The sequence below is a fragment of the Sphaeramia orbicularis genome, chromosome 9 (assembly GCF_902148855.1).
Source record: "Sphaeramia orbicularis chromosome 9, fSphaOr1.1, whole genome shotgun sequence".
Taxonomy (NCBI): Eukaryota; Metazoa; Chordata; class Actinopteri; order Kurtiformes; family Apogonidae; genus Sphaeramia; species Sphaeramia orbicularis.
In genome coordinates this window covers 2,121,627-2,247,673 of record NC_043965.1, presented here as the reverse complement: position 1 = coordinate 2,247,673, position 126,047 = coordinate 2,121,627, and the positions used below count along the sequence as shown (strand labels likewise).

At 35.9% G+C, this 126,047-nt stretch overlaps 2 protein-coding genes and 1 pseudogene across 7 annotated transcripts in view; 2 read left to right on the top strand and 1 right to left on the bottom strand.

Moving 5' to 3' along the window:
- Positions 1–5,610: 5,610 nt before the first annotated feature.
- LOC115426466 (prostaglandin E synthase 2-like) lies at positions 5,611–12,208 on the bottom strand (annotated as a pseudogene).
- A 4,495-nt stretch (positions 12,209–16,703) lies between these two features.
- On the top strand, positions 16,704–118,604 carry LOC115425887 (ral guanine nucleotide dissociation stimulator-like). Of its 6 annotated transcripts, XR_003936284.1 has the most exons (19): positions 64,859–65,029; positions 94,890–95,194; positions 96,463–96,537; positions 97,951–98,144; positions 98,505–98,629; positions 100,141–100,356; positions 101,119–101,222; positions 101,971–102,055; positions 106,772–106,849; positions 108,464–108,550; positions 108,641–108,673; positions 108,868–108,989; positions 109,263–109,358; positions 109,613–109,814; positions 109,937–110,011; positions 110,104–110,370; positions 111,522–111,636; positions 113,171–113,414; positions 113,449–118,604. XR_003936284.1 is itself a non-coding variant. In XM_030143740.1 (18 exons), exons 1-18 carry the CDS (start codon positions 17,283–17,285, stop codon positions 113,344–113,346), a joined length of 2,376 nt encoding a protein of 791 aa, XP_029999600.1. In that variant the 5' UTR covers positions 16,704–17,282. The 6 variants fall into 6 exon arrangements, 5 of the variants coding, with proteins under 5 accessions (XP_029999600.1, XP_029999598.1, XP_029999599.1 ...); XM_030143740.1 differs by lacking the exons at positions 64,859–65,029; positions 113,449–118,604 and adding an exon at positions 16,704–17,303 and having other exon boundaries at positions 113,171–113,346; XM_030143738.1 differs by lacking the exons at positions 64,859–65,029; positions 113,449–118,604 and adding an exon at positions 39,354–39,500 and having other exon boundaries at positions 113,171–113,346.
- Positions 118,605–120,553: 1,949 nt separating this feature from the next.
- Positions 120,554–126,047, top strand: part of smarcb1a (SWI/SNF related BAF chromatin remodeling complex subunit B1a) — a 13,717-nt gene continuing 8,223 nt past the window's right edge. Inside the window, exons 1-5 of the mRNA XM_030143742.1 lie at positions 120,554–120,691; positions 122,797–122,908; positions 122,993–123,122; positions 124,933–125,070; positions 125,161–125,288. Coding sequence (XP_029999602.1) covers positions 120,608–120,691; positions 122,797–122,908; positions 122,993–123,122; positions 124,933–125,070; positions 125,161–125,288 — 592 coding nt within the window. The 5' untranslated portion in view covers positions 120,554–120,607. The remainder of the gene's footprint in view (positions 120,692–122,796; positions 122,909–122,992; positions 123,123–124,932; positions 125,071–125,160; positions 125,289–126,047) is intronic.

Genomic DNA, 126,047 nt, shown 5'->3' with positions numbered 1-126,047 from the left:
AACTCCTGTGGGGGTCGTCATTGGGACTGCGTTTGCTTTCCTGCGCCAATCATGCTCTGCACTGAGACACAAACGTCTTTTTTTAAAGTGCCTGGACGCTGTTCATGTCATGAGTTTCAGTGTGGTTTTTTTTTTTTGATGAGACACGGTGTGTTTTCCTCCAGATGACGTTAAATTCCTCACCGGATCGCTGCTGTATTGTTTTTATTCATTCGCCGTTCGAATGCAAACCACACAGACGCTGAACCTGTTGGATATTTTTTTTTTTAATGAATTCTCCACGTGAAACAGGATTGATCCCGTAATGAACTTACCTCGGACTCAAAAATAAAAGGTTTGGATTCTGGAAATGACTTAAACGAACATCAAAAATAAAATCAACCCAGTTGGAAATGGTTCAGGTGTGATGCTTTTTCTTTCAGCAGAAAAATCAAAGAATTCAACATTTAATCTCAGGATTTTTAACCCTTAAAGACCCAGTAAATACAACCTGTAAAAGTGATTTTTTTATTTTTTTAATATGCAGACAGTATTTTCAGTAGTATCTTCAACATTGTCAGTACCGAGGTGGGATGCAAAAAGGGGGGGGTGTTTTAAAATCCACATCCTGACCCTGAGGGGCAGCATCCTGATCCCCAGCACAGATATTTGTGTATTTGTGCATGGCTGTACCACATTTGTCCAGCAGTCACCGCCCAAAGTGTTCTGGCCATAGCAACATGATTGTAAGGCTACTGTATTCAAAATGACTAATATCTGCCAAAATATAGTCCTATTAACCTGCTTTTTTCACTGTTCTTTGACCAAAAATACATAATATGTCAAACTGCAGCAGTCAACTGTGTACGGATTTAGTGTGAATCCCTGAGACCACACACACACACACAGTCCACTTCCCTTTTATCACACTTGGTTACAAAAAAATGTTTTTTGCAAGTTGTCTCAGTTTTTTCAGCTGAATTCGGACCATTTTGCACCGCTAAATCCAAAAATGACATCTGTTTTTCTCAATCAGGTCAGGGTTTTTTTTGCTAATTTGATTTGGAAAATTTGATCTTCTCGAAAATATTAATATAATTAATACCAAAATCAGATTGGTAAGCACACTTATGAAACTTGTGACTTGATTCCTGTTAGGTACAATGGTGTATTCACCGCAGATGGAGCAGAATACGATCAGGCTATTTTTGCAAGATCTTTCTAGTCGAAGCCATTTCATTCACCTGTAATATTAAAAAAAACATTACATCATAAATTGGCAAAAGCAAAATCTTCAGAACTGTTTATTGCAAGAAATATGAAAGAATTTTGTATCATATGATGTGAAAATGCCCATAAATGTAAGCGAAAATGTTCAAAAGCCAATATGTAGGCATAGTTCAGAAAGTTGACCTGATTGAGCAAAATGAATGTGATTTTTGGATTCAGCACCAAAATGATCCTAAATCAGCTCAAAAAACTTAATAAATTAGTTGTTGACCAGTGTTATACAGACTGTGTAAAACTCATTTTCGTTCAGGTTCCACTTACAGACCAGTATGATCTCATGGGGATCAGAACCAGTCAAGTCCTATCATAATAACTTAGAAATAATGACACCTACAAATTTGTCTTTGTTTCAGTGTAAAAAAAAATGTTTACATTTACAAACCATTCAAGACGTGTGAATAACCTGAACAAATAGAACTTGAAATGTATTTAAGTGAAGTAAGGTTAATTGTACCAATATTCTGTCTGTTATGAAAGGTTTTGTGTGTGTTGTAGATCCACTGTGATCGGTGCGTTATCATGTACCATGTGGAAAGGATAACTGAGGCAGAATATTGGTAAAATTACACTTAGTTTTTTTCTTAAGAAACTTCAGGTTGTTTATGTTACTCACATTTTTTAAGGATAGTTTGGTAAATGTCAATATTTTCATGTAATTGTATTCTTAATTTCACTTTAAAACGTTGAGAAAGTTTTGATTTATCATTATTTGTAGTTATTCTGTTATTATTTTACTGAATGGGTTCAGATTGGGCTTGAATGTGGAACTTGAACTAAAATGACTTTGACGTTCCCTGCATTAGACTCAAAATAGGCCCAAGTTTCACTGCTTTATCGTGGAGACATTTTATTTTTTCCACCGTGTTATTCTTTTTTTTTTTTTTTTTTCCAAGAAACGCTGAAACATTTATTTTCAAACATTTCTAAAACTGCAGCAGAAAAGGGCTGAAACATTTCTGCTAGGGATGTAACGATACGAAAATTTCACATCACGGTTATCATTATTATTGAAATTGTGCTCAGAATGTTCAAAAAGTACTTATACACACACTGAAATATTTAACCAATGTTGTATTTAGAAAAATAAAATGAAAAAATAAAAAAACTGCACAATGTACCTTCTCTTGGCAGAAACATGCAAGTATGAACCCTTATTTGTCCGTTTTTCAATACTTTGATTTGCCTTTATATACTATATAAACAATGTTTACTATTCCCATGTTTGGGTCTGTTTTTCTTCTATCTCTTCTGTCTATTATTTTTGACTTTAACCTACTATATCAACATAAAAGGACAAAAAACACAAAAAATATATAAAATCAAATTGGAAAAAATGTCTATAATTTATTGCCTAAATAACACACAGATACTTTATGAACCTTTTCAAAGACTTTAAAAGTGAATATTGGTTCCAAACAGTAGTTATATAAAATTAAAATTGTCATAAATTAAAACTATAACTCAAACATTTGACATAAAACAGGTGTGTTTTTTTTTCCCCTAAAAGTGCGGTAATCAAACATTGGTTATCATGATAATTAGAATTTCAACGGTAATACTAACCGTCCTGCAATTTTACAGCAGTTTATCGTTATATCGGTAATCGTTACATCCCGAATTTCTGCAAAACAAACAAACACACGCACACAAACTGGTTAAGGATGTTTATTTTCGTACACCTATGAACAGTACGGGTTTTCTGAACTGAGCGTCTGTTTGCATATGAGGTCCTTTTAATCTGGTGACTCTCCCAGATTCTTCTATTACACATAAAACCACGCTGAGGTCAGAGGTCATCGGGTCAGGTACGCGTCCTCCGCTATAAGAAGTCACACCGACGTGACGTTTTTATTCTGAGAAACTAAATCAGACTCATGACATGAAATAGAAGCATGAAGACAATTACAAATCAGCACTAATTCTGTTTTAATTAATCCGTACTTTAGTTTCATGTGAGGATGTTTTGCTTTTTTTTTTTTTTTTTCCATCAGTGTGTTTTTTTATTAAATTACTTTTTACAGTTAACCCTTAAAGACTTTCCAACTATTTTTAAAGCGACTTCCAACTGAATTTTTCTCCACATTTAACCTTTTCTAAGTGATTTATTACCATTTATTAGAATATTGTCATCTGCATTTACATTTTTCATTGTAAATCCTTCATTTTTTCTGTATTTATTTTATTGAATCATGCAGATGTTCATTAAAACTCAGATTAACTTCAAAGGTTATTGTATGAAAACAGAGAAACTGAAGAAAAAAACAACTCTATTTTATCCATTTTAATTGTAATTTTTTTTTTTTTTTTTTTTGTTAATTTGTTGCTGTCTATTACTTTTTCTTCAATTTTTCTTCAGTTTGTGGCTTTTTTTGGTTTATTATTTTTGTTTTATTTTTCATTTTTCTTTATTTTGTAGATTACTTTGGTGTTTTGTTGCTTATTGATGTTTTTTTTCTTCATTTTAGTCAGTTTTTTTGTTTATATTTTCAGAGTTATTTATTATTTGTACCTATTTCTATTAGTTTAGTTCCTTTTATTTCTCTAATACACAAAACCCCAGTGGTGTCCCTCCACTGTCATTTATCCAACTCCATGGGTTTACTGGGGAATCAGTGTTGGAGAAACCACAAAGATATTTGTTTAATGTTTTTAGTGCTTTGTTAAACTATTTGTTGATTTGTCAGTGTAACCGCGTGCATTATTTTGTACACGTCTTAATTTTATTTATTTCTTCATTTTATGTTCATTCTTTTCATTATTTGGTTCATTTCATTGATAATTTTACTGATTGTGGCAACTTCCCAAATAATTTTTGTCAACATTTAAACTTTTCTAAGTGATATTATCCTCTGCTTTTTTTTTTTTTCATTTTTTAGTGTAAATCACGTACTTTTCTGTATTTAATTCACGGATCATGTAGATGTTCATTAAAACTCAGATTAAATTCAAAGGTTATTATATCAAAACAGAAGAAACTTACTTTTACAGAAAAAATATCATTAACTGAGCATAAAAACAAGCATCTCCAACCCTATTTTATTCATTTTAATTGTAATTTTATTTGTTTTTGTTAATTTCGTTGCCTGTTATTACTTATATTCATTTTTTATTCAGTTTGTGGCTTCTTTTGTTGTTTATTTTTCATTTTTCTTTATTTTATAGATTACTTTAGTTGTTTTGTTGCTTATTTTATTTTTTTCTTCATTTAATCATTTTTTTGCTTATATTTTCAGAATTATTTATTAATTTGTTACATTTCTATTAGTTTTGTTCCTTTTATTTCTTTAATACACATAAACCCAGTGTGTCCATCCACTGTCACTGATCCAACTCCATGGGTTTTACTGGGGAATCAATGTTGGAGGAAAATGATGGTGTTTCCATGGTAACTACAGAGCCTTCTGAACGTCCAAATGGGTCATATCTGATGGACCATGAAAAGATGAAGAACTGTATTTACACCAGTTATTTCCAAGTATGATAGGATTAGTGGATCAACAGGAAATTAACAGTTTAGATCAGTCGATGGTTTTGGTCGCTGGTGGACGTTTGGGTCTTTAAGGGTTAACAGATAATGAAAATAATTGTTCTGTTCACAACATGAAACTTTCACCATTTTTTTCTGAGGACACTAAGTCATGAATCTGAAGGCTGTTCCTGTGAATATGACAAGCTTTGGAAACAGCTCTTCAACATGAGTTTTCCACCTTCAAATTGTTATTGAACTGTTTATTTTTTTTTCGTTTTATTCTGAACTGCATATGTTTTCGTCTCACGTTTGCGGCGAAAGCCTTAACGAATCACATTCATCTAATAATAATTGCACTTGCAGAAACAGGTTTCCATAATTCACAGAAAGCAATAAAATAAAACCTGAAATAAATACAAATATTATCTGATGGAATGAGAAATGGGGGGAAAAACAGGATGAAAATATTGTAAATAAAATGGATTAAATTAAAAGAACGTTGTAAATTCTTGGCGAAAGTTTTTTTTTTTTTTTTTTTTACAGACCTCTTCATGTGAAATATCAGTAAAAAGACCACATTATTCTCAGATATTTCTAACCTTTTCTCTGTGTTTTTTATACAGAAAACAAAACTGCAGACGGGCTTTATGTCTTTATTAATGAAGTGCATTTGAATGAAGTTACTGGTGCAGTTCCATGTTCCGCCAGTAGGAGTCAGTAATAACCGCAGAGGAGTTTTCCCCCAAAAACCAGTTTGGAGATCAATAAATACCTGGTGACAGCTTGTCCGTTCTGTGCTCCAGCCGTTTGTGTTTCTACAGACAGAGCGGGCCTTGGTGTTTTCCAGGTGGTTACCATGGAGATCAGTCTTTTCCAGGTTGGAAGTGCTGCGTGCGTTGCGTTCACTGGCGTCCTTCGTGGTTGAGCGTGGCCCTCTCCATGCGTCTGTACCAGTGTTTGACTTTGGTGTTTTCCATCATGTCGTCGAAGGCCTGCAGACCCTCCATGACCCGGAGAACCCCGAACACCGCCTGGACAGACCCATGGACACCAGGACGTTAACCCCCGCTACCACAGAGGTCCTTCTAAACACCCACAGCGCCCTAGTAACAGCACACTGTTTTTCATACAGTTCTTTTTTTTTTTTTTTTTTACTGTTTTTATGTTTTATTTTGTATTTCATCAACTTGAGCCATAAACAAAAATACCAAATACTCAATAACTGTCATATTTTTAACCCTTTAAATGACATGTTTGGAATGGAAACAAACCCTATTTTTTGATCCAAAAAATATTAGTTTTTTTTCTATTACTACATAAAAATGGATTAGTTTTTATGTCAATGATACACACAACACTGGTAAATGTAAATTATTATTATTTTTGTGCTAGGTCAATGTTCTAAAATACCTGTCAGCGGCTATTAAATATTATACATTTGTTTTTTTCTACTTTAATTATTTTTTGTAAATCAAGGTCAGCCCTAATCATAAATATCAAATTCTCATTCATTTTACATTTTTTTAAGCCTTTAAATGTTCTATTTTGATCATGATATCACTACGGTTTTTTTTGATGCAAAAAACACAAAAAAACTTTTTTTCTCCAATACTTTACATAAAAATTTTATAACTTTTTTTTTTTCATCCTGGCATGTGTCAGTGATTAACACTAACATTAGTTAATATACATTATTATTATTTTTTTTGTGTTAGGTCAAATGTTCTAAAATCCTTTCACTGGCTGCACCTAAAATGCACACCATCAAAAACGTAGTGATATCATGATCAAAATAGAACATTTAAAGGGTAAAAAAAAATGTAAATTGGAGAATTTGATATTTATGATAAGGGCTCACCTTGATTTACAAAAATAAATTAGAGTAACGAAAAAGATCAGTGTAATATTTAATAGCTTAATTTATAGGAAAAAAACAAACTTTTTTTTCCTCCAATATCTACATAAAAATTTAATAACTTTTTTTTTTCATCCTGGCATGTGTCAGTGATTAACACCAATATTGGCTAATATCATAATTATTATATTTTGTGTTTGGTCAAAGGTTCTAAAATACTCACACATGCCACTGGCTGTGCCTAATATGTACACCTATAAAACAAGGTATTAAATATGATATATTGATTTAGTTTTCTACCCTAATTATTTTTTTGTAAATCAAGGTCAGCCCTAATCATAAATATCAAATACTCATTCATTTGACTTTTTAAAATCCTTTAAATGTTCAATTTTGATGATTTTTTTGATGCAAAAAACTCAAAACATGATTTTTTTTTCTCATTTACTACATGAAATTTGGGTTAGTTATTATTGGTTTTTTTCCTCCTGGCATGTGGCAGTGATTAACACAAACACTGGTTCATATGCATCAGCATTATTTTTTGTGTGAGGTCAAATGTTCTAAAATACTCACACCTGTTTACCAAGCTGGGCCTAATATGCACACCTATAATCAAGCTGTAACTAAGTGGGACCTGACCCAGATCTGACCTGACCCAACCTGGACCTGACCCAGATCTGGACCTCGACCCAGTTCTGGTACAGGGTCAACAGGTGTGTTTCCTCTCACCAGTCGGCCAGGTGTTGGCTGGTTTCCGCCCATGAACTTCCTCTTCCTTCCGATGGCGGCCACCCAGTCGTTGACGCCTTGTACAGGTGCCTGCCTGACGTCGTCCTGCAGGTTGTGTCCTGTTGGGATGAAAAGCGTCAAACGTGACCAGAGTACAGACGCTTGGTTTCCAGACTCTACTTGCCGTCACTCACCGATTCTTCAGCCTTTTGGAGATGATAAACATGGGCCGCGGCGCCACGTATTTGGCGAAGAAGCCTTCGAAAGTACTGAATTGCCTTCACGAGGACGTGTGTAGCGAAGGAGGGCCAGGGCCTCGCCGGTGGTCCCGGTAACACGTTGGGGGATATGAGGTGCACGAGCCAGTCGTCGGCCCATCGGCGCCCACCTTCATCTTCCTCTCTGAAAACAGACGAAAGAAGAAACACAGTAATACAACAAAACCACATCCAGCAGAAGATTGAACTTTGGATCATTTATCAAGTGTGGAAATGTTAACCCTATTAAAAACCCAAACATCCACCACCGACCAAAACCATCTACTGATGGAACTGTTTAATACCTTTCAGTCCACTAATCCTATCAATACATGTCAATAATTGGTGAAAAATGTAGTTTTACCTCAATTATTCATAGAATAGAATGTACAAAAATTTGTAAAATGAGAATAAAATGAGCAAAATACCTTGAAAAAATAAGAAAAAAGAACCATACAGTCTAATATGATCTCACATGGGCCAGACCGATAACATAACAATAAAAAAGTTACATTACATAATGAAATGTGTGCATCTACAAACTATCTTTAAAAAATGTAAACAATAACAACCCAAAAATTCTTAAGAAAACAGATGTAGATGTTATCAGTATTATGTCTTTACACAAGAGGAAAAATTTGCAGTTATTATTAGGAGGTCGTTATGGTAATACTTTACTAACCCAACCCATCTGAGACCAAAGTAGGGCTTTATTTGGCCCCTAAACTAAAATGAGTGGTTGTTAATATCTTGGGCGGGCTGTGGCTCAGGTGGTAGAGCGGGTCGTCCAATAACCGAAGGGTTGCGGTTCGAATCCCGGCTCTGTCCTAGTCCAGTCCGTTGTGCCACCCACACCGGTGTATGAATGCGTATGAATGTTTGGTGGTGGTCAGAGGGGTCGTAGGTGCAAATGGCAACCACGCTTCTGCCGCCTGTCCCAGGGCAAACTGTGGATACAGATGTGAATGTGAGAGCGGATGAATAATGGGCCAATAATGTAAAGCGCTTGGGTGTCTAGAAAAGCGCTATATAAATCCAATCCATTATTATTATTCAGTGTAATTTGTGCATTTCACAAATTCATCCCACGGGCCGGACCTGGACTGGACCCTTTGGTGGGACGGTTTTGACACCCCTGCACTAATCAATACATATCAATACATGTAAATAATTGGTGTAAAATACAGTTCTTCATCTTTTCATGGTCATCAGATCTGATCCATCTGGACGTTCAGAGGCTCCATAGTTACCGTGGAAACACTGTCATCTTGGACTTGGATCAGTGACAGTGGATGGACACACTGGGTTTATGTTCAGTTAATGAGAGAAATGACTGAAAAAGACACCTTCTTCAGTTTTCTCTGTTTTTGATAAAATAACCATCGACTTTAATCTGAGTTTTAATGAACATCTACATGATTAGTGAATTAAATATAGAAAATCACCTGATTTTCACTGAAAAATGCAAAATAAAGAAGATAATGTTACAATAAATGGTGATAAAACACTTACAAAAGGTTGAAGAGATCAGTTCATTTGGGACCCTGCGCTAAAAGTCCCTCTGGGTCTGTAAGGGTTAATCCAGCCTCGTCTGCTGTGTTGAACTTACTTCTGCATGCCTTTTTCGGGGTAAACCTGCGTCGTCCTCGTCCTCGCTCAGCATCAGCCAGTACTTATTGTTGTACTCCGTCACCTCCTTCCCGTTTTCATTCACAGACTTCATCTCCGGATAACAGTTAATGATCTCAGACATGGTTTTATCCCTGGAAGTAGATGTTTCCACGGTGATTAAAACACAGCGAAGGTGAAAAGAGTACGCTATACCATCATCATCATCATGAAACTCACTTGCTAATGAGTTGGGTTCTTGATGGAGCTGATGATGACTGACGAGTCATTCAATTGCTGCAGGGACGAGAAAATGGTAAAAAAAAAAAAAAAAAGAGACATCACAAAGAGAAGAAGATGGTTTTTGTCCAAATCAAGCAGGACGTTTTGTTTTGAACAAACGGTGAAGAGGAACACTTCATGGACCTCCAGGCAGTAATGAAAAATAGTAAAAGAGATGCTCTGTGGGTCAGTGTATCTGTTGGTAATTGGATTTTCTTTTCGGACACAAAAGAAAACTAGTGGTTAATTGATTTTCGCTTTAAAATAGAAGAATTAAAATTGAATTAACCAAATAAAACCAAATTTATAATAAACCAAATTTTAAAAACGCATTGATTTTCATTTTCTCTAATATCAAAAAATAAAGTTAGTACCTGACAGAAAATGAAAAAAATGGACCAAAAACACCTGTTTTTTACCGGATGTTGTCATTTTCAAGGAAAGAGCACTAATGCCATTGAGGTCCAAAGATTCTGACGAATGATGGGTTTGTAAGAAATCTGGACATCGTAGAAATGCTCCCTCCACTAATGTCTACGAACTCCAGATTTCATACGAACTAGAAGATTCGTACAAACCCCCTCCTGCAGCTTTCATTTTAATCATGTTTACTTTGATATTGGCAGATTAATCACTTGTACTAAACTATGATTTTTATATCAGCCTTTAAAAAACCTAATGTTAATTCAATAATTTGAATTTATGGAGCTCATAATGACTGAATATTATCATATAAATTAATAAAAAAATGACAAAAGTAAAAAAAACAAAAACAAAACATGATTAAATGTAAATAAATTCAGCCTACATTAACCTCCTAAGACCCAGGAAAGTAAAAGGTTGGGCTTTTTTTTTTTTTTTTTTTTTTTACATAATAATTGTCTTGATTTGAAACAGCAAAATCTGACGCTTATTTCAGTTTTTTTATGTTGTGTCCTTCCTTCTTCTTCTTTTTTTTTTTTTTAAAGTTAAGTTGTGAAAGTCTTGCCCCCTATAGAGGAAAACAATGCATTGCTGGGTTTCAGGAAATTAAAACCTAGTAAAAAAAAAAAAGTCTAAAAATATCAGTATAAATAAAAAATAAACCCAGTAAGACAGAAAAATACCATAACAGGTTTCACTTCTAAAGAGCTAAGTTTAAGTGACTGAATTTAAGTTTAACTTATTTAATTTATACTAAAAAGCTTGTTTAAAATACAAAGACCTCATCACTTATTTCCATCTGACTAAATTGTGTTGAAGTCGGAGCCAAAATTAGAAAAAAAAAACCCAAAAGGCAGAGTTTAAAAGGCAGATGACCTGAAGTTTCATGTCATTGAGGAAAAGAGAAGGTTCTTTTCCATCAGTCACATATGAACCCCTACCTGTCTGGAAACACCTGTGGTTAGACACATATTTGCATCACAGCGTTCGTTTACGCTCAAAGGAACTGACGAGGTCTGAAAAGCACTGGTGTGTTTCCGTTTCTCACCACTTGGCCGTTGACCATCAGGATGGGAACTTTTCTGTACGTCGACCACTTCAGCTCCTGCCTCATCACCGGGTTCACCTCCACGATGTCGTACGGCAGACCGTGATAATCCAGGAAGGCTCGCACTTTACTGCAGAACGGACACGTCTTATACTGGTACAGGACCAGCTTCAGCCCACCGCCCACCGCCTGAGGCTGACAGGACAAAAGAAACACAGGCTGTAAGGTAAGGTCAAATAAGATAAGGTAAGAGAAGTTAAAATGAGATAAAAACAAAGATAAGGAAGATAAACGAATGATAAGATAAAATAAGATTTAAAAACAGATAAGAGGGTAAAAAAAGGCAAAGCAAGATAAATTAAAATAAGAAGATGACAAAATAAGCAAAAAAAAAAAAAAAAAAAGTTAAGATAAAGAATGATAAGATAAAAAGATTAAAAAAATAATAATAATAATGTAAGAGAAGATCAGTTTAAAAAGGTAAGATCAGATGAGGTAAAAAAAAAAAAAAAAAGTAAAATCAAGGAAATTATCATTTTTTAAAAAGAAAAACAAAAAATTGCCTTTTTAACAGTATCATGATATATTGTGATATATCGTATCGTGATCCTAGTATTGTGACTTGTATCGTATCGCCAGATTCTTGCTGATACACAGCCCTAATTATGAATATTGTATTATTTTAATACCTTGTTTTTTTGTAAATACTGATGTATGTAGTGCCATTTCCTGTTGTCTCTATGAGAAATGTATTTTTTGCGATAATAATAATAATAATAAAAACGTACGATAATTTCGCCCTCTAAAAATACATGGATTAATTAATTAATTAATTGATTAAAAGTGACTGGTTCCGGACCACAGGTCACAGATGCTGATACACCCGTCGTGCGTCTGACGTAAGCACGTACAGGTAAGTAGAGGCCGTCCGTCCGTCGCTCACCTGAACCTCCTCCTGGGCCAGGTGCTGGTGCTGCTGGACCCAGAACTTGACGGTCTGGTACAGACCCAGACCTCCACCCAGCAGGACGGCGCAGCCCAGCAGCCCGCTTCCCCCAGCGGCTCCGCTCACCAGTCTGGACCGGAACCCCGGCCCACCGGTACCGTAGGCCCTCCGGACACCTGTGCGCTGCCGGTACCCACCAGGTAGGACACGGTCCCGGTCCGACGGGTCACCGGAACCTCCGCCAAAGACCGGCCGACCTTACCGAACACCCTGCCACAGGCGGCCGCCATGTTGGATTTACGTAAAACCACACGATGTATCGCGAGAAGAGGGGATTCCACTCTGAGCCTTATTAGTGGTTGGAGAACGGTGAAGTGGTGCTGTAGCGCCTCCACAGGCTGACTGCGGTACTACATAGAAGTACTATATGAAGTCCTCCAGTATTTTCTTTATACTACAAAGTAAAAAGTTTAATATATATAAATATAAAGCTTATAGTCTTTACATTTCAGAGGTGTAATATCCTCCTGAGACCCAGAAATGCATTTTTGTCCTCTGTAGGGAGAAGAGTTTCACAGCTTTACTTAGAAAAAACAATCCTGTCCACCAAGGTTATTATCGTTAACGAAAACTAATGAAATGATGAAAACTAGAATTGTAAAAACATTTTCGTTAACTGAAATAAAAACTATAATTAAAAGAAAAAAATGATAACTAACTGAAACTGTATTGTGTGTTTACAAAACTAACTAAAACAGATAAAAATTATGGATAAAATTCCATTCGTTTTCGTCTTTGTCAATATCGGATTGATATAAAATCTATTTATTTCCCTCAAGCAATTTTAGCTGCTGGCACCATATGATATTTAATGGTTCGTCACTTCTCATCATTTGTCGTTTAGTCATCTTCTCATCCCCACTCTACCTGGAAACATGGAGACTAAAATTGGGAGAAAACAGCAGAGTCCTGTCTGGGATTTATTTGAATTTGACGGAGAAGAAGAGAAAAGATATAAAGAAACTAAAACTAAACTAAAACTAAGCATTTAGAAAATAATGAAAACAAAGAAAAACTAGCAAACCTGCTCTAAAAACTAATTAAAACTAACTGAATTAGAGAAAAAAAAAGTCAAAACTGAATAAAACTAAACTATGATGAAAAATCCAAAACTGTTAGAACCTTGCTGTCCACTGCACAGGACATTCCATAAAAAATAAAAATTGTGTCTGAAAAACTGTTGCATTATGCTTTTTTTTTTTTTCCAATCGAGACAGTTATTTAATGTAAAAAACCCAAAACATTTACTTTCCTGGGTCTCAGGAGGATATTATTCCCAAGTAGGATTTAGCAAAAGTGATTTATTTTTGTTTTGGTTTTAGTTCAGGTTCCACATACAAACTAATATGATCTAAAGTAAAATAAGAGCATAATAACTTAGAAATAATTACTCCAAATTTTCTGTTTCAGTGCAAAAAAAATCCCATTAAATTATGAAAATATTTACATTAACACACCCTTCTTTAACAATAAAATGTGAATAACCTGAACAAATATGTACAACCTGAAATGTCTAAAGTGCAATTTTAACAATATTCAGCCTGATATTAAATGTTTTGTGCCTTTGTAGATCTGATCCATAATGTACATTTATAAATGATAAACTGAGGCATAATATTGTTAAAATTGCAATTATTTTTCTTAAGAAATTTCAGGGTTTTTGTGGTTATTCATATCTTTTTTGTTAGGATAGTGTGTAAATGTAAATATTTTCACAATTTAACATAATTTTTTTTGCACTAAAACAAATATTTTAAAAAATTGGAGTTGTCATTATTTAGAGGTTATCATGTTTTTATTTTACTGGTCTGACCCACTTTAGATCCAACTGGGCTGAATGTGGAACCTGAACTAAAATGAGTTTAATATCCCTGCTCTGAGAACCTGATGAAAACTCACTGATGGTCTTTTACTTCAGATTTTTGTGTGAGCTGATCCTGGAGTTAACCCTTCTTTGTAGAGTGTTCAGCGTTGACAGGAATCATTGAAAGTCAAATTTAACGTGTCAGAGTCTTAGAATGTAAAGTCTATTATGGTGTTTCTGTTGGCTCAGTGGTTTCCTTTGTCCTGGGGAACTACACCAGAAAACAGTTGAATATTGTTGAAGGAATTCCTGTACGAATGTGTCTGAGACGGTTCGGTGAAGATATGATCTGATCTCCAACAAACACACAATGTTTGTTTGAAAGTCCTTGTTAAACGAATCTTTTCAGTGAGTAAAATGTGAAGACTTCAGCTTTTCTGTGATGGTTATTGTTTGATAATAAATCACTAAAAAATATCAACATGTTCAATATGTAAAGAAAGAATCAAGAACTTAAAATATACTTCTTTTCAATGTTTGAGTTTGAATTTACATCAAAAATCAAACTAACCGTAAGTCAAAAACAATGACTCAGATTCTGAAATTATTGATTATTGCTAAAATATTGTCTTACTTGTCTTTCAAAACAATATATAGTTAAAGCAATGTCCAAGCATGAAAGAATTTAAAAGGAGGTACAAAAACACAATTTTTCAGAGGTACAGGGATGAGGGAGGGCTTGGGGATCACTGGGTGTGATAAAGATGTACAAGTATGTGGTGTGTGTGTGTGTGTGTGTGTGTGTGTGTGTGTGTGTGTGTGTGTGTAGATGTAGGTGTATATGTGTGTGCATAGATCTGTGTATGAATATGTATTTACATATATGTGTTATTGTATTATGTGTTTATGTAAATCATATTATATTTGTTCATAATAATATAAAGCCAGAAACCTAATTATTTACTAGTAAGTATCAGTCATATTATGGCATAGTGTATAGATAAGATTTGATAAGGAAGGTTATTATTGTTATTAATTATATAAAGAGAAGGGGTGGGAGTTTATAAGTTGTACTTCTTCTCACTCCTTTTTGAATATGTATTATATGTCTTATGTTTAAGTGTTTTGTTCATTTATTTTCTTCTCTTTGACATTCATGTTCGAAATAAATACATCAATAATCAGTCAATCACAGTTTTGATTGTTGAAATGATGTCTGCATTTCCCAAGTTATGGACTTATTTTCTCAAAACAACTTTGTTCAAGTAATGACTTAGTACATAAGATGTTTTGTAAAAAGTATCTCATAATAATGACATAATTTGTCAAAAATATTTTCTTAGTTTATCAAAACTATTTCTCATAATGACGACTAAGATTCTAAAATTACTGATTTAAAATATTGACTTATTTGGTCAAACACAAACTAGTTTGTCAAAATTACTTTCTCTAAACCAGCAGAGCTAAAGTCATTTTAGTTTAGATTCCACATTCAGCCCAATTTCATCTGAAGTGGACCGGACCAGTAAAATAATAACATAATAGCTTGGAAATAATGACAGCTCCAAATTTTTCTATTTGTTTTAGTGTGAATAACATCAAATTATGAAAATATTTACATTTACAAACTATCCAAACAAAAAAGAGGTGAATAACCTGAAAAATCTGAAATTTTTTAAAGAAAAATCAGTGCAATTTTAACAATATCAACTTAGCATTTATTAATTTGTATTACCAATTGGATCTACAAAAGCACAAAACATTTAGTAACAGGCATAATTTTGCTAAAATTTCCCTTAATTTTCTGTAGACATTTCAGGTTCATATTTGTTCAGGTTATTTATGTTTTAATGTTAAAGGATAGGTTGTTAATGTAAATATTTTTCATAATTTAATGTTTGTTTTTTCACTAAAACAAAGAGGGAAAATTGAGTTGGAGTTGTCTTTATTTATAGGCAGAATGTAATATTTTCACATTAAAACCAAGAAGAAAATGAATCATTATTTATAGATTATTATGATATTATTTTACTATATTATTATTTTATTTCTATTATTTTAATTGGTCTGTATGTGGCCCCCGAACTGACATGAGACTCTTAATACTCCAGTTTAATTTTTGCACTTTGCATATTCATCCCACAGGCCAGATTGGACCCTTTGGTGGGCCGGTTCTGGCCTGCAGGCCACATGTTTGACAGCCCTGCTTTAAACAATTTGGTTTTTCACACTTAAATTCTCAAACTATTGACTTTGTCAAAAATAGTAATCTAATATAAAAACAACACAAGCATTATTATTATTATTAATTAATTAATTAATTAATTAATTTAGCACAAATAAAACAGCAAAAGAAAACAACAACAACATTCAAACAAGTAACAAAATTGTGCAGGAGAGGTTAGAAGCCAATAGAGGCTTATATGAACACCTCCCCAAAATGAAAAATATGCAAGAAAAAAGAAAAAAAAGAATTAAAAATACAACTGAATTAATAAACTAAAATAAAAACAATAAAAATGTAAATGACATTACAAATCATCAAATACAAATTAAATGATATATAGCCCTACATTTTTCATGAAATATTATTTTATTCTCATTATTTTGACAGACAGTTTCTTATTATGATGAGACACAAACACATTCTTTCTTGCAGGATCTTTATTTTTAATCTCTAATGTTCTAATTCTCTTCAGCTCAGGTTTATTCCTTTAAAATATGCTGTACTGGGCCGGGACTTTTATTTTTACTCAATAATAAAAGAATAACCAAAGCCTTAAATGGTTTGAATGCGTCGTATTTTCGTTTCCATCTGGATGTAATTGATGAGTTTGTTGAAATGGTGCGTTCAGGTGCTTTCTTCACCGTGTGCGTCGTGCTGCGTGTGGTGCGTTCACGGGCGTCGTTTTTCTGAGCCGCTCCTCCCGTCCGCAGCAGCAGCAGCAGCAACAACAGCAGCGTCTTAGTGAAAGCGGAGATTCCCCTCAGCATCCATTTAAGCATCAGCGGTACAAATCACCACATCTACCCCCGGACTGACCATCTTTGTCTGGGATGTCGTCGTCGAGCATCGGCGGGGATTCGTCTCGGAGATCCGGCGCCGGGGGTGAGCTTCCTGCGGCGTTTTTCCGAGCGTGACAAGAAGGGGATCTGAGGATGGATGAAGGCACGAGGAGACAAATAAAATTGTGATTTAGCTGGCTAGCGCTAGCGAGCTAACGTTAGCTAGCCCCTCAGGTCGCCGCTGGTTGTTGTTTTTTCCCCTCCGTCTCCGTTCACTGACCCTCCGTGTTTTTATTCCCCACTCATTCCACGACTAAAAACCCCCATTAATGCCTTTTTGTGCGGATGCCACGGCGAACCGGAGGACATTTCTCCCGAGGATAAAGCACCTTAGCCGTGTACTGGCCTCCGGACCTGTTAGCTAAAACAAGCGCTTTTTTTGGCTGAATTCAGTGAAGATGCGGCGCGTGTGACGGAGGAGCGACCTGGACACGCGCCCCATGAAGGTCATGAGAGAGAGAGAATGATCATGCTGGAAAAACAGGTAAGGACGGGCACGCGCACGCACACACACATGCGCGCGCACACACACACCTGGTCGGCTCATTTGCATTATGCTAATCAGGCCCTGGAGGTGGTCAAGTCACGTGTTTCAAGGTTAAACCGCGTCTGTGCAGGTGATCAATACCTTTATATATTGATGCACAGATTCACCCTCCAGCTCTCTCTCTCTCTCTCTCTCTCTCTCTCTACCACTGGGTCCAGGTGTGTGGACATTTACCTGGGTGTCAAACTCATTTTAGTTCAGCCTCCACATTGATCTGCAGCGGGCCAAAGCATTCAAATAATAACATAAAAACCTAGAAATAATGACAACTCCAAATTTTTATGTGTGTTTTTGTGCAAAAAAACCCAAAACATTAAATTAGGAAAATATTGACATTTACAAACTATCCTTTCACAAAAGAGACAGACTTCCTTTTTTGTCATTTCATAATGCACCATCAGTACCTTATCAAATGAAATTTAAGGTGCTTGGCTCAACACGGTGTCAGTTATAAAAAGAAATAAAAACACACCTCACGAAATATATAAATAATCTAAAAATACTGAAAACGTGTGTATATATATAAAAATTAGATTAAAAAAATTTAAGACTAAAAGACTAAAAACTAAAGTGCATAGTGCAATAAAGTGCTTCAGATTTATTGCACTAACGGGGCAGCAGCAGATCTGGAACAAGTCCGAAAAAAAGATGCAAATAACCAGAAAAAAATTTAATTTCTTTTTAAAAAAAAAAGCACAATTTTAACAATAATATGCCTTAACTTATCACTTGTATATGTCGACTACACACAGTGTTACACAAAGTTTTGGTAAGAGGCATAATAATAAAATTTGGAAGTTTGGAATGTGGAACTAAACTAAGAATAACGTCTACAATATTATGTGTCAGCTTATTAACACAGCTTACAAAATCGGATCTACAAATCAACAAAACATTTAGTAACAGCCAGGATGTGGTTAAAATTGTACTTCATTTTCATGTTGTTCACATTTTATTGTATGGGTTATTAGATTATTATTTTACTTTAGATCACATTGGGCTAAAACCAGTTCAACACCCTTAACTGTTCTTATCTTCAGTGTAATTTTTGCGCTCCATAAAATCACACCGCGGGCCAGATTGGAACCTTTGGAGGGCCGGTTTTGGCCCACGGGCCACATGTTTAACACCTGTGTTCTACACTGTAAAAAACAAACAAACAAAAAAAAAACAGGTAAAAAACAGTAATATTCCGGCAGCTGGGGTGCCAAAAAATACTGTTAAATAACGGAAAATAACCATTTCATAAAAATACAGTAATTTTCCATAATTAAAATGCAGTTTATTGCCCTAACTTTACATGAGATTTTGCATATTTTTTTGACATTGTGATGTTTAATAAAGAATATTTACATGTATTAAAACAATCAAATTACCTATAAATATAAATATAAATATATATATATATATATATATATATATATATATATATATATATATATATATATATATATAAATCATTTTCAATGAGACTAAGTTGTACAGTTCACTGATAATAACTGTATTTTGACAGTTTATCAGTAGGGGTGTAAGAAAATATCAATTCTGCAATATATCACGATATTTCATTTCACAATACTGTATCGATATCATGAAGTATTGTATCGATATTTTAAGGTGTTTATTCAGATGCAGATATTGTGAAGATTCATTTTTATTTTTTTGTTTTTCTTTTTTATTCATATTTTCTTTATTATTATTTAACACTCTTTCATTAAATAATGTTAGTTCCTTTGTTGGGATTGCACAAAAATACTGTTCTGATGTTAGTTCTGAACTAAAAGAATATGAACATTTGAACAGGATCTGAAACTGTAATGTCTGTAAAATATAATTAAAGTTTTAACACTGGAGAACTTTTTGATATATCATTAGATCCTGTTCTGATCAAATAAAAATGTGTTTAGTATTTGTGTATTTTTCTGGTGTAATTCAATTTTTCAAGGAAATAATCATTTTTAAAAAGAAACAGACTAAAGTTGCTTTTTTAACAGTATCATGATTTAATAATAATAATAATAATTGATTCATTGTTGCTGCTTTAATTGAGGATTTCAGTGTTAGGTAATCTGTCCTGATTTAGTAACACTCCCAGTTTAAATAATAACAGACTTCAGATTATTTGACCTTATTTTCTTGAACGTTTTGATTATTTTATTATTGATTAGTCTGTTGGATGATCTTCTCTGTGGTTCTGTATTTTAACTCAGTGGTGGTTGTTTCCTTCTCATTTCTAGTGACATTATTTCTGCTGTCGAGTTTTGAAAACGGTGAAATTTAGGGAAAGTTTGCCCTAAATTGAGGCTGTCAGGATATTCATTCACTCATTTTAAAGGGCTCATATTTGTCTAAACCCACTTTTCTTAGTCTGTGGTTCATTTATTTGTGTATTTGGACCCTAATAGTTCATACAGTTTGAATTTGAACCCTCCAGCTGCTGCAAAACTATCTTTAGATTCATTTGGACAAAAATTGAATGGATTTCTACAACCTGTTTTAGTTCCTTCTTAATGTGTTACGTTTTATAACTAGTTATGTCACAACATTTGCACGTATAAGGTCCAGACTTCCGACAAACTTTTCTCCGACATTTGTTAAAATCTTCTGTTATTAATCTGCCAGTTATTTTATAAAATAATAATTTCTCGATAAAAAGAAATTGTGTAAAAGTCTGAACTGACACTAAACATCTATCCAAAAAACTATGAAAATGTGAGGTCATTTGTTTGGATCTATGAAGCAGCTGTTGATTTAATTTCCTTTAAGTGACTAAATAATTATCTTTAATGTTATGTTAAACTATTTATGTTGTAAAACCTCAGATATTGTCAGATTTAAGCCTCTTAAAGTAATTACATAAGACGGTAAAGTAATTATATTTGACTGGTGTCGGACCTGTTTGAGTCTATAACTGAATATTCATATTAAATGTTCAGCCTAAGACATTTATTTTCCATTTAAACATATTTATACGACAGTAAGTTAAGTCATAGACATATAATAGTTTATTTGCTTTCGACTCCAGATGCATATTTGGCTGAGTGTTTGAAGAAATAAAAGCCATAGTTTATGAGCTGTTTAGTACAAACATGAAGCTGCTGCTGCTGTGGGTTCTGTAGAACCTCCTGTTGTGGGTTCTGTAGAACCTCCTGCTGTGGGTTCTGTAGAACCTCCTGCTGTGGGTTCTGTAGAACCTCCTCTGTCCAGGCGGCGGGGGGTGGGGGAGGTGGAGGAGTCACTTCCTGTTTACTGTCAGAGCTGCATCGATGACCATAAACAAAGGCCAATGCATCAATAATCCATGACAGAGTGGATATTAGACGAACACTCACCTGGTTCATTGAGTGGGTTTACATCCAGAGCAGTGGTTCAGCTTCTGTAAAACGGAAATATTTAACCCCCAGGTTTTTATAGAGCATCGACATGTTTCTGTTTTTATTTCCATGAGTTTAGAATAAATGGAACAAATAGAATAGAATAGAATAGGATAGGATAGAATGGATCAAATAGAATCAAAGAGAATAGATAGAATCGAATTGAATAGAACTTCATTCTCACTGTTACAGGACCAATGAATATCAGTTTAGGAGCTCTGTTTCTGTTTAGCAGCAAACATTTGAAATGCAAAAAGACTAAATAAAAATATTACACAAAATTATACTGAGACTATAGACAGACAGACAGACTTTATTGATCCCAAACTGGGAAACTGTAGAAAAATATTGTTCAAAAAATAAAAAAAAAATTTAGGTTATATTGTACATAAATAATATAATACTGAAAAATATTGACAATTAGAGACTTTACTGATCCCACAGCAGGAACATTCACTGGTCCAGGCAGCAACAGGATAAAGTGATGACTTGATTATTACTTAATTAGGATTGGCTGTTATTATGTCTGTCAAAACGATGGACGAATGAATTCTATGGAAACTGTATCGAGCATGTCTCATATTTCTATTAAAGAAAAGTTATATCGCGATATATATTATCGTTTTATCGCCCAGCCCTAGTCTGTATAGTAGTATATATGTGTAAATCTTCTCTAAATGTGTGTATATTAGTATATATGTGTACATATATTTGTGTGTATGTGTAAATCTCTATGCAGATCTCTCCAGGTCATAGACAGATCCAGTGTGTGTATTTGAATCAGATGATGGATGTTTTTGTCAATGAAATGAGCGGCTCTGTCTACAACTAGACACAAAGTGAACACAGACTATTAACAGGATCCAAATGACACCAAAGAACCAAAAAGAACAAGAAGAACATGGACACACAATGATCTAGAACAACTACAGTGGATCAACACATGGAAAATAGAGGAAAGATTATTTATATCAACTCATAAAGTTTCATTATGAACATTTACAGTGGTTTTTAATAATAAATATGACAAAAAGGCTAGTCTGTTTTTTTTTTTTTTTTTTCTATAACACACTTTTTTTTTTTTTTTTTTGTTAAGCATTTATTACATATAATATTGATGATAAATGGACAGATGTTGAAACTGAAGTTCTTCCTGAAAAAAGGTGCAAAAGAATTGGCAAAAAAAGACATTTTCAACAACTTTTATTGCAAAAAAATGCCCCCCAAATAAATCTAGATCTGTTATAATGGTAGTCCTTAAAGGGTTAACCTGAAATCTAATGATGTAAAAATATGTGATGATTAAAGTGGACATGAATTCCATCCCATAATGTCAGTAACATCCACCAAACCCACAGTCTGGACTCCAGTTTTCTCCTTCTTTTTCTCCTTTTCCTGTTTCCTCACTGGTGTTTTTTGCCGATTGTCATCTTCTGAAAGGCGTATTTTCCGTTCCTCTTCTATGAGGATTGTTTTCTTCTCGCGCAGATAAAACTGGGAGCTTTTCTCTTTGTGTTCCCGTTTTCTCCGCTCGGCTCTCCAGGCTTGACTTCACTCCGACTACATCTGACTTCTTTGTCTGATGGAATGTGACAAGAATCAGATTTTCCCCTGTTTTCAGTCCCGGGGGGGTGTGTGTGGGGGGGTGTTCTGTCTGTATTTTTTTGGGAGCTGTGCTTTAGTTTTGCGTTGGCTTCGAGGGCCTGTCCTTGAAATGTCTCGTCAGAAGTGTTTTTGCAGAGCGCAGAAGTGAATGAACAGTGTTGGAAAGCACGGCGGCTCAGTTCGAGCTGTTCCAGACCTTTCCAGACTGTTCCAGACTGTTCCAGACTGTCCTGCTGGGCTTTAGCGCTCCTCTGCATTGGTTTGGTCAGTCAGCAGACGTTCTGTAGGCCGACAGCGACTGTGAAGGAGCTGGGTCCGCTGTCGTCCTCAACGCCGTCTTCATATGCAGTTTAGTCAAACATCATCTTTGATGAAACTACTGGTTAGATTATTTTCAATTTTTATATGTAGCTTCATTTGGACGATGTTTTCAAAGTTTGGTCACAGTTTTCAGAAGTTTTGATTTGTGAATTTTTGACAAGTTTTTGAAATATTACAAATGTGCCTTTATGTACAATGATCCATGATTTGATGGTTCATAACATGTAAATTAGGGCTGCATGATACTGGAAAAAACTGACATTGCGATTTTTTTTAAACCCTGTGATATATATGGCAATAGGAAATAGCAGCATGATGTCGACGTAAATGGTCAATAGGGTTGTAAGAAAATATTGGTTCTGCAATATATCACGATATTTCATTTCACAATGCTGTATCGATATTAACCTCCTAAGACCCTGGAAGTATCAGCAAAGTACAAGGTTTTTTATTAAATAAGTGCCTATATTGGAACCCTTTCCTTTCAGTGGTCCATATTCTGATGGTTTATAACATGTAAATGGTTCCAGATATAAATATAGTTCCTATTGATCACTGATAGAAGTCATATATGGACTTTCATTGGGGTCCATGACCGTTGACCAAGAGTGACCTTGAAGGGTCAAACTGAAGGTCATTAATGTCTAGATTTCAACATTCTTCATTTCCAAAACTACAGCTTGGATTCATTAGAATTTTATATGTATCTTCTGTGGGACATTAGTCACTTTTTCATTGACCCTCAAATTGTACAAATGTAACTTGCGCATAAAATTTTACCTAATGGCAAAATGACAATTTTGCTATAACTAATTTTTGATCAAAAGTTTTTGTGCCAGCAAGAGGTGGTTTTTCAGGCATAGCGCAATTGGTATATCACGCAAAACGGCGATGGAAAGACCTTTTTCCACAACTAGAGTCACATGAATTAAAAAAACAGATGTTGACGAATGTTACAAGCGAAGAAGAGTTTTAAAAGAAACATGGCGTGGTATATGTGGACACAGCCCAATATTTTTTAAAATTCAGCATGAGATAGAGGGGTAATATATAATAATAATAAATATATCTGTAAATCAACACCATATTCGTGTTCGTTGCCATGTTTATGGAATGACTTCTCATGTCGTCTCGTGATAATAAATAAATAAATCATCGCATTTGTGATTTAATGAAAAAAACGACTTTACGCACTTTTGGTTTTTTTGACATTTAGTAAATATCGGTAAAATTTTGCGCATTTGTCCAATGGAAAAGAGACCAATGTCGACAAAGCTTGTCCACAGTTTTGAGAAATTTTGCTTTTTGAATTTTTGACAGATTTTTGAATTTTTTATCCATATTTTGAATGGTTTATCACATGTAAATGGTTCCAGATATCAGTCTAGTTCCTATTGATCACTGACAGAGGTCATATATGGACTGTGATTGAATGAGTTCAGTTCTTCTCCAGTGAAAGTCCTGCCCTCTTCAGGACTGGAACATAGAACAGAACCTGATAACCTCACACATTCACCTGGTATTGACTCAGACAGAACATGACGCTGACGTACAGGGACACTGGAACTATTTTTTTTTTTTACATCTGGTCCTCGAGGCCGACTCTCCTGGTTCAGAACGACCGGATCAGATGGTTTGTTTGGACTGTGTGATCTTTGGCTGGTTGAGTTTTCCATGCAGACGCTGTAGAAACCACGACAGCAAAGACAGAAGAGGAGGTGTGAAAACGCTTCATTTCGTCCACACATGAGGAGGTGCGATCGAAAACACGTCTCATCTGACTCACCTGCAGATGAAGCACATTTTATCAGTTGAAAAGTTCAGCGTGAAAGAAAACAAATGAGTCGACACAGATTCATTACATCAGTGAAATGACCATATTTGACCTCACTGTCTACTGAAACGAAGGACTGCCATCAGTATGGATCTATTTGATTAGCGTTTTTATGGTTGTTTGTTCTATAAAATGTGAAAATGATGAAGAAGAAAGCTAAAAATCCAACAGAACAAACTTTAAAATGTTTATGGAAGGCAACAAAAACACAAAATTGGGCAAATTTTACATATTTTAGAAGCAAATGCTCATCATTTTTGTTTAAAACTAAATGAAACTATTAAACAATCATGGAAATAACTGCTGATAGTATTTTATCAATCAATAATCGATTCATTGTTGCTGCTTTAATTGATGATTTCAGTGCTGATTAATCTGTCCTGGGTTTGTAACACTCCCAGTTTGAATAATAATAGACTTTACATTATTTGACCTTATTTTCTTGAAAGGTTTGATCATTTTATTATTGATTAGTCTGTTGGATGATCTTCTCTGTGGTTCTGTATTTTAACTCAGTGGTGGTTGTTTCCTTCTCATTTTTAGTGACGTTATTTCTGCTGTCGAGTTTTGAAAAAGGTGATATTTTGGGGAATTTTGCCCTAAATTGAGGCTGTCAGGATATTAATTCACTCATTTTAAAGGGCTCATATTTGTCTAAACCCACTTTTCTTAGTCTGTGGTTCATTTCTTTGTGTATTTGGACCCTAATAGTTCAGACAATTTGAATTAGAGCCCTCCAGCTGCTGCAAAACTATCTTTAGATTCATTCGGGCAAAAATCCAGTGGATTTCTACGACCTGTTTGAATTCCTGCTTAATTTGCTACATTTACAACTAGTTACGTCACGACATTTGCACAAAAAGGTCCAGACTTCCAATGAACATTCCTCTGACATTTGCACATATAAGGTCCAGACTTCCGGCGAATCTTTCTCCGACATTTGCACATATAAGGTCCCGACTTCCGACAGATCTTTCTCCGACATTTGCACATATAAGGTCCAGACTTCCGACGAATCTTTCTCCAGTATTTCTCCATAATTGTTTGTCGCCATCAGCGGTTGTAGTAAAAACTGAAAATCTGTCCAAACTTGGAGCCCATTACCTAAAATGTTCAGTTGTTGGTTGAACGGGACAGAGCAGCACAGTCAATAACCTGGAGGGGGCGGGGCCTGAAGTGGCTCATGTGCATTTAAAGGGCCAGCGCTCCAAACTACCTTTCTGGTGTCATCACTCAGAAATAGGGCTGAAGCTGGACCTGTGGAGTTGAATGAATGAAGAACTCAGAGCCAAGTAGAGCATTTACAGTTTATGGAGACCACAGGGAAATGATGGAAAATGAAGAATTCCATTTAAAAAAAAAAAAGCAAAATATCCTTTAAAAAATATCCTTTAAGGCAAAGGGGAAACACTTCTATAGGACGCTGCTTCTACTCCAGAAATATTGATGTTTTTGACCTGTAACGCATAATCACTGGGAACTAGTAGACTATTATTCCAGTATTAGAGAGGATCATTACCATCTGCTGTTTACAGTCGTGCTTAGAGAATATTAAAAGATATTTATCATGGTTTAGAAGAGGCTGATTGGATTAATTTACCACAACTAAATGAATACTTAACCCTTTATGGACCCTTTATTGTGTCTCTGTTGCCATATGTTTTCATCCGTCCTCATTCAAACGGCCATAACAGCTGAACCGTTTGTGGTACTGATGAAATCCAAACATCATCTTGTAGCTGAGATTTGTTTTTTTCTATTGGTCTATAACACATTAGGGTAGAGGTCTGCATTGGCTGAGGGGGAGGGGTGGAATTGGGCAGAGTAGAGAGCAGCAGAGTGCAGTTGGTGAGAGAGACATGGAAGATTTTTCTTATTTTTAGCAGCATTATGGAAGTAATTTTTTGGTGAATTTTTGCAAATAATTGTGTATAATAATGATCGTGCTGTTTTGGAGTGTTCTACTAGTGTGGTTTGATGTGTTTTTGTCGAGTTTTTTTTTCCCTTTTTTGTGTTTTTATCTGTATTTTTGTAGTTTGTGTAGTCTATTGATGGTATTTTAGTTGTAAATTTGCCATAAATTTATGTGTATTTATATGATAAGAAGAAGTGGGCAGAGCAGAGAGCAGCAGAGTGCAGTCAGTGAGAGAGACATGGAAGATTTTTCTTACTTTTAGCAGCATTTTAGAAGTGAATTTTTTTTAGTGAATTTTTGCAAATAATTGTATATAATAGTGATAGTGTTGTTTTGGAGTGTTCTGCTAGTGTGTTTGCTGTTTTTTTTTTGCCATGTTTCACTGTTTTTTCACCTTTTTTTCAGGTTTTCGCCTTTTTTTCACGGTTTTTATCTGTATTTTTCCAATTTGTATAGTTCATTGATAGTTGTATTTTAGCTGTAAATATTATATAAATGTATGAATATATTTTAGATAGATAGATAGCTAGATAGATGCAGTGTGTGTATTTGAATCAGATGATGGATGTTTTTCATCCATTCACGTGTTTATTTCAAACCTGCTGCCACAGTTTAACACTAAACAGATGACAAATGGACAGACCGATAAACACATGGCTTGAGGGGATGGAAGAAGCATTGCTTTTAAAATTCCAGCCCCTCACACCACACAGCCCATCACAAAACATCTCACTACACCAGTACAAAACAATACAGAACATTACAGAACAATACAGAACAATACACAGGCCTAACAATTTTTGTCAGTGAAATGAGCGGCTCTGTCTACAACTACACACAAAGTGAACACAGACTATCAACAGGATCCAAATGACACCAAAGAACCAAAAAGAACAAGAAGAACATGGACACACAATGATCTAGAACAGGGGTGTCAAACTCATTTTCTTCTGAGGGCCACATTCAGCCCAATTTAATCTGAAGTGGGCCAAACCAGTAAAATAATAGCATGATAGCCAATAAATAATAATGACAACTCCAAATTGTTTTAGTGCAAAAAAATAACATTCAATTATGCCAATATTTACATTTACAAACCATCCAAACAAAAAGGATGTGAATAACCTGAAAAAAAAAAAAGAAATTTGTTAAGAAATTTAAGTACAATTTTATCAATATTCTACCTCGACTTATCATTTATACATATGCATTACAAATCAGATCTACAAAGACACAAAACGTTTAATAACAGGCAGAATATTGTTAAAATTGCCTTTGATTTTCTTTAGACATTTCAGGTTGTTCATATTTGTTCAGGTTATTCACATTTTATTGTTAAAGGATAGTTTGCTCATGTAAACATTTTCATAATTTAACATTTTTTGCACTTAATCAACAAGAAAAAATGGTGTTGTCATTATTTATAGGTTATTATGATCTTATTTTTGAGTTCGATGCTCTAACTTGCACTTTGCAGCTTCATCCCGCGGGCCGGATTGGAAACTTTGTTGGGCCAGTTTTGGCCCCCGGGCCGCATGTTTGACACCTGTGATCTAGAACAACTACAATGGATCAACAAATGAAAAATAGACGAAAGTTTATTTCTATAATCACATAAAGTTTCATTATGAACATTTACTGTAGTTTTTCATAATAAATATAAAAATCTGTAGTTTTTAAAATTTTTTTACTATAACACACTGTTATAAGCATTTATTACATATAGTAATGATAATTAATGGACAGTTATTGAAAGTGAAGTTCTTCCTGAAAAAAGGTGCAAAAGAATTGGCAAAAAAGACATTTTCTGACACTTTTATTGTAGAAACTTCATAAATAAATCTAGGCCTGTACTAATGGTCATCTTAAAACTGTTGAACAACCTCCAGACTTCATGTACACACTGGAGATGACAGGATGATGAGTGCCAGCGTCTTTGAGTTTCAGAAACTGTTGACCTTTGTCAGACTCCATCAGACGTCATCGAGCGTCTTCTCAGTGGAACAACAACAATCAGCCGCGGTGTCGAAAACACAAGATAACATCTCCTGAACACCAAACGTCTCACACATCTACGCCTACATTTTTCCTCTTCTGCACACACCAAACAGAAGCCCAACTGTTGGATTCCCCTCTGAGCTGCTGGGATTAAACCCTAAATCATGGAGCTTTAAGTGTGTGTGAGTCGGTGGGAGATGACGTGTCCAGTGGGTGTTCTGTGGACAAACTGACCCTGTGGACCCACACCGCCTCGTCCTGTCTTTGTCTGAGTCCACAGGAAGCAGAGCTGCAGGTTAGCGTCGGGCTTCCTGTCCTGGCTGAGTGTCTGTACACAGAAGAGGAGGAGGAAGAGGAGGGGGAGGAGGAGGAGGAGGAGGAGGAGGGGGAGGGGGTCGGTTGGTCTTGTGTAGCCCTATGAAGAGCCGGCTTTGCCTCCCTGTTTCCATGACAACCGCTCTCCTACAGTATTCATCCGTGGGATGGCCTCTGCATCTGAAAGCAGTTCCCAGCGGTGTCTCTTTCCTTCAGCCTCGCTCTCCTCCTCTCCCTCCTCTTCTTCCTCTTCTTCCTCTTCTTCTGCTGTCTGTTTCTTAAAAGCACTTCATCTTGTCTCTCTGCTGTACTTTTAAATCTCCCAGTCCGAGCATCATTTGCATCTGAATCGGGGCTGAATTCCGCCCTTGTTCCCTGGTTAAATTCCCCAGGACGACAGGCTCGGACGTGCAGTCAGCGCACACTTTAAATATTTAGACCGACTGTCCTGTCAGCTCGCAAATATTAACCCTTTATCATCTGAGACATGATTTCAATGAAACACGCCGCTGTGAATTTATCATAAAAGCTGCTGTGAGTATGTGCTTGTGTTCTTTTTCTCCAGTGGTTTTGTTTTACTGTGTGTTTTAGGGTGAAAACAGGTGGAAGAACAGAAAAAGACAAAGAGAGAAATTGAAGTTTGACAGGTTTGGACTAAATAAGACACTCAGAATGTACATCAATAAGAGATTTAGGATGTTGAACATCAACTGTGAACTGGAACAGACTGAACAACAACAAGGATTTGAATTTGGGCCCAGTAGTTTTAGTTTTGGGCTTTTTTCCTTTTCTTTTTTTTTTTTCTAAATCAGTCCAGCGGCTTTTTGACACCTGATTGAACTCCACAAAGCAGTTACACGGTTAAAAAAAATGAATAAAATAAGCAACATAATTAACAAAAACAGCCTAAGTGATCAATAAAATGAACAAAAATGAATAATAAATCGACAAAAAAATCGTAACATGAACAAAATAAGTCAAACAACAAAACTGAAGAAAAAAGAATAAAATAAAACAAAAAAGTGTAGGAAAATAAAACAAAATAAGCCAATGAAAATAGTAAATAACATAAAAAAAATACACAAAAATTTACTAAAATGAAGTATGAAAAAAAAGATTAAAATAAGCAACAAGGATTTGAAATTGGTCCCAGTAGTTTTAGTTTTTGGCTTTTTTTTTTCTAAATCTGTTCAGCTGCTTTTTGACACCTGTTTGAACTCCAAAAAGCAGTTACACGGTCAAATAAAAAAAAAGAATAAAATAAGCAACATAAACAGATAAACAGCCAAAGTGATCAATGAAATGAACAAAAATGAATAATAAACCAACAAAATAATAAGTAACATCAATAAAATAAGTCAAACAGCAAAACTGAAGAAAAAAAAGAAAACCAAAAAATGTAGGAAAATAAAACAAAATAAGCCAATACAAAAAAAATAAATGACATGAAAAAATGTGCAAAAAATTTACTAAAATGACGTAAAAAAAAATAAAATACAATAAAATTAGTAACAAGGATTTGAATTTGGGCCCAGTAAGCAACAAAATGAACAAAAATTAATAATAAACCAACAAAATAATAAATAACATGAACAAAATAAGCCACAAACTGAACAAAATCGAAGAAAAAAATTATAAAATAAAAAACAAAATGTAGGAAAATAAACTAAACAAATAATAAATAACATAAAAAATATGCAAAAAAAATGACTTAATGAAGTAAAAATAAATAAGTAGAGTAAGTAAGTAAGTAAGAGGGATTTGAATTTGGGCCCGGTAGTTTTTGTTTTGGGCAATTTTTTTTTCCTAAATCTAAAAACACAGTAAAAAAAAAAAAAAATTAAGGAAAATCACCACAACACTGAAAATAACAGTAACAACAAAAAACAACAAAGAAAATGGTGTAAAAATAAATAAATAAATAAATAAAAAAGCTCAAACCGTCTATTTTTATAGTGAGTCGGTCTCACTCACTGCTCTGTGTTTGACCCCCCATTCCACAGGTGGTGGTGGGGGGTGAACTGAGCATGCTCAGATGTCTATGGACAGAACAAGGTCTACTCTATCAGCACATTTTTAAATTTCTCCTATTGTGCAAACGGTTGAATTTCTCTAAGTATATAAAATAAATCCTACATATAGAACGCTCACCACAGACACACCAGGGGTTAAAGGGTTAAAGACAAAGAACTCTGGGCTCGACAGGACCCTCGCTTTTTATGTTGCAATATTGTTCTCCCAAAGCCCCCGTTAATGATTACTCCGAGCGGAGATTTGCAGTGAAATGATCAGAGTTGAGTGTAAAAGCAGAAAACAGCACCAGTCGTTCAGATAAAAAAAAAAAACCCTCCGAGGCTTGAACAAATCCAACACAGAGGCGTTTGTTTTCTGTTGGAACCAAACCTGCTTCCTTTCTACGGCAGGTTGAGTGGTTGTGGGGGTAAAAGCCGTGCGACCTACATACGGCGTCCAGGTTCAGTCTGTCCGGGCCTTCAGGAACGCATTAAAATGTCAGCGTCGGTCCAGCTGGACGGGGACCCCCATCCACAGTGGGCGGGACCACGCACACTGCACACGCTCCTCATTGGTCGAGAGGGTAAATGTAGAGAATGCAGCCGCGAGAAACCTTCAGTGGAGTGTGTTTGGTAACGCACACTGGAAAGAGAACACAAAACAGAACACTGATCTAAGCAGGGGTGGAAGAAAGTATCGGTTCTGCAATATAACATGATATTTCATTTCATGACACGGTATTGATATTAAAAAAAACTGTATCAGTATTTTTAGGTATTTATTCAAATGGAGATATGGCAGAGGTTCATGTTTTTGCTTTTTATTGTTTTTTGGGGAATCCTGCAAGCTCTTTTATTTCTGTACTCACATGGGTATTTTACTCTTTTATTTCTATATTCACATGGGTATTTTGCTCTTTTATTTCTGTACTCACATGGGTATTTTACTCTTTTATTTCTATATTCACATGGGTATTTTACTCTTTTATTTCTGTAGTCACATGGGTATTTTACTCTTTTATTTCTATATTCACATGGGTATTTTACTCTTTTATTTCTGTAGTCACATGGGTATTTTACTCTTTTATTTCTATATTCACATGGGTATTTTACTCTTTTATTTCTATATTCACATGGGTATTTTGCTCTTTTATTTCTGTACTCACATGGGTATTTTACTCTTTTATTTCTATATTCACATGGGTATTTTACTCTTTTATTTCTGTAGTCACATGGGTATTTTACTCTTTTATTTCTATATTCACATGGGTATTTTACTCTTTTATTTCAATATTCACATGGGTATTTTACTCTTTTATTTCAACATTCACATGGGTATTTTACTCTTTTATTTCTATATTCACATGGGTATTTTACTCTTTTATTTCTATATTCACATGGGTATTTTACTCTTTTATTTCTGTAGTCACATGGGTATTTTACTCTTTTATTTCTATATTCACATGGGTATTTTACTCTTTTATTTCTGTAGTCACATGGGTATTTTACTCTTTTATTTCTATATTCACATGGGTATTTTACTCTTTTATTTCTATATTCACATGGGTATTTTACTCTTTTATTTCTGTAGTCACATGGGTATTTTAATCTTTTATTTCTATATTCACATGGGTATTTTACTCTTTTATTTCTATATTCACATGGGTATTTTACTCTTTTATTTCTATATTCTCATGGGTATTTTACTCTTTTATTTCTATATTCACATGGGTATTTTACTCTTATTTCTGTACTCACATGGGTATTTTGCTCTTTTATTTCTATACTCACATGGGTATTTTGCTCTTTTATTTCTATATTCACATGGGTATTTTACTCTTTTATTTCTATACTCACATGGGTATTTTACTCTTTTATTTCTATACTCACATGGGTATTTTACTCTTTTATTTCTATACTCACATGGGTATTTTACTCTTTTATTTCTATATTCACATGGGTATTTTGCTCTTTTATTTCTATATTCACATGGGTATTTTACTCTTTTATTTCTATACTCACATGGGTATTTTACTCTTTTATTTCTATACTCACATGGGTATTTTACTCTTTTATTTCTATACTCACATGGGTATTTTACTCTTTTATTTCTATATTCACATGGGTATTTTGCTCTTTTATTTCTATACTCACATGGGTATTTTGCTCTTTTATTTCTATACTCACATGGGTATTTTACTCTTTTATTTCTATACTCACATGGGTATTTACTCTTTTATTTCTATATTCACATGGGTATTTTACTCTTTTATTTCTATATTCACATGGGTATTTTGCTCTTTTATTTCTATACTCACATGGGTATTTTGCTCTTTTATTTCTATATTCACATGGGTATTTTACTCTTTTATTTCTATACTCACATGGGTATTTTGCTCTTTTATTTCTATATTCACATGGGTATTTTACTCTTTTATTTCTATATTCACATGGGCATTTTACTCTTTTATTTCTATATTCACATGGGTATTTTACTCTTTTATTTCTATATTCACATGGGCATTTTACTCTTTTATTTCTATATTCACATGGGTATTTTACTCTTATTTCTATATTCACATGGGTATTTTACTCTTATTTCTATATTCACATGGGTATTTTACTCTTTTATTTCTATACTCACATGGGTATTTTGCTCTTTTATTTCTATATTCACATGGGTATTTTGCTCTTTTATTTCTATATTCACATGGGTATTTTGCTCTTTTATTTCTATATTCACATGGGCATTTTACTCTTTTATTTCTATATTCACATGGGTATTTTACTCTTATTTCTATATTCACATGGGTATTTTACTCTTATTTCTATATTCACATGGGTATTTTACTCTTTTATTTCTATACTCACATGGGTATTTTGCTCTTTTATTTCTATACTCACATGGGTATTTTGCTCTTTTATTTCTATACTCACATGGGTATTTACTCTTTTATTTCTATATTCACATGGGTATTTACTCTTATTTCTATATTCATATGGGTATTTTGCTCTTTTATTTCTACACTCACATGGGTATTTTGCTCTTTTATTTCTATACTCACATGGGTATTTACTCTTTTATTTCTATATTCACATGGGTATTTTGCTCTTTTATTTCTACACTCACATGGGTATTTTGCTCTTTTATTTCTATACTCACATGGGTATTTTGCTCTTTTATTTCTATACTCACATGGGTATTTTGCTCTTTTATTTCTATACTCACATGGGTATTTACTCTTTTATTTCTACACTCACATGGGTATTTTGCTCTTTTATTTCTATACTCACATGGGTATTTTGCTCTTTTATTTCTATACTCACATGGGTATTTTGCTCTTTTATTTCTATACTCACATGGGTATTTACTCTTTTATTTCTATATTCACATGGGTATTTACTCTTATTTCTATATTCATATGGGTATTTTGCTCCATTGTTTGTTTACTAAAAAGTAGTATTATGATACTGCAGGTCATACATGTAGTTTTTTTAAACTGATAACACTGTTTTGTTAAATCATGGTTATTTGAAGCATCCTAAAAGTACTTTTTACTGTCTGAGAGGCAGATGTTAGTTTCTTTGTTGGGTTTGAACAAAAAAAATGTTCTGATGTTGGATGATTCAGGGACTGAACACTATGCATTCATTTCACAACTAATAGAATATAAACATTTGAGCAGGATCTGAAACTGTAATGTCCGTAAACAAAATTTTGTTTATTTATTTATTGTTATTATTAATTAAAAAAAATTCATTTTTACAGAGGAAAGTTTTGTGATCAAGCTCTGATCAAATAAAAATGTGTTTAGTATTTGTGCATATTTATGGTATAATTAAATTTTTCCAGGAAATGTTCTCTTAGAAGAAGAAACAAAACAAACAAAAAATATTGCCTTGTTATCAGTATCGCGATACATCGTGATATATCGTATCATGGTCCTTGTATTGTGATTTGTATCATATTGGCAAATTCTTGCCAATACACACCCCTAGATCTAGGGCAGTTATGAAGCTCCATCACTGTTTACGTTGATGTTTATCTCACCGGCCGATATTCCATGAGCTGTTGTGAAGGTGCTGGGACCGTTGTTGTTGTTGTTGTCGTCATCTTCATCGTCATTGTCTTTGTCGTCATCTTCGCTGACGTCTTTGTCGTCTGTCCAGTACCATAGTAATAGGGCTGGGAACCTCGGTACGATACGATGCGATACGCTATACATGGCTCATGATAATATCTCTATATAGCAATACTGCGATTATTCATATATTGCTCGTAATAACCTACGATATATCCATGTGTTTATAAGGATGAAAAAAAAAGTCAGTACAAACAGCACTAGAGCAAAAACACTGACACTGTTTTAGTTCGACACAACTGGAAACAGGATGTTTTTTATGTGTCTGACAAACAGAAGTGGCTTTTCTATTGGATATATGTGGAAAACTGTACCGATATTTACTAAACGTAAAAAAAAGAGAAGCGCGTGATGTCGGTTTTTCCATTAAACCACAAATGCGATGATTTGTAGATTTATTATTGTGTGATGACATGAGAAGTCATTCCATAAACATGGCAACAAACGTAAATATTGTGTTAATTGTGTTAATTTACAGATATATTCATTATTATTATATATTACCCCTCTGTCTCGTACTAAATTCTAAAATGAATCAGTCTCCTGGTGTTTCCACACATACCGCACCATGTTTCTTTTAAAACTCTTCTTCTTCTTTGTTGTAACGTCCGTTAACATCGATTTTTTGCAATTCACGTGACTCTAGTTGCGGAAAAAGGCTTTAACTGCAGTTTTGTGTGATTAACCAATTGTGCTATGCCTGAAAAACCACCTCTCGCCAGCGCAAAAACTTTTAATCGAAGATCGAGGGTTTTGGCAAAATTGATGTTTTTTCATTAGGTGAAATTTTATATGCAAGTTATATTCGCGCAATTTGAGGGTCAATGTAAAAGCGACTAGTGTCATTATTTTAAACTCATTCAGAAAACACCACATCTCATTTGCACCATTGTTTGTTTTTTTATTCCTCTGTGACTTCGTCCCAATTTTCAGCCACTCCCAGGAAAAGCGCCCCCTGGAGGACATGTACAACAGTGACTAGACTCACTGAGGAAGAACCATGAAAGAAGTTTATTGCAGCTATATTGTAGTAATAATAATAATAATAAAAAAAACAACAACAATTTGCGATGAGAGCGCATCGATAATCCATCGTAAGATTAAATGTAACGATAGTTTGCTGTATCGATACTTTGTCATACTCCTACATAATGTCAAAATATTTTTATTTATTTATTTATTTATTTTACATATTGTTGTATTTCATCAACTTCAGCCGAAAACAAAAATATCAAATACTCAATAGCTATCATATTTTAACCCTTTAAATGCCATGTTTGTAATGGAAACAAACCATATTTTTTAATGCAAAAAAACAAATTTTTTATTTTTTTTTTAAATATTCTACATAAATATTTGATTCGTTATTTTTTTATTTGTTCCTCCTGTCATATGTCAATGATTAACACCAACATTAGTTCATATACATTATTATTTTTTGTTCTAGGTCAAATGTTAAATGTGTCAGTGTGTATTTTGTACTCACTTGGTAGAAGGGTGTTAGTGTAGGAATTTAACACTGTTTATTATGGGGTTGTTTTAGTGGATGAATCAGAATTATAAAAATCATGCAAAAATGAACAACTTTTGAATTCAGACCTAAAATAAATTTGATAAATAATATGACCTTTAATAACCTGAAGTGTAAAGTGTGCATAATACGCTCACCTGAATCCAGGAAGGTTAATTGTGCAGTTAATTGTTAATTGTGCCTTTTCTCTAGTCTGTTACCTACATACACATCTATGAGACCCTAATGTGATCAGCGCTGGGGGTCTTGGACCGAACACTTCAGGATCCACATGGTCGGTGAACATGTGTTTTCAGGCAGTAATGATGTGAAAACCATCAGTTTCTAATGTTAGAGCTGAAGACAGAGATGGTCCAGAGTCAGTCTGTGACATTTTCACATTCATCCAGTGAATCATCCTTCAGCCTGGAAGCTTTTACGTTCTCTGATGGAAAAAGTGACACCTCCAAGCATTAATGAGTTAAAGGGACACGTCCTGTTCAGTTATAATGTCGTCTGTGAGAATGGAATGGATTATTTTTTCTTCTGTTCTTTTATTTTAGGACTTGTAAGGTTTTCTGCTGCTGGTCTCAGGTCTGCATCAGAGGTACGCTATGTGGACACGTTGAATCCAGCTGTTTCTTTTCTAACAGAGGTCTGGGATACAAAACAATAATGACTAATGTCAGAATATAGTTTTATATTATGGGATAAATATCATTGCATTGGTTAGTTTGGTTTGAATTGTTATCTTTGCTTCCAAAATGCCTCAGAGATGGATTTGACTGATTTAGTTTTTTTTTTTATCATGACTATGATTTTAAATGTTCTACCTTGAGATTTCTAAAATATTTTTCATGCTCTAACTGTAAATAATAATTTTGTACCACAACTAACCATCTACTTTGATCATGTCACTGAGGAAGAAAAATCTAACACTAAATTTTAAGGAAATATTGATGTTTTTATCTCAAATCCTCATGAACAGGACATCTGACAGTTGTAGACATGATGTGTCCCAATATTTATATCCATATAGTTTATAAACATTTAAAATCATACCCATGGATTTAAAACAAATAAAATCAATCTTGCAAGAAATTAAGTAAAACCCACCTCTGAGGCATTTTGGAATTAAAGAATATTCTGGATTCTTTTGTCCTAATAGTGTACATGTGGATCTGAAAGAGCTGAAAGGGCTGTGGACATTTGCCTTTACTTATAAGGGTCCATATTTTGGTTGTATTTATATATATATATGTGCCTTTGTCCCATTTTTGGCAAATTTTTGAAAAGTTTTTGAAAAGATTGAAAGTGAAGACTCAATCTTAATCCCTGGGTCGACAGGGTATCAGTGAGGAGGGGCAAAATCTTGTGTGACTGGGGTATTAGTAAGCTCCGCCTACTTTTTCACTTGTTTAATTCATGTTTTTAAGATTTCTTTGGACACGTAACATTTACAGATGTTAAAGATGAGCTTGTATTTTAGTTTAAGGGAGAAACATAATGACAGAGGAGATCAACAGGTTTATGGATATGATGGTGAGAAGTTGAACCTGCAGGATTTAAGTGTGATGTTTGTCTTAGAGGTGGAAGTATGGATAGAAACTGCAGTATTTTTGTGCATTAAACTGAGCAGAGGCAAAACAGGATGAGTGAAGTTGTGGGTCAAAGGTCAGAGTTGGTGTCGGCCTCCGCAGACACGAGCAGAATCAATCATTCAAATTCTACCTCCGTCACGGAACGGCGGAGGTTCTGTTTTCATCTGGGTTTGTCTGTTTGTTTGTCTGTTAGCGAGATAACTCACAAAGTTATGGACAGATTTGGATGAAATTTTCAGGAAATGTTGATACTGGCACAAGGAACAAATGGTTACATTTTGGTGGTGATTGGGGGGATGGACGGACTGATCTGCCTTGGCGGAGGTCTGTGCTCTCTGCGTGCCGCTTCCAGTTATTTATATAGCACCAAATCCTATCAAAAGTTATCACATGACACTTTCCTTTTTGGGGCGAGAGAGAGAGAGAGAGAGAGAGAGAGAGAGAGAGAGAGAGAGAGAGAGAGAGAGAGAGAGAGAAAGAGAGAGAGAGAGAGAGAGAGAGAGAGAGAGAGAGAGAGAGAGAGAGAGGTTGGAGAAGGGGGAAATAGGAGGAGACACCTGGATGCACAGAAAACTGAACTGAACTGTTGAAGAAAGAAAACTCTCGTCAGTGAATCCCACTGACCCGTGGATACGTCTGCGTTTCTCAGCGGCGTTAATGAGCACAGATTCATCCTTCAGCCTCAGAAACAGCTCCTTCATGTTTAATGGGTTCACAGACAGACACAGTCTGGCACTAGAACAGAACACACTCCTGTCTGCTGATGAAACCACTGCAGCGGAATGAAACCAAGGAGAGACGGAGACGACGAAGACGAGGAGGAGGAACCGCTCTGCCTTTCATTTGGCCCTGGCACTTTGATTTCCAGACCTGAGGAGCAGGAACAGCTGAGAGGTGGCACAACACCTCCCTCAGAAGGAGAAGAAGAAGAAAGAAGAGGAGGAGGAGAAGGAGATGAAAGAGGAGGAGGAGGAGAAGGAGAAGAAGAGGAGGAAGGAGATGGAAAGACAAGAGGGCAGCTGCTGACAGTTAAGACGCTCCCTGGTGAGAGGGAGGAGGAAGAGGAGGGAGGAAAACCGAGAAGAGGAAGGAGGGGGAGGAGGAAGGAGGAGGAAGAGGAGGTGGAGGGGTTCCTCTTTTCTTTCTGTGTCAGTCTGCGGTTGGAGAGCACAGGGAGCAGCTCTGGGAGTTCCTTTGAGATTTTTTTTTTTGTTTGTTTTGTTTTTTTCTTTTTGTGTTTTTCCGTATTCATGCTTTATTTGTGTTGGGGGATTGGACGTGCAGCAGCAGCCGCAGGAGGAGCAGCAGGAGGAGGAACAGGAGCAGGAACAGGAGCAGCAGGAGGAGCAGCAGGAGGAGGAACAGGAGCAGGAGGAGGAACAAGAGCAGGAGCAGGAGGAAGAACAGGAGCATGGAGGCTAAGTCTGTGTTCAGCCTCCACCGAGCGCTGGCTCAGCCTGTCAGGATGTGCATGTTTGATTTCCCCGTCTCCATCCTGGACGACCTGGTGAGCTCGCAGCACGCCGACGCTGCAGACAGCGCTGTGTGTGTGTGTGTGTGTGTGTGTGTGCGCATTCCACAACATCAGTGCTCGTACCTGAATGTCAGTGTGTGTTTTCTTCTGATGTGTCGTGCGTATTTTTCTCATCTGCGTGTCTTCAGAGTGTGTGATGAGGCTGTAAAATCGATGCAAATATCATCAACATTCAGACGTGAGGGAACACGGTTGTTTCTGTTCAGCCTCTTGACACATGTTTAATAGATTTTGACATAATTTGAAGTGAAAAATGCACAAAATCACAATTCCCTTTAAAGTTGTGATCAATATCTGTTGACAGTCACAGTTGGATGTGTTTGGGGGAGCAGATGTTGTGCATAGATGAAAGTCATGTTTTTGGCCAAATTGTGAATCTGCATAAAAGGAATCAAATGAGTAAAGTTAAGCAGATTTGGCCAAAAATATGACTTAGGCGAGTATGCTATGAAGCTAATGATTTGCTAGCTAACATGCTGGAAATTGCAGAGTAAGAATGCATTGTGTCTTGTATTCGAACAGCCAAAACATGACGGTATACGTCCACATCTTCACACACATTCACCTCAGAAAACACTAAGCTGCAGTGTTGCAAAGAATCATAAAGGAAGCTTTTGTTGTGTTGTCACCCTGACCAAAGAAGAATCAGAATCAGAACACTTTTTTTACCCTCCGGTATCCCATCCAGTAAGGCCCTTACTAAGCACCGAGTGTGCCTTTTTGGCACATTTGTGGAATAATGTCAAAAAAATGTTCATACAGTTTGTTTTTAATTCTTTTACACTTTTTTCTATTTCATCAACTTGAGCCATAAATAAAAATATCAAATACTCAATAATTGTCACATTTTTTTACCCTTTAAATGCCGTGTTTGTAATGTAAACAAACCATTTTTTGGATGCAAAAAACATAATTTTTTTTTTACAATATACTACATAAAAATTGGATCACATATTTGATTTTTTCATCCTGGCATATGTCAGTGATTAACAGCAACATTGGTTAATTTGCATTATTATTTTTGGCGCTAGGTCAAATGTTCAAAAATACAGCGTGTGTCACCAAGTGTGCCAAAAATGCACACCTATAAATCAAACTATTAAATATTATATTTTGATTTATTTTTCTGCTCTAATTTGATTTTATTTTTGTAAATCAAGGTCAGCCCTAATCATACATATCAAATGGAAGAAATAGTGCATTTTAGGCACACTTGGGAGACAGACGCTAGTCTGGTCATTTTCTTTTGTTTACAATGTGCACATTTTAGTTGGTGGACAGAATTTTAAAGATCATGCAAAAATGAACAACTTTTGAATTCTAACCTTATTTAAATTGTGAAAAATAATAGGAAATTTTTTAGCACGAAGTGCAAAGTGTGCCTAAAAGGTGCACCCGGATACCGGAGGGTTAATCCAAGAGGGAAATTATTGGATGTTACAGTCGCTCCAGTCAAGTAGAATAAAAAACGTAGCAGGAAAAAAGTATCAATACAACAAAAAAGAAAAAAAAAAAAAGTAACAACAAATATACCAAATATACATATGGAAACACTCTATTTAGACACAATTTGTGCAATATGTACTAGACAATGTATTATCAGTATGATAATTAAAGAAATATACATAAATAAGTGCAAAAATATTGTGTTATTAAAAATTCTATGGTTATAATTAGGAAAACCTATATTTTTAGGTGAAAATGTGTAATGACTAGTATTGCAATCGTCACAGTGGCTCCATGACTTTTCTATGTGCATCTGTTCATCAGCTTATGTTTTTCAGAGACAATGAAATACAAAAATAACCAGTATCGATAAAACCACGACTTTTATGTCAAACCAAAAATCGGACATAAATGCAGTGTAATTTTTCATATCGATCAACCCGATCATCAGGTCTTTCAGTAAAAGCAACATGTGTTTTTGCACACTTTTATCACACAGAACTCTAAATATCTTATATATAAATAAAGGTGAAATAAATAAATAAAATATATTAGTTTGAGCCTTTATCTGAAGTGTCACATCCAGAACACAGGAGCTGCTGTTGGTGGTGAATGAGTCATGTTCTCTAAACGGAAGGGAACATGTTTGTTTGGCACAAACGCCAGCAAAAGTCACATCATCATCATTTTTATATTTTGTTTTTTCTGTGAAAATGAAATTGCAGAAATGGTCCGTCCTGCTCCAGTCATGACTCACATCACAACTGCAATATCCATCAAAAACAGAAGTCATAACATCTTTTTTTATTTTAGTGCTTGAGTGTATTCTAGCTCTGTTTATATGTGTGTGTTGGAAGTGGCACACATTAAAGTTGTAAGTACGTGAGTGAAAAATGCATGTATGTCCTTACGTCTGAGTACATTTAAGAGTTTATTGCATCTGTCTGTGTGGGTTGGACTGACTCTGCTTCTAAAAGGAACATAACATGCACATTTTCATAAGGTTTTATCCAAAAAGACAGTAAAATATGTGATTTTGCTGCACTGGGATTGAGTGTGTATCTGTTTTTTTTTTGTCTGTGTTCTTGTATTTGTAAACTAGTAACTGGATAGAACTCATATTAAAGTATATTAACCTGCAAAGACCTAAACAGCCTCTTTGGATCTAAACTGTTTAATACCTGTTAATCCACTAATCCTATTAATGCATGTAAATAATTGGTGCAAAATACAGTTTTACCTCAATTATACACAGGATAAATACCAAAAACTTGTAAAATGAGAATGAAATGAGTAAAATACTTGAAAAATAAGGAAAAAATGAACTGAAAAACCTTGAAATATGGCATAAAACTGAACAAATCCTTTTGAAGTGAGGAGAAAGTGAGCAAAATACTTAAAAAATGAGGAGAGTTCATCATTTCATCCCATCCAGAACCCTGTATTTATTCAGTTAACCCTCAAAAACCAAAACCATCTACTGATCTAAACTGTTTCATACCTGTTGATCCACTAATCCTATCAATACATGGAAATAACTGGTTTAAACGGATGTGGAAACACCGTCATCTTCCATAACATTGATTCACCAGTAAAACCCGTGGAGTTGGATCAGTGACAGTGGATGGACACACTGGGTTTATGTGTATACTAATAAATAGTAAATCAAAGGAACAAAAACTAAAAAAAAAATTACAAAATAATAAATAATGTGGAAAGAAATACGCAAAAAAGAATAAAACTAAGAAAAATCAATAAAATAACCAACAAAATGAACAAAGCAGCCAAAGTAAACTATAAAATGACATTCCATTCTATTCTTCTCCATTCTATTCTGTCTATTCTATTTTATTCTATATGTATTATATTCTGTTCTGTTGTTCTGTTCTATTCTGTCAGTTCTATTCTATGTGTCTTATTTTCTGTTATGTTCTATTCCATTCTATTCTATCTGTTGTGTTCTATTTTGTTCTGTTGTATTCTTTTCTATTGTATTCCATTCTATGTCTCATATTTGGTTCTAATCTATTCTGTTTAATTCTATTCTATTCTGTCTGTTCTATTCTATTCTATTCTATTCTATTCTATTCTATTCTATTCTATTCTATTCTATTCTGTCTGTTCTATTCTATTTGTTTCTATTCTAGTCTATTCTGTCTGTTTTATTCTATCTATTCTGTGCTGTTCTATTCTGTTATGTTCTATTCCATTCTATTCTATCTGTTGTATTCTATTTTGTTCTGTTCTATTGTATTCTTTTCTATTGTATTCCATTCTATGTTTCATATTTGGTTCTATTCTATTCTATTCTATTCTATTCTATTCTATTCTATTCTATTCTATTCTATTCTATTCTATTCTATGTGTCTCATATTCTATTCTATGTGTCTCATATTCTATTCTATTCTATTCTATTCTATTCTATTCTATTCTGTCTCATATTCTATTCTATTCTATTCTATTCTATTCTATTCTATTCTATGTGTCTCATATTCTATTCTATTCTATTCTATTCTATTCTATTCTATTCTATGTGTCTCATATTCTATTCTATTCTATTCTATTCTATGTGTCTCATATTCTATTCTATTCTATTCTATTCTATTCTATTCTATTCTATTCTATTCTATTCTATGTGTCTCATATTCTATTCTATTCTATTCTATTCTATGTGTCTCATATTCTATTCTATTCTATTCTATTCTATGTGTCTCATATTCTGTTCTATTCTATTCTATTCTATGTGTCTCATATTCTATTCTATTCTATTCTATTCTATTCTATTCTATTCTATTCTATTCTATTCTATTCTATTCTATGTGTCTCATATTCTATTCTATTCTATTCTATTCTATTCATTTCTGTTCTATTCTATTCTATGTGTCTCATATTCTATTCTATTCTATTCTATTCTATTCTATTCTATTCTATTCTGTTCTGTTCTGTTCTATTCTATTCTATTCCCTCTGGTTGTGTTGTACTTTCTGGGTCCATCTCAGAACCAGAACACTCTGGAGTCTGTTTTACTCTCTCACTTGTTCTTCTTGTTTGTGTTGCGTTACTAAATCAGATCGGACGCCGGCGTGTGTGAAAGCCGCCGTTGTTGTGTTTTCGTGCGTTGTCGCGCCGCCATCGCCGCCTCAAACCGCTGTATCCAGGCAACGGCGTCCCTGCAGACGAGGCCGTGCCCTTTGATATGATGACATGTTGGCTCGTGCGCCTGATCCCTGATGAAGGTCCACCTGTTCAGGCTTGTTCTTAAACCCCAGACTGATGATGCCTTCAGGTGCTGTAGGGAACATGAGCATTTCCACCAGTGAATTTGAAATGACCAGTGCGTTGTGTTCAAGTGCTTTTGGTGTAGTAGAAAAATGGCTGATGCACAGTTTATGCTGACCTGCCACTTGAGTAAAAGAGTTTTAGATGTTTTAATTCATCTGATACAGCAGTTGTTTTTTTTTTTTTCATTCATTCATTCATTTAAGAAAGTCTTTTTTTAATTGTTTTTCTTTTTCCACATTTTTAATGAAAACAGTGTTTATCATTTGCGATTGTTTTTATCTCGACAACTCGTGTATCACATGTTTTCCCAGTTTTCCAGCGGAAAATGCAACATAAGGGGGCGTTTGTGTGCAATTTTTGAGTTCGTAACTAGTTTTTACCATAATTCGCATAGCACAACGGGATATCATGACTCACGTAAACATAAAATGGCGCTGAACAACACGCAAAAGGTTGAAAATGTGTACGTATAGCACGCCAAATGTCATAAGAACGGACGTGACATACAACGCGATGCCATGAGATCAGTTTCTATAGCACATGAATGCAGCATGAATGTAGAGAAGGAGGCATTCAGGTGCTTCTGTTCATCAGGGCGTTTAGAGGTGGGGCTACGTGTGCCACAAACCAGAGACTAAACTGGTCTGAAGTCAGAATTCCCCTTCAGGGCTCAAGGTTCGTTTATTGTCATTCATTCAATGAGGAACATGAAGAATGAAATGTGTACTCAGGTTCTAGCTGTAAGATAAGAAATAGGATAAAAAATAGTAGAAATATCGAAAACGCGCACATTTATTTATTTTTATTTATTTATTTTGCACTCAACAACAAATTAAACAAAGAAACAGATTGTGCAGGTGAAATCAGGTGAGATAAATTAATGTCATCTCATTATGATATTAGCATAAAGACAATAAAAATAAAACAATGATAGACTAAGTACAACAAAAATATAAACAGAGATTAAAAGAAAGAAACACAAGTAAAACACATTCACAAACCAAATTTTAGTTTTAATATATCTAAGTTTATGTGCATTTGAATATTTTTTAACTTATTTTGTCTAATGTGTTATTAATTATAAATTTTGTATTGCAAAACTTGTACTCATCTGTGTTGGGGTATTTTAAATGTGTGTTTTAGAAATTGCATTTTTTAACCTTGTGTTACCTTTAAGGGTGATGATTCAACATCTGTCCAGTTACTGCAGATGAAAAATAACCATTATTGTAACTCTGGTGTGTTTACAGTGATGTGAATTAATGTACGACGTCCCTGTTAAATGAATCAAAGAAAGAAAAAAAGACTGAGTCAAACATTAAAATTTTTCAGACAAAAACAGAATAAGGTGGAAAACCCACAGATCCAACTGGAATAACCTGTCAGTGAAGTCTGCTGCGTTCAGGTGCAGATGTGCAGTGCGTAACTTTGAGCGCTCACACAGAAACTCTCCACCTGTGAGAACGTGTTCGGCGCCGACTCTCACACAGACCCCACGGCGGCGAGCGCTGAAGTGAAGGGTCATATTCTAAAGGTTGTATTATTTCATCCAACACGTGGAACCATAATATTTGATTGGCTTTGACCTTCGGCGCCGCTGGAGCTCCGTTCTCTGCGTACAGTCGGATTGTGTTTCACGTGGTCTGGATTCCCCCGGTGGGTCGGATGAAGGAGACGTTTGGACCAAAGTGGACTCAAAGCAGGAAACTGGGAGGGGTTTATTTGACAGAAGTGACCCCGTTTACATGACTGTAAAAATCGAATAACTGGGAGGAATCAGGTGGTAGTAATAATCAGATCTGATGTGTTTACATGCACTGCAGAAATAGGATAAATGAAAAACTCTAGTTTAGATGTTTCAGTCCATTATTTTATGTCTTCTGAAGTACGTACAGAATTCTGAATGTAATAATGTGGGATAAAAAAAATGAAAAAAACAGACTAAAATGAACTAAAAATCATACATATAATAAAATGATAAAATAAAATAAGCATCAAAATGAATAAAAACAGAAAAAGCAGTCAATAAAATGCCAAAAAGGAAAAATAAATCAACAAAATAACAGGCTAAGTGTCATGAACAAAATGAAAATTGGCGAAAAAGTCTTAAAGTGGGCAGCAAAATTAACAAAAACAAATAAAACAGCAAGTGAAATGAATAAAAAATGAACAAAACAAGGTTGTAGATGTTTGTTATGTTCAGTTAATGAGATATTTCACTGGGATTGTCAATTATCAGTACTCTTCCTTGCAATAACAAGTAATATTTATTCCATATTTATCCAAACATAGAATCAATATTTTTATTAGACTTGACTTCATAGATATACATACTGTTGCATACTGTTAATATTGTCTTTATTCATATTTTATGTCTATTTTTATTCTACTTTTAGGTCCGTTCAGTCTTGCTTTTTTGTAAAAATGTAGATTCTATTTTCTCATCTTATTTTTGGTTTTGGCATTTTATATTCGCTCTGTTCTTATTTTCTGAAATGAGACACATTTTTCTATGATCTTGGGACATATATGATAAATATACTTGTCTTATTGTACGGCCTGTTTATACTAATGAGCTTAGAAACATCCCATAATAGAAGCTCCCACTGTCCCACCGTTAACTGTACAGGAAATGAACGGACGTCTGCAGAGCTGCTGATAAAACCGACTGTGTTTTTAACGCAATTCTAGGATTTTAGTTTGACCTTTTACTTACTGCATTCATCCTCTTTATATGAGGTTTATTAACGTATACAGGCCAGTGCTTTTTATCCTTTACACTTGCATCTTAAATCAGTCTTTAAGATGTCCATTCTAGAAGAAATAACCAAGTATCCATCATTTTCAAGTCTGTGTTGTTGATTAAAGCTGACTTTATGTCTTATTAACCCTCCTTTATCCTGCCCTTAGAGTCCCTTTAACCACCTAAAATAATCTGCACAGTGCTGTAATAATGTCAAAATATTTCTCATACAGTTTGTTTTTTCACTTTTTTACCATTTTCTTTGTATTTTATCAATTTGAGCCATAAACAAAAACACCAAATATTCAATAACGGTCATATTTTGAACCCTTTAAATGCCATATTTGTCATTTTTGATGCAAAGAACACAAAAACCTTTTTTTCCCCCCAGTATATTACATAAAAGTAGGATTACTTATTTTTTTGTTTTTGCAGTCTGGCATATGGGGAGGGATGGAAGTGGGCGGAGAGGAGAGCAGCAGAGTACAGTCAGAGAGAGAGAGATGGTAGATTTTTATTACTTTAAACAGCGTTTTAGTGGTGAATTCTTGTAATTAATTGTATATAATAGTGTGGTAAAATATCAACATGGTGAAGTATTGTGATATTTAATGTTACGATGGGTTATCGATGCACTCTCACTGTGTATCTTTTTAAAAAATTATTATTATTCAAATACAGCCGTTATAAACTTCTTTCCTCGTTCCTCCTTAGTGAGTTTAGTCACCGCTCTACATGTCCTCCAGGGGGCGCTCCTCAGACGAGTGGCTGAAAATTAGGCCACAGTCACAGAAGAAGAAAAAACAAACATTGGCGCTAATATGGAGGACTGGAGCGGTGAAGTTAAACTGAGAAATTCACCATTTGCATCGTTTAAATCCAAAGTGTGGACTGACTTTGGCTTTTCTAGTGTGGATGGGACAAAGATGGAGAAGGACTTTACAGAGTGTACCAGCTGTCTCACAGAAATACGGCACGACAAACATGTACACTGTAGAGACATGACGTGGTGTTTTCTGAATGAGTTTAAAATAGTGTCACTGTTTGTCAGACACATTAAAACATCCTGTTTCCAGTTCTGTTGAACTAAAACACCGTCACTGTTTTCGCACTATTGCTGTTTGTACTCTGGTTAAATTATGCCGCAAAATATAAACTATGACATTTATTTATTTTTTTGTTTTTGTTTCACTCCTATAAAGACATGGATATATCATAGGTTATTAAGAGCAATAGATCAATAATACCAGTATCGCCATATCAAGATATTATCGGGATCGTGAGCCATGTATTGTGTTTCGAATCATATTGTATCGTGAGGTACCCCGAGATTCCCAGCCCTAGTGATAGTGCTGTTTTGGAGTGTTCTACCAGTGTGTGTTGCCTGTGTTTGTGCTTTTTTTATGTGGTTTAATCTGTAATTTCTCTTCATTACCTCCACCAAGGAGGTTATGTTTTTGCCGGCGTTGGTTTGTTTGTTTGTCTGTCTGTCCGTGTGGAAGATAACTCAAAAAGTTATGGACGGATTTGGATGAAAATTTTGGTGATGACTGGGGGGGGGGGGGGGGGGGGGGGGGGCACTGATCTGCCTTGGTGGAGGTCTGCGCTCTCCGAGTGCTTTTCTAGTCGATAGCTGTATTTTATCTTTAAACATTCTGAAAATTATATATTTCTGTATATGTGTAAATGTCTGTGCAGATCTCTCCAGTTCATAGACAGATCCAATGTGTGTATTTGAATCAGAGGATGGATGTTTTTGTTAGTGAAATGGGCGGCTCTGTCTACAACTAGACACAAAGTGAACACAGACTATCAACAGGATCCAAATGACACCAAAGAACCAAAAAGAACAAGAAGAACATGAACACACAATGATCTAGAACAACTACAGTGGATCAACGCATGGAAAATAGAGGAAAGATTATTTATTTAATCTAAAAAAGTTTCATTATGAACATTTACAGCTGTTTTTCATAATAAATATTTTTAATAATCAAGTCCTTTTTGCGATAACACACTGTTTCAAGCATTTATTACATATAACTAGGAAAGCACTCGGAGAGCGCAGACCTCCGCCAGGGCAGTTCAGTTTGTCCATCCCCCCATCACCACCAAAATTTAATCATTTGTTCCTTGTGCCAGTATCAACATTTCCTGAAATTTTCATCCAAATCTGTCCATAACTTGTTGAGTTATCTTGCACACAGACAAACAAACAAACAAACAGACAAACCAACGCCAACAAAAACATAACCTCCTTGGCGGAGGTAATAATGATGATTAATGACTAGATGTTGAAAGTTCTTAAAAAAATGTGCAAAAGAATAGGCAAAAAAAGACATGTTCTGACACTTTTATTGCAAAAACAACATAAAGGAGCCTCGGCCTGTTCTACTGGGAGTCCTTAAAGGGTTAACTGACGACTGATGGCTGTAGTTTGATGAAAAGCTTTGTTTACCTGAACTCCTCACATTTGTTTGGTCCTGAATAAATAAAGAGCCGTAACCTTTCATTTGTCAGGGAAATAAATCATGCGGGATCCAAACGAAAGAAAGAACGGTGATAAAATTGATGAGAACGTAGCTGATGATTGATTGTAGACGCCGTCGTGGATTCCGGTTTAGTGGATAATTCTTGGTCGTGGTGGTTCAGGGAAGGACTGGACTCCTAGACGTGTCCGTTCGACCGCAGCCCAGATGACAAAGCCTCTGTAAATGTCAGGACCTGAAAGCCTCTGCTGGTTGGACTAATGTCAGGGTGTAAATCCAGAGGCTAATCCACCCACAGGCTTCCACATCCAACAGCTGCTTCAGCCTCAGCTTCTGTTCCATCCCAGAGCAGGGACGACAAACAGGCTCTCTGTGGAGCTGCACAAGGCAAACACAACAGCCAGCTTTGGACACTTGGATCTCATTAAAAGGCTATAAATACCCAGGCACAGTCGACCAATCAGAGATAAAAAAAAAAAAAAAACACCTCAACGATAACAATGAAAACACAGCGATCCAATCAGACGGAGGGTTAATCAGTTTCAGAGGGAATACACTGAGCGACCATAGTTTAGAAACGGCATCAAAGATTCAGTGTGTTAAATCTGATTTTAATGACATGAATTAAAAACAAATGACATGTTATCTGATGTTTTCAATGTCTATGATAAAAGTGTTATTATAAATGGATATTGGATTTGTTTTTGCTCATTTCAGTGATTACTTCCCCATTTTTTCCTAATTTTTCCTTCATTATTCTCCTCATTTTGTTCAATATTTTATTCATTTCTGTTCATTTTATTGTTTGTTTTCCTCATCTTGTTCATAGTTGTGTTCCCTTTTCTTTATTCATTGCATTTTGTTCAATATTTTGTAAATTTTTGTTCGTTTTGTTATTTATTTTCTTCATTTTGTTGATTATCTTCTTCATTTTGCTTATTATTGTTCATTTTGTGCATTATTTTTTAAAATTTCTGTTCATTTTCTTTATTTTCTTTATTTTGTTGATTATCATCCTCATTTTGATCAATATTCATTTTGTGCACTATTATTATTTTTTTTAAATTTCAGTTCATTTTGTTTATTTTCTTCACTTTGTCGATTATCTTCCTCATTTTGCTCATTATTGTTCATTTTGTACATTATTTTTAAAATTTCGGTTCATTTTGTTGTTCATTTTCTTTATTTTGTTGATTATCTTCCTCACTTTCCTCATTTTTGTTCATTTTGTGCATTTTTTTTTTTTAATTTCTGTTCATTTTGTTGTTTATTTTCTTTATTTTGTTGATTATCGTCCTCATTTTGCTAATTTTTGTTCATTTTGTGGATTGTTTTTTAAATTTCTGGTTATTTTGTTCCTTATTTTCTTTATTTTGTTGATTATCTTCCTCGTTTTGCTCGTTTTTCAATTTGTGCATTTAAATTTTTTTTTCATTTTATTGTTTATTTTCTTTATTTTGTTGATTATCTTCCTTTTTTTGCTCATTTTTGTTCAATTTGTGCATTTAAATTTTTTTTTTCATTTTATTGTTTATTTTCTTTATTTTGTTAATTATCTTCCTCTTTTTGCTCATTTTTGTTCAATTTGTGCATTATTCTTTTTTTTAAAATTTCTGTTCATGTTGTTATTTTCTTCATTTTATTGATTATCCTCCTCATTTTGTTCATTGTTTTGTTAATTTTTGCTCATTTTAATTAATGTTAGACATTTTAATAACACTTTAATAAAGTGTCTGACACTGGTACACACGACCATAATTTTAGTTTGTCAGATTAAATCACAGAGTTAGAATAATTGTATTGATTGTAAATGTAAATATTTTCATGATTTAATGTTATTTTTTTGCACTAAAACAGAAAAGTTTGGCGTTGTGATTATTCAAGTCTATTCTGGTATTATTTTACTGGAAACGTCTCCGCAGCTGTTGGAATAGACTGTTGAACTGGTTTTATCTCCAACATGAGCGTCGCAGCGGCTCATAAAACAGGTCTTGGTGAATCAGGGAAGTCCCTTTGACTCCTCGTCTTGTGCTTTCAGTTTCTCTTACGGGGACTGAACCTCATATGTGTGGGTGTTTTACCTGATTCTGAAGACGTTTGACTTCACCTTTGACAGATTTGAGCTTCCCTTCAGTGCTTTTCCTTTTTTCCCAGTAAAGGTTAATTTTTACCGATGTTGTTCCCTGCGTTGTTGACTCAGCTGGTAAAGTCAACATGCATCGGGGGAGTTTGGACCAATCTGTGACGAGCAGAGCCGGAGCCCCGGAGGCTCGCCTCGGGGTTTGTGGGATCTGGGACGGTTTGGAGGTTTGATCCTAGTTCTGGTGACGCCGTGATGTGGTGCTGGAGCCGGTGGACAGGTGCCTGCTGGGAAGGCGAGGATTATTACCGAGCAGTCAGGAGAACGGCCACACAGGTCGGACACACTATATTTTATATAACTGAACTAAAGAGGCTGTTTGGGGTCTTTTAATTCGGCGGTTCTGAACTGGTCCGGCTTCAGGACCCACTACCACCCCTCAATGGCAAGCTGCGACTTAAATTGATAGAAGTTAAACGCCTTAAAGGAGTGATAGTTTGCTTTTTTAAATGGAATTATGCATTTTAAACATTTCCCTGTGGTCTCCATAAACTGTAAATGCTCTGCTTGGCTCTGAATTCTTCATTCATTCAACTCCACAGGTCCATCTTCAACCCTATTTCTGAGGAATGACACCAGAAAGGTGGTTTGGAGCGCTGGCCCTTTAAATGCACATGAGCCACCTCAGGCCCCGCCCCCTCCAGGTTATTGGCTGTGCTGCTCTGTCCCATTCAACCAACAACTGAACATTTGAGGTAATGGGCTCCGAGTTCGGACAGATTTTCAGTTTTTACTACAACCGCTGATGACGACAAACAATTATAGAGAAATACTGGAGAAATGTTGGTCTGAAGTCTGGACCTGATATGAGCAAATGTCGTGATGTAAGTGGTTATAAAATATAACAAATTACACAGAAATTCAAACAGGTTGTAGTAATCCACTCGATTTTTGCCCAAATGACTCTAAAGATAGTTTTGCAGCAGCTGGAGGGTTCAAATTCGAACTGTTTGAACTATTAGGGTCCAAATACACAAATTCTGTGTTGTTTTATGTAAACTGCTGGAACATCCCCCTCAGAAATGTTCAGAAAATCAATCCAAGTCGACCTACCATTAAATGGTTCATATTTGTCTGAACCCACTTTTCTTAGTCTGTGCTTCATTTCTTTGTGTATTTGGACCCTAACAGTTCGAACAGTTTGAATTTGAACCCTCCAGCTGCTGCAAAACTATCATTAGATTCATTTGGACAAAAATCCAGTAGATTTCTACAACCTATTTGAATTCCTTCTTAATTTGTTTCGTTTCATAACTAGTTCCGTCACGACATTTGCTCATATCAGGTCCAGACTTCAGACCAACATTTCTCCAGTATTTCTCCATAATTGTTTGTCAGCAGCAGCGGTTGTAGTCCAGACTGAAAATCTGTCCGAACTTGGAGCCCATTACCTCAAATGTTCAGTTGTTGGTTGAACGGGACAGAGCAGCACAGCCAATAACCTGGAGGGGGCGGGGCCTGAAGTGGCTCATGAGCATTTAAAGGGCCAGCGCTCCAAACCACCTTTCTGGTGTCATTACTAGGGGTGTTAGAAAATATTGGTTCTGCAATATATCACAATATTTCATTTCACAATACTATGTCAATAAATATTGGTTCTGCAATAGATAGATAGATAGATAGATAGATAGATACTTTATTCATCCCATAGGGAAATTTACAGGTTCCAGCAGTATCCACAAGTTAAAAAACAAACAGTAGTAAAAAACGCAATTCACGATATTTCATTTCACAATACTGTATCGATATTAAAATGTACTGTATTGATATTTTTAGGTATTTATTCAAATGCAGATATGGCGGAGGTTCATTTTTGTTTTTTTGGTTTTCTTTATTGTTTCTATCTTATTTATTATTATTTAACACTGTTTTATTAAATAATGGTTATTTGAAGCATCCTAACAGCATTTTTTACTGTCTGAGAGGCAGATGTTTGTTCCTTTGGAAACTAGGAGAATTAGAAAAATGTTGTGATATAACATTAGATCCTGTTCTGAAATAAAAATATGTTTAGTATTTGTATATATTTCTGGTGTGATTCAATCGTTCCAGGAAATAATCTTTAAAAGGAACAAACAAAAAATTGCCTTTTAACAGTATCATGATATATCGGGATATATCGTATTGTGATCCTAGTATTGTGATTTGTATCATATCACCAGATTCTTGCCAAAACACAGCCTTAGTCATTCCTCAGAAATAGGGTTGAAGATGGACCTGTGGAGTTGAATCAATGAAGAATTCAGACCCAAGCAGAGCATTTACAGTTTATGGAGACCACAGGGAAATGTGGGAAAAAGAAGAACTCCATTTAAAAAACAAAACAAAAAGCAAAATATCACTCCTTTAATGTGAACATGAGTTTTCTGCTTTATTTGACCTTTATTTGTTGAGATGAGCTGCTGTCGTCAGCCGTTTTGATTGTTTTATCCTTGACTTGTCCTGCATTGGTCTCAAACTTTACCTCCACTGTCCCTGACCGTATTTTTACCCCCGTGTTGACAGCCATGACGTTCATTAAACGTCACTGAACTGGGGTTGAACTGGGGAGAAGATACTGTGGCAGAGTTTTTAGTCTTTAGTCTGTCTTGTGTTTGTAAAAGACTAGAAACGACTGTAGAATTTGAGTTAATATTAGATTAAATATAGACCTGTTTCCACTGTAGATGATTGTTTCGCTGCTAAAGTATCGACTAATACCCAGAACTAGACTTCTGTCGTAATGATAAAATAATATTCCATTATTCTTCTGAAATGACATCCCGGTGTCCTCAGGCTTCGGTCGACACTTGACATAAACAGGAGTTATTTTTGGTCTGCTGTGTCCTTCCACATTACAAACCTTAAGTCCATCTGAATTCATCCCTAGTTCATTTTCCAGTTTTTGATGCAGTTTATTTAGGTGCAAGGTTCTAATAGTTTTGGATTTTTCATAAAAGTTTAGTTTCATTAGTTTTGACTTTTTTTTTCTCTAATTCAGTTAGTTTTCATTTGTTTTTAGAGCAGGTTTGCTAGTTTTTATTAGTTTTCATTTTTTTCTAAATGCTTAGTTTTAGTATTAATTTTAGTTTCGTCAAATCTTTTATCTTCCTCGCCGTTATATTCTCATAAATCCCAGACAGGACTCTGCTGCTTTCTCCAAACATTAGTCTCCATGTTTCCAGGTAGAGTGGGGACCAGAAGACGACTAAACGACAAATGACGACAAGTGGCGGATCATGAAGTGTCATATGGTGCCGCTAGCTAAAATTGCTAGAGTGAAATGAATCGATTTCATATCAATCCGACATTGACAAAGACAAAAACGAAGGGCATTTTATCCATAATTTTTATACGTTTTAGTTAGTTTTGTAAACACACAATACAGTTTCACTTAGTTATCGTTTTTTCTTTTAATTACAGTTTTAATTTATTTCACTTAACGAAAATGTTTTTTTCAATTCTAGTTTTTGTCATTTCGTGAATTTTCGTTTACGATAATAATCTTGTTTGGGTGGGTGCGGTATTCATACCAAAACAACCAGATCCGAGCCACTTGAAAAAGGTGGTATTTGGTTGAATGAATTCCGTAGAAGGTCATTTGAGGCGAAAATAATCTGACCTTTTCCCGATCCAACTACCGGGTCACCTATATGAGTTTTATTGGAAGATTCGCTCGATGCAATAACTGCACATTGCTGCTGATTTTAGCACGTTCACTCTGTTTGTGTTCAGTCGAGTCGGTTCCATCTGTGGGTTTCAGGGATTTCACCTTCTCCTTAAGCATCAACTAGAAAAAGGAGTCCAGGGGGTTAACGTCTGCCAGTCCGGTTAAGGACAAAGTCTTCGAGCCAATCTCTGAAAATTTCTAAAAAAATATATAGTTGATGAGATTTCCATGTGTCCAGACTTTAGGGACACCCAGTCCTGTACCCTGAGGTGGACCAGAGCTTAGCAGAACACATGGACTGTCTAGAAGAGTTCATGTGCTTTTTAAGTCGATGTAACATGATTCTGATTCTGACTCTTATTCTGATTCTGATTCTGGTTCTGATTCTTATTCTGACTGTTGATTCTTATTCTGACTCTGATACTGATTGTGATTGTGATTCTGACTCTGATTCTGGTTCTGATTCTTATTCCAACTGTTGATTCTTATTCTGACTCTGATACTGATTCTGATTCTGACTCTGACTCTGATTCTGATTCTGGTTCTGGTTCTGATTCTTATTCCGACTGTTGATTCTTATTCTGACTCTGATACTGATTGTGATTCTGATTCTGACTCTGATTCTGATTCTGATTCTGGTTCTTATTCTGACTCTGATTCTGGTCATGATACTGATTGTTATTCTGACTTTGACTCTGATTGTGGTTCTGATTCTGACTCTGATTCTGACTTTGACTCTGATTGTGGTTCTGATTCTTATTCTGACTCTTGACTCTGATTCTGGTTTTGACTGTGACTCTAATTCTGACTCTTATTCTGACTCTGGTTCTGACTCTGACTCTGATCCTGGTTCTCTGGTTCTGATTCTGATTCTGATTGTGGTTCTGATCTGTCACATTCCTTTCCTTTGCGCAGCTGTAATATTTATCTGACGCCAGCGTGTGTCAGATAAAGCCTCATGTGCATCTGTTTTAGTAGAAACTCACTCATATTAGACTTTCTCCTCTTCTTCCTCTTTTTTTTTGCTGCTTCTTCTTTTTTTCTTACTCCGTTATGTAACTCGTTCCCAGTCTGCTGCTCTCATTGGTTTGTATTTGTTACAGATGTATTGTTTGTGAAGCGCTGGGGAACATTGTGCGCCTGGCGTCGGCCCAGTTCGGGGGGTGGGGGGGTGTAGAGGACGCCCGGATGTGAGATTTAAGAGGCTGTCAAAGATGGATTTATCCCCCGTCCAGGAGTCGAACCAGCAGCTGAGAGTCTGGAGTGGAAGTGTGTAGAGTTGGACTGGAGTTGGATTCAACATGTGATCATATTTAGCCCTTTAAAGACCGTTGGGTCCAATCCAAACGTTATCTTTTAGCTGAGACTGGGTTCTTTCTACTGGTCTAGAACACATAAGGGTAGATGTCTGCATTGGCTGAAGGGGAGGGGTGGAAGTGGGTGGAGCCAAGAGCAGCAGAGTGCAGTCGGTGAGAGAGAGATGGAAGATTTTTATTAGTTTTAGTAGCTTTTTAGTGAGGTTTTAGCGGTGAATTCTTGTAAATAATTGCATATATTAGTAATAGTGCTGTTTGGAGTGTTCTACTAGTGTGTTTTGATGAGTTTTGTTGAGTTTTCTTCCCTTTTTTTGTGTTTTTATTTGTATTTTTGTGGTTTGTGTAGTTTATTGGTAGTATTTTAGCTGTAAATATTCTATAAATGTAGTCTATGTGTATTTATATCAGTGCTTATCATTTTTTTTCTGTGGGGCCCCTGTTTGGAGGACAAAAAATCTCCAGGCCCCCCTCAATCCCAACAACATGGTAACAGTGCATAACCCTAACCCGAACCCATTGTAACAGTGGCACAATTTGAACTTTTATTGAAAGAAACATCAATATCAAACATCAATATTGTAACAATATTTTTTATGTTTCCTTGAATAATTTGTTGTGCAAATTAAAAATAACTTAGATTTTTGCTTGAACAATATAGGTCAGTGGTCCCCAACCTTTTTTGGCTCGTGACCCCATTTTAACATCACAAATTTCTGGCGACCCCAGACATTCCAAACAGAGACTATTTTTTTTGGCTAAAATTAATTTGTTTTTGATCGTGTAATAGTTTGCTATACTATGTTGCAAATAAATGTTAATTTTAGACAACATTTAGGCTATATATTGTAAATTTTTATTAGTAAGTTTTAATTTTTTATCAATTACTAGAAATTCCAGGCGACCCCATTTGAATTCCAGGCGACGCCACGTGGGGTCCCGACCCCAAGGTTGAAAAACACTGATATAAGTAAACTGAACAAGACTGCTTCCTGAGACTGTATTTTTCCAAATAAAAATAGGAAATGTACAATTATCTTACAACTATGTCAATAAAGCTACGTTTTTTTTAGAAAAACAAACACATTTTGGTAACAAAATGAACATTTTAACAATATCAGTGGCTGCAGTTTCCATTGCACATCTCAGAACATTAAAGTACAAACTGTACAAAACCAGAAACATTGCACATGTTTCTTTTCCAGTCCAGTCGTTGTCCATTGTCCAAACCTAAACTCTTCATCTAGTCTAGTCACAGATCACCATGGCAGCAGATTTGTTTGTTGTACGTCCCTAAAATGAATCCAGGGTGCTCCAACACTAAAATGTTAGTACCACCTGCTACATGTTCTAACCTGAAGAAAAAAAAAAAAAACACTCAGGAGAGATCCCATGCCCCCCCCAGCAAGCCTTCGTGCCCCCCCTGGGGGGCCCGCCCCACACTTTGAGAAACACTGATTTATGTGATCATTTCCAAAAACGGTGCATTAAAAGGATTTCAGCACAGGTTAAACATCCAACAGAGGTTCATTAAAGCCATTCAGAGCGTTTGCATCGTCATCACGTAGCATCCTTGTGTTTGTCATCATCTTCTTCAGTGTGTGTTTAGTGTGTTTGAGCTGTTTGCGTCCTCTGGGAGCTGTAACAGTAACAGCCAGAACCACAACAACATCCTCTGCTGTTGATTTCCAGCAGATGGAGGAAAAGCTGTAGTTCATTCAGAGGATTCAGAGTTTGACGTCTCCATGAGTTTTTGGACATTTTTGGGATTCAGCCCGTTTGGGTTTGACCACTAGCAGTGTTTTTATGAGTGCAGCTGCTGACATTCTCTGCCAGTTCTGAGCAATTTTATGCCTTTTAGTGCTCCAGTATTCAGTGTTTTAACGCTTTGGCCCCTGAGACATTATTTCAATCAAACATACCGCTGTCAATTTATCATAAAAGCTGCTGTGAGTATGTCCTTGTGTTCTTTTTCTTCAGTGGTTTATTTTTACTGTGTGTTTTAGGGTCAAAACAGGTGGAATAACAGAGAATGACAAAGAGAGGAATTGAAGTTTGACAGGTTTGGACTAAATAAGGCACTAGAATGTACATCAATAAGAGATTTAGGATGTTGAACATCAACTGTGAACTGGAACAAACTGAACAACAACAAGGATTTGAATTTTGGGCTTTTTTTTTTTTTTTCCTAAATCAGTCCAGCTGCTTTTTGACACCTGGTTGAACTACATAAAACAGTTCCATGGTCAAAACTGAGTAAAAACACAGTAAAAGTGAAAAATCACCACAACACTAGAATGTTGAACATGAGCTGTAACACCTGTAATTGTTAAATGAAGTAGATTTTGTTGATTTCTTGTTTTTTTTTTGTTCTTGTTCACTCATTTTGTTGATTTTGGTTCATATTTGTTTATTTCTGTCAATTTTGTTAATTTTTTTTTTTTTTTTTTTTTTACAATTTTTGGTGTGATTATGTTGTTCATTTTCACTCATTTTGGGTTTTTTTTTGTGCAAATTTTCATTCATATGTAGGTTATTTTTTTTGAATTTCTTACATTTACGAAATATTCTAATAACATTGGTTGATTTTGTTGATTGTTGATGTAAAAAATTAACTAAAATTATTTAAAAAATAAATAAAAATAATAAAATAATGAATAAATAAATAAATAAGCAACAAGGATTTGAATTTGGGCCCCGTAGTTTCAGTTTTGGACTCTTTTTTTTATATATATAAATCAGTCCAGCTGCTGTCTGACACCTGGTTAAACTACATAAAGCAGTTCCACGGTCAAAACTCAGTAAAAATACAGTAAAAAGTACTGTTTTTTCTTTAGAATTTTCACAGTGTTTGTAGAGGTAAATATTTTCCTAATGTAATTTTACTTCCTTCACTCTAAAACATATAGAAAATTATAGAGTTAACATTATTTATGGGTTATTACACGAAGAAAAGTTCAGAAAAAGACGCATTTATTGCAGAAACACAAAGAAATCTAGACGGCCTGTTATATTGGTAGTCCATAAAGGGTTAAATTATATTACTACTATGTTAACATGTTTACAGGCTGAAAATCCACATTATTTGACTTTAATGGATGGAATATAATGATGTGAATAACATGTTATGTATTATCTGTGGACTATTGTTGTACATGTGTCGGTATCAGCATAAAAACCCTGTTGTCATTATTGGACAACACTGTCTTTGTGTTTTCCCTGCGGCTTCGTGTCGTACATGTGTGAAAGGTCGACGGGGTCAGACGTGTTTACGCCTCGCTCCGGCCTCAGCTGCTGCGGCAGATGGTTTTTATTCAATTCACCCCTTCGTCGTCCTCACACCTGTTCCAATCGCTGGGGATCGTGTTGTCGTGTTTCCAGAAACATGCCACGAAATGAAAAGAAAATCCTGAATTAAATGTCACTGTTAATCCGAGGTAGAGCACACAGAGCTGCGTTTGTTGTCTTTCATTAGTTTTGTTGACATTAAGGCTACGTTCAGACCAAGGTTCTAATACTTTTGGATTTTTCATTATAGTTTAATTTTATTTAGTTTTGACTTTTTTTCTCTAATTCAGTTCGTTTTAATTTGTTTTTAGAGCAGGTTTGCTAGATTTTATTAGTTTTCATTTTTTTTCTAAATACTTAGTTTTAGTTTAGTTTTCGTATTAATTTAGTTTTTTTATATCTTTTCTCTTCTTCTTCGTCGTATTCAAATAAATCCCAGACAGGACTCTGCTGCTTTCTCCCAACTTTAGTCTCCATGTTTCCAGGTAGAGTGGGGACCAGAAGACGACTAAACGACAAGTGACAAGAAGTGACGGACTGTGAAGGGTCGTATGGTGGCGCTAGCTAAAATTGCTAGAGCAAAATAAATCACTTTAGTATCAATCCAACATTGACAAAGACGCAAACGAAGGGAATTTTATCCATAATTTTTATCTGTTTTAGTTAGTTTTGTAAACACACAATACAGTTTCAGTTAGTTATCATTTTTTTCTTTTAATTATAGTTTTTATTTATTTCAGTTAACGAAAAGTTTTTTTTCAATTCTAGTTTATGTCATTTCGTTAGTTTTCGTTAATGATAATAACCTTGGCTCAGACAGCAGGTTTTAATGTACAATTCAGATTTTTTGGGTGAAATGTGTTTTTTTTTGTTTGTTCGTTCATATTCCACATTAAATTCGACTTGTATCAGTTTTGAGTCTGAACTGAATGTGACCCTGAAGTGACCCACATGCACTAAAGAGGTCCTGAAGTGACCCACATGCACTAAAGAGGTCCTGAAGTGACCCACATGCACTAAATAGGTCCTGATGGAATACGAGACCACGCAGACACACACTGTGTTTATGGAAGTAACATTCCTGGGACGCAAAATTGTGACGTTTGTTGCATTTCAGTGACGTACAGGTCAGATAAATACAACCTGGCCATTCAGACTGAAGTCACATTGTTAAATATCTGTTCTGTTTTCTGTTTTATTGTTTTATCCAATCCATAGATCCAACAATGACTCCATGAAACAAAAATTTATAATACAAACTTCACTAATTACATAATTAATTTATACAGTCAGACTGAACAGGAGCAGGTTGAAGCTTTCTTTTTTTTTTTTTTCTTTTGTTTACTTTTGTTTTTATTGAGGCATAAGAGACACAACATCTTCCAGTCACATTAATAATATGCCTCAGTTTATCATTAGTCCATGTGCATTCTGGATCAGATCTACAGACACTAAACACTGAGGAACAGGTGGAAACGAGTTCAAATTGGACTGAATTTTCTTTAGACATTTCAGGTTGTTCATATTTGTTCAGGTTATTCACATTTTATTGTTACAGGATAGTTTGTAAATGTAAATATGTTCATAATTGAATGGGGGTTTTTTGCACTAAAACAAAGACAAAACTTTGAAGTTGTCATTATTTATAGACAGAATGTAATATTTTTTTCACATCAAACCGAGAAGAAAATCTGCAGTCATTATTTCTTAGAGGATATTCTGCTGTTATTATTTGACTGTAGCTCATATTGGTCTGGATGTGGAACCTGAACTAGAATGAGTTCCACAGCCTGGACTGTGGAATTTTTGAAATTAACAAATTCATCCCACGGGCTGGACTGGGTCCTTTAGCGGGCCACATTTAGCCCCCGGGCCACATGTTTGACACCCCTGGTTTATACATTATCTTACTGCACGTACTCGACTTTAACAACGTTTCAACTTAACAGATTCGTATCAGATTTAGGACCACATATGAAAGTGGTCCGGGTCAGATTTAGGACCACATATGAAAGTGGTCCGGGTCAGATTTAGGACCACATATGAAAGTGGTCGGGGTTAGATTTAGGACCACATATGAAAGTGGTCCGGGTCAGATTTAGGACCACATATGAAAGTGGTCTGGGTTAGATTTAGGACCACATATGAAAGTGGTCGGGGTTAGATTTAGGACCACATATGAAAGTGGTCTGGGTAGATTAGTGCTTTTTAAACTATCTTTAACAGATCAGATCCAGACCACATATGGGCAAAAAAAGTCAGATTTGGGCCACATTTGCCTGCAGTGTGAACGTACCCTTCGACACTCCTGCTTTAATAAATATAAACTGAGTCCAAAGGCTGAGTCTGGAATCGTTGATGTGATTTGTACTTCTGTCTTTGACCAGTAGGAGGCAGCACTGCATAGTGAATCCACCAAGGCTTCATGGAACAAGTCCGTGTGGAGTTTGTTTCATTGTGAAAATCCCACAATTATTTACCTAAGATACACACTATATAGACAAAAGTATTGGGACATGTTGAATTCAGGTGTTTTTTCTCTAAATTTCTTTTAAATGTTCTTCCTATTTTAAAATTTCTATGATATGTTTCGTGCTCTGACTGTAAATAATAACTTTCTACCACCTCTTCACATCTCACTGAGAAAGAAAAATCTACCATTAAACTTTAAGGAAATATTGATGATTATAAACTATATGGACAAAAATATTGGGACATAAGGAGGAGGAATTTAACCCATAAAGTCAGTTCCCAAATGATTTTAATGATAATTAATCCTTAAGTGATTTATCCCCATTTATTATAATATTATCCTTTGCATTTTTCAGTGAAAATCATGTATTTTTCCTTATATTTAATTCACTGATTATATAGATGTTCATAAAAGCTGAGAGTAAATTTAAAGGTTATTGTATCAGAAAGAGAGAAAACTGAATGAAAAGTGACTTTTCCAGTAATATATATCATTAACTGAACATAAAAACAAACATCTATAGCCTTATTTTGTAAATTCTTTAATCAGTTTTGTTCATTTTTGTTCATTTTATGTGCTATTTTATTTGTTTTTGTTCATTTTGTTGCCTGCTTTATTGCTTTTTCTTAAATGTTTTGTTCAGTTTGTGGCTTGTTTTGTTCATGTTACTTATTATTTTGTAGATATATGTTTAATTTTTGTTGTTTTGTTGATTACTTTGGCTGTTTTTATTAATTTTGTTGCTTATTTTTTTCTTATTTTCAGTCAGTTTTGTGCATTTTTTTCCACATTATTATTTTGTAATTTTTTTTAAAATTTTTGTTCATTTTAGTTACTATTTATTAGTATTTCTTAACTTTTACACCATATTTTAAGTTTTTATGGTTCATTTTTTCCTTATATTTGAAGTATTTTTCTCATTTTATTCCCCTTTTACAATTTTATGTACATTTTATGTTATAAATAATGGAGGTAAAACTGTATTTTACACCAATTATTTACATGGATTGATAGGATTAGTGAATCAGCAGGTATTAAATGGTGAATGTTTGGGTCTTTCAGGTTTAAAACTGCAGAATGAGCTCAAGTTTCAGTGTTTTTCCTTTTTTTTTTAAGCGCGCTGCATAAAAGGAGTCGACTGGAAATGAAAGCATTCAACACTTTTTCAGCATCAGATCAAATCCACTGGTCCGTGGTCTGTAAACTGGACATGGTGTGTTTTCTTTTCCCATTCCAGTCGGCTGCCATAGAGAGCAGAAACAAGAGCCATCATTTCCCAAAGGGTCAGAGTGGTGGTTTTTTCATGGTAAAAACAATGACTTTAAAAAAAAAAATCTAGACAAAAACTGATAATTTTGTAAATATTACTTAAAATAAATGTGATTATTGACCCATATTAAATTGTACAGTTTATTTCCTTTATTTTAGTTTAGTTTAGTTTAATTGTTTACCTGTGTCAGTACTTCAGTGTATATGACAATAAACTTCTTGAATCTTGAATCTCTAATAGTCATCTTTAATTATTTTCTTATTAGCACATTATAAATTAATTATTATGTCATAGTTTCCTTTAATAACCTCCTAAATACTGCAGATGAGGGAACTAAACTGTTTTTCCTTTTTTTGTTTTCATCCAAACACTGTAGATTTTTTTTTTCCTCAACTTTATTGAAAATATTTAGGTATACAAGACATATAAATTTTGAAGAAACAAACATCAGGATGTTAAAAAGAAAAACAGACAGCTAAACTACTTCCCTCTTGTATTTATTTAGTTTTATTTATTTATCTATTACATTTTTTTTTCTTCTTGAGAACTTCCACGCTTTGTAGCATTTTTTGATACTTTTCATGTATGTATAGAAGCCCTCATTGTTAACATTAAGCAACATTGTATGAATGAATGTCGTGTACCAAGTGAAAACTCTAATAAACACTTGAATTATACAAAAAAAGAAAAAGCATTTGAACAAATAAATTAAAAAAAAGTGCATAGATTTAAAGACACAAAGTAGAATAGACAAATGTGTGTATATATAAACATATCTAACAAAAAATAAATAAATAGATACATTAGAGAGTTCAGTCTATTTTAAATAATTCTTTATAAACTGCCAGTGTGCTAGTGCTTTTTTTTGTTAAAGATAAATTCTAAAGATTTAATATATTTTTCAAATTCCATCATGAAGATTTTAAAATTTGAGTGTGTTTTGATAGATTTATTTTGGTGTATATGAAATTTTCCAAATAAAATGATTAAATTAGGTACTTTCCGACGGTCTTGAATGCGTCGCGGTCTTAGGGGGCGGGGTTTGGAAAAGCCCCGGTCTGAGTCATGACGGTCCGTGAACGCAGCAGTTGATCCATCAGAGCCCGTTCAGCCGCAGCAGGAACCCGCTCCTCAGGGCGCGTCTGTCCGCTGCGAACACACGGTCGAACCGAGCGGACGAGCCGAACCGGATGTCGGTTCCGTTAGCGTGAGTGGACCCAGGGCTCCCGCGGGCATCCATGGTCTATTTCCCGGGGATGCAAGCCGAGGCTCTGGTGGAGATGTTTGACTCGTCGTGGAGGGTTCGGAACATTTGGGACGGGGTTCGGCTGGAGGTGTCGGAGGACCGCAGCCCGGTGGTCCTGCACAGCTTCACCCACCTGGACCCGGACCTGCCGCTGCCGGTGGAGGTGAGGAGCACCGGGGGGCGGGGGGCGGGGAGGCGGCGGCTTATCCGGGCTGGGGGGTCCGACTGTGGTGGTGGTGGTGGTGGGGGGGTTCTGGGTTTGAGTCCAAGGAGAATAACACTCCAAAAAGTAATGTTTTTTTTTTTTTTTTTTTTTTTTTTTTTTTTTAAAATGGGATTACTTTAACATTTATCAGCAGCTGTGTTTGGATCAGTTTAGGCCATTTTACTGCCAAAAAAACATGACTTTATTTACATTTATGAGTAATTCATTCTCATCTTGGCCCAAAAAGCCTGAAGTAAACAGAACATCTGCAGAATATAACGTCATATTTTAACTATAGCTTCTCCACATGGTGGCACACATTTACTAATCTCATATTTGTAAGATGTATGATCATGTCAGACATAAAACTGAGTGCAAAACATGATGCACAAACACAACTTTGTTCTTTTGAATTTTTCTTCTTTTATAGCTACTACCAATGAGGAAACCCATGTACTAATATTGTATTTTTTTTTTTACACCTTTTTAATGATTTTAGATTAAAAACACGCTAATTTATTGCTTTTAAGTGCAATTTATTTACAAGAAGAAACACACCTTAGAGCACATTTGTAGAATATTAAGTTATTTCTTGATTATAGCTACTACAGATGATGGCATGCATGTACCAATCTCATCATTTTACAAGTAAAAATATTCAGTTTTTGTATGAATAAACAACTAACAAACAGGTTGACACATCACTAACAGTACATTGTTACAATTGCTGCTATAAATGAATGAATACATGTGATAATCCTGTAGTTTTACACCATTTAGTAACTTTGGATGAAAAACGTAATGGTTTTGTTGCATTTTTAAGTAATTTATATTAACTGGATGCTCCTAATGTGTACCTTTTGTGCAGTATGTTGTCATGTGATGGTGGAATACATGCACTCCTCGTGTATTTTTAAGGCCTATATGATGTAAAGCTCTGATGTTTTGAAGCAGCTGTATGCACACAGAGCGTGCAGAAAAGAGAACTGTTAAAGAAGACACTGTTTTAGATGGAAACTAAACGTACTGAGCGAGCAGGAAAACAAGCACATGTAGAGAAGATGATGAATCATTGTTGTTTACACTGTGATGATGACATAGTGCTGCTAATGTGGTGTGTTTTAAGCCTTTAAGTCCTCATTATGAGCATGTTGATGTCATTTAAAGGCTTACGGATGTGAAAATGCTGAGCGCTAGGGAGATGCAGGGCGAGGCAGTAATGTACGCCGTGGTAGACGCTAATAAAGATGGTACGGTCGGCCTTAGACAGACTCCAGCTACAGCATGACTTGCTTTTTCATCCCCCCTCCCTTCAGCGGCAGCAGCTCAAACCTCCTGTTTAAGTCACCGTTTATTCATTCTACTGATACTGAGACCTGCCGCCGGGTTCACATACCAACACATATATGAGTTTAATAGGGTTTTGTGGCCAGTGTTGGTTGATTCATGACAGCATACACACCCTGAAGTGTCATTTGGGGTCAAAGTCAGGAACATATTTGAACGTTGGGGTTCATTATTATTCCATCAAACACTGTGAGTGAATGTGAAATTCACATAAAGAAGCAGATTTATGTTATAAATATGTGAAGGAATATATGCTGTGTGATGTTTGGTCTGCAGAAATGATAGACACTTTGTTTCCTTGACGTCTTTTTCCACGGAGACACCGTGGTCTCCGCTGTCCGTCCACTCTGATGGACAAACATGTTCCTGTTTCGACCGTAGACACCGTTTTTATTCACTGACCGATACGCGGCATCGTCATTAGCAATGTCTTCAAACATCTGCTCTGACAAAACTACTGGTTGGATTCATTTCAAATTTTATGTGTATCGTCTTTGGGATAATGTTTACAAAGTTCGTCCATTGATTTTAAGAAATTTAGATTTTTTATGAATTTTTGAAATATTAAAAATGTGCCTTTCCTTCTATTTTGATGGTTTATAACATGTAAATGCATACAGATATCAATCTAATTCCTTCTGATCACTGACAGAAGTCATATATGGACTTTGATTTGAGTTCGTGACCTTGAAGGGTCAAACTCAAGGTCACCAATGTGTAGATTTCAATAATCTTCTCTGAAACTACTGGTTGGATTCATTTCAAGTTTTATATGTTCCTTCTTGGGACAATGTCTACAAAGTTTGTTCACAGTTTGAAGAAATTTAGAATTTTATATTTCTTAAAATTTTAAAGCAGCGTATGATGTTCATCACAAATTTTTTGTTCAAATGTGTTCAACTCCAGTCATATCCTAATTATCACTAATCTATTAGTCTTTCTGTGCTTCTCTACCTGAGTCACTTTCCTCACGGTGAACACCTTCGTAGATGACTCCATCATAAACACAGTCCACTTGTTTACAGAATAAACCAAAACGTCGCTTGGACCTTTTCAGAAATTCTGTCGCGAAGTGCATTGTGGGAATGGCGACCAAGTGAAAGTGGTTTCTCACATATTCTGCAAGAAAACAATCCAGATGGTTCCAACGTAAACTCCTCCAGTCCACCAGGGTTGTTTTCCAGAATGAGTCTAGTTGGTGGATGGAGGTGAAGGACACGTTTGGGTTCAGCTTCACCAACACACAGACAAACTGCTGCTGCATGGGACTCACATTCCCACAATGCACTTTACCACAAATATTCCGAAAATACCCGAGTGACATTTGGGTTTGTTCTGTAAACAAGTGGACTGTGTTTATGATGGAGTCATCTACAAAGGTGTTCACTGTGAGGGAAGTGATTCAGGTGCATTAGCACAGAAAGACTAATGGATTAACCCACTGGTTCCAACCTTTTTTTTTTTTTGCTTCTGACCCTATTTTAACATCACAAATTCCTGGTGACCCCAGACATTCAAAATGGAGACTTTTTTTTTTTTTGCTAAAATTAATAAGTTTTTGATCCTGTTATAGTTGCTATACTATGTTTCAAATCCAGGTTAATTTTAGAGGACATGTAGTCTATATAATGTATATTAGTCTGGACGGAGGCAGTAAATCCAGGTATAGATTACTGCACAAAGGGAGAATTGGATTTTCCTTGGTCAGGATTTGTACAGTCTGTCCAGCTGTGATTTACAAGGAGGACAATTAATACTGAACAAACCAGAACTGAAACTATGAATTATGAAAGAGCTGCAGCATCTGAAACTGACCACAATGAACATTTGACACAAACAGAACCACAGTGCTGCAGTTTCACACTCACAGTTTGTCATGTTTTTGATGGATTATGATTGTCTCTGTCAACTCACCATATATTTTTTTTCTTATATGATGCATAATAACATTAAATTATGAAAATATTTACATTTACAAACTATCCTGTAACAATAAAATGTGAATAACCTGAACAAGTATGAACAACCTGAAATGTCTAAAGAAAATTAAGCCCGATTTGAATAACTTTCTGCCTGTTACTAAGTGTATAGTGTCTTTGAGGCAGATACTTCAGGGCAAAAATAGGGCTGACAACCCACTCCAGGACCCACAAAAACCGAAGCTGACGTCGTCATCGACACTGATGGACGAACAACAGCGTCTGTGTAGATCCGATCCATCATGCACATGTGTAAATGATAAGTTGAGGCATAATATTGTTAAAATTGAACTTATTTTTCTTAAGAAATTTCTGTGTTTTCAGGTTATTCACATTTTTTTTGTTTGGATAGTTTCTAAAAGTAAGTACTTTCATAATTTAATGGGGGGTTTTTCCACTAAAACAAAGACAAAAATTTGGAGTTGTCATCATTTACAGGTTATTATGTTAATATTTTACTGGTCCGGCCCACTGGAGATCAAATTGGGCTGAATGTGGAACCTGAAAGAAAATGAGTTTGAGAGCCCTGATCTAAATGGTTCCAGATATCAGTACGTAACACTATTGATCACCAATAGAAGTCATATATGGACTTTGACTGGATGAGTTGAGTTCTCCTCCAGTGAAAGTGTCGCCCACTTCTATAGTTAGAATGATCTGCATCCAGACCACAGGACTGGAACATAAAACAGAACCAGGACTGGAACATAGAACAGAACCAGGACTGGAACACAGAACAGAACCAGGACTGGAACACAGAACAGAACCAGGACTGGAACATAGAACAGAACCAGGACTGGAACATAGAACAGAACCAGGACGGGAAAACAGAACAGAACCAGGACTGGAACATAAAACAGAACCAGGACTGGAACACAGAACAGAACCAGGACTGGAACACAGAACAGAACCAGGACTGGAACATAGAACAGAACCAGGACTGGAACATAGAACAGAACCAGGACGGGAAAACAGAACAGAACCAGGACTGGAACATAAAACAGAACCAGGACTGGAACACAGAACAGAACCAGGACTGGAACATAGAACAGAACCAGGACTGGAACATAGAACAGAACCAGGACTGGAACACAGAACAGAACCAGGACTGGAACATAGAACAGAACCAGGACGGGAAAACAGAACAGAACCAGGACTGGAACACAGAACAGAACCAGGACTGGAACACAGAACAGAACCAGGACTGGAACATAGAACAGAACCAGGACTGGAACATAGAACAGAACCAGGACGGGAAAACAGAACAGAACCAGGACTGGAACACAGAACAGAACCAGGACTGGAACACAGAACAGAACCAGGACTGGAACATAGAACAGAACCAGGACTGGAACACAGAACAGAACCAGGACTGGAACATAGAACAGAACCTGACAACCTCACACATTCACCTGGTCCTGATCCACATTGAACATGACACTGACGTACAGGGACATTGGATCTATTTTCTAAAGGACGTGGACTGATACCAGGGCCTGTGCTCCGCTCTTTGTGGACTCTCAGAGGTAGTCGTGGTCTCTCAGCCTGGTCTCTAATCTAATCCTCTCCTGTAACAGTATTACCTAATGCCTAATCCCCCTCCTGCCGAGGCCCAGGGGTTTCCTCCACACACTCACTAACTCTGTCTGTTATCCGACTCCAGTTTGTGGTTGTGTTACACTTTGGACGCTCACTTCATCCTGGGCCTGTTGTGGCTCACTTTTAGTCCTGTGTTTATCCCTCTGGCTCCATGTAACCAGTACCAAAGCCTCTACAAACTGTATGATGAACCAGAGAGGATCAGGTGGCTCTGAAATGTGGGTTTGATGAGCGGAGTTCCGGCAGCTGTAGGCGTCTGACCCCGTTATGAACAGGCCCGTTACCTACCGTCAACTCAGAATCGTCAATTATTCAGCGTAACCGTGATAAATACAGCTGAATGGAACTAATAGAGATGTCAGATTTCATGCACATCACTTATAACTGTTTGGATTGACTGGTGGTTTGTCACAAAAGGTATTTTATTTTTTATTAGCAGCTGTTGTGTCAGTGACAAAACAGGCACAAAAAAAGGGGCTTTAAGAGGATTAATCACTAATTAATAGTAGTAGTAGTAGTAGTAGTAGTTTTATTTCGAGCACATAGAATCATTAGATAACAAAGAATCATCCAACATGGTAAAAATAAATAAATAAATAAATAAAAATTTTCTGTGCTCAAAAAGGAGTGGGCAGAAGTATAACTTACTGACTCCACCCCCTTTTTACAAACTAATAATCAAACTAGATCCGCTTCCTTTGCTTTGTTAACACATATTTTCCTCTGTATATTTTTACAATAACACAAAACATCCATACAAACCATTCACAGACACTTTTTTAGTCACCTCACACACAATCAGATTTGCGTAATCAACCGTTTTTAATATAAACTATAATATTTATATGCACTTTAAGTATTTACTCCAAATACAATGATCAATAAATGTGATAGTATCTTATCATGATAACCAATTAACTGCAATAATATCTTATTTTATGCATACTTCTATAATGTTCTATATTTTGTTACTGTACTGGATTTATACATCCTTTTAAATGCACAAATTGAAGAAGGCGTTTTTAAGTTTTGCTCCAGATTATTCCACAGATGAACTCCTCTAACAGAGTTACACTGGCTTTTTATGTTTGTTCTACACTTAATTTTAATACGACCTGATCACAATCAAGGGTACCAGAAAGGGTGCACATATAGATAAAAAATAATAATGCTCTATCAAAAAATCAGACGGGCCATTTTATTTGTCTGATATTTCTCTTTACAAGTCCAAAATATTTTTGTATTATGGTGTCTACTGAAAATGTGTCAGGCTTGTACCCCTGTCAAATCAGAAATTCTTGGGTGTACGGACACTCCAGCCTAATAGCCTCCATATTTAATGCCTACAAAGATATACAAATGTTTCAGCACTCAGGAGAATGATGCATTGTTTATTGCATAGATGTGGTGTCCAAAGCATGCGTGCTGAAAAATTCCATGTTTTGACAGAAACAATCAAATTAGACCCGCATATTTTGATATGGTGTACAGACACTACTTGGTGTACGGACTCTACAAGATTGGAATGGAAATGTGTCTGAGCACATGGTGGCATCTGAGTTCGATCTGGAACTAAGTCTTCCTGGTACAGGAGGAAAGAAACATTTGTGAACAAGTGATAACAGTAGATCTGTAAGACATATAGTCCAGATTATTGATGGAAGTATATTGGTGTACGAACACTACATGAATTTGGGTGAACAACACACCATTAAAAACATGCGGTTCGACGTAAACATCCGTTTGACACATTGTTCCCAAATTTTCTGCAGCATACCAGGGAGCAGAGCCACATCTGTCTAGTTGTACATATTTAGTCCTAATAATACTGAAATAACAGGTTCCCATTCTATTATTACAATGAAAGGGCTGGAAAAGAAGGGTTTTCAAAACAAAATGGTTGGTTGTCTTAATACTGAAAATAAGAATTGATAATCAAACAGCTCTTCAACAAAAATGATCAATAAATGAAAAGCAATGTGATGTGTGTATTTTGTAATAAAAAAGACACAGGAGTTGAGTAGGAATTATTTATTGTGTTACAAAACATTATGGACAATAATTTTGCTCTCTTATAACAATCAAATTGTGCACATGTTTTCACGCTCATTGGGTCGTCATTTTATCAGTTTTTATCTGATTTTCTTCAAATTTGTAGGATTGACAGATCTAGTAATAAGATGGACCAAGAAACATTTTGGGAATGGTTTTGGGGGGATCTGTTTGCAATACTGATTAATAACTGGTGCAAATATACTTGTACACCTTGATTGTGATCAGGCCGACAATAACAATAATAATACATTTCATTCATAAGCACCTTTCAAGACACTCAAGGACACTGTACGACAAGATAAGACAAACAATGCATAAAATACAAAGAAATAAACAATAGATAAAAGAATAATTAATAAAGTCTTCAAGTGCTTCTCTCTTCAATCAATCAGTCAAATTTTATTTATGTAGCACCAAATCCTAACAAAAGTTATCTCATACATTTTACACATAGAACTGGTCAAAACCAGACCCTCAAGCCAATTTTCAGGACTTTCAGAAGCGCTGCAGAGTGTATCTCATTGGTTTGTAGTTATATAATGTAGTGTAAAGTGTGCATAATATGCTCACCTGGATACCAGAGGGTTAATTGTCTGTACACTGTGGTTGTTGATCTGGATCTGATTCCTGATTTATCTTATTGTTCTGTAAAGCTCCACTTGTCTGGAAACCATCAAAAACACATCACAGAGCCTCGTCGTTGCACCGAGTGACATGTTTCTTATTTAGGAATTAGTATTTTTGAAGCAACCGTCTCTAATAATAAGTGTTTTTAGCTTGTGTGGTGGCGTGTGCAGCTGTAGAAGCCCAGTGAACCTCAGTGCTGCGTTCACGGACCCTCAGCTGTTTGAGCCTCTGTGTGTCTGTTCTGATGCTGTGATTAACCTCGTACCCCTGTAATCTTATTTTCATGGGAACGGAGAAAACGGCAACAACAGAGATGGGGGGGAGGATGTCCAAAAACAAGCTGCAGCCGAAGCAGAAACAGGCTGAATCAGCAGGTCTGCAGAGGTCAGACTGATGTAAACACTGTGAATGGAGTGTGTGTGAAGAGGCTTTAGGTTGTAAGTCGTCCATAGTGTCGTCTCATCTGGACAACACAGACTTCATTGTCTCCGTCCACTCCGTCAAAGCTCCGATCTGAGGCTGTTTGTGCTTCTTTACGTTTATTTTTGGATCAGTGTGTTTTTTTTTTTATTCTGTCCTGAACTGACAGTGAAATCACACACAAAGAGCTTTTGAACAGAAAACTGACACGTTTCCACAGATAAATGACTCCAGAAGCTTTGATAGTTCCACCAATCGAACAAATGAGTCCAACTCAACAATAACGCAGAGACAGGAAAGTGCTTTACAGTGTTTTCAGTCCCAGCCGGGTTCACTTACACTGTCTCAGACTCTATTTTTATCCATGTGACCCACATTTAAAGCCAAACGTGCGACTCAGCTCATCTTTCTTCTGCGAGTGACGTGATCGTATTTAAGGAACACAACGACGTCGAAAGAGAAAGTTCAACTGTACACACGTCTGTTCATTTTCTACTTCGTACTCGTCATTTTTCTGACGGCTCCGGTTACTATTTCGGTCGATTGTGATGAGTTCATGTAGGGGTGAGAGAGAATATCCATTTATTGATAAGTTCTGTGACTTCCTCTGGTGGTGTGTTACTGATACACTGGAGTCAAATATAGAATAGTTTATTAAAGCTCATTTCATTTCCTACACTTTCCCAGTTTGGGATCAATAAAGTATATCTGTCTATCGACATACATGCGGGTCACATAACAGGAAAGGTTTGGTTATTCAGAATTAGAATACTTTATTTAATATCTCAGGGGAAATTGTGTGGTACAGTTGCTCCGTGTAAGTAAGTAAATAAATAATGTGTTTATAACTTTTTAACATTTTTAAATAGTTTTTGTATTTCATCGACTTGAGCCATAAAGAAAAATAAATACTCAATAACTGTCATATTTTTAACCCTTTAACGCCAAATGTATCATATTTGATCCATGAGTTTTGAAGCCCTCTACATGATCAGTGTGATTTTTTTTTTTTTTCTTGAAAAACCTGATGTATACAATTAGATACATGTAATACACAAATAATCCACCGGGGGGAAAAAGTCATTCACCAGAGACCTTTCCAGTGACACTACCAGACTGTCATTAAAGAGGAAGGAGGAAGAACTTTGACCATTTAAAGGAAAAGGAATTACCAATTTGTTAGACACATTTGTGTTGTGTTATATTATGTTTTTGTTTGTTCAAAAATAATAATATTTGAGCATTGAGACCCAATGTATCAAATATGACACAAAACTGAAACTCAGACCTGGAAATTAATATTTGGAAAAAAAAATTGTTTTGGTTATTCAGAAGGACCAATAAAGACTCCAGTTTCAAAGAACTGGAATTTTCTGTTAATTATTTAATGGTTCAGGCTTTGTTTGTAATGTAAACAAACCATATTTGATGCTAAACAAAAAACACAAAAATTTACTACATAAAAATTTTATGACTTATATTTTTTATTTTTCCATCCTCTCATATGTTAATGATTAACACTAACACTGGTTCATATACATTAGTATTTTTTGTTCTAGGTCAAATGTTAAATGCTAAAATGTGACCATGTGCATTTTTTATTCCCTTTGTAGAAGGATGTTAGTGTAGGAATTTAACATTCTCATCATCCATTATCATATCATCATGATTTAATTTTGTAATTCCAGCTTCTTCTATTACAATGTTTTCTAATTTCCTTCCTCTGTCTTTATTTTATCAAATGAGACGAGGCATTATGTTGATCATGGTCAAACACTAATCTAAATGTTTAACATTTTTCTGTTTTAACTACTGGATTAATCAAGTGGATAACCCCCAGACACTGACAGTAAGTGTCTGTTGCAGCTCTGATTCCCACTAATGTCCTTGGTCAGGTCAGTGTGGGAATGTTCTGCTGTTATTCCATAAAGGACAGTAGAGACAGATGGAGGACGACCCAGTAAATGTCCTTGAAAGTGGCGGTTGTGGTTCACAGTCACATCTCCACTGTCAGCCTCAGGCGCCTCAGCTCCAATAATTTCATTATGAATTTAAGAAAAAACCTCAAATTTTCCTCAGTGTGGAATGTCAGCCTGAGGCGACAAACGTCCACATTCTTTACTCAATAAATACTGAAGGAAAAAAAGGCTAAAAGTAGAGTTTCTGCTGAAGTAAATGCAAAGAAGTCCAGGTTCTGAAATGTAGATTTAGAGCATTAAAGTTAAACGTGAAGATATTTCTACACTTTGCACTTCATATGTTATTTTTACACAATTTGATGATTTGATGATTTTTAAAATTCGGATCCATCCACTAAAATCATCCCATTGTAAATGATGCTAAATTCCTACACTAACACCCTTCTACCATGTGAGTAAAATACACACTGACGCATTTTAGCATTTACCTTTTGACCTGGAACCAAAAATAATAATGGATATGAACCAATGTTAGTGTTAATCATTGACATATGACAGGATACAAAAATTAAAAAAAAAAAAAAGTAATCCCATTTTTATGTAGTATATTGGGGGGAAAAAGTTTTTTACATCAAAAAATATGGTTTGTTTACATTACAAACATGGCATTTAAAGGGTTAAGAATATGACAGTTATTGAGTATTTGGTATTTTTGTTTATGGCTAAAAAAAAATGTAAAAAAGTTAAAAAACAAACTGTATATGTTGACATGATCACGGCACTATGCAGATGATGTGCTTTAGATGATTAGAAGGGTCTCTGTGGGTTAAACCATTAGAACTTTATTATAACATTATCACTCATTTTATCCACATTTTTCAAATTCCATTTAGTGTCTGTTTCTTTTTATGTCTTTTTCAGTGAAGTATTGTTCATGTAAGTGCAGCTAATGACTGAAGTCTTAACGTAAAATGTAAATTTGTCAAAGAGATTTGAGAAACAGAAGAAGATATAAATGAAGAAAACGACAAAAACTGTCAGTGAAAGCATGTTTTCCTCAGGATGATCTGAGTGAAATCCCACAGATGCAGACGGATACAGGACGTCTGTTGATTTACTTCTTTTCCAAAGGCTAAAACGTTGTGTACTTGATCAAATCCCAGCTCTTAACTGAATGTTTATCTGTTATCTGCTGCCGCTCTGTAAACACTGCCTCCTTTATCCTCATCCTCCCCGTCATATAAAAGGGAGCGTTCACGAACAGGCCGCTTCTGCTTTTGTTCAAGGCTTCCAGCAAAAAAACGAAACAAAACAAAAAACAACTTTATTACATTGACATTTAAACCGATTTGTCCGTGTGATGAAGATGAAGAAAGAGGGTGATTCAATCTGAAAAGGTGACCTCAGTCGACTTCTGATGATTTATGACACATTTAGCTCCAACTTCAGTTAGGTCTTACATTAAAAAGGAAAAAAAGTAGATGGACAGGAGTGGTGTGTTTAGGTGCTATGGGACGTTACAGACTCTCCTTTTACAGAATGAGGCCTGAGTGATTTCAGTTAACGAGGAAAACTCAAATTACTGATGATTTTTATGTTTTTCTTAAACAACAACTTAAAGCTTAGTTCACATGTACACAGGAGCCACCAACAAAAAACTATCTTTTGTTATTTTATGCTTTTTTTAATGTTGTTTATTTCTATTTACATTGTCATCATGAACGATACCATGTTGGGAAACAGTTTGACAACATTTTCTGAATTAATTAGTGAATACAATCTTCAGATCCTATAGGTTAAGGGTGTCAAACATGCGGCCCATGGACCAAAACCGGCTCACCAAGGAGTCCAATCCAGCCCACGGGATGAATGTGTGAAATGCAAAAAATACACAGGAGATTTTAACAAACAAGGATGTTAAAATCATTTGAGTTCAGGACATTCACATGAGTCTGATCTAAAGTGGGTCAGACCAGTAAAATACTTTCATAATAACATATAAATTATGACAACTTCTATTTTTTCTCTGTTTTTGTGTGTAAAAAAGTAAAACAACATGAAAATGTTTATATTTGCAAAAAATGTGAATAACCTGAAATGTTTTAATAGACGTAATTTAACCAATATTCTGTCTGTTATTAAATGTTTTGTGTACTTGTATATATTATAGTTATATTGTACATGTGTAAATGAGAAGCTGAGGCAGAATTTTATTAAAATTGCATTTATTTTCCATAAGAAATAACATTTTTTTTATGGTTATTCACATTTTTTAAAGTGTAGTTTGTAGATGTAAACATTTTCATATTGTAATTTGACTTTTTTCACTGAAAAACAGAGAAAATTTTGGTTTGATCATTATTTATAGATTATTATTACCCTGCCCTCAGAAGGAGAGGCAAAGGGTATTGTTTTGGTTCAATTTGTTTGTTTGTTTACACTTTAGCAGCAAAACTATTGGTTGAATTTATACCTTATTGGGTTTATAGATTGCCAGTGACTCAGAACAGATGTCATTACATTTTGGGAAAAGTGGGTCAAAGTTCAAATTTTGATGAATTTTTTAATTTTTTAATTTTTTTTTCTCCCATTCACTAATAATTAGCGAAATTTCAAATGTCTCTAGCAGCAAAATTATTGGTTGACTTCATGCCAAATTGGGTTTATAGATTGCCAGTGACCCAGAATAGATGTGATTATATTTTAGGAAAAGTAGGTCAAACTTTCAGTTTTTTGTGAATTTTGTTAATCTTTTTTTTCCCCCATTTACTAATATTGGCAAAATTTCAAATGTCTCTAGCAGCAAAAATATTGGTTGACTTCATGCCAAATTGAGTTTATAGATTACCAGTGACCCAGAATAGTTGCCATTACATTTTGGGAAAAGTGGGTCAAAGTTAAAAATTTTTTTTGAATTTTTAAAATCTTTTTTTTTTCCTCCCATTTACTTACAATGGGAGAAATTTCAAATGTCTCTTGCAGCAAAACTTTTGGTTGAATTCATACCAAATTAGGTTTATAGATTGCCAGTGACCTAGAATAGATGTAATTTTGTTTTGGGAAAAGTAGGTCAAACTTTCAGTTTTTTGTGAATTTTGTTAATCTTTTTTTTCCCCCATTTACTAATATTGGCAAAATTTCAAATGTCTCTAGCAGCAAAAATATTGGTTGACTTCATGCCAAATTGAGTTTATAGATTACCAGTGACCCAGAATAGTTGCCATTACATTTTGGGAAAAGTGGGTCAAAGTTAAAATTTTTTTTTGAATTTTTAAAATCTTTTTTTTCCCCTATTTCCTTATAATGGGCAAAATTTCAAATGTCTATAAAAACATCAATTTTTTTCAATTTGCTTCCAACTTGGCACATATATAGAGGCAGCTGGTATGATGACATCAGCACAACCACAGACATGATGACATCAGCTGGATCGATGCTAAAATAAGCTACAATACATTCGAGGGGCGGGGCTTGTTGTGCCTGGATCCACTTGTGTCATTATTTTACTGGTTCTGATCATATCGGACTGTACGTGGAACCTGAACTCACATGGGTTTGTAGATCCAGTCCTTTCTTTACTCCATATCCACAGACGTACACATGTGTTTTACTGGTTTAACATCTGTGACTGCTTCTCCAGTTGTGCGACAGTAGCTCAAAGGCCCGTTTTCCTCCGCAGGTCCATTTAGGTCCTTGTGGTGGTTCTGGTGGACCGCTCCACACAGCTGTGGAAAACTCATAAACGCTGCCTTCGCTGTTCCCAAAACCAGGTTCAGGCTCAGGTTAATGGGGTTCCATTTAGGGACGTGGCCACTGACAGATTCTGGTGCAGCCTCGTTTGTCTGGGTCCAGGTTTTAATGCAGTCCAGATGTGAAACGGACCAAAACATCTGCAGTGAAAACCCTCCCACGATGTTCCACATGTCATCAAACAGATCAGACCGAGATGTGTCTATAAATGAACTGTACCTGGTGTCGTCGTATAGACCCGTTTGGGTTCGTAAACAGAACCAGACTGAGACCATTTAAGACCAACTCTGACAACCAAGTGGTTTTCCAGACGTCAGGCCTTCACTCTTCAGCTGCGTCTGCTCGGATACAAAACTACAAAAACAAAAGCTCCTCTGAGTCCAATCAGACCAACCAGCTCCTGTTGGATCCTCCCAGAATAACAGTACTGTTCTGTAAACATACACAAGTAACAGTACTACAATACAGAGTAAAAGTAAAGCTCTGTTTACGTCCTTTAAAGAGTCACAGTACTGGACTATAAAAAGTATAAGTACACCATCATACACAACAGACTGTGGTGCAACCTCCAAATACAAAGGCAGTAAAAGTTATTATTTATACTCTAAACTTTACTGTAAATGGTAGTACTGTGCTCTGAAAGTACACAGATAAAGATACGGGGACTTTCTAGTACTCTGTCATACAAATACTGTGTACTGTAAGTGTGTACATTTTAATATCTGATAACATGAGGTTATATTTATTCACATTATCAGTGGGATATGAAATAAAGTCCATGCAAATTTAAACTCAGATAATTAGTGATTCTTAACCCTTTGATGCAGTGGGTCAAAATGACCCAATGAGGTTATTTTATAGTAATATCATTATAATGAAAAGTTGTTTTTAATATTCCTGGTATTCCTCAAAAATATGTAACATTTTAACTTACCTTTAATAGATTTTATGTAATTGTAGTTTTTATATTACTACCCTAAGCTTCCATAGGTGGTTCAAAATGACCTGCATTTATTTACAATGGAATTAGATCTGAACCTTTGAATCATTTACTGTAAAACTACAGGACTCACTCACTCATGTTGACAGTGTTCTATTGCTGTTATATACTATATATTATATACTGTGCTTTTCAAATGTTCAGAAACATTTTAAAATTATTAAAAATCTTTTAAAAAAATGTAAATATTTCAAACATGAAAGAATTCTTCTGTGGACCCAAATATGATACAAACTTATTTTTAACATGAAAAAATGAAAAAAGTGTCATAAAAACACATTTTTAACCCATAAAGACCCAAACATCCACCAATAACCTAAACTATCTACTGATCTAAACTGTTTAATACCTGTTGATCCACTAATCCTATCAATACATGGAAATAATTGGTGTAAAATACAGTTCTTCATCTTTTCATGGTCATCAGATATGACCCATTTGGACGTTCAGAGGCTCCGTTGTTACCATGGAAACACCATCATCTTCTCCAACATTGATTCACCAGTAAAACCCACAGAGTTGGATCAGTGACAGTGGATGGACACACTGGGTTTACGTTCAGTTAATGACAGATTTGACTGAAACAGGGAGCTGACATAAAAGTGTGGCTGGGTCTTAAAGGGTTAAACCGGGTCATTTTGACCCCCTTGTGCCGCGTTTCCACTGCGTGGTATCGGCTCGGCTTGACTCAACTCGACCTTTTTGCGTTTCCATTATGAAAAAGGACCTGGAATCTGGTACCCGGTACTAGTTTTTTGGTATCACCTCCGCTGAGGTTCCAGGACTGAGGACCAGATACTAAAATGTGACGTGTAAACACTGCAGACCACTGATTGGTCGGACAGTTTGTCTCTGTGACCCGCCCTTTTACAAAAAACAGATGCGGAAGTTGACAGTAAACATAGCGGTAGGTTCATCCACACGATGACAGTCTGTAAAACTCCACCACAGTTTGTCGAGGAGGTTCAGACGTAAAAATTCAGCATGAGTTTGACGAGAGAACACGCAACAAGCGAGTTTATCATCAACTCTGACCAGACGACACGGAAGTAACGCGCCCTGTCGCTATGACAACTAGGTACTGTAAAGTCAGCAGTATCCTGTAGTGGAAACGGTCTCCAGGAGTAGGACCTGGTACCAGAGTGGAGTCGAGCCGGTTCCACGTAGTGGAAACGCAGCATTAAAGCCCAGTGGAGGGTCCACACACTCATACATGTAAGGGTTAAGACGATGAACTGCTGTATATTTAGGTTTTAATTCTCACCCTGTGGTTTTGGCAGGTGGAGTACAGTAGACAGATGAGTTTTCCAGTGCCCCCCCCCCCCCTCCCCCCCCCCGGCGGTGCGTTCATTGTGAACCAGGGGGAAGTCTGTGGCCTGTAATGGATGTGTGCTATTGTTGGCTTTGTTTAGCTGTTGACTGTTTCGGGGGCAGCTTTTCTCTTTCCACTGGGAGTTTCCCCGCTGATCTACATTCAGAGGCCAGGGGGGGGGGGGGGGGGGGGGTGCTGATGATGAGCGCTGTGTGGCCTTGGGGGGGTTTTTGGCTGAGCGTCAGGGTTTACTTTGGTCTGGATGTGTTTGTTTCGGTGCCAGGTGGTTGTTTCAGAAACTACAGGGTCACGTATGACTGATAACTGTTTTATTTTGACGTGCTGTGGCTGTGGGCGGAGCCTTTAAGTCACGCTGCTTTCATATTGGAGGAATTTCACTTGTTGATGTAGCATTCGAAGTATGTTCACCCTGTAAACTCACATTAGAACTGTGAACCATCACTTATCAACCCTTCAAGGCCTTCAACTATTTTTATATCCACTGCCAAATGAATTTTTTTTCACATTAAACCTTTCTTTAGTGATTTATCACCATTTATTATATTATTATCCCCTGCATTTTACTCTTTTTAGTGAAAATTATCTATATATAATTCACTGATCAAACAGATGTTCATTGAAGCTGAAAGTAAATTTAAAGTGTATTATATCAGACAGAGAGAAAACTGAAGTGAAGTGACTTTTTCTGTTAAATATATCATTAACTGAACATAAAAGCAAGCATCTACTACCTTATTTTGTTTATTTCTTTTCACTGGACTTGCTGTTTTATTTGTTTTTGTTCATTTCGTTGCCCACTTTTTAGCTTTTTCTTAAATATTTTGTTCAGTTTGTGGCTTATTTTGTTCATGTTACTATTATTTTGTTTCTATATTTAATTTCTGTCATTTTCTTGATTACTTTGGCTATTTTTGCTAATTTTGTTGCTTATTTTATTCTTATGTACATCCTTTCAGTCAGTTTTTTGCATATTTTTTTCCACATTACTTATTATTTTGTACGTTTTTATTTGTTTTTGTTCATTTTATTTACTTTTTATTAGTATTTTGTATGTATCATTTGAGGTTTTTTCACCCTGTAAACCCACATTAGTTTAGGACAGAACTACCAACCATCACTTATCAACCCTTAAAGGCCCTGAACTATTTTTATATCGACTTCCAAACCTTTTTTAATTGATTTATCACCATTTTTATAATATTATCTTCTGCATTTTACTCTTCTTAGTGAAAATTATTTATATTTAATTCACTGATTATGTAGATGTTCATTAAAGCTGTGAGTAAATTTAAAGGTTATTATATCAAAACAGAGAAAACTGAAGAAAAAAATGACCTTGTATCAAAATCTATCATTAACTGATCATAAACCCAGTGTGTCCATCCACTGTCATTGACCCAACTCCATGGGTTTTACTGGTAAAGGTCCTTTTACAAGAATGTTTTACATTAACTGATAAGAATATATCATTTAGCATCATTTTGGTCCAGTTTATTATCATTCACACGGTCGTATAATGGGAAAACTCCTCAAGAAAACATTTTAAAAGTATCAAAACAAATTAGTTTAAGTGCACTAGGGGACAAATACAGTCTCTTACACATTATTTAACATGAATTTGGTTTTGTTGCTGCACAAAAACCTCGGATTATTATGCAGTACCACGTAAAAACATGGGTTTTACTGGTGAATCAATGTTGTAGAAGATGACGGTGTTTCCACGGTAACTACGGAGCCTCTGAACAATCAAATGGGTCATATCTGATGACCATGAAAAGATGAAGAACTGTATTTTACACCAATTATTTCCATGTATTGATCGGATTAATAGATCAACAGGTATTAAACAGTTTAGATCAGTAGTTGGTTTTGGTTTTTAGGGTTAACTGAATAAATACAGGGTTCTGGATGGGATGAAATGATGAAGTCTCCTCATTTTTCAAGTGTTTTTGTCATTTTCTCCTCACTTTAGAGGTATTTGTTAATTTTTATGCCATATTTCATGGTTTTTAGTTACGTTTTTCCTTATTTTTCAAATTTTTTTCTCATTTTATTCTCACTTTACATGTTTTCGTACATTTTATCCTATGAATAATTGAAGTAAAACTGTATTTTACACCAATTATTTCCATGTATTGATAGGATTAGTGGATCAACAGGTATTAAACAGTTTAGATCAGTAGATGGTTTTGGTTTTTGAGGGTTAACTGAATAAATACAGGGTTCTGGATGGGATGAAATGATGAACTCTCCTCATTTTTCAAGTATTTTTTCTCATTTTCTCCTCATTTTAGAAGGATTTGTTTATTTTTATGCCACATTTTAAGTTTTTCCTTATTTTTCAAGTTTTTTTCTCATTTTATTCTCACTTCATGAGTTTTTGTACATTTTATCCTATGAATAATTGAGGTAAAACTGCATTTTATACCAATTATTTCCATGTATCAATAGGAGTTGTTGATCAACAGGTATTAAACAGTTCAGACCAGTAGATGGTTGTGGTTAAAGGTGGATGTTTGGGTCTTTAGGGGTTAAATTCACCATCATGCTTCTGAACTAGTGAACGAAATCTTTCTATTTGATATATTTGACACATTTCTACGTTGGTTTCGTTGCGTGTTTCGCTTCTCTTTCTCTGCTGAAACACTAAACTACTCATGATGTGGGTCATTGTGTAAAAGGTGTGATCGTACGGTGTTTAATTACAGTTACATAAGTGAAGAGAAGGGATGTACAGACATCGGATACTGAAGAAAGTAACTGGGTCGGATGTCCTGACACTGGGACAAGTTGAATTCTGTTACTTAATGTTTGCGTCATGCGTCTGCAGGGCGTCATGTTTGTTCTGCTTTGTGACTGAATTACAATGTGAAGCTAATTTGACGCATTTGTGTTGTTACATAGTGGAACATTCTTTCCTGAGCAGTTATTTGCTGTATTGTAATTCCTGAAGCTCAGGGACGTCAAACTCATTTAAATGACCAGAAAGAACCAGAAAAAAGAAGAAGAACATGGACATACAATGATCTAGACAAACTCAAATGGAAAACAGATTAACGTTTATTTATATAATCTCATAAAGTTTCACTATGAACATTTACAGGATTTTTTTTTCCTAATAAATTGGATTTTAAAAAAGCAAATCTGTTTTTTTTATTTTTTACTATGACCCTGTTTTAAGCATTTATCAAATATAATAATGATAATTAATGAACAGATATTAAAAGTTAAGTTTTTCCTGAAAAAGAATTGGCAAAAAAAAGAAATTTTTGGCCACTTTAAGTTTAAAACCATCACAGATCTGTAACTCCAGTCGTCCTGTTCTAATGGGTTTCTTTAAAGGCTTAAAGCAGAGGTGTCAAACATGCGTCCCGGGGCCCAAATCTGGCCCACCAAAGGGTCCAGTCTGGGCCCCGGGATGAATTTGTGAAATGCAAAAATTACACTGAAGATGTGAGTCATTTTAGTTCAGGTTCAGTTTAATCTGCAGTGGGTCGGATCAGTCAAATACTAACATAATAATGTATAAATACTCACAACTCCAAATGTTTCTCAAATGTCATTTTACTGTATTTACACTAAAACAAACTATCATTTCACAAAAAACGCAAATAACCTGAACAAATATGAATATTTTGAAATGTCTGAAGAGCAAGTTTACCAATATTCTGTCTGTTATTAAATGTTTTGTGTATTTGTAGATCCACTGTGATCTGTACATTATAACGTACATGTGTAAATGATAAACCGAGACAGAATATTGTTAAAATTGCACTTAGTTTTCTCAACAAATTTCAGTTTGTTCATGTTATTCACATTGTTTAAAAGGATAGTTGGTAGATGTCAACATTTTCATCACATAATTTTACTTTTTTCGCTCTAAAACATAGAGGAAAGTTTGGAGTTGACATTATTTGTATATTATTATGTCATTATTTTACTGGTCTGGGCCACTTCAGATCAGATTTGGCTGAATGTGGAACCTGAACTAAACCCCTGATCTAGACAAACTCAAAGGGAAAATAGTTTAGTTTATTTCTATAATCTTAAAGTTTCATTATGAACATTTACGTTTGTTTTTTTTAAATAATATGCTAAAAAAAAAAAATGCATATCTGTTTTTTTGTTTTGTTTTTATTACTATAACACACTGTTTTAAGCATTTATCAAATAAAATAATAGTTATTAATGGACAGATATTGAAAGTTAAGTTCTTCCTGAAAAATAATTGGCAAAAAAAGGACATTTTCTGCCACTTTTAGTTTAAACCCATCACAGATCTGTAACTCCAGTCCTGTTCTAATGCTTTTCCTTAAAGCCTCTGTCGGTGAAACTGAACCTCTCAGATTCCTGGCCGCTGACTGTTCACTGGAGCTGTTTAAGTAGTAGTGAGAGTTTTGGTTGTCGTGGCAACGCCGCCGTCCTGTCAGAGCGCCGATGAATGGGATCATTATGGTGGTGGGAGGCGACCGGTCGGACGCTGCCCTTGAGCGCTGCTTTTTTGCGGGTTGTCGGTGATAGCGGCGTGGAGCTGATAAGCAGATCTGTGCTGTCAAGGCCTGGGCTGCAGTTGGACAGATTTACAGCCGTTTGTCTGCTCTGGGCTCCTTTATCTACCACAAACCCCCCCACTCCAGCGCTGTCAGGGTCTGTACTGGGGTTACACAGGTTCACGTCCTGTTTACTGGTCATTCTTTAATAATAGACATCTGGTTTCATCCACTCTGCTTCGTAAAACCCCTCAGCTTTGGATGTTTTAACCATTTTTTCAACACTTTATTATGTACTTGAACGCAACATCTGGGCGATAAAACACTAATTTTCGTTACTGCGATGTATTATTGTGTTATTATATTGATCTGTGTTTCTCTTTTGTCTTCGTTGTTTCATGTTGTTTTATTGTTTTTATCCTGTTAAATAAACTCAGATTGTGCTAAGATTTCTATGAGTTACCGTGATTTAAATTCAACAATACATCACAAAATCAGGGCCTAAAGGTGTGTTTTTTGTTTTATTTATTTTTTGTTTTTTTTACTTCTTGATGTTTTTAGGCTTTTTTTGTTTTATCCCTTTCATTGTTTTCATGTTTCAGCCTCATCTTCATTATCTTGTGTTTTTTACGTCATTTTAGTCTTATTTTGTCTTATTTACTTATCTTATTTTACTGAGGGTTTTGCATCCTTCTCATCTTGTTTTGTCTCAACAGGAAAGCGACACAAAAAACGCAACAAATCAAAAACAACATTAAAAAAAGATGAAAATTATGTAAAAGACACAAAACAAATACAGCATCAAACATGAAGAAGTAAAAACACCAAACACACTTACAGCCTCTGACTCTATGATTTATAATTTAATGTTAAATCACATTAAATCATAGTAAATATGAGCACAATCGGATAATTCAACAAGATAAAAACACTGAAACATGAGAAAAAACAAACTTTAGACAAAGACAAATGCATATCAGTATAATAACATAATAATGGTACAATAATACATCACAGTAACGATCATTAGTGTTTTATTATCCTGTTTTAATTCATTATGGAACCGGTTTATGCTGGTTTTCATAACGTGCGTGTTGTGTGTTATTGTTGATTTGTGTCATATTGTTCTGCAGCGTCTTTGTGCGAAGGGAAGGAAAAGTTTTAATCTGAAAAACAGGAATGAGATGAAAGTGAAAACGTGGAATAAATCACACCAAACAGGATCTGTTGAACACGTACTGGTCACAGCGCCCACATGTTTGGGATGTTTCAGCTCGTTGTGGTTTAATTCTCATCCTTGGATCACTGTTTCTGTTTCGCCTTAATACAAATAATGACAAATACAAATGTTTTTCTTTGTTTTAGTGCAAAAAAGTAAATTTTATAACTATTTTTTTTAACTATTCTTGAATAAAAAAATGTGAATAACCTGAAATGTCTTAAGAGAAATAAGTGCAAATTTTTTTTATGATATTCTGCCTGTTACTAAATGTTTGGTGTATTTGTAGATCCACTGTGATCTGTATGTTATAATGTACATGTGTAAATGATAAACTGAAACAGAATATTGTTAAAATTACACTTAGTTTTCTTAAGAAATTTCAGTTTGTTCATGTTATTCACATTGTTTTAAAGTAGTAGTTGGTAGATGTCAACATTTTCATCACATAATTTTATTTTTTTCACGCTAAATAATGTGAAAAAAATCACGTAGAATAATCTAAGACTTGAACTTCAATCAACATCTCCTTTATCATTGTTTAAAAAGCATCTGAAAAGGCCTTTAATTCATGAAAAAATGTAAGGCTGTATATCATTTGATTTGTATTTGATGATTTGTAATGTGGATTACATTTTTATGGTTTTTATTTTAGTTTATTGTTTCAGTTATATTACATTTTTAAATTCTTTTCCTGTGTATTGTTCATTTTGGGGGAGGTATTCATATAAGCCTTCTTTTTTGGCTTCTGACCTCTCCTGCACAATTTTGTTACTTGTTTGAATGTTGTTTTTTTCCATTGCTATTTTTATTATGTGCAAATAAATAAATAAATAAATAAATAAATAAATCTAATATAATAATAATAATAATAATAATAATAAAAACATAGAGGAAAGTTTTGAGTTGACATTATTTGTATATTATTATCTTATTATTTTACTGGTCCGGCCCACTTCAGATCAAATTTGGCTGAATGTGGAACCTGAACTAAACCCCTGATCTAGACAAACTAAAATGGAAAAAAGCTGAAAGTTTATTTCTACAATCTCATCAAGTTTCATTATGAACATTTACAGTAATAGAGACAGAATATTGTTAAAATTGCTCTAATTTTCTGGGGAAATTTCAGGTTATTTTTCTTTTTTTTTAAAAAAAAAAAAACACTTTAAAAGACACAAACACTCTTAAGTCAGGGGTGTTGAACATAAGGGGCGTGGGCCAAAACAGGGCCACCATCGACTCCAGTCCCTCCCACAGGATGAATTTATGAAATACAAAAATTACACTGACGACAATAACAGTAAAATACACAATGCTTTGTGTATTTGTAGATCCACTCTGATAATACATTTTTTTTAAATGAAGTTTTTTTAAAGGATAGTTTATAGATGTGAACGTTTTCATCATGTAAGTTTACTTTTTTCACTCTGAAGTAGTGATGTCTTGATCTGGATTTTTTTGCTTCCAACCCAAGTTTTTTAGGATTAGTTTTACTGATACCGATCTGATACCGACTTTTTCCAGTAAAATTTTGATTTAAATTTGGAGTCATTATTTAGAGGTTATTATACTATTATTTTACTGTAGATCACATTTGGTCTGAATGTGGAATCTGAACTAAAACAACTACAACACCTTTGACTCTTCATAACTTTAGTATCATTTTTATACTTTCCACATTCAGACTGTGGGACAAATAAGAACTTTCAGCGGGTCGGTTTTGGTCCACGGGCCGTATGTTTACCACTGCTGTAGGGTGTCTATGGACAGGTCCGTCCAGGTATTATATGAGGGTGTGTTCCATGCTGTATGTTAGTGATGCGTGGATCAGCTGGTTACTCATGGGTCGGGTTGGGGCGGGTCCAAAGAACGTCAGTTTATTTGCGGGGCAGGTTGGATCAGGTCAAATAATTCCACAAAAGCCCCACAGATTGGAAAAAATCTGACTCGCGCATCACGTTAAAGTGAAAGTGAAACCTATAGACATTTTACTTATTCTTCTAAGTTCCCCACCGTTGTGCCGCTAATTTTCTTTTACCCGACCTTTGGAAACTTTAATTTGATGGAGCAGGACATATGTTTACCCCCCGCCCCAGCGATCAGCCCAATCTCGTGAGGAAATCCAATCCGATCCGATCTTCTAAAAAATGCCAGATCAGCAGCTAATACCACTCTTTAGATCGGATCGGGACCAAGGTTATTATCGTTAATGAAAACTAACGAAATGATGAAAACTAGAATTGAAAGAACATTTTCTTAACTGAAATAAATAAAAACTATAATTTAGAGCTGCAACCGACTAATCGACTCAAAGTGATCCAAAAACATCATTCAGCCCCAATTCTCCTGAATCAAAGCTTTGTTTCCTTCATTTCTCTGCTGTTAAACATTGGTTCCACTGTTGTGTTTCACACGGACACTTATTGTGACGCACAAAGAAGCTTCAATTCAGGAAAACTGCAATAGAATATTTCCCTTCAGTCAATTCGAGTCGATTAATTGAATGGTGAATCTTTGCATTCGCTTCAAGCACCTAATCAATTAATCGGGTGCAGCTTTACTATAATTAAAAGAAAAAAAATGATAACTACCTGAAACTGTATTGTATGCTTACAAAATTAACTAAAACGTATAAAAATGATAGATAAAATTCCCTTCGTTTTCGTCTTTGTTGATGTCGAATTGATACGAAATCGATTTATTTTGCTTTAGCAATTTTAGTTAGTGGCACCATGCGACACTTTTTGCTCCGTCACTTGTGTTCACTTGTGGTTTCCAGTCGTCTTCTGGTCCCCACTCTACCTGGAAACATGGAGACTAAAGCAGCAGAGTCCTGTCTGGGATTTATTTGAATACGACGACAGAGAAGAAGAGAAAAGAGACGACAAAAAAACTAAAACTAAGCATTTAGAAAAAAACTAAAACTAATAAAACTAGCAAACCTGCGCTAAAAACTAATTAAAACTAATTGAATTAGAGAAAAAAAAGTCAAAACTAAATAAAACTAAACTATAATGAAAAATCCAAAACTATTAGAACCTTGATCGGGACGTCCCTACTCTAAAGCATAGAGAAAAGTTTTGAGTTACTGTTGTTGGTCATTGTTGTCATTCTTTGTAGGTTATTATGTTAATATTTCACATGGATCATATTGGACTGGAGGTGGAACCTGAGTTGGACGCCTCTGGGATACAGTTTCTGTGTCATTACGTCACGTCGAAAATATGAAACTTCTAGGACACAGAGTTGGAACAGGTTTTCCACATTCCCAGGTATCTTTAGTTGAGCCTGTTTCCACGGTAACGGAGTCGGTGCTGATGGAGCTGATAGTAAACAGATACTGACCAACCATGGGGGGAGGTTCGATGGTGGTGGTGTGTGTGTGTGGGGGGGTGATTCACGGTCCCAGGGGCCTGACAGATGACGGAGGAGCTCCAGATTCCTCCAGCCTCAGCTTCGGTGATTCACAGCTCAGACAGACGCCGTTTATTTATAACGCCCACGCTGCCCGCCTACACTCGGAACTTTGTGCTATTTGAGAACGTTTGAATCAACGAGAATGAGAAAGAGAGAGAGTAGGCGACTTCAGTCACTGAGAGTTTAGATGGAGATTCAGTTTAGAGGCTTTTGGAAATGGTTTGGATCATTAAAGAACTGACTGCACTTTATTACAGTTTGATTTGCAGATTCTTTGAGTTGTTTAGTTCTTATTTTACTGATTTTACTAAAGGGCTGGGAAAAGGCAAAAGAAGTTATTTAGAGAGGAAGATGGAACGTGGAAAATGATTTTTAAAAAATGCAACAGAATGGTAATGATATAAAAGACACAACAGAACAGAAGTGATGTAAAAGACACAACAAAAAGAAAACGATATAAAAGATGCAACAAAATAAAAATGACATCAAAGACATGAAACGAAATCAATAAAAAACAAAGACGCAAAAATGTAAGACTAAAACATGAGACTCAATAAAAAGAAAACAATCTTAAAAATGGAACAAAATGAAAATGACATAAAAGACATAAAACAAAATCGATTAAAAAAAAAAACAAGATGCAATATATATGTATATATATATCAGAACCGATATTTTCTAACAGCCCTAATTATGGGATGGATCAGAGCTAGAGTTTTTCTTTTTTCTTTTTTTTTTTTTTTTCAACTTAATTGAAAATATTTGGGTATACAAGACATCAATTTGAATAAACAAACAAGATATTAAAAAGGAAAAAGCATTTGAACAAATAAGTTTAAGAAAATAATGCATAGATTTAAAGACACAAAGCAGAATAGACAAATAATAGTATAAAAAAAAATTATGATTAAAAATAACATCTTACAAAAACACATAAATAAATGCAACAGAAAGTTCAGTCTGTTTTAAAGAATTGTTTATAAATTGCCAGGGTGCTAGAGCTTTTTTTCGTTAAAGATTAATTCTAAAGATTTAATATATTTTTCAAATTCCATCAGGAAGATTTTAAAATTTGGGTGTGTTATGGTATATTTATTTTTATGGATATGAGATTTTCCAAATATACAACAAATTCTAAATTGCGAATGTCATGTTTAAAATATGTAATTACATTTTGGGATGTTATAGTTATTTTTTCATTACTTTTAGATATGATATATTTTTCAATTTTAGACCAGAAATTAGAAGAGTGTTCACACAGAAAGAATAAGTGTAGAGTAGTTTCAGGACAAGAAGGACAAAAGCTAAACTTTTCTTCCACGTCAGAAAATTGAGACAAAATAGCGTTGGAAGGAATACACGTTATGTAAAATCTGGAGATGTAGAATTGTAATTTTGTTTGTAATAGAGTATTTTGGATCAGAGCTAGAGTATAATTTTTTGGTGTATTTATCTGAGGACATCATTAGGTCCATCCTGGGAGTAAATATGTCTACTTTTATTATTGGGTCTAAAAGGATGGAAAAGTGTCAGATCCTAAAATAAACCCAGTTTCATAGAAGGAACCAGAGGACAGTTTACATCATGGGTTGTGATTGAAGACGTCACATGATCTGCCGCATATGATCGTCCTCATTATTTTTCTGTCTCTGTCTGAAATGCAGTGATTGTCCTCGTCTGCTGTCAGATGTTAGAGTTGTTTATCCCATATTAATTAGACCCGTTTATCAGATGTTAATTGGAGTCGTTTATCAGATGTTAATTAGAGCCGTTCAGAACCTCTGTCCTCAGTTTGTGTTTGGATGACCACGCCGTACCGTGACTGATGATGTCACTGTGACGGTCACATCCCCCAGACCGGACCACAGAGCCTCCTTTTGTCTTACTGGTCTTACTGGTGTTTGTGTTGTTGGTTTCTGATCCGGTCTCCGTTCAGAACCAGGCTTTTGTTTGTCCCTGAACATGATTCACAGTCGGACTCAGACCAAAGGGAGGATGAGCGCTCCGACCCGCCGCCATAATTAAAGGCTTTTCTTCACTTTTAGCCTCGTGTTCTGCACTGTGACGTCTTCCCTCTAATCCACGCTGATGTTTACTGGGCTCTGCTTCGGACCATTAGTTTGGGTTTTTATTCAGTCTCTCAGGTCGGTTTGAGATTTCAGTTTAGTTTCAGTTCTTTGAGGAGTCGACTAGTTTGACTCAGTCTGTACTTTTTATAGTATTTAGAAGAAAAACTTGTATTTATTGAAGCTGGAAAATGTGGATGAAAGAACCAATTAGATCTGCAACAACATGTGAATTCATGGATTATCAATAATTAAATTGATCCACGACTATTTTTGTGACTAAGTTTATCAGTTCAAGTCATTTTCCAGGAAAAAAAAAGTTGGTATTTTCTGATTTTTTTTTTTAACCTTTATTTACCCAGGCAAGCAATTAAGAACCGATTCTTATTTACAATTTGATTGATTTAATTGCAGCCTAATATGTTCTAGGTTAGATTAGATTAGATTAGATTAGATATAACTTTATTGATCCCTCAGGAAATTAATATTCCAGTATCAGCACAACACCGAATGTGCACATATAAGAAAATAGTAATAACAAAACTATAGAAACAGTAGAGAAAAAAAAAACAGGCAATTGCACATTGGAAAGAACTAGTAGAAATAATAAAGTATTATTAATAATAAATAATTATGTTATAACATTATAATATGCTCAATATGTACAGATGTAGTTTAATAATCACAGGATAAAAATCCTGTCTATTGATGATGCGTTCAGGGGTAGTTGTTATTCTCAGAAGCCTCCTCTCAGAAACAGACGTGGACTTTAATCTTTGAGTTTCAGTGGATTCACAGCGAAACTCAAAGGTTAAAGTGTCAGTTTGATGTTTCACATGTCAATTCATGGATTATCAATAATTAAATTGATCCACAGATATTTTTGTAACTAAGTTTATCAGTTCAAGTCATTTTCCAGGGAAAAAAGTTGGTATTTTCTGATATTTATTTATTTATTCATTTATTTATTTATTTATTTATTTTTAACTTTTATTTACCCAGGCAAGCAATTAAGAACATATTCTTATTTACAATTGGATTGATTTGATTTGATTGCAGCCTAATATGTTCTAGATTAGATTAGATTAGATTAGATTAGATAGAACTTTATTGATCCGTCAGGAAATTAATATTCCAGTATCAGCTCAACACCAAATGTACACATATAAGAAAATAGTAATAACAAAACTATAAAAACAGTAGAGAAAAAAAAAAAACAGGCAATTGCACATTGGAAAGTACTAGTAGAAATAATAAATAAAGTATGATTAATAATAAATAAGTAATTATGGTATAACATTATAATATGCTCAATATGTATAGATGCAGTTTAATAATCACAGGATAAAAATCCTGTCTATTGATGATGCGTTCAGGGGTAGTTGTTATTTTCAGAAGCCTCCACTCAGAAACAGACGTGGACTTTAATCTTTGAGTTTCAGTGGATTCACAGCGAAACTCAAAGGTTAAAGTGTCAATTTGATGTTTTCACTGTGAACACTGAAGCAGGACTCATGGTGAGGTAAATATTTTGACACTGATTCTGTTGTTGAAAGTTGACATTAACCCTTAAAGACCCAAACCCCCGTTGAACAAACCCATCTACTGATGTTTAATACCTGCTGATCCACTAATCCAATCAATACATGTAAATAATTGGTATAAAGTGCAGTTTTACTGCTATTATTCATGAATAGAATGTACACATACCTGAAAAATGAGAATAAAATCAGCAAAATACTTGGAAAAATAAGGGGAAAAATGAACCATAAACCCTTAGAATATGACATAAAAGTGAACAAATCCTTCTCAAGTGAGGAGAGAATGAGCAAAACACCTGAAAAATGAAGAGAATTCATCTTTTTTTGTAGTTTTCATTATTTCTTTCCTGCTACTCTTTCTTATACTTGCATGGAGTACCTTTAATACACAATAATTTCCCCTGAGATTAATGAAGTATTTTGATTCTAAATCTAATTGTGATTCTAATCGTATCTCTGAAATGGAGTTTCGAGGATATCATGGTTTTACCTCCTTGGTGTTTTGGCGATAACTCAGACAGATGTAGTTGGATTTCTTCTCCTTGATAACCAACATAGGGGACCCCTAGTGGAAGAACCTTATGGATTTCAGCTTCTCTATGAGTTTTATGTCATCCACATGGGGGCGCTGTAGTTGAAAATCAGTTTTTTGGACACAAATCAAGCAATAATTGGCCGATTGAGATCAAATGTGGTTCATATTGGTGGTTTTCCAAATGTCCATGTTCTGTCTGCCATCCAGAGTTCATATGGGGTCACTTTCATTCACTAGGTGGAGTTTTATGGAGTTAAAATGGGTTCTCTGACCATTATTCTGCCACTATCAGGTCCATGGAGCTCAAACTGAGTTCAGATCCATTATTTATAGGTTCTTCTGTTATTATTTTTCTGGTCCGGCCCACTGGAGATCAAATTGGTCTGAATGTGGAACCTGAAAGAACATGAGTTTGAGAGCCCTGGACCAGAGGGTTTTGTTTCGCTGTTAGTTTCTGTTTTAGTCTCCGATATAACCGCGTCTCAAATCTGACGGACCGTCTCCTTTTCCGTCCTCAGAGCTCGACGCAGGAGATTGGCGAGGAGGCCGAGGAGGACGCCATCTTCACCATCACGCTGAGGAAGGTGCAGCTCCACCAGTCGGCCAGTAAGGGGCAGCGGTGGCTGGGCGTGGACACGGACTCGGCCCTGAGCCTCTACGAGACCTGCAAGGTCCGGACCATCAAGGCGGGCACGCTGGAGCGCCTGGTGGAGTACATGGTGTCGGCGTTCAGGGGCAAAGACTCCACCTATGTCACCATCTTCCTCTGCACCTACCGCTCCTTCGCCACCACCAGGCAGGTGCTGGACCTGCTGCTCAACAGGTACAGGGGCGGAGTCACTCTGGTCCAGCTGTGGTTAAAGCAGAAGAAGTGACGCTTCACTGCAGAAAAACTGACAAAGTCCAGGCTCTGAAATGTTTCAAATCCTTTTATCATTTACCTGGATTCTGAAAAATCTTGATATGTTTCCACCAAAATTACCCAGTAAAAACTTTCCCTGAAAACAGTTTTTTAGTAGGGGCGGGACTTCCCTGGAATTGTTGGGGGTGGGGCTGAGGGTTGAAGAATTATGATTGGTGGAACACACTTGCAGCGTTTATATTTAAGCCAGTGGTAGTGTTTTGGTGCTTTCTTACCGCATCTTTTTGTAAATTTCGTCTAATTGTATCATTTTCATGTTTGTCTTTTCATTTTATTGTGTCTTATTTCATTTTAATGTGTTTTTTCTTTATTTAATCTTTTTCGTTTTATTGAATGTTTTTTGTCATTTTTTTTTCGTCTTGAGGGGCGGGGCTTTTGGGATTTTGATATACCTTAGTGTATTTTCACTGAAATTACCTGGTAAAAACTTTCCTTGAAAACAAATCTGTAGTAGAGGGCGGAACTTTTCAGATTCTTGAAATTCTTGGGGGCGGGGCTTAGGGCTGAAGAACTATGATTGACAGAACACACAAGTGTTTACCAACAGTTAAGGCATCAGTGTGTGCGTCTTTTCTGTCAAGATCAACGCATCCTTTTGCGTCTTTTTTTTGTTGCTTTCTTATCGCATTTTTTTAAAGTTTCATCTAATTGTGTCTTTTTCATGTTTTTCTTTTTTATTATGTCTTTTTTGATATATTGCATCTTTATAGTGTTAGTGCATCTTTTTTGTTTTATTGTCTTTTTTGTCTTTTTTTGTCTTATTGTGTTAATTCTTGGGGGCGGGGCTGTGTGCTGAATAACTATATTTGGTTGAACACACTTGGAGCGTTCTGTACTTTGGTTATTCCACCTATCAAGAACTCTGGGGCCTTTGTAAAGTAACCCCCCCCTCCCATTTTTTCAGAGACAGTTTGGTGTTGAGGGACAGTTTTTACTGGGTAATTTCGGTGAAAATGCACCGAGGTTTTTCCAATTCTCAGGTAAATTTAAAGTTCCTGTGGTGGAATAGGTGCTATTTTCATATATTAGTGTCTGCTCGTCTTTTTACGTTGTTGCATCCATTTGGGTTGAAGTGGACCGTGGTGTTAAATGTTAAATACTGATCTGAATTGTGGGTTTTTCTCTTTATTGGCTGTAAAGGCTGAACTGCTCGTGTCTTCCTGTTGTAGGTATGCCAAGCTCCAAAATGTGCCTGCAGCCACAGCCCACCGAGTGTCCCAGGACGACTGCACAGAGCTGAGGAAGTAAGAAAACACCACCTGCAGGGAGCATTCATCACTGAAACCCCCCTGAACCCCCCCCCCCCCCACCACCACCACCACCACCACCACCACCACAGAGTCAGTGGACTGGAGTCTGATAAAACACAGTTCATGAACTGATAAACAAGTCGTAAAAACTAAAGAAAATCTACCTTTGGTTCAGGTTCCACATTTAGACTAATTAAATCTCCAGTGGGTCAGAACCTACGACAACGTTTTAGGACCACATAAGGAAATAAAAACACTTGTCCCTATGAGAATAAAGTCATAAAATATCGAGATAAAACCCGTAATTTTACGACAATAAAAACAAATACTAAAAGAGTCATAATTTTACGAGAATGAAGTCATAATATTATGAGAATAATGTCATCATATTTCAAGTATAAAGCAATAATATTATGAAAATAATGTCAAAATCAAAAATAACAAAGAAAAACAAAAAACTAAATATATTTAAATTTATGTTGTGAAGTAATTATTGAGGCATAAACGCTAAACTTGGAGGTTGCAGGTTCTTAATTGGTAGTATTTAACCCTTTCATGCATACTGGTCACTCCGGTGGACAGTTATTCTACAGCTGTTCTCTTGTGTATTCGTGGGTTTTGTTGTTTTAGTTCCATATCAGCCGACACAGTGGACACTTAAGCATCATTCCATACACTGCAATTCATACCATTACTGAAACTTTGCTGTTCTTGATAAACCTGATCTGCAGAAACATATTTGAGTGTAAATCAACTGTTATTTGTTAGACAAAAAGGTTTTTCTTTTGCATATTATCTCCTTGAAGTGAGTAATAACTAGCATTAGAATATGTTAAAATGTGAGAAGACATCAGATTAGCAGCATTAAAAATGTTTTTATTTCATTGTTTTCATCTCACTTCCTGATATTGGGTTTTAAACACGTTTCTTTACTTCAAAAATTAAATGCATGGACATTATGTAACTCCATGAAAAGAAAAAAAAACTCGATCCCATTGGTTTTTTTTTCAGGCCTAAGGAGGAATAAAAACTCAAGAAAAAAATCTTGACAAAGGTTGTCATAATTCATGCATGAAAGGGTTAATAAACTGGACCTGTATGATTTGGTTTTGTTCGTTCATTGTATTTTTATTCTGGGAGAGCTTTTCATGGTGCGTTCAGGTGCTTCTCATAGACCTCTACTTCATATCAAGAGTGAAGGACTGATTAAATTTTCCAAACCCTCAGAGTAAACTGAATGTATTTGGTTTCTGGATCGCTGCTTGAATCTAAAACATTCCTTTTACAGACTCTGACTTTGGCCGATGGAGGTTCTAATTATCATTTTTCCGTAATGGTCTGTATTTACTGATGAACTGCGCTGCAGCTCTAACTGGAATTCTCTCTTCTTTGGTTTGTTCGTGGCAGCACTGTGTCGTCCATCCTGGGCGCCTGGTTGGACCAGTACTCGGAGGACTTCTGGACCCCCCCCAGCTACGACTGTCTGCACCAGCTTCTGTCCTACCTGCACGTCCACTTCCCCGGCTCGGACCTGGAGCGCCGAGCCCGGAACCTCCTGGCCCACTTCCACCGGCGGCAGCAGTGTGAGCCTGATCCTGATGGTATGAAGGCAGGACAGACCAGGGCCCAGATCCAGACCTGTGTGTGTTCAGGGGTTCATATGAGTCTAAGGAGACCTAGAGCAGGATCTGTGTGTGTGTGTGTGTGTGCGTGTGTGTGTGTGTGGGTGCGTGTGTGTGTGTGTGTGTGGGGGGGGGGGGTGGTGCGTGTGGTGTGTGTGTGTGTGTGTGTGTGTGTGTGTGTGTGCGTGCATGTGTGTGTGTGTGTGTGGGTGCGTGTGTGTGTGTGTGTGTGGGGGGGGGGGGGGGTGCGTGTGTGTGCGTGTGTGTGTGTGTGCATGCGTGTGTGTGTGTTGCAGTGGACCCTGTTGTGAGTGTTTGTGCTTTGGGTGGTCTCTGCAGGGGAACACATCGGATGCCCCTTCGCCACGCAGGAGGAGAGCGGCTTCGAGGACGAGCTTCCCGCCTTCAGCTTCCTGTCCTTCGACCCCATCATGGTGGCGGAACAGTTCACGCTCATGGACGCGGTCAGGACGCTTTAACACTTCCACTCCACCCATAAATCACAGACAGACAGACAGACGGTTTTAAGACTTTCTGATGCATTTAAAGACAGATGAGAATGAGTCCAATTCAGTTTAACCTTTAAAGACCCAAACCATCTAGTGCTGATCCACTAATCCTGTTAATACATGTTAATAACTGGTGTAAAATACAGTTTGACCTCCATTATTCATAGGATAAAATGTATAAAAACTTGTAAAATGAGAATAAAATGAGCAAAATACTTGAAAAATAAGGAGAGTTCATCGTTTCATAACATTCAGAACCTTGTATGAAGAAGATATTATATTACAGGGTGGGGAAGCAAAATTTACAATGAACATTCAGTTGTTTTTTCTCAGCAGGCACTACGTCAGTTGCTTTGAAACCAAACATATATTGATGTCATAATCATACCTAACACTATTATCCATACCTTTTCAGAAACTTTTGCTCATATGAGTAATCAGGAAAGCAAACGTCAAAGAGAGTGTGATTTGCTGAATGCACTCGTCACACCAAAGGAGATTTCAAAAATAGTTGGAGTGTCCATAAAGACTGTTTATAATGGAAAGAAGAGAATGACTATGAGCAAAACTATTACCAGAAAGTCTGGAAGATACTATTAAAGAAGAATGGGAGAAGTTGTCACCCCAATATTTGAGGAACACTTGTGCAAGTTTCAGGAAGTGTGTGAAGGCAGTTATTGAGAAAGAAGGAGGACACATAGAATAAAAACATTTTCTATTATGGACATTTTCTTGTGGCAAATAAATTCTCATGACTTTCAATAAACTAATTGGTCATACACTGTCTTTCAATCCCTGCTTCAAAATATTGTAAATTTTGCTTCCCCACCCTGTACATACAATACATTATACTGTATTATATTATACTGTATTATAATATTCTATGCTTTACTATACTGTACTGTACTATACTATATTAGACTATATCATAATATTCTATGCTGTTATACTATACTATACTATACTTTACTGTACTATATTATACTATACTATATTACACTATATTATAATAGTATATGCTATACTATACCATACTATACTATATTATACTATACTATACTACACTATATTGTAGTATACTGTACTATACTATACTATGTTGTGCCATGCTATACTATGTTATAAAATTATGTACTATACAGTACTATACTATACTACACTACACTATACTATATTATACTATACTGTACTGTATTGTACCATACTGTACTATATTATAATATTCTGTACTATACTATACTATAATATACTATAAATCCGTACTTTAATTATATAATGCGTCATATTCTGTTTCAGGGTTTTAGGGTTGTAAATGTCATATTATTATTTAGAATCAGAAATACTAGTATCTTTAAATGTCTAAAGATATTAAATAATAATCCAAAGAAAATCCCTTTAAATATGTTTATTTTGTGCGTAAAACCTCCTTTTGTTTGCTGTTTTTTTGACTCCTCATCCTTCTTCAGGATTTGTTTAAGAAGGTGGTCCCGTACCACTGCCTGGGGGGGATCTGGTCCCAGCGGGATAAGAAGGGGAAGGAGCACCTGGCCCCCACCATCCGGGCCACCGTCGCCCAGTTCAACTCCGTCACCAACTGTGTCATCACCACCTGCCTGAGTAACCCCACGCTGAAGCCCAACCAGAGGGCCCGGCTGCTGGAGAGGTGGATCGACGTGGCCCGGGTACCGGCGCAGGCCCCCCCATTCACACCGAAAACCCTCTGTTTCCTTTTATTCACAAACTTTTTCAGCTCGAATCCCAACAAAACAGATGTGACTGTGATAGTATTTTTGCTGTAGTGTCAGGTACTCCCTCTGGTTTCCCTCCTGGACTGAATGCCCCATTGACTTCCATTATAATCACATACTTTTTTTTTTTTTTTTAATAAATTATTCATAATTCAAATAATTAACCTGGCATTTAAAGGGTTAAAATCCTGTGCCAAGTGATTTATACTGTTGTGATGTGCAACAGTAGTCACTAACGCACAGACATGCACAATGTCACACACAACACCCACCCCCCCCCCCACCCCCCCGGGAGAATGTCTGCGTCCCCCATAGTTGAGAACCTCTGAGATTTAGAAAAAAAAAAAAAAGTTTTTTAATATTAATGTTTGATGAATTTATAGCAGTTTTTGTGTGTGTACATTTGGCCATGAAGGTAACCAGAGGGAGCAAAATGTATCAATGGAGAAAAAAACACATGTAAGACTTTAAGACACTAGATTGAAAAATGTAACAAAAAACAAAAGTTTTCGCAAAATTTTATGCCAAAAGCTGCAACAGCCCAAATGCCTCCACCAAATGAAAAAGAAGGAAAGAGAAATATGTAAAAAAAAAAAAAAATTAATAATAATAATTAAAAAATATAATAATAATAAGAAGAAGAATAAGGGTTAACCTCATTAGTTCTGACGGTGTTCTTGTCCGTGGTGTGTTCAGGAGTGTCGGATTTTGAAGAACTTCTCGTCGCTGCGTGCCATCCTCTCCGCCCTTCAGTGCAACGCCATCCACCGCCTGAAGAGGACCTGGGAGGAGGTGTCGCGGTACGACTCCACTTCCTGTTTGTATTTATTGTGTTTTTGATGAGGACGCTGCTCATTAACACAAGAAACTGGAAATGAGCGTTTAGGTTCAGCTTTTAGCTTCTCTCTTTAAAGTCTGTAAACTTAAGCTTTAGTTCAGTTTCTGTCCATAACATTCACTAAAGTTTCAGCTTGTTCTTAGCCTCGACCTTTTACCGACTGCTCTTTAGCTTCTGTCTAAAAAAATCTGCAAACATTGAACTTGTTTTTAAGCTGCTCTCTGTAAAATCTGCCTCCGTTTTAGGTAGTTTTGGACTTTTTCAGTTGTTTTTATTGTGTCGGTAAAACTGTAAATTAAGCAGATGTTTGACTTTCTTTACCTCTACTTGGACCTACAGACTTTTTAGCTTGATTTTTATTGTTTGGGTTTTTTTTTTACTTTTATTTTCAATATTCAGTCTTTTTAGGCTCTGTGTGTAAAGCCTACAGACATTTTAGCTAGATTTTTCTTTTTTCTTTTTTTACTTTTATTTCAAATATCCAGTCCTTTTAGGCTCTGTGTCAAGCCTACAGATCTGTTACTTATTTTCAAACACTTTACTAATTTATTTGTTTAAGCTTTTTTGACTTGTTTGTAAAATTAGGAGATTTTCTATGTTTTGTTTTTTTTTTTTGGTTTTTTTTTGCCATCTCTCTGTAGCGTTTACAGTTTGGACCACTGTCGCTGTTTCTAACCGGCCTCTGTTTCCTCTGTTTCCTTCACGTACAGGGAGAGTTTCCGTACTTTTCGTGAACTGTCAGAAATCTTCTCCGACGACAACAACTACTCCCTGAGCCGAGAGCTGCTGGTCAAGGTCAGTCACAGCATCAACAACAACAACAACAAAAAACAACCTCATACACATCCGGTTGTTAATAACTGGAGTTTGTCACAGATCATGAATATATATATATAAACTATGTGGACAAAAGTATGTGGACACGTTGAATCCAGGTGTTTCTTTTCTAACATGGGTCTGGGATACAAAACAATAATGACTAATGTCAGAATATGGTTTTATATTATGGGATAAATATCATTGCATTGGTTAGTTTGGTTTTAAACTGTTATCTTTGTTTCTGAAAAGACTCAGAGATGCCTTTTTTTTTTAAATCTGTGACTTTGATTTAAATGTTCTTCCTCTAAATTTCTAAAATATTTTTCCTGCTCTGATTGTACTATTTTTTTTCCAAATCTAACCATCTACTTTCATCACATCTCGCTGAGGAAGAAAAATCTACCATTAAACTTTAAGGAAGTATTGATGTCTATAAACTATATGGACAAAAATATTTGGACACATCATGTCTACAGCTGTCAGATGTCCTGTTCATGAGGATTTGAGATAAAAACATCAATATTTTCTTAAAGTTTAATGTTAGATTTTTCTTCCTCAGTGAGATGTGAAGAAAGTAGATGGTTAGATGTGGTAGAAAATTATTATTTACAGTCAGAGCAGTTTTAGAAATTTAGAGGAAGAACATGTATTATATGTCTTATGTTTAATGTTTTGTTTATTTTTCTTCTTTTTTTGACATTCATTTTCTAAATAAATACATCAATCAATTTAAAATCAGAGTTTTGGATTAAAAAAAAAAAAAATCAGTCTCAGTTATGTAACGGCGATTATGTAATGTCCACCTGGGCTTCCTGCCGACAGAACAGCGTGGGTTTGTTAGCGCTGGCGTTGTGGGAACGCCACAGGTCAGACGGACGCTGACACCTTCAGAGTTCAGACCCGAGGACAAGGACGCCATGACAGGAAGGAAGACGAGACGATGTGTTCACACTCTGTCCTCGAACTTACACTTGAACACAGAACTCTGACGTAGTTCAGGAAACAAATGGGAAAAGGTTTAGACTTTCAGGACGATTGTGTCTCAGACGCCGCAATTTTTCATCCATCGTCTTTCAAACTGTAACTTCTGAACCGTTTAAACTATTGACAGAATCCAAGTGGCATCTTTTATCTGAGTTTGGGTTCTTTCTGTTGGTCTAGAACACATTAGGGTAGAGGTCTGTCATTGGCTGAGGGGGAGGGGTGGAAGTGGGCGGAGCAAAGAGCAGCAGAGTGCAGTCAGTGAGAGAGAGATGGAAGAATTTTATTAGTTTTAGCAGCGTTTTAGTGGTGACTTTTTGCCGTGTTTTCATCAAGTTTCACTTTTTTCACTTTTTTTATTTTTCTGTTTTTGTATAGTTCATTGATAGTTGTGTTTTAGCCATAAATATTATATATATACACACACATACACTACAAATAAAAAGTTAAGGATATTTCTTTTTTTTGTCATTTTTGCCATTTGTAAATAAAACTGTCTGGTCATTAAAAAAATGTTTTTCAATTCACACACAAGCGCTGTGCAAGAATCCCAACTGGAAAAAAAAATAGCCCAAAAATTTAAAATATCCGTAACTTTTTTTTTTGTAGAGTAAATTTGTGTAAATCTATAGTCGGATCTCTCCAGTTCATAGACAGATCCAGATGATGGATGTTTTTGTCAGTGAAATGAGCGGCTCTGTCTACAACTAGACACAAAGTGAACACAGACTATCAACAGGATCCAAATGACACCAAAGAACCGAAAAGAACAAGAAGAACATGGACGCACAATGATCTAGAACCAAAAAGAACAAGAACATGGACACACAATGATCTAGAACAACTACAGTGGATCAACACATGGAAAATAGATTAAAATTTATTTCTATAATCTCATAAAGTTTCATTATCAACATTCACAGCTGTTTTTCATAACATAAAAAATTCAAGTCTGTTTTTTTTTAAACTGTAACACACTTCTTAAAGCATTTATTACATATAATAATGATAATTAATGGACAGATATTGAAAGTTAAGTTCTTCCTGAAAAAGGGCGAAAAATACATTTATTGCAAAAACATCCTAAATAAATCTATAAATCTGTTCTAATGGTCGTCCTTAAAGGGTTCAGACTTTACTCTGTCAGCAGATCCTCTGTACAGACGAACAGTTCTGTGTGTAACCTGATTTATCTAATTGGTCTGAACGCTGTCATCAGAACACATGACTGGGTCGGGTCAGAGGATTGGATTCATTTGTAGATAGAACTGATTTACACTGAACATCAGGAGTCAGACATCTGACAACAACACACAAACAAAATAACACAATAACACAGAACGTTCTGCATCACAACACTGATGGGCTCATTACATGGGTTTTACTGGTGATGACGGTGTTTCCACGGTAACTACGGAACCTCTGAACATCCAAATGGGTCATATCTGATGACCATGAAAAGATGAAGAACTGTATTTTACACCAATTATTTCCATGTATTGATCGGATTAGTGGATCAACAGGTATTAAACAGTTTAGATCAGTAGATGGTTTTGGTTTTTGAGGGTTAACTGAATAAATACAGGGTTCTGGATGGGATGAAATGATGAATTCTCCTCATTTTTCAAGTATTTTACTCATTTTCTTCCAATTTAAAGAGAATTTGTTCACTTTTATGCCATGTGTCATGGTTCATTTTTTTCTTATTATTCAGGTATTTTGCTCATTTTATTCTCATTTTACAAATTTTTGTCATTACTACCTGTTGATCCACTGATCCTATCGATACATGGAAATAACTGATGTAAAATGCAGTTTGTCCTCCATTATTCATAGGATAAAGTGTACAAAAACTTGTAAAATGAGAATGAAATGAGCAAAATACTTGAAAAATAAAGAAAAAGACAGTTTACATCAGTAGATGGTTTTGGTCACCTGTTCCTTTTTAGGTTTTTGAAACCTGAAGCCAAAGATGCTATATTTGTAGGCTAATGGTCAGATGTTTTTGCTTCTAAACATCAGCAGATGTTCACTAAATCTAACAGTATTTCTGAATAATTGTAGATTCCACTGAATGTTACAGCTTGTTTTAGCTTTTTTTAATGTAGTTATTTAAAAATAGGAATCGGATGCAACCTTCAGATCATTAATAAACTGTTGTAAAATGAGTTGACGTCGCATCGTCATGTAGACCGACGCCCTCTGAAAGTAAGACAGTGGCGTTTATGTCATCTGAGGGAATCCCTGCCGACGTCAGAGGGAGGAACCCTTTGGCGGACGTAGATAACGGCGCCGAGCTGGTTCCGGGGTAAAGAGACCCCGTGGGCGTTGGCGGCGTCGGCTCTATCAGCTCAGAACAGGATCGGGTTACAGAGGCCTTTTACCGTTACATCACCGTGGAAACACTGGACCGACAGGCACCGGCAAATGAAGTCACATCCACAGGGTTTTACTAAAAATAGAAGATGAGGGTCATAAAACATGTTCGTAAGATAAAACAATAAAGGTGTAACTGTTGAATTCTGCAGCAGCAGAGTGAGTCTGGGTCATATTTACCCACAATGAACACTTAAATATCAGTGAAAATGAATAATTATTATAATAAATTTCAAAAGTAAAGTAAATGTCAAAAGTAAAGACTTAATTTAGTGGGAAAAGATGAAAATTTAAAAAAAGGAAAAAATACACTAAAATCGACACAAAATATAAAAAAACAAAGACCAAACATGATTTGCGGCCTGATTAATCCTTTATTATTTTAATTTTCTTTAGTTAATGTATAATGTACGGAAGAGGAAAATTAAATTAAGGTCCAATATACATACATACATATATATATATATATATATATATATATATATATATATATATATATATATATATTATTATTATTATTATTATTATTATTATTATTATGAGAAAAAAAGTCAGAATTCAGACTTTTTTTCTCATAATAATAAAAAATATTTATTGAATCTTAATTTGTTTTTGTTTTTTTCCCCAGTGGCCCTAATCCTCTTCTGTAATAATGTTTACATGCAGCATGAGTTAAAAATAGAATAAAATGATATATTCTGTAATACGAAAACATAAAAAAACCAACTATATCTTGTGGTTATAAACTGCTTTTTGTTCAGAACTTGACAGAAACTGACCAAACAGCAGAACATTTCACAGATGCAGATGCCGCAAAACATTCAAAACTAACAAGATTATAAAATGTTTACTTTTACATCAAACTATTCAGAATAAATGTTAAATCTTGCCACATTCAGTTGTGTTTTTATTGTTCAGAATGTGAACAAAATAAAGCCTAAAGACTAGACAAATGCAGGTTTTTCATCCAGACCTACTGTTAAAGGTGTCACATTAGACATTTTTGGAAGTGATTAAAGCTCAGTATGAGCACTTGTATGTTTATTTTTGGCTCATAAATTTTAATTTTTGACTATTTTGAGTCCTTTTTACTCTTATTCATCTAATAAAAGGCATAAAATGAAAGAATATGTGGAATGAATAGGTTAAAGTATCTAAAAACTGGACTGACATTAAAAAACGTGGAAAAAAAACACCAATAAAAACCTGCTGTTTCCTTTATTTTTGTTCTTATATTGGAATTCTATGTGATGATAAACATCTGTAGGTCAAACATGTGAATAATGTGAGTCAGGATTTGAGGAACTGGAGCTGACTGGTGTTTTTCTTCTGCAGGAGGGAACGTCCAAGTTCGCCACGTTGGAAATCAACCCTAAACGGGCTCAGAGGAGACACCAACAGCAGAGAGACCTGGTGAGTCCACCACGGCGCAAAAACGGGTGAATTCAACCAGGAATCAGTCCATCACAGATTCACCCCTGGAACCAAACCAGCAAGAATGAACTCATGTCATGGAGAAGACGTCCATTTGTCTCCTACATAAACCTAATGTATCAGTAAATGTGAGGATTTAATGTTGTTGTAGTACCAGTTTTCCACCAGCAGATGGAAGCACATCCACAGTAAACTGAATTCCTTCTGTCAGGTCCCACATTGAGCTCAGTATGATCTCCACTGGATCAGACTAGTGACATAACAACAGAATAACCTATAAATAATGACAACTACAAATTTTATTTATTTATTTAGAACATGCAAAGAAATGCAATAAAACAAAACAAAGCAAAATAAGACAAAATCAAAATAACATTTAAATGAACAGAATCTATCTTCAAGTACATGCAAGTCTGAATTTTGCAAAAGGAGTAGGAAGAAGTATAAACTTATTTAATCCAACCCCTCACGTGCTTTTACACCTTTATCACTAATTTAATACAAGAATCAAACAATACATTTTTCCTAATTTTAACATTCAACCACAACTAATACATAATGCAGTAGTTGAATTATACACATCAGTATGTTCATGGTAGTACAGTCATACAAACAGACTCAACAATTCAACTGTTTTTTTCAATAAATACAGCAGATTTATCAATTCAACATTATCCATAAACAAACAGCCCTCAGTGTCATTATTAAATACTGGACCTCTCAACAATCAATTTTATAACTTTAACTTTCTATCGTTTTAAAACTGAATTATGTTTGATATTTGTTTTATCTCCACACACATTTGTTCCACAGTTTTACTCCACAGATGGTCATACAGAACCTTTTTAACCTAGTGTGTACTTTATGAATCTTTAAATTTAACTTTCTTCTTAAATCATAGCCTCCCTCTCTTTCACAACACATTTCTTAAATGTTTTCTTTGTTTTAGTGCAAAAAAATGACATTAAATTATGAAAATATTTGCATGTATAAACTATCCAAACAAAAAAGCTGTGAATAACCTGAAAAAACTGCAATTTCTGGAGAAAAATAAGTACAATTTTACCAAAATTCTGCCTAAACTTATCATATACACATGTGCATTACAGATCAGATCTACTAAGGTACAAAACATTTAATAACAGGCAGAATATTTTTAAAATTGCACGTAATTTTCTTTAGACATTTCAGGTTGTTCACATTTGTTCAGGTTATTGACATTTTATTGTTACTGTGAAACATGAACAAAGTGATTCAGATAATGAAACAGATTATTTAGGAAGTTATGAAAAACAAACCAAAAAATGATGGATGGGTGGGTGGGACCTTGCTGTGGAGTTTGCATGAACAGCAGAGTCAGACCAAAACTAAAAAAAACTAAAACAGGTGAAACTGAATAATAAGACAAATACAAATAAAACATGGTGGAATATCCTGGAGAGCAGCTCCCCCTGCTGGTGACAGGAGTCACTGCAGTTTGTTAAATTAACTGTTTAGCTTTGTTTCTATTTGTCTTGGTGATGTCCTTGTTCGTCTCTGATTATTTTTGTTTTTGTTTGTCTCTGTTTTGATGTTGTCTCTGTTTTGTTTCAGGGTGTGATGCAGGGGACGATTCCTTACCTGGGGACGTTTCTGACCGACCTGGTGATGATGGACACGGCCATGAAGGACTACACCGAGGTCAGCCCCCCCGTCCTCCTCATCCTCCTCATCCTCATACGTCTGTCCTTTTTTTCACTCATTCACTCTGTTTTCATGTCTGTGTTTCAGGGCGGACTCATCAACTTCGAGAAGAGACGAAAGGTGACGTATGAGAACAAAGAGTAGGAAGGGTTCAGAAGGAGGACGGACCTGGACTAAACCCTGGTTTGGTTCGGGTCTAGTCTAAACCCTGGTTTGGTTCTGCTCTGGTCTAAACCCTGGTTCTGGTCTAAACCCTGGTTCTGGTCTAAACCCTGGTTCTGGTCTAAACCCTGGTTCTGGTTCTGTTTGTGCAGGAGTTCGAGGTCATCGCTCAGATTAAGCTGCTCCAGTTGGCCTCCAACAACTACAGTTTCACTCAGGACAGTCACTTCAGGGAGTGGTTCGCTGGTGTCGAGAAGCTCAGCGAGGCCGAGAGGTGGGTCTAGGTCTGGGTCTGGGTCTAGGTCTGGGTCTGGGTCTAGGTCTGGGTCTGGGTCTGGGTCTGGGTCTAGCTCTAGGTCTGGGTCTGGGTCTGGAACATTTGAAACAAATAGTCTGGTTCATACACAGGTCGCTTTTCCATTGAACATATTTCTATTATTATGCACAAGACTTTACTGATATTTACTATCAACATCTGTTTTTTTGTTTGTTTGTTTTTTTGTGACTCTAGTTGCGTTCGTTAACTTGCTTCGTCTTTTCCTTCCAGCTATAATCTGTCCTGTGAGATCGAGCCTCTGTCGGAGTCGGCCAGTAACACGCTGCGAGCCAAGAAGAACGGCGGCATCATGAAACGCTGGAGCGAGTGAGTGACACTATTGGTCAGGTCTGAGCGGGAGGGGGCGGGGCCAAAACCACAGCATGGGTCATTATCAGACACTTCAGGAGGACCTGCTGTCAAACGGACATTTATGGAATCAGACATCGTGTGTTGCATTCAAGGTCCTGCATCTGTGTGGGAAAATGAGGCAGTAAATGTGTGATTTGTGGCATTGAACATCAGTACGGAATGATGTGTTCCACTGGTTCTGACCTGTGTTCTGTCTGTTCTCCGTCCAGTCGTCAGCTGACCGAGGCGGGCTCCAGCGGCGCCGGCTCCCATTCCAAGTCCTTTGACCACTCCCACTACCGGCCATACCAGGGAGGGGGCGGGGACAGCGGCGACGCCCTCAGCGTCACCTCCGTCAGCTCCAGCGGGTCGGACCTGGAGGACGTCAACGCCAGCTTCCTGTCGGATTCACCTGAGGGACACGAGAGGAAGGTGAGGATGAGGAGGAATCAGATCCACTGGGTCCTTTTAGATCCACTGGGTCCTTTTAGATCCACTGGGTCCTTTTAGATCCACTGGGTCTGTTTGTTCACTGGTCATTTTTCCGTTTGTAGACGTCGACGCCTTCGGTGAAACTTTCCGTGACGGCGTTGGGGAGGGAAGCTCCACCCACAGACACAACGTCTACGGTAGGCTCCGCCCTCAGCATTGACTCCCTGTATCTGTGTTTGTGTGCGTGTGCATGTCCTCACCCTCTGTGTGTGTGTGTGTGTGTGTGTAGTTCTGGGAGTGCACGTCGCTGTCGTCACTCGACACCTCGGGGATGGGCTCCAGCTCCGGCTCGGCCTCGGGCTCCAGCAGCGCCTCGTCCTCGTCCGTGTCGTCGTCCACGCCGCTGTCGGCCTCGCGCTCGCACAAGCGCTCAGTGTCGGCCGTGTCCAACTACTCCACGCTGTCGCTGCCGCTGTACAACCAGCAGGTGGACGACTGCTGCATCATCCGCGTCAGCCTGGACGTGGAGAACGGGAACATGTACAAGAGCATCCTGGTGAGGGGGCGGGGCCAGGGGGGCAAGGGGGCGGAGTTCAGACACTTACACCTGACGTCCATTAACATGAGAATCAAACATCAGGAGACATTTGATCAGTGTGTGGGAACTTCTAACCTAGATTTTATCACCTGTACGTTTTAAATGAAGGATCTGATATGAAACTGTTACAGATGAACGCATGTGTCCGTCTGTGTTGAACTTTTATTTAACAGGAAGTCCGTTTTACAAGAGAGAACACGTCACACAGAACTCATAAAACCTGCATTTTTGGAGAAATCCTTCAAACTTAATACGACTCAAGCTTTGTATTTATCCAACCAGTGTGTAAATGTGAGAGAAAAGGGCTATAAAACCCAAATTTATTATTATTATTATTATTATTATTATTACAACTAAATACAATCCAGATATGACAAAAAAGTGGAATTAAATGTTAATATTAAATAAATAAACCACTTTGCCTTAAAGTTAATAAACACATTCTAGTTTGAAGTCAAACAGTGCCTCCTGGTGGACAAATTTCCCACGTCATCGCCTTCCTAAAATAATTACATAATTGCTTTTTTCCTGAAATCATCAAATGCTCAATTTCCGTTTAAATGTTTGTGTTATCTGATAAATCTGAAAATGCGGTGATATTATCGTCCCTTTTACACCTGTACAGTCCACATCTGGGCAGTGAATCAAAAACAGTATACGATAATATTATTTTCTGTAATGATTAATATTAATCATAATGTTTAATTTTAGATTGTGTAAAATTCTGATGATGATCTGGAAGATAAAGATAAGGCTAAAGTTTAGAATAATAACATGAAAAAGTGATTTCATCCTTCAGTGGTGGGTTTTTTTAATATATAGACTTTCCATTTTAAGTCATATTTATGGCTGTTTCCTTGTAGATTTCTGAGTTTATGTCTTGCACTTGAACGCAGCTTTTCACCTGGTGATACTCTTGGTTGTTTGTTCTTTTAAACAACAGATTTTAGAGATTCCGAGCTGCCCTGAACGCATCACCTTTCCCAACCATGTCAATACACAGACATTTACCTTCAGTGATGAACACGTCAGATCTGTTTCAGAACCAGACGGATCACATTCAGCACATTTAGTTTTACTGTCCAACGCTGACGCTTCGACTGTTTCAGGTGACGAGTCAAGACAAAACCCCGGCCGTCATCAGGAAGGCGATGATCAAACACAATCTGGAGCGAGAGAAGACCGAGGACTACGAACTGATGCAGAAAATCTCTGAGGACAAAGGTAAACACACACAGTACACATGTGGACCAGTGCTGCCTTCAGGTGCTGTCAGGAAGATGACCCATTCTACTTGTGAATTTGAAATTATGAGTGTGTTGTGTTCAAGTGCTTTTGTTTTTGTAGTGAAATGAAAAATGGCTGAAACACAATTTAGCATAGAAAATAAATAAACACACGCCATATGTTTTGTCAACAAGTACAAAAACTATGATAGAATTCAAAACGTCGACTTTTAACAGTATGTTGAAAAACAGGCTAAAAAACCAGAGTTAAAATACTTCATTAGATAAATTCAGTTGTGTGTTGTACTGATTACGACAAAACTGACATGTTTACACACATGCAAGACTCTAAACAATAATAATATAGCCAAGACATTTTCAGGGTTTTTTTGAATGTTTGTTTTTATGTCATTGACAAACATGATTGAAACTAGGGATGTCCCGGTCCGATTTACAGATCAGTATCAGCTGCTGATCTGGCATTTTTTAGAAGATCAGATCGAATCATATTTAGTCGGGGGGTAAACGCACGTCTTGCCCCCTCAAATTAAAAATTTCCTAACGTGGGGAAAAGGATAATTAGCTGCGCAACAACAGGAGACTGAGAGGAATTAGTAAAACGTCTGTAGGTTTGACTTTCTCTTTATGGTACGGTGGTGATGCATGAGTTGGGTTTTTTCAACCAATGGGGCTTTTGTGGAATTATTTGACCCAACATAATAAATAAATAAATAAACTGACATTCTTCTGACGTGACCTGCAAGTAACCCACTGGTGTATGCATCGCTAACGTATGGCGCAGAACGCACCCCCACATAAGACCTGGACAGACCTGTCCATAGACTGGCTACAGTGGTAAACGTACGGCCCGTGGGCCAAAACCGACCCACCGAAGGTTATCATTTGTCCAAAGTCTGAATTTGGAAAGTGCAAAACTGATACTAAAGTTATTAAGAGTCAAAGGTGTCATAGTTGTTTTAGTTCACGTTCCACATTCAGACCAACTGTGATCTACAGTAAAAGAATAGAATAATAACCTATAAATAATGACTCCAAATTTAAATCAAAATTTTATTGTAAAAAGTCGGTATTGGATCGGTATCGGCAAAACTAATCCTAAAAAAAAATTGATCGGCTCAGAAGCAAAAAAATCCAGACTGGGACATCACTAACTGAAACTAGCTTCAGTTTCTTAAATCTATTTGTTCAGTCGAAAACAGAAGTTGAAATATTACACCTCAAAATATTAGAAAATTTACATTTATCTGACTGTTATGGAGGGTAACAAGATAAAGCTGATACAGAAACAGCACCCTCTGCTGGACAAACTGCTCTTATTTAGCTTTAACACGTTTTACGTTTATCTGCTGCCAGGTTTTGTCACTTATTGGTCAAAATATAGAAAATATAGAAAATAAAACACAGCCAATAAATATAACATGTCAAATAAATTCATTTGAATTTGTTAAACACGTATGTGCTTCATCACCCGTCGTCTCTTCTTCTTCTGTTCTATTTTCTGTCGTGCGCAGAGCTTCGGATCCCGGATAACGCTAACGTCTTCTACGCCATGAACTCCACTGCCAACTATGACTTCGTGCTGAAGAAGCGCGGTTCGCTGCGGCCGGTTCGCGCCAAGAACGTGGCCAGTTCGACGCTGCCTCGCATGAAACAGAAGGGACTGAAAATAGCCAAAGGGATTTTCTGAGGACTGATGACGCAACACTTCTGCCGCCGCCGCCGCCACTTTCCCCTTCCCCTTCCTCCTCCTCCTCCTCCTCCTGCTGCTGCTGCCTCCTCCTCTGATGATGATGATGATGAAGAGGAGGGGGCGTGTCACAGACTGAAACGCTGTAAACAAACAGCAGGAAGCAGAGGAGCGCTCGAGCACTTACAGCTGTGGCGTCGTCGGGGGCGTCCACGGAGGCGGAGCTTGTCCAAGCGTCCAAACTCGCACCGGCCTCCACTGGGTCTGTAATATCACACGGGAGGACGCGTCACCAGGCGGAAAAAGCAGATCTGTCGTTTCCCGCCTCATTGCCTTTTTTTTTTTGTTTACAACATTATTTCCCGTTTTCTGTTCGAGTTTTTTTTTTTTCCTAAAACGAGGATTCGCCACCTTCACACCTTTTCATCCGACAGGTTTTTCTAAAGCCCAGCGGCACCGGCGTCAACATAAACATCACGAAGCCGCCACTAGAGGGCGCTCGAATGTGTTTCTATTTTCAGGGAAGCTTCGTCGTGTCGTTCTTCACTTCTTCGCCGCCTTCGCCGTCCGCCTTGTCCCGGTGGGTCCTGATGTCCGCAGAACCTCCCCTCCTTCCGCCGGGACTGGTGTCGGCGTCTTCGTGGAAGGATGTTCTGCCGTGGTGTCAAACCCCAGCCTCACGCCACTTCTTCTTCTTCTTCTTCTTCTTCTACTACGTTTTCATAACCACTACAGCGTGAAGGATGTGGCGGTCCTTAAATGATCAGGACACGAGACGATCCTGAGAACAAAAAAGAAACAAAAAAACAAAACTGAGTGTAAATAATATCACCGAAACGGACCATGAGATTTTGTTAATAGATTTGTCACGATATCAACACTTTGTTTTTCTTCGCTTTGTACATTTTGTTTTTTGCATCTCTGCTCTGATATGGTGCTGCTGATTATTATCTTTGTGTCGTCTTATTCCAGACCGCCGGCTGCCATGTTTGAAGACAGAAAGACCAAGGAAATACCACTTTTTTTTTTACTGCAAGTCAGTCCTGAGTTTACCTTGAACTCACCCACAGTTCTGAGGCCAGGAGTAAAAATATTCCACTAAACAGAATGTGAAACAGTGCCCTCTGCTGGACAAAATATGGAACTAACAAACTGTTGTTTTTTGTTTCTATGCTGCCAGTTTTTGTTTCCTATCAGCCAAAATCTATAGAAAATAAATTAAATATTCAAATTTAATATATGAAATAAAGTAACGAGCTAATATCAACCAGATTAAATCATTTCTGAGTTAAAGTTGGTTTTATTTACAGTAGAGAAATAAAGATAAACACATTCAAACGACTACTAAAAGCAGGAAATGGAGATTCAAAGGCAAAAATACTAGGTTTTGCTGTTAATTTTTAAATTTTTTTAAAGGTCACAGAATATTAGAAACGGTAAAATACAAACTTACATCATATGACATAAAGCTGATAGTTAAACAGCGCCCTCAGCTGGACAAACTGCTCTTATTCAGCTTTAACGTGTTTTCTGTTTCTCTCCTGCCAAGTTTTGCTACTATTTGGCCAAAATATAGAGAAAATAAAACACAGCCAGTAAGTATAACATTTAAAATCTTTTGTATTTTTTTTTTAAGTGCCAGATTTGTTTGTTTACAAAAACAGAAATTATTATAAGAAAACTGATAATGTTGATTTTTAACAGTTTGGCATAAATTCCAGCGTTAAATCTGTCATTAGATAAATTCATGTCTGTTAGTAACGATTACAACACAACTTACATTTTTAAATCTTTTTTTTGTTGTTTCATGTCATTGATAAAACATGAAAACTAGCTTAATTTTTTTACAATCTATTTGCCATATATGCACCATATTGATAGTAAAACTAACAAAAAGCAGCACTTAAAATAAACGTAATGTGCATAATTTCGGAAAAAAAAAAAAAACATAAAACTTTAAATAATATGATTATTGATTGGCTGTAAATGAAACACATTCCCAATGAAAACAATGACACAAACTTTATTCTGAAAGAAAATCTCTGTTTTCCATTTTCACAAAAGTACAAACTGGATGAATCCATTTAATTCCATATTTTCCAGCATTAGGTCAATAAACACAAACCACATGAATGTTGTGATTAAAACACGTTCAGCTCTGTTTAGTGATGGTTCTTCCAACATGGCGGCTTCGTATCCGTTGGTTACCGCTCTCCAAATGTGCCATGACAGGTCCGTCCTGCTGATTTATCCTGCAGGACGTCTCCACGGTGACAAGGCCGTCTCCACGGCGACGTGGAGGACTGCTCTGAAAACTGGTCAAAGTGAAGTTAAATGTGAGGATCAGACTCTTCTGTCTAAAGGTCAGAAGTCCTTCATCGAAATAAGTGATGGCCTTTTTCCAAATTCCATCCAACCAAACTGATTGTAATTGACCTTTAAAGGTACAATTTACCAAACGAAGACGAGTGAACTCCAAATGTCAGCAGAGTTTTTTAAAGGCCTGAACTGTAGTAAAAAAGTATTGCTTAAACTCAGACTTTTTACCTGGATTCTGAAGTTAAACCTTTTTTTTTCTCGTCGGGGCTTCAAAAGCAGCATTTCCATGTTGACTTTGGGACATTAAAGGGGCAATTTGTAATATTTTTAGCTGAAAACATTTAGAAATTTTGCAACATCAGTGTCAATTTCATGCTATTTTTTTTTAGTACCAAATGTGTAACTTTAACTTATAACAAAAATTCTTCCTGTCACAGCTTTGACATGGCATTAAACGGTCGGTTTGAGAAATTAAAGGGGCAACTAGTAATTTTTTTAGTTGAAGCCATTCAAAACTTTAGTCACAAATTTAAAAATATTGCAAGTTGCCTCTTTAATTTTGCAACGTCGTTTCTAAATTCCGTGTCAAAGTCCTGAATTTTCAAACAACGTAAAAATATGTCAAATTGCCACATTAATTTCCATGAACAACAGCGTGAACATGTATGTGCTGCTTTAAATCCCCAAAAGGATAGAAGTTTTGTTCAAGTACGAAAAGAAATTACAAATTGCTCCTTTAATTTCTGAATAGTTAAATTCTGTTTCAAAGCAACTTTTCATTAAATTCTGAATTCAGGTAAAAATTCTGCATTAGAACATCCCAGATTCTATGTGAAAATGTTTACATTAGCCACCAAACTAGCGGAAAAAATGGATGATGACATGACTAGTGGCTTAAAAATCCACTGTCACTTTGTTTTAAAGGAAAAATCCAACCTTACGCACCTTCACCTTTAGAAAAAAAAAAAAAAAAGCATTTCTGGTTCCATTATGTCTTTGTTTCCTGTGAAAAACTCGGTAAAAGTGGCATCGCATCCAAGTGTTTCTGACTTTTTTAAGGGCTTCTTTTTTGGATGGCACAATTTTTTTTGGTTTTTTGTTTTGCCCTGTGGCATTCTGGGAAATGTAGGAACTCCTCATTGGGAGAAAGCGGTTGGATTTTTCCTCATCACTAAACACTACATCCGTCTGGCTTGCACTTCCACCATGTATTGCCTTTTTTTTTTTTTTACTTTCACCTGCATGACGTTCATGAGTTTAAGAGTGAAAACGATCGGACTGAAAACGAAAAACCTGGGAAGCAATATGGTGACGAGCAGCAGGGGGAGGGAGGGGCGGCGGCGGCGGTGGGGGCGGGGACAGTCGTGATGGGATGTTGTTTGGCGTGAAATCCTTTTGCTGTTTAACACTGTGACCTTTGACCCTTTCACTCCTGCCTGTCGTTTCTGATCGGCGTGTCGTGTCGAGCACTGTGAACAAGAAAAAAAAAAAAAAAAAGAAGAAGACGACGGGAAGAAGACGTCTCCCTCGGCGGCGTCTCGGTGAAACCCCGCCCCCACCCTTCGCTCATCACCGCGGCGACCGGAGGCAGCAGGCTTCGACCCTTCATGTGCCAAAAATAAACGTGAGAAAACAAGTACCGAGTCCTCTGCCTTTCACAGTGAAAAAAAAATCAGTTTGTATGTTTACTGTCGTTGCATTTTTCAGAGTAAAAAAAAAAAAGAAAAAAAAAAAACAGAACAAAAAAAAATTTAACAGGCGATCACGAAGAAAAAAAAAACGAGTGTTGAGATGAAACTGTCGATGCAGATGAAGCTGTTGTAGAAGCAGATGTTTGATGGAACGCAGCCTGAGGTTTGGTTTTACATGTGCAATGTTCGGTTTTATCCGGATCTGAAGGATTAGATTGTGTTCGTTTTTTCATTATTATTCATATTTTTCAGTTTTCATATTATTCAGTACTTTTCAGTTGCAGATTTTTGAAATTTGTCATCACTAAATACTTCAAACAGCCTCTGAAATTTATGCCGTTTGTTTCATGTTTTGAGGATGAAAACCTGTAGTTACACACTTTCATCGATACCACTGTCTTGTTTTTAGTTAAACTTTCGTCATTTCGCTGCAAAAATAAGAACAAAATCCAGAAATAGTAGCAATAAAGCTGCACCAAATAGTTTCAATAATGTATTAATCTTTTCAGTGATTGGCTGTGATTACTTCTGTTCAGCTCTTTTATGCCATTTTATAGATTAATACATTAAAAATAACACATTTGATCGATTAATCAGTGAGCGTTAGTCACATGCCAACAAAATTTAGCAACTTTTCGTGCGACCCAAGCAAGTTTTTTTTTCCTAAAAAGCACTTATAGCAACTTCCAAATGTGATTCTGAAGTAAAAACACCCATATTTTCTCTCTACGCAAAAAATAAATTAAGAAATAATATATGTATTGTGTTAAAACTAAAAAAAAAAATGTAATAAATTTTGAGTAATGTCATTGTTTTCCCTGAAAATCTTTTGTTGATTTATTCGTTTTCAGTTGAAAGAAAAGAGAAGCACTTTATTTTTCCCACTTGACTTGAATGCCTCATCAGGAGTTACTGAGTGAAATGGGCTGCTGCGTTCAGGACCTTGAATTCGAGCAGTATTTTTCTGTTTTTTCTGTTTTTTTTCTTGGGTTTGGTGTTTCTACAGCAGCTTCGTCTCCTCAGCGTGGTGTTCGCGTTCCCTGCCCGGGGCGGAGGACGTGAGCGGGCGTGGAAGCGGCGGGCGTACCGTACGTGGCGTGAATCCGGGCTGTTTGTTCCTGCGATTGCGAGCGTTTGATGTTGGACTGGTCTGTGTTCGTAGTTGACATGATGTACCCACCTTTGTGATTTGACCTGATTCTGTGCGAGTTTGAACAAAAACAAGGCTGCGTTTACACAAAAAAAAAACCTAAAACAAAGGAACAAACTGGAAACCAGCTGGCGTGATGTGTGTGTTTCTTCTTTTTCGGTTCCGTTCCCCTGAATCCGTGCTCCGGTGCCATTTTCCATTTTAACAAGACTTTTTCTAACTGCAGTCTCTCTTGGTTTTACTTTTCCTACTTCTCCCATCAACACAAAACCTGTGTAGTTACAGACTGTCCTGATTATGTCTTTGGTTATTTATTGATTTGTATATAGAGATTTTGTTTTGCATTGTACATTCTCTCCTTTCTTGGCTATAGATTAATATATTCATGTATATACAAATAAACATTAAGTTTATAAAAGTAAAAAAGGCCTCTGATGTGTTGTTTTATTTGACTTCCTGTCTTTCTGCTGCTGTAGATTCCCATTTGTGTTGATTTTACAGCTTATGTTTCTGATTAACTATGTACAATAGACAAGAAACAGAATTATCCAGTGAATTTAAGGAAAATCTCTTGCATCCAGTGGAAAAGTCACATCCATGTTAAAACTCTTGAAAACAAAACAGCCACCGTCGACCAAAACCATCTACTGACCTAAAATCTACAAAAGACTTGTAAAATGACAATAAAATGAGCAAAATACTAGAAAAATAAGGAAAACATCAGCCCAAAAAACCTTGAAATATGGCATAAAAGTGAACAAATCCTTCTAAAATGAGGAGAAAACTGGTAAAAACTTGTAAAATGCAGAGAATTCATCATTTCACTCCATCCAGAACCCTGTATTTATTCAGTTAACCCTCAAAACCCAAAACCATCTACTGATCTAAACTGTTTCATACCTGTTGATCCATTAATCCGATCAATACATGGAAATAATTGGTGTAAAATACAGTTTGTCATCTTTTCGTGGTCATCAGATATGACCCATTTCCATAGTAAATGTGGAAACACTGTCAACTGCAACGATGATTCACCAGTGAAACCCACTGGGGTTTGATAAATGACAGTGGATGGAGACACTTGTTTTATGATCAGTTCAGTTAATGATGACATTTTTCTGAGAGTCACTGTTTCTTCTGTTTTCTCTGTTTTAATATAACAACCTTTAAATTTTCTCCAAACATCTGCATGATTAGTAAATTAAATATAGGAAAATACATGAATTTCATTGAAAATTCAAAGGATAAGATCATAAACGACGATCACCTGGAAAGGATGGTATACATAATTATTAAAAACTGGAATTGTGTGCATAGCAAATACAAATAAACATGCAAATAAAGTGTTTTTTTTTTTTTAATTTTTAAAAAAAATTATTTTGCTCATTCCACAGCTGTACAAACTATCAGACTAGACCATAAACGTATCTAAATCCGAATAATTCTTTTTTTTTTTCCAGCTTTTTTGAGAATATATGTGTATAAAATATTTTGAGAAATTTTGAAGAAACATCAAAATGTCAAAAGGAAAAATCCTCCAAATAAATAAATTAACATTATGCAAAGGCTTACAGACACAAAGAACAAAAGTCAAATAATAATAATAACTTAAAATATAAATATCTAAGAAAAAATAAATACATCAGAGTAAATTCAGTCCCTTTTAAAGAATTCTTTATAAATTGTCAGAGTGTTTGTGCTTTTCTTGTTAAAGATAAATTCCAGTGATTTAATATATTTTTCAAATTCAATCATAAAGACTTTAAAATTTGGGCGTTTTATAAAGACAAACAGGTCTTTATTTATTTATTTATTTTAATTTAATTTAATTGAAAATATATATGCATACAAAACCTTGAACAACTTTTGAACAAACATCAAGATGTCAAAAAGAAAAATGGTCCAAACAAACAAAATAATATAACATAATGCAGGGGCTCTCATTTATCTAGTTTTTGTTTTGTTTTGTTTTTTCAAACAGGTGAAATTATGCAGATACAATCGTCATTGACGTGTGCGACCTACGTCATCTCTCGGGGACAAGGCGACCCCGGTGTTTGCGCCTGCGCAGTAGTGCAGAGCTTTGTTATGTGATTTCAGTATGGCGCTTAGCAAAACGTTTGGACAAAAACCGGTGAAATTTCAGCTCGAGGAGGATGGGGACTTTTATATGATCGGATCGGAGGTATGTATTTGTCGGATTTGATACGTTAGTGGTGTAAAGCAGCTTGAATGTGGTGGAAATGTCTCGTTTTATTCCCACCGGGAGGCTGGTTTGCTAACAGCTAGCGAGCTAACGGTGCTAACAAAATGGCTAATAAATTCTCATTCATTTGTCCCAGGGGTCATTTTCATTTAACAGAGAATAACTGCGACGGCAAAACATATGTATATATTTAGTAATGATTTGAATGAGGTTTGAGGTTTCAATAAAGTCGCGGTTTATTTCCAGCTTCCCTTGTTCTTGTTCTTGTCTGCGCTAACAAACCGGAGCTAGCTTAGATTATATTAGTAGTAAAACAAAACATCTGGTTTCCGATAGTTTCCTGATATTTATTTATTGCTGTTTTTTATTGTGAGTAATGCTATGCTTTAATCATTAGTGGGAATGTCTTATACCGTTACATTTACTTTCAACAGAGTAGTCGATAAATGGTTGATTATAATATAAACCGGTTATTTGAGACAGCTGAATAAACGGTGAATGTCGCAGGTGTTTTTCTAGTTCAGAACCTCTCGTTGAATCTGTGAAATATCTGAAATATGATTAAAATAACGACCTCAGATAAAATAATATGAGATACCATGTTAAAGTGTAAACATTTGATTTCAGCACAGTATAAAAACATAATATAGGAAGAAAAACAACATGTACACGAAGTCTTTTCAGTCTGACATCTCACAACAGAACTGAAAATAGAACCCTAATTATATGAGTCATGATATCAATTAAAATCTGTTTGAATATTGTATTTATAAAGTCATATAATTCAATATTGGAGTATTTTAACCCTTTCATGCACAGTGGTCACTCCAGTGGACAGTTACTCTACAGCTGTTCTCTTGTATATTCATGGATTTTGTTGTTTTACTTGTATATCAACCAACACAGTGGACACTTATGCACCATCCCATAATACACTGCAATTCATACCATTACTGTAACATTCCTGTTCTTGATAAACCTGATATGCAGCTACATATTTGAGTGTAAATCAATTGCTAATTGTTATTAGACTGTAATTAACAGTTGTTTTGTTTTTAAGTTGTTGTGTTTTGTTGTTTTTTGCATATTATTTGTGTGAGTAATGACTACTATTATAGTATGTTAAAATGTGAGAAAACATCAGATTAGCAACATTAAAAAAAAAAACATTTATTTCATCGTTTTCACACAGTATGACAGTAAATGCATGGTTTTTGTTAGGGCTTCAAAAATTAAACACATGGTGTCCAGTTGAGTGGACATTTTTGTAACTCATGAAAAATAGATTGATTAGAAAAACAAAAATTTCAATCACATTATTTTTTTCATGCCTAAAGAGGAATAAAAACGCTCAGGAAAAAAATCTTGATTAAGGTTCTCATAATTCATGCATGAAAGGGTTAATTTATTTACCCCTCAAAAAGCTACTGTAAGGAATATTTTGCAGATTGGTGGGTTTATGGAAACTTGATTGATTTATTTGTTTATTTATTTATTAATAAAACTACATGTTATATATGCCCAGCTTTTTGCCAGGCTACTGTTGTAAATAAAAATGTTTTCTTAATCTGTCTTGCCTGGTTAAATAAAGGTTAAAAACTAAATAAATATGCAGTATGAGAAGGAAACGGATTGTATTTACATTTTTTTTAACCTTTTAAATAACTAGTGTAGAACATATTTATCACATTAACGGATACTGAAATGAATATGTATTTGGGGCTCTATAACTACAGCATTAAATCATAAGATGAGTATTAGAAAAATGAAATCATATACTGAAGATGGAACTTGATTCTAAAATGCGCTTTTTATTAAGTGTATTTTCCATATACGTCAGGAGAAAGACAGTCACATATATTATATAATAAGAAGCAAACAGGTCTCCAGAGGAATAATCTCAATTTAGGGATTTTCTGTTTTTCATCAAATGAATCCTTGATTAATCATAGTGATTTGATAAATTGCTCAGCTATGCATTATATTATATGGTTTAGTAATGAGATATTTTTTACTTTTACGTAATAAATTAGATTACGACGTTGCTAATTCTTATTTATTTGATTGAACGTGTGTGTGTTTAGGTGGGAAACTACCTCCGTATGTTCAGAGGCTCCTTGTACAAACGATACCCGTCATTATGGAGGAAACTGGCCTCAGTAGAAGAACGCAAGAAAATCGTAGAGTCGTCCCACGGTGGGTACAGTGGAGGTCAGAGTGGAGATTCTTCTGCAGGAGGAAACTCTCTGAAATCCTTCTCTGTTCATTGTCGTCTTTCAGATCACGGCTACACCCAGTTGGCCACCAGTGTGACTCTGCTGAAGGCGTCGGAGGTGGAGGAGATCCTGGAAGGGAACGATGAGAAGTATAAAGCAGTGTCCATCAGCACAGAGCCGCCGGCGTACATCAGGTACAGACACCACCGCTGTCTTCCACCGCCTCAAACACCCATATCTGCATTTTACTGACAAAGGGGGCCTGTTTATGTAGCGGAGATCCACTTATTTAAAGCTTATCAACACTTTATTGTGTTTAAAGGACCAGTTGGTAAATCCTGCAGAGAAACAACAAGTACAACAGTCATGTATCTGCCGCTATTATCACCTGTTTACTGTGTTTGACTTTAAAACACAGATCTGTAGATGGAGGCTATTTATTACAGTAAGGTTTTCTAATCTGAATGTTTTATGATCTGAATGTTTTCTAATCTGAACAGTCCCCATGTCATCAAAGACTATGAACATATTAACAGATGTGTAACTTCTGTTTCTGAGATGGTTTTTCCTGGTTCTAAATAGTTCAGAACTCCCTGATTTCAAGTTCCAGAGCTAATGTTTTTGTCATGTTCTATCCTTTTGATCCTGTTGGTTTGGAGTTCTGGTTCAGATGGAGTCCAGATCAAATGTGAAAGCTGAAAACATGGTTTCTATAAATGACACAAACTAATTCCAGGCTCAGATAACACTGGTCTACAGTGTTTTAGAAGTGATCTGCCTCAGAGTAAATCTACTAAACCTTACACATTTTAATCAGATTAATTGAACACAAATGACCCAAGTGCTGAATCTGATGTAGAAGTATTATGCCACATATATATTGAGTTTTTACTCATTTTGATGATCACATTCCCCATTTTTTAAATTATTTTAGTCATTTCTTTGATGATTCTGTTCATTTTGTTCATTATTTTATTAATTTCTGTTCCTTTTGTCGATTATGTTCCTCATTTTGTTCATTTTTGTAGAAATTTTTTTCGTTTAGTACATTATTTTATTCACTTTTTGTTAATTTTGATGATTGATTTTGATTTTGATATTCTCTTCATTTTGTGGTTTATTTTCTTCGTTTTTGTTCATTTTGTTTTTGTGATATATTTACCAATAATTCTATGAAACTATTAAAATACTTAGAATTCACTGATTTACAGTTTATTATAAATGATGTGCCTCAGATTAAATGTGTTAAGTCTTTCATATTTTAATCAGATGAATGTAAAACAAATGACCAAAGTGCTGTTTTCAGTGTATATGGTAAACTGTTATTACACATAAACAGTGGTTTGTGTCCATTTATCCAATAGATTTGTAAATGTTCCAGTAAATAAAACCTGTCAAGTGAATATTGTAACGTACAGGCAGTGTTTTCCTTTGGACTCAAACTCATTCTATCATTAATTACCTCCGCCAAGGAGGTTATGTTTTTGCCAGGGTTTGTTTGTTTGTTTGTCTGTCCGTTAGTGTGCAACATAACTCAAAAAGTTATGGACAGATTTGGATGAAATTTTCAGGGTTTGTTGGAAATGGGATAAGGAAGAAATGATTACATTTTGGTGGTGATCGGAGGTGGGGGGGCCCACGGGGGGGGGGCACTGTTCAGCCTTGGCAGAGGTCTGCGCTCTCCGAGTGCTTCTAGTTCACATTATTTCACATTTAGAAACAGACTGTATCCGTGAAACTATGGACAAACAGCATTTGGACGGAATTTACATTTATTTCAGACTCAGAGTGGAGAACTTTCACTACTTTTATTCTGTTTTTTTACTCATAGACCAGTAAAATCAGTACTGGTGTCCCACAGGGCTGCGTGTTGGTACTGTTGTTGTTTTCTCTGTAGTGAAATGATTTTTAAATTCGCTTTTATTCTGGAGTTTGTCTGTTTTTTACTCGTACACCAGCGTAACTTTTACACGTCTTACTTTTTCCCGTCTGTGTTTTTTCCAGGGAACAGAAAGCCAAGAGGAACAGTCAGTGGGTTCCCACTCTGCCCAACAGTTCCCACCACCTGGACGCCGTTCCCTGTTCCACCACCATCAACCGCAGTCGACTGGGCCGCGACAAGAAGAGGACTTTCCCCCTGTGGTGAGGACCGGATCCGGGTCCTGGTCTTCTGCTGGGTCCGCAGTCTACCAGTGAAGTCACGTGTTGTGTGTTTTTTTTTGTTTGGCTCAGCTTCGACGACCACGACCCGGCGGTCATCCACGAGAACGCCACCCAGGCCGAAGTCCTGGTTCCGATCCGTCTGGACATGGAGATCGAAGGCCAGAAGCTCAGAGACGCTTTCACCTGGAATATGAACGGTACATATCCCAGCATCCCTCTGTCACCGGCACCCAGATCTGTCCTCCTCCTCCTTCATCCTCTTCTTCTCTTTGTCTTCTTCATCCTCTCCTTCAGCTTCTTTGTCCTCTTCAGCTTCTTTGTCGTCTTTATTTTCTTCATCCTCTCTTCCATCATCTTCGTCCTCTCCTTCTTTGTTGTTTTTGTCTTCGTCCTCTCCTTCTTCTTCATCAACTTCTTTTTCCTTGTTGTCTTTATTTTTTTCATCCTCTTTCTTCTTCCTCCTCTCCTCCTCTCTTCATCATCTTTTTCTTCGTCTTCATCATCTTCTTCGTCCTCTCCTTCGTCTTCTTCATCCTCCTTTTTCTTCATCTTCTTTATCATCTTTTTTCTTTGTTGTCTTTCTTCATCTTCTTCGTCCTCTCCTTAATCATCTTCTATTTCTTTGTCTTCATTGTCTTTCTTCTTCCTCCTCTCCTTTTTTCATCATCTTTTTCTTCGTCTTTATCATCTTCATCGTCTTCGTCCTCTCCTACATCGTCTTCATCCTCTCCTCCTTCATTTTCTCCGTCCTCCCCTTCTTCGTCTTCTTCATCTTTTCTTTGTCGTATTTTTCTTCATCTTCGTCCTCTCCTTAATCATCTTCTGTTTCTTTGTCTTCTTTGTCCTCTCTTTCTTCTTTGTCCTCCTCTTTTTCTTCGTCTTCTTTGTCATCTTCTTCATCATCGTCTTCATCCTCTCCTCCATCTTCTTCATCCGCTCCTTTTTCTTCATCATCT

Bases quoted from the DNA above. Each gene is read 5' to 3' on its own strand.
- LOC115425887 (XM_030143736.1), top strand. From the start codon at position 64,859: ATGGTCTATTTCCCGGGGATGCAAGCCGAGGCTCTGGTGGAGATGTTT. The intron at 96,538-97,950 runs GTAAGAAAACAC...TGTTCGTGGCAG, and splicing joins GACTGCACAGAGCTGAGGAA to CACTGTGTCGTCCATCCTGG. The intron at 101,223-101,970 runs GTACGACTCCAC...CTTCACGTACAG, and splicing joins ACCTGGGAGGAGGTGTCGCG to GGAGAGTTTCCGTACTTTTC.